The sequence below is a fragment of the Semicossyphus pulcher genome, unplaced genomic scaffold, assembly GCF_022749685.1.
Source record: "Semicossyphus pulcher isolate SPU_LCO1_2020_fin unplaced genomic scaffold, fSemPul1.0.p SCAF_12, whole genome shotgun sequence".
Lineage (NCBI taxonomy): Eukaryota > Metazoa > Chordata > Actinopteri > Labriformes > Labridae > Semicossyphus > Semicossyphus pulcher.
In genome coordinates, this window is record NW_027211626.1 from 7,754,085 (window position 1) to 7,860,542 (window position 106,458).

Here is a 106,458-nt window from a genome sequence, read left to right on the forward strand (position 1 = left end):
CAGTTACAGTCAGTGTGAGTTTTAAATTTCAGTTCTTCAGGCTGATTTTTACTCCGCAGGTCAGGACATGCACATTTACAATCTTGTCTCTTCAACTACAGTAACACACTTACTAACAACGTTTTTGTAAGAGATCTGATTGGACATCACATTTAGGGTATTTAGTGAGCATTTCAGACGAGCAGATTTCTCATTTGTGGTGAATGTGTCTTCTTCTTCATACCCGACTCTTATACTGGAGGAGGTTTACTTTAGTCTTCAATCCCACAATAACCAACATTTGAGTGTTTCCCTCACATCTGACCGTATTTGGTTCAAATAGGACAGTTTGTTTCAGCACTTTAAACCTCACAGCACAGCTAAATTATCATTTTATCATCTTTACATTCTTTAACAAACAGATCTTTGTCTTGCAATAAAAGTACAGCAGTACATGCATATATGTGCTGCCTGTGACAGACACACAGCATGCATGATCAGTGATGAGCTGACTGCAGCGCCATCTGCTGGTGTGGAGCAGGACGTGCAGTCTGATGACGGCAGCAGTGGATTTCTCAGGGCGATAATGTGTTTCGTGCTTACAGTCATTGTAAGTGCTTTTGTGTATGTGGGAGCACAGCGATGCCGGGTTCAGTAAATTCATTAAATTAAGTTACATTTAATACTAGAGTTAATATTTATCAGTAAATTAGTTTCATGTTGCATGAGTATCAAATGTAAGGCAGTGGAACTTCTGGGTTGTAACTTGGGGGAGATAAAATTGACACACAGCAGCTATAAGTGAAAACATTTTAATTGGAAATTTCATGCAAAAAGCAACATAAGGTTTGCAAATTTTTCTTTCTTTCTTTCTTTTCTTTTTTTTTTTTAGCACATATGCATTCAATTATATAGATGCATGGGGTGACAAGGAGTTTTCTACCAGCATATTTGAACAGCTCAGTAATATCAGCAGAATTTTACAAAACATTGAGTAGACACCTGACAATCCTTTCCACCAAAGAAGTGTTTTTATACCTCACACTGCGACACTGTTTGGGATCTTGTCGGGGGACATGTTGTAGTACGGCAGCTTCTTCCCCTCGTTCCTCCTCTTGATCGAGCTGCTTATCTCTGACAGCTGCTTCCTGAACTTCACCATGGCAGCTTTCACCGGCTTCTCTATGAAGTGCTCGTCAGGATACATGCCCAGGTACAGCTGTCGGGGGAGAGAGGGGACAGGTCATTAAAACAAGAGGCACGAGTCAAAGTGGAGGGAAGCTTCTCCGGGAATAACAAATGTTTAGTTTGTACTCGGTCCTTTAAACACACAAGTCTGTGCTGAGCCGGAGCGGCCCATCCGTACCTCGTTCTCCTGGTACTGGCTGAGGGCCCAGACGGCCCCCAGGTGCCAGCTGGAGCGTCCGCGATCAGGAAGGCTCTCAATGATCAGGTTCACATCTGCCAAGCCCTTCTGGTTGGGTGGGGGCCTTCGCATCGTGGACGGAGCATTGGGGATCCAGGAACACCAGTCATACTACACAATGTACACAAAGAGGCAGAATGAAGAACATTTACTTAAATCCTTTGAAAAACATGAACATGATCCACTGGAGGGGCATGGAACTTAAAACACTTTAAACAGACTACAACATTAAATGGCTTCTCACACACTGATGGATCCATATTTATAATCTAATATTGACATCAATAATGTTTAATCAGTCACTGGGGCCAATTTCTGCCCAACCAGATTTAGATTTGTTATTTTTAATATTTTAGTACATTTTGGGTCAGTGGTTAGTGCTGTTTCCTCACAGCTAGAAGGTTCCTAGTTTGAGTCCCAGTTCAGGCTTAGGAGGCCTTTCTGTGTGGAGTGTGTGTGTTCTCCCCGTGCATGCGTGGGTTCTCTCCGGGTACTCCGGCTTCAGTCCAAGGACATGCTTGCTGAGCTAATTGGTGGCTCTTAATTGCCCTTAGGTGTGAATGTGAGCATGTACGGTTGTCTGTCTGTGTGTGTCAGCTCTGTGATTGACTGACGATCAGTCCAGGGTGTACCCCGCCTCTGGTGACAGGTGGTGAATTGGTGACAGTGTTTACAATGCATCTGCATAATGCAAGTCAACAAATCTAAAGGAATCATCCAACTGTGGCACGCATAACATTTTTATAAAATTTTCTTCTCTATAATATAAGATTATTCTTCTTTAAAAATTACATTCAACTTTAAAGGTTCCTGATTATGCTCACTCACCTGTCCGAAGTTGACAGCTGCATGCTGGGCTGAAGCGGTGAACACAGCGACTGTCAGGTACTCCGTCAGCTCCTCGCGTGACTTCACAGACTTGGGGAAGCCTGCGTGCAGATTGTGAGCAGATGGCATTAAGCAAATGTAGCTCAAATCTTTTTTTCTTCTTTTGAAAGGCTTTCTGTTTAAAAGATCCTTGCACAAGAACCAGAATAGGTAATGGAGAAATGCAGGAAAGGGATTACAACACTAGTGACACCATCTCTGTGACTCCTGTGGCTTCCCGTCTTTCGCCCTCAAAACATTCGTCTCTGACAGAACAGATATGAATTTGAAGTGCTGTCCGTTTACTGTCATATCTGTCAAGGAAATAAAAAAATCTAGACATCAATACTTCTCTGAAATTATTACTGAAATCTGAATCTGTTTAGAACGATTGACAAACTGGTTCATCCTCTTAGAACAATTCCCTCAGAACATCACTCCTGTGAGAAATGTAAAGAATTTGCCTCATTCTTTACACAAAAAAATCTTGACTTGCTTTAGTGCCAACACTCTGCATCATGTTATCTTGACCCATCGCCTACTAAACTGTTCAAAGATGTCTTCAGCTGTTTGGCAGGTGATGTCCTTGAGATTGTGAATGCCTCCCTACTCTCTGGAATCTTCCCCATAGGTCACAAGCATGCTATTATAACACCACTGCTGAAAAAGGAACAGTCTTGATCCATTTGTTTTTAACAATTACAGACCAATCTCAAACCTTCAGTCCTGGGAAAGATTCTTGAAAAGGTAGTATACCAGCAAATTCATACATATATGATTTGATACCTGTCTCCTTCAGGAGTGAAATATTGAAGAAGAGTAAGCTACTTCCCTCCTTTGAAAGAGCAACTACGTACTGGTTATGTGTTGCATTATTGTGCCATGCTAAAGGATGAATTATAAAATCGGATGTCTGTAATGTGTACCCACCACAGTGGTCGAAGTCCTGCATACCGAAGCTGCACACATCTTTAATGAAGGCCTGGATTTCTTCGTCTTCCTGCACCGTCTCATCGCTGGCGTAGTAGATGTGCACCACATCAGACACAAAGCTGCCAGAAAGAAAACAGGACGTCTCGTACAGCGGAAATAATAAAAAATGCTGTAACTTCTATCCCCACACCTCTCTCACTGCTCATCCTTTGTATGACTGTTTTTCTCTCCATCACACACTAAAAAATTTAATTATCAGTGCTGTTTATAAAACGTACTTCTTTGTGGCTTCCCACACCCTGTAGCCGTCGTCTCGGTAGAAGTAGGTGGGCAGCTCGTCCTTCTTGTCCACACCGCGAGACTTAATCATATCCGGGAAGCACAAAGATCTGAAGGTCAGAGACTTCATGGCCTTCTGAACCAGCTGGACGTGACCACCGCCGCCTGTTGCGTTCGCCTTGATAAGCATGGAAGAGATGCAAGCATCAACACACGTCAGCTATTATTGCTGCAGCTGATTCTGTTACTTTTTTCTCTCATTAATATTTTAGTTCATTAGATTTTTTGTCTTCACCGAACTCACCTTGTCAAAGATGCCACACTCACAGATGAGCTGCTCTCTGGCCTTGGTGTTGATAGCGATGGTAAAACGAACATGTGGGATCAGCAGCTGGAAGAAGGAACATCAGTGAACTGTATTTATCAATCATTCAATTCAACAATCTATCAATTGACGAGTCAAAGGTTTACCTTATACGCAGGGTGAACAGCAGGGAGCTGCCTGAACATGGCGATAGCAAACACCTCCGTCATCAGATGAGTCCTGAGCAGGTGTGTGATGGTCTGGTGGTGCTGGAAGTCAGCAGAGCGGACCCAGATCTTAGCCAGCAGCCAGTCGTACTCACTGTCACTGGGCAGGAAGATCGGAGTGTCTTCACCTGGAGTTTGACCCAGCTGGGCAGAACAGAAAAAAGAATAGAAACGGCTTAAACAGCTGAAAAAAGGAAATCTTTCCCTCATAATTTAATACACACGTCACTGTACCTGTATGGCTATGGGCAGGATCTTGTTGTGAGTGTTCTTGTAGAGCAGACAGATGGGAGCTGCCAGGTACTGCAGGGTGCACGGGTCTGTGCAGTTAGCCTTGATGCCGTCTATCACCTCGTAATCAACTATGTAGATGTTACCTGCCTGGGGCCAGAACAAGGATTAACATTTAACACCAGTGGGAGAATCAAAGACATATGCACGTTAACAGGCGCTACATGAAGTGATACGGCTATTCATCCTTAAGGCAAAATAAGGCTAACTGCAAACTTTTTAAACTGAAATCAAATAGATTCACAGAAACATATTTACCTCTATTTCCTCCTCCAGAGTGAGCTCTCTCTCCAGACTGACAGAAACCATCTCATCAGTGACGGGAAACTTGTCGGGAAGTTTTGTGCACTTTCGGATCACTACAGGGTTGCATCCATTCAGGAACTGGTACCCAAACATGAAGTCCTCCTTCCAGTGTTGCATCACATACTCTGGATAGTATAACATTTACAAATACATTCTCCTGCATGCATATATTTTCTTATATATTTACACACACATGTATTTGCACTTTGACTTTTCACTTCCACACTTATATTTTGTTTTACTTTATATGAATAAATTATAACTGCATCTATTTTTCTTCCGCTTATTCAGGGCGGAATCATAGTGGCAGCAGGATAAGCAAGGTGACCCAGACATTCCTCTCCCCAGCAACGTTTTCCAGCTCCTCCTGGGGGATCCTGAGGTGTTTCCGGGCCAGACGGGATATATAACTCTTCCAGTGAGCTCTGGGTCTGCCCCAGGGTCTCGTCCCAGTTGGACACAACCTCCAAAGGGAGGCGCCCGGGAGGCATCCTAATCAGATGCCCACATGAACCACATCAACTGGCTAATTTCAGTGGGATGGAGTACGGGCTCTACTCCAAGTTCCCTCCAGATGTCTGAGCTCCTTACCGTATCTCTAAGGCTGAGTCCAGCCAGCTTTCAGATGAAACTCATTTCGGCCGCTTGTATCCGCAACCTCATTCATTCGGTCACTACCCAAAGCTCATGACCATAGGTGAGGGTTGGAGGGTTATGTTATTTTTTCAAGCTGAGCCCGGCCCCATGAGCCACCAGATAATCGCCTTAGAGCACCCCCCCACCACCACCACCACCATCACCATATTCTCTCATACATATCTACATAGCAACTGACCTGAAATTGTGTTTTTGATTCTCACAAAGATCCTCTCAAAGTCCCCGAGGTCGCTCCAGGAGGACTGGAACATGTGCATGAACTGGTTCACAAACAGGTTCTCTATTCTGGAAATTCACATTTATCATCGTTTTAATCATCTTTTTCATTCTTATACTCTATATACACTATATACATTGTAATTTTATCACTCTTTTCCCATTGCAAAAATTAAATCGGATGCAGTTTTCTTCAATGTAGAATTTAAACACCGCACAAGAAAAAAATATTGTGTTAAACTGAAAATGTGTTTGCAGCCACAAACAGCTTTAGAGGCAGATATACTTCAATTTCTGTCAAGAAAGACGCAGCATTTGTGTCAACATCCTTAAAGACCACTCCGGCAAATTACCCGACTCATCTTCAACCTCAACAACTCAGACATCATCGCACATGGTTTTTAAAAGGTGCATCATTTTTGCAGGTTTTAGCTTTTTTCTGACCTACTGTTTGATGCAAACACTTTTGTTTCGATCTGTTTTGGGTTGTTGTTTCTATTTGCAACCTCACACTCCTACGTAAAAGCTTAATGCAAATTATCTCTGGCAATAAACACACAATGAGGCCTTTCTTTTTCCAGGTAATCCTGAGTGCAGAAAATAGAGGCATGTTATCCGGCTGCAGCTCGACATCTGATCATGGCATCGAAAAAGTTTTGCATTGAAAAGCACCTCTTGAAAAAGCTCCACTGACTCACAACTAATGTAAATGTGTCTGCTGTTAGAGGGAGCACGTACGCCTTACTGTAGTTCAGAACAAAGTCCACTCCCTTCTCACTGTCAAACTGGATGTCTCGGGGCAAATCCTTGTGCCTGTTCGCATCTATGCTCATTGGAAAGCCTGGCTGCCACTCCTTCCATCTGTGAAGGACAGCAGGATTGTAAGTGAGCAGCTTCAGTCTCTTCATACATCTTGCAATATCACATGTGAAGTGTGAACTTGCCTGTAAGTTTTCCTCCTCATATCCAGCTCTTTCTGTCTGTGCTGCTTCACCAGGCTGATCTTATCATTCTGAGGCAGGTGTGCTGCAACAGACACAAGACAGAGCTGCTGCCGACTCTGCCAACTTAAAAAACACAAAGACTAGGCGACTGATTCTTACCTCTTCCATCCCGCAGCACCACCTCCTTGTCGTCCACCAGCCAGCAGAAGCAGGGGAACTCCACGTAGTCTCCAGACGGGGTCTTGACTGTGATGTACTTGCAGTACCAGTCATCATGCACCCAGTACTTCTTCTTCTCTATCTTCACCAACACGATCTCACCCAGGTCCTCCCCGACCCTCACGTCATACGAGTCCACCTGAAAATGGGGCCAAATAAACAGCTGTGCTCAAAAAGTTCTTGTCACTGACAGCATCAGGTGTGTAATATGAGTTTTGTCTCAACATTAATGTCAAATATTTTATTTTACTTGTGAAAATGTCATAATCAAACAATTAATTATGACATTTTTAAATGTATATATTGAAATATTCTTCATGTTTACAGCTTCAAACATTTTATAGTTGGAGCAGAAGTCAAAAAGGGAACAGGTTTGCCCTTACATCTTTGAAGTTAAAACTGTTGTAACAGCTTCCTCTTTTATGTAGACATGCAAACAATCTGGACTCAATCAGCGTCACTGTGCAGTCGTTCATGCTTGTCATAACTCAGCGTCTAAATATTTATATCATATTTATCTTTAGCTCTACAGCAGTGAACCATCACTTACCGCCCCCCTCTCAAAGTCGTTGTACAGAGGTTTGTCCAGCAGTGTCTTCTCGCTGCATCGCTCCGTGCCCACCAGCGTGATGTAGATGTAGTCATCCGTCCCCGCAAACCACTGGCTCCCTGTTGAAACAGTCACCGTGTAATTCGGCATGGTGGTCACGCAGGACGAGGAGGACTCTAGAGATCCCCAGAAATCTGCAAAAAGAAAATCCAAAATCTGCAGAAAAACAGTTGTACTTTCCTCGTGAAATGTTTGCCTCAAGATTCTAGTAAAGACAAATTTCCCCTTCCTGCTTAAAACAGTTTTTTTTATCTCTCCATTTCTCTTGCACAAACACCAGTATGTGAAATCAGGTAAAAGAGGGAGATTGCAACACGGCATACAAGCCTCTCTGTGATGTGAGAGATCTCCTCCCTTATGCTGTAAATGAGGTCAGAACACAATACGACTGTCCTTCCTAGATGTGTTATCAGATGTGTTTTCCGCTGTTCAGGCTTCAATGCGAGCACAGGTAGAAGGTGTCTCTTCATATCAAATGAATTCTCTTTGTCGGCAAACAACAGGAGAGTCTTAAAGAAAAGTAAAATAGAGAGAAATCAGATTAAAACATATAATAATAGGTTTTAATTTGGGCAGGCTAACTGTATTTTACTGATGACATTAAACACAGCACGGAGCATATGAGTGTACACATCTTTAACACATCACATTTACCAGTCAAATCAGCGTGTGACATCGGACAACAACTCCAGTATTCCAGTCTTAGTTAGTGATAAAATGCAAATGCATCATATACTCCCGCTGTGGTTTTCCAGATGGAACTGTAACATCAATACAAACAAGGGGACGGTACGTGTGAAAGTCACGGTGGGAAATTAGATGTACAAACACACCTTAGTAGTCTGCTTTCCCTTTCTCACTCAGTTTACAAGGATGGTGTTACAGTCTGAATTTAAATGAGGGAAAGTGAGTTCACAATCAAAGACAAAAAAAGACGCAAAGGTTGGTAAGTAGATGATGTGTAATGTAATTCAGACACGGCTTATAAAAAGCAAGGCAGGCAAACTCAATATTTAGAAAGCGAGAAAATAAAACTTAAAAAAAAAAAAAAAAGCATTTTCATTGTTCAGTCATTCTCAAAACGTCCACTCACATTTAACAACACTTGATACAGTCGCGCATTATATTATTACACACATATCCTTGTATAAATCTGAATATTTCTCATGTTACATCATTTTCTGTTGCAGAGAGGAGCAGGAGCAGAGCCGCTGTGTGTTTTTGGAGGATTGAAAAACAACAGCAACAAACAGGGAAAGATTATGTGCTTTAAAGCAAACACAGAAATCTAAAGAGCACCGACTAAAAGCTCTTGTAGGCAGCAGTAATGTAGATGAATGAGCAGAAACATAAAAAAAGCTTAACTGCTGATGAAAACTGTATTTTGTTTCCCACCTGGCGGCTGCCACTTATCACCAGTGAAAGCGTGTGATTACACCCTTAAGCCCCGGCAGGTAGGCACAGCTGGATACGGCAGTTAATTTACCGTTACATACACTTGTCAAATCCTCTTATTTGCCTGCACTTTGGAGAATTATATGTTTATGGATTTTTAGTCTTTTTGTTCAACAACATCTTCACACACAGGACACGGAGCTGTTTGAAGCAGCCGTTTCAAATTATTGGAAGAAAACAAGTAAAAGTTGAGCGAACAGACTGAAATGAACATCGAGATCCGAAGTTTGTGTTGTAAAGATCCTTGTACCGTTTAATGGATGGTAACAATCCAAATTATAAGCAGCTGTTCTGCAGCTTCTACAGTAAAAAGGTTTTAATGTGTTCAGTAGTCTCTGATTTCTGCAAATTTTTGCCTCAAAATGAAGACAATCGATTATCAAAAATGTTCTTTGATCAGCTAATCAATTTACTAATTAATACTTGCAACTCTAGTTTTAATGTTACGATATATAACATCTGGCAATCATCTTAACTCTTAGAAAGCAGCGACAGCGACTTCAGTCTCTCCCGAATATTCCACCTTAACTGACAGACACCTCAGAGCCGTTTGAACTGCTAGCTTAGCCAATAGCGAGGAAGCGCCACGAAGAGGAACAGATTAAAGTACTGGAAGTCATTAACAGACAGTGAAGTAAAAGCCGAGGCATCAACTGAAACACGCAGACAATCTCCAATAACAACATCCATCGCTCTGGTGAAGTAAGCCCTCGAACGCAGAGGAAGGCAAGAGGCTGAGTAAATGACAAACTGATGTAGCAGTCACTTGAAGGCCATTTAGTAATAATTGTTCAGACTTCCTTACACCTACAGCAGCTCCAGTAGGTATTGAACATTTTGGCTGAACTTAAAACACTGCATGCAGTCTGCCTGCTTTGGTAAAGCAAAATGAAACAAATCATAAAGATCATAATCCGACGTGTGAGATTCTTACATTAGTATGAATGTTGTGTACAGCTCTGATGGTAAACAATACAATGTATAATCAATGCTGCCACCCAGTGGCAACAGGTCGTTAAATCAATAAATACAGAAGAAAAAGCTACAGTGATGAAGTGCAAATTTCTCCCTCCCTCTGTCCATCCTTATTATCTTATATGCTGTCATCTTAAACATCTAATTACCTGATCACAGCTGAGCATAACTCCATATCATCATAGCAACAGACGAAACATCTGAGTGCACATTAACCATTGTGGAAAAAACAAAAATACATTTCAGCAGTTGAAACAGTAACTGCTCTAATTGTGGTTTGGCAATAAAATCTAACGTCGTTTTAAACGAACATCCTGTGCCGCCCCCCCCCCCCCCCCGCTTTCATTCACTGCATCTATGTGCAGGATGTTACTGCATCTCAAACCTGCACTGCACATTTACAGACACACCGAGTGCTGAATAAACAAAACATTACAAATCATGAGCTTGTTTGCAAATTAAAGCCACCTTTCAAAAAACCTCTCATCCCCAAATCAGTAAGAAGAAGAAGAAGATATGCTAAACAGTAAACAAAAAAAAGGACAGCTGTAAATTAAGAGTCTTTCGGGGTGATGCACGTCACTGAGTTTCCTTCTTTGTTAAAAAAAAAAACATGATTAGAGAGAAACTGGTTATTTGATTGTTTAAGCCGGCGTCCATCTTGAAATCAGAACAAGAAAAAGACAGCAGAGTGTGTTAGGACATCTGTGTTTGACGTGTGAATGAGGCCTCCACACAATCAGGAAGTTGCTGTGATGTTGCCAACAACATTGCTAAAGAGCATATCACTGCCCCAAGCCAACCGACCAACCGACCCAAACCGAAGGTACTGCAGCCCGCGGTATCCATGGAGACATTGATGTGGGAGTTGCTCAAATGTAAGCCACATGTCTTGAGTTAATCCTCTGTTAAGAGGTGGCGAGTCACAAAAGCAGGAAGTAAGCATGGAACTCTTCACTGTCTGATATCGTTTCATCTCCAGCACCATTTCACTTCTGTGGTGCCTTCAGTGAACTCAAGGAAAAAGCAGTTCCCACATCGAAGAGTTTAAGACAGAGTGAGCGAGCCTCAGATCACTCTTTGAAGGAGGTCGATCTGCTGAATGACTCAGAGCGTACAAAGGCCCAGAAGAAACTTTGCAGGTAGAAACACAGCGTCTAGTTCAGGTGGAGGAACTGCTTCATGAACTCGTAGGTGGTGAAGGCGATGGCCTGGGAGGGGACACAGCGGATGTAGTTGAGAGAAAGGCCTCGGTACAATCCCTTTTTGATCCCGTACGTGTTATACACGTATGACAGGGTCTTCCTCATTGTTCTGTTTGGGTAAAAGACCAGAAATGATACACATTAGAATGATACAAAAACAAAGATAACCACTGATTATGTTTTTCCAGCTGTTTTTAAGCTCTGTTAACTCTGTTCTCGGATAAGAGACAAAGGACTCTCTTCTACAATTAAAAGTAATCACAATGTCCTGATTATAGTGGCAGCGATCTATTTCACTGGGAAATACCAGAGCCAGACCTCAGCTTCCACTTAGCTAGCTACAGACATTGTAACTACACAGAAAAAGTGTCAGGGGCAACCTGCTCATACTTTACCCTACAACACAACTGTTGTATGCTCTTGTTCTTGGCTGCTTTTATTGTGGATTAACAGAGATGCAGAGTAAATAAACACACAGTGTTTCTTTTAAATACTGCAGGTTCAGCACGTGTTGAACACAAACAAAAATCTCAACAAATTCTCTCCTTTCCTAACAGCTAATTACGCCCCTCCTCTCTTTATGTGTTTTATGGATTTGCATGACTCACACGGGTCACATTTTCAGGGTGGGATATTCAGAATTACAGATTAATCTGGAAAAATCACTAAGAACTACATGTGAGTGCCAATTCAATTTCTGGGTAGAACAGAACATAACCTGTTAGCTATAAAACATCTAAGTTCAGCAGCACTGTGTTCTGTGAGCTTTTTTCAGGTCTATTATAACCCCCCAGCTTTACAGTACACCCTTTAAACTACTTGTCCTTCTTTTAAAAGGGTCACCAGTAAGAGAAAAATGTCACAGCAAAACTCTGCCATCAAATCATATCACTTAAAAGCAACTTAAAGGAGCAATTCACCCCTGGAAAAAAGCCGCTGTCAGTCAAAGCTGGTGTTCTCTGTAATCGATAGAAGCAATAATATTTGAAATTGGCGCCATAGCTGTGGAGAAAGTTGTACAAACAGATCGCAGTTTCGCCCATTCCTACAACACCCAGCATGCATTGCGCCGCTCCCTCTGAGAGATAACGGCCCAGCGAGAGACGCTGGAGTGAAATACTACCGTTTCGCTGCAGGCAATGACTCAGAGCGATACGGAATCTGAAATACGACAAGAATGTACCAGTGGATCGTCTAAAAAACCTTCAGGTTTGCAGTCTACATTTCAAACCTGACGATATTTAACGAGACATGACATCGGAGGCGGAAGTTTTCCACGGCCCATTGGAGAAGCGGATAGCGTCCTCCAAAGGCGCAGAGCCAAATTGCATTTTTTTCCTACCATAATGGCATTAGCTCCCCATGATAGCATGACAGGATTGAGGTTGAAAATCCGCATACTGGCAAAATCTAATCGTAAAACATTAGTCTACGCTGACAGCAGTACATCATGGTGTAACAGTAGAGAGCTGGACCATTGGTGTTACTTACGAGCATTTGTCAGAGTCAGGAAGAACCGTTCCTAACTGCATTCTTCTTCTCGCCACATCCAAGGGGTAACTAGAAAGAAGAAACACAATGTGGCAAATCAGCCATCCATAAATCAGCAGAATCAATACAAACTACATCTACATTTGTTAGCTCATTATTCATGTGAGCTGTGAGCTTGAAGTTTGTTGGACGCCTGCAAAAGCACTTACGATATCGTCTGAGCGATGGCACCGGCTACTCCTCCACAGAGCAGGTTCACTTTTGTTTTCAGAACGAGGACATCAGGGTTGTCCGAGGAGGGATGTCCCAGGAGATCTGGGAAATGTTTCAAGCCGAGGCTCTTCAGGGTACCGAAGGTGAAGAATGAGAAACCTTGAGGATAAAGAAATGGGTGGGAGACAAAGGAGTCAAACTAATGCGACAGCACGGTCTGTATGTGAAGCACAAAATCTTATGTTGTTCTAGGAAATATTTACAATAGCATAATCAAAGACTGGAATCATCCTAACAATCACCTGCATAAGGAGCCATTCCAATAAGTGTCGGAGTAAGTCCCCTATAGAAGCCCAAGACGCCCCCCTCCTTTACAAAAACAAACAAAAGAACAGGTTATTGCATGAGGCAGATTACTAATTACTTATGATAAAAGTTGGACCATTAGGAAGCTACCTTAAGGTAGATGGTGTGGAAGGCATTGGCAATTCCAGTGTAGCGATGATACCCAGTCACCTGAAAGGCCAGTCTGGATCGGATCATATCCAGAGGGTAGGTGCATATCACTGCAGTCATCCCTGAAAGACACACAACAGGAGAACAAAGGTTGTAAAAATTGACAGTTTATGTCTGTAGTTAAAACATTTGTACATTGTGTCTTCTCAGTCTACAGTGGCTGTTATATTTCATTGATGTGGCCATTGTCAACACAGATATCAAAGGTGTAAAGGCAAGAGAGGTTGGTCAATCCGTATATTAGGAAATGGCTTGGGGTTCCCCGATGTCTTAGTAGTGTGGGGTTGTATGGGAAAGGCATCCTCCAGCTACCAATAAGTAGCTTAACAGAGGAGTTTAAGTGTGCTAAGGTCAGGTCAGAGTTGTTGCTATCAGGGAACAAAGACACAGTAGTCAGTCATTTGGTCCCAAAGGGAGAGAGGGAGGAAATGGAACCCAAGACAAGCAGTACAGGAAGCAAAGGCAGCTCTTAGGCATACAGAGGTTGTAGTAGGCAACTTGCAGCAAGGCCAGGGGGGCTTGGGGCTTAGCTCGGGAAAACCAATGTGGAACAAAGCAAGTCTCACAGAAAGAAGGGAGCTGGTAGTGGAGCAGGTACATCGACAAGAGGAAGTAGTAAGGCTGTGACTCAGCTCTAAATCAGTACATTTATATGAAAAGAAGAGCACAATGTCTGTGCCAGCTCAGTTAATGACATCAAACTGGCACTGACTAAAATAAAGACATAAGAAAGATAACTTACCGGCCATAGATCCTGCCACAAGGCGGTGGATGTGTCCTGAGATCCCAATCTGTTTACTTAGCAGCTGTAAAGGGAATATTATTAGCTTCTTCAGGGTCAAAGGTCAGTAGTGTAACTAATAAAACACATGCGCAGGTTAAGGTTGTAGTAAAATGTAATTATAAAACACAGTTACATCATAAAAGTCAAACACGTGTCCCTACATAACCTCTATCGTCAGTACTAACACGTTTTTAAAACAATTGCCCTTTATTTTTTGTTCTACAATAAAGTTTGTAGCGTACCTTTTTATAACTGTCAAAGGCCATAAACTGGATGGCTCCGTAAGGAAAGATCCTGACCATCATCGCCCCATTGCCTTTGTACAAGCCAAGGAAGCCTTCTTTCTGCGGCACAGCTCTGAGAATGGACAACACTCCTGCAAAGAACAATCAGAAGTTTCACTCGTGTGGCACAGACGTGTGAAAAACAAACACTTGGCTTTCAGTGTTTGTCTGCTGATATTTTACCTAAATGTTTGTAATGGGGGCTCTGGGCTTGAAGAAGAATCTTGACTCTGTCCAGAGGAGCGATGGTGGTCTTGGCACAGCATGCTGCTACACCTAAAGATCAACACATTTATCATTAATTATACGATTAAATATAAACAAAGCTGAATGACTGATAAAGATTTTTTAATCATTCTTAAGTGAAGCATGTATTTCCAAATTAAAAAAAAGAGGAAAAAACACATTAAAAGGCAAAGACGTTTAATTAACTTTTTCTGTAATCACAGAACGATGTTGGAAAAAAAAAAAATTCAAATCAATATTATGTTCAAATCCAGCTTGTGTCTGTTTGTGAAAACAAATTTGTTTCAGGCTTTGCTTTTGTATTTAAGTAAAAAGAGAAGAGTTGATTCAAAGAAGGACAAGAATAGAATCAGAACAGCTGCTCAATCACAGGGCCACATAACGGCTAACCTACTTACAGTTTAATAGCGGTCTACCTAGTAAACAGGTGCATTGTTCTTTGGATTTGTGCTTAGAAAAAAAAAAAAAGAAGTTGTGGCCAAAAGTGTATGCTGGGCTTTTATTTTGAAGAACATGGGTATCCTATGACATGTGTGAAGTAGTAGTGTGGTTTATTCACACTCCATGTATCCACTGATTGGGTAAGCCAAACTACAGTTACATTTACATTCCTGCAACTTGATGAGCCCTAAAGGAGTTGCATTTATGTTGCACTTTTTCAGTTTATTTCTGTTGAAAAGGGCTGTTAACTGAATGAATTGTAGAGGTAATATGTTCTTCTTATGCAAACTGCACAATTAAATACATTTGAATGGTTAAAGAATATGGGTCATGACTCGTCAGTAAGGAGATGTTGGGTTGTGAGGCTAGACCAGTTGAGAACCACTCTTGTAGTGTCAAACTCTACCTTCATCACATCATCACAGACCTGAAACTGATGGTAAACAAATGTTTCAGAACCTACCTCCAGCTAAAACTGAGCGAAGCCAGTAGTAGTCCCTCTTGGCCTGGGTCCTGCTGATAGCAGCGACCGCAGCCTCTGATGTCATCCTTCCTGCTCAGGAATCTGCCACATCCATGGCTGTAACATATAGGAAAATACAATGTAAATATAACCCTGTTTTAATTTATTAATTAGAGTCATGATTTGCAATGGGACACAGTAGTTAGTAAGTTAGTAGACACAACCAGCAGGTAGATTAAGCTAGCAGACAACAGAACCCTTGACTGTCAATCAAAAAGAGATACTCTCAAGATACTGCACCTAGCAAAGTGAAAGGTCGGTTGGCTGATAAGTGTTCAACAAATCTGTTCTCCCTCGCTGAGTTGCAAGCTTCCTTCGTTGCCTTACTTCCTGTGGACAGACCTTTTAAAAGGAGGCTTTACCATCTACGCCAAGTTGCATCGACTTGAGGAGCTTGTCGTTCATCGTTTCAGTTGAAAACCTGAAAAAAGGTTATCAATGAATCCGAGGCATTTTCGAGCTACATGTAACAACATCCGTGTCCTTCGACCGTAGACGTCTGACGGTCTGGCAGAAAACGGTCGCATGTTTATGACGTAAAATGACGTTTAAAAAAACAGGGGCGGGAGGGGCGACTTACTAGCGTCAGTAAATAGTTATTGAAATAGAGTTATTATCCTCAATTATTTTATATACAAATGTTTCTCCCACAAATATTTAATTAAGAATAATCGAGATAATGGAATTAAATATTAAAACAAAATGACATACTATTGGCGATTGGTAAAACTTTATTTCATTTAGAAAATACTACATTCACAACTGAAAATGGACTAAAAATGGACACCACACATGCATAAATTCAAAATATTTATTAGACACTATATAAAAACAATAAATTGACTGAAAATTCTATCTATTCTTTTTTTAGCCCTACATAATACCTTAATATATAGTTTTTGTCTCATCCTGGTCTTTGTAAGCATGCATTTAAATGCATAATAAAAAGAAAGAAAGAAAGAAAATGAGTTAATAAAGGTTTTTTTTTCCTAATTAATGAGTCAAATAATATTATTGAAAAAAATCACCATTCACACTAAGGCCAACTTCCACTGATGTCACACTCAGGCCAACTGTGTTAAATGTTTGAAAATTGTATAAATGTAGGGCATCTAAAAAATGTCAATTTACTATCAACTCATTATCACTTTAGCGCACTCCAGCGTCCACTTAATGTAACACACCGTGCTGCTGGAAGTCCTGGGACAAACTGATAGCTCATACTCCAGTCCAGGTTTTGTCGTCCACTCCTCCCTCCAGTGCCGACGACGAGTTTTTGGCCAGCGGAGACCGTAGGTTGCGTCTGGTGGAGGGAGAGTGAGCGGGGCTGCCCTGAATGGATTGACATTAGAGGGATTTACATTTTAACGGGTGTCGTGCTCCGCAAAGACGACACGGTGCACGTCGAAAACCAACTATTCTGCTCGATGTTTGTTCACGTCGGTGCTTGTATCATGTCCATGTGTCATCGACGTGAGAGGATTGAACTTGCCAGCAGTCTATATTTGCCGAGGAGGGAAACCAATACAAGGTCTCGCTGTCTTTCTGGAGCGGAGTATTATTAGCAGTTCAGACAGTGCAACTGTCTCTCTCTGGTATGTAAAGCATTTCTGCCGTAAACGTGTTAATAAAACCTCACGAGCAACAAAACAACATATATCTGCACAGCGCTTTAAATGACAGCGGTCAAGTGCAAAAATAATAATAAACAGCGACGTTAAAGGCGTTTTTTACACGGTAATAACCCCTCTTCCGCCAGTCAGAGAAACGAAAACAGGATCCGACCTCCGGCCAGAGCCCACTCCTCAACGTGCCTGCCCTTTAAACTGTTAAAGCCGCGTGAGCCACGCAGGAAGCTATAATGCTTGTTTTTGCATAGTTCTACTGATATTTTTAGTCAAAGTATTATTATGTAAATGTGCACTGAATTATCTTTATTATCTCTATTGTCGTCAACCTTAGAACACTTGCTCGTCCGAGTAGATATTTCGGGCGGGACAAAAGTGTAATTTCCAGCAGAGAAAGTAAAAAATTGTATCGATTCACTTTAGTAGCTTGTGTACTATCAAGTAGGATGTGAGTTATAAGTTTAAGTATGTTAGTTGTAAATGTACCAGATGTTTTTGAGTGTGTTTCATGTGTCACTATTACACTGAAAATACATTTAAAGGTGCTGAGACTATTTGTATTTTCATTTTTTCCCACTCTACTTTGTTTTTATAGGTCATGCACTCGATTGACACGATAATGACAGCATCATAATTTACCATTCAAGTATAAAACACAAAAGAGGAAGATTTTGAAAAGAAAAAAAGTTGTGTGCAGCTGGGAAAGTAAAACTTCACCTGGCTCCCATGCCGGCTGTCAGAAACCCTCCCCTCCACACCCTCAGCCATGCCTGCTTCTACCAAACCCTCCAGGAGACAGACACCTGCTCAGAGAAAAAATGTCCAGAAAGTGATCAGCACCAAGAGGCAAACCTGTAACTCAAATAAACCCAGAGGAAGAGCCACAGAGCAGCCCCGGAAAACACCTGCAGAACCCAAAAGGTCGACAGGCAGGACCCAGGCGCAGTCAGGCCGAAGCCCCCGTGGAAGAGGGGTAAGCGGGCCTGCGAGTCACGGCCCTGAGAGGTCGCCTGGCAGAGTTAACCATGCCTTAAGTGTAACAGGATCTGCTAGGCTTAGACGGCTGAGCAATCTGCCTGAACCCACTGGTGAGTTACAAGACCCCCTAGGGCGAAGGAAGTCCCTGCGTGGCACAGGAGTGTCTGTTACTCCCTGCCAGCCTCCTAAACCTTGCAGAGGAGGCAGAAACAGGAGAGGGGGTGCAGGGAAAGGAGCAGCATCACAGCAAGGAAACACAAGAAACCAGCCTTCAAGCACCAGCATCAATGATTCAAGACCTGAGGAGGATAAGGAGAAATTTGACATCTGTGATGCAGGAGAAATAGTTCCAGTTGCTCTGAAAACTGATTTTGAAGTTCCTGCAAGTACCAGAGATAAGAGTCTAGGAGTTAGCAATGCTAAAGAGGGCAGCCCTCTTAAAGCAGACTCACCACCGCGTGATGACACACTGGAAGACTGTGTTCAGGGCAGCTGTGATGGCACTATAACCCAACAAGAGACAAAGATAATCAGCCAGAACAGTGAAGATGACCTGGGGTGTTTGACTGAGACCCCTGTGCGTGATGGTGTTGATGGACACCTAAAACTCTGCATCGACAGAGGGAAAGATGAGCCCTACTTGCTAACGAGTGTTAGCTCAGCAGGGGTGCAGGGCGGCAGCGAGGGAAATGACAGTTCATCTATTCTTGGAAATAAGCTTGATCATCACGCGAGTGATGAGCAACCTTATTGTCAAGATGATGTGTGTAGTGTCCAACCAGAGGAAGCTAACGTGATGGACTTGAAAGAGAAAAGTAAAGATGAAAGAATGATAGTTGTCACCGAAGGAACAGAGGAGATAAATCATGAGACGAGAGAGAGTTTGGAGGCTGAGAGACAAAATGAGACCGTGGAGGAGATGCACGAGATAGTTGAGAGGCTGGGTAATTGTGAGGAAGAAGAGGGAGGAAAAAATGAAGAGGAGATAGATGTTTCCATCAATCCTTCCTTCTCCCACCCCGGCACTCAAGCCCCCCAACCTCTGGATCCACCCCATCCTAACAACGACCTGACAGCACAGTCAGAATCAACTGTAAGTGTGCTACCGGACTTAAAAGCTACCTCAAATCCAACCAAAGCTGCCACCACCTCAGAGTCGATCGAGCAAGAGGTTCTGAGTCAGGGTAAGACAGACATGCAACCTACCTTTCATGGTGCTAAACCTTTACTCCCAGGGTGCTCTGCTGTCCCTGAAACTGCCCTGAAGTTGCAGACTGTACTCGTGAAAAGAAATACGCCTGTTATTGTCTGTTCTGACTCCCTTAAAACTAGGAGCTTGAGGGATTCAAGCCAAGGGGAACCAGACGATCTGAGAAGTCTGGAGATCCCTTCTCCACAGGGGGGAAGACACGCTTGCACACCAGCAGAGACGCACACCAAAGATAGTGAATCTAATCGAGAGAGATATAAATCTTCGCTCTTAATGTCGCTCGTTCCTCGGCTGAACACGGATGCTCAAGCAGCTGAAAGCGAGCCAAACGTCAGCGAGGAAAGTGTTGCCTCAGTGCCAAAGATCTCAACTCCCTCACTGGACAGTAGCTCCACCTTCTCCTTCAGCTCCGAAAGCACTCGCTCCTCTTTTTCTTTTGACACTGAATCAGAGGCAGGGTACGGAGAGCCAGTCCCCTCTGTTCTGCCTGGATCCTGGGGGGCAGAGGGAACCTATTTGCCCTCTTGGGAGGCTCGGAAACCACATAAGAAGGAGAGGAAGAAGAGGAGCAGGTGTGGGGCGTGCGAGCCGTGCCTGAGGAAGATCAGCTGTGGCCAGTGCAGTTGCTGTATGAACCGCAGGACCGGACACCAGATCTGTAAGCTGAGGAAGTGTGTGGAGCTGAGGAGGAGGAGACCTTCCTCTCCGGTCATCCTCTCCGCTGCTCAGGTGAGGATTAAACTACACAGCATGCATTTTAATTACTTTTAATAACAACACATTACAGGGGAATTTATTGCAGTTAAGTCTTCAGGTCCTTCCCACAAGGAAGTTAATAGATAATGATTTAAGTGGGAATATTCTGAAGCTCTATTTGCATCTTAAACAGCTGATCAGAAGCAACTTAAAAGAGAGCGTTTGCTACTGTCTGACGGCGCTGCCTTTGATCTCCGAGGTTTCCCAGCCGCCCACTTGTAGCGGCAATGCCTGAAAGTAGCGTGAGCCGGGCACTTAAAACAGAATGATTCACTTTCACATTGTGATTGTCATTTCTCCCGTTGTTACAGCAGATACTGCAGGCTTAACTTCATACTGTTATATGACGGGGAACAGGTTGAGTAGAGGAAGGGGAAGTGCTTGTGTGTGTGTGTGTGTGTCCGGAGAATAGAGATCAGGTGTGACCGTATGAGCAAGTGCTGCTAGCGCTGTCACATGACCTGCAGCAGCACGTGGTTGGTCTGTTTGTGTGTGAGTGTCTGTTTGTGTGTGTGTGCCATCCAGGAGAATAAGCTCATTTTATGAGCTGCACATGGTGACTGTGTATGTGCGAGCTTGTGTGGATAGGTATGTAATTAAAGCCAATTTGAGCCGGATGTTTTTGCAAAGTGGCACTGGATGCATTGTGAATGAGAGAGAAGCCAGTTGGACAATGAACACCCAGGACACAGTGGATTTTGAAGCAGCTACTATCAGCTAGTCGGACGTGCAACTTTTCTGTTTTTGACTCGCTCTCGCAGCTCACATGGCGTCAATTTTGGTTGCATCAGGCTGCTTTTTTTACACAACTGTATACGACCTGCACGACCCCAAACAGCAGTCACACACAGTTATCGACTTGCGTGCTTATCACAGGGGATCATTGAGCATCTAAAGAGCCAAATATTTCAGGAGTTGTTGGACACCAAAAGGCTTGTGAATCTTGGATTTGACTCAAATGAGTTGTGTTCTGTTAACGCTGCATGTGAACGAATGCAACTGTTTGCCAATTCTTTAGCGGTAACAAAAACTTGTTACGGTAATATTGTGCCTCGTGCTTTTCAGCTTGTTTTGGAGTGATGGCTGATTAATGTAGGTATAAATTGTTAGTAATATTAACAGTATGCAGACATGCTGTTAGCTAAATTGTGTTATCTATAACATACTCATGTACGGACAGAAGGCTAACAGATATATCATTCTGCTAGGTGGGAATAGAGTTCATCACAGCAGCTGGCAGCATGAGCTACATAAGCGTGTGCATAGTTCAGTGGTGTCCATGTGGCTGGGGGAGGGCTCTGTGTGAACAACTGTGAGCGAGGGTCCATGTGGCTGTATAGTGGAGTGTTATAAGCGTGCATACGCACTGGCAGATGAGCCCTCGGTGTCGTAGCAGCGGCATGAGCAGATTAGGGCTGATTATATAACACCTGCAGTATTAGTATTGGCGACCTTTGAGCGCTATTTCTGCGTGTGAGAGGGAGCAAGGAGGAAAGATCAGGCCAGGCAGAGATTTACACTCATATAATTTTGAATACCCTGAAATGTAGGTCAATGTGTGTGTGTGTGTGTGTGTGTGTGCGTGTGCTCAGAGTCAAAAACACATTATTGTTTGTGTGGCTGTGACAGAACTGCAGATTCACTCTCATTCAAGCACCAGAGCCAGTTGTGTTTTCCCGTTTATCTTCACTGACATCACACAGCCTGGCGTCCCGTGTGTATATAGCAGTGCGTGCGTTTGTTGTGTGGGAACAGGTTTTGTTTGATTCTTTGCGACTGCAGGGCGGAGCCTGTTCCAGGTGCTGTAAGGTAGCGCCGTCGGGACAGCTGCCATCACGATGAGGTGTAGGTGAAACCCCCAAATCAATCCTCAACTTGATTCTTGATGCAGAACAGGTGGAGCATTCTTCCCTCTTGTCTTACGTTTAAATTTACAACTCAAGAAACCACACTGAGAGTGTAAACATGTGTACTGTATGAGTAATAGTTTGACATACCGGCTGGCCTGTCTTGCTAATCAAGCTCACACGCCCTTCCAACTGATGTTTCTAACCCTACAAGATAGTGCAAAAAAGGGGCAGAGGCCAAAGAGGAGCTCATGTAGTGGCATGTGGATCCTGTTCCTGGTTGTGCCATAGTGAGCCTTTATGGCTGGTTTGGCTGTGGCTTTAAAATACAGACAAAACACAACACAGAGCACAGATTACAATGTGTAAGTGTGATCTATATTAGAACAAAACACACTAAAACTGAGTGAAGAGAACCTTTAAACTTCCGTGTTTTGTGTGTGAGCATGTTGTGAGATTCAAGCTTTCCTTTTAAAAATGTCTGGTTTCACTCAGGCTTGATGGCCCCCTCGTGGCCTCGCCTTGCATTGGGCAGTGAGGACAAGGCCTGAGAGACGCACATTCAGTCACACACACACACACCATCACGTACACACCAGAAACAAAATCGTACGGTTCACAGAGTGCAGAAGCTCCTGTATTTGCTGAGTGAATTTGACTGAAACAGTCCTGACATGTTTAGAGCTGTAGGCTGCATAACTGACTTTTTTATGGACTGACAATGGAGATGTCTGCGCTCATAGATAATGGCTTAATTCACAACTCAGCAAAATAGTCAAAATAACATTACATTATAAACGCCAGCATTTGCACAAAGAGTAAGTGACTTATTCTGTTTACAGTCAGTCAGTGCTGGAAGTTCATTTGACTTAAACAAGCTCTTAAATATGTAATGAAACATAAATAAAGGAAGCAAGCTAGGTTTTTTGCAGGTCTGGTGATTTTCTTTCTAATCAGCTGCTTCAGCATTTAACAGTTTGTGATGCCACCATGCACTACTTTGTTTCAACTAGGCCATTTTCCCAGCTATGATAGCATTGTTCAGATACCTATAACAGTATCTGAAATGCCTACAATACTGCCTAAAGAGGCGGAATTTGGTATCAAAGCACCAATCCGATACCAAAATTTACTACCCCTGGGCGCTCAAATAAATCAGTAAACTATATGCCATCTGTACATTTTAGCCCCTTTCCCTCTGATCAAAAACCCATTAACACCCGACTTTTTTGCAAAAGGTTGCAATCGTCATTCAGACCCGGGTCAAATGACTCTGCAGTAGACCCGGGTAATTATTGGCAATGATGGGAACACAAAACCCGGGGCGATACCCTGATCTCCGCCCCCTTTCTGGCGCAATGCTATAATGACTCCTTGTCATCTCAGCTACGTCGCCGTCCAAGCAGCACTTGAACATCATTCCAAATTTGTCGCTGCCGAGTTTGATAAACAGACTGAAAGAGTTAACCACCGTAACATCTTCACTGACCCCCATGCTGCTTACCAAAGAGTATAACGTGTTCTTTCCGCATACCATTGTTTACTAACCCTGTTTCCAGCACGTTTGTGACGTCGGACAGTGACGCAACAGAAAAGAGACCGAAAGGAGTATACTTCACTGGCAATGGGGAAAGAGACATTTATTAGCCGGTCTTCCCAGGTCTGAAAATCCTGCATCAATGCACTCATTTTGCTGGGAAAGGCGGATATGTCTGCTACGTGCAAATACTGATTTAGGGCAGCAAAAACTGATTTCAGGTAAATTATCATGTGACAATAACAAAACACCACAGTGCAGTGCTAGTAGAAGAGTTTAACTTAAATCAAACTTAGCAATTAGGGTAATCGTACGGGTATCAAAGGGGCACTTGGTTTCGGCCAATTCTCAAGTCTAGGTATGTGATACTGTATCAAGAGGGAAAAACATTCGGAATATCTTTGTATAAAACTACAATCACATATAGCATACAGTACTCGTGTCTCCCTCTGTCACTGTATTTATCAAGCCCATGCACCTGGTGAGGTATGCTGCAGGCATGAGCTGCTCAATAATTACATAGCAAAGGAGGCATTCAGTTGTGCACAATACAGCTGCAGGTGGACTCTATACTTTTTACAAATAGTTGCCTGCATGCTTCCACTCAGCTTGCCAGCTCTCCCCAGCTCCTCCTGCAGACTAATTTATCTCCTGCACTTCTCCCACTGCTCCTTTTTTTTTTGTCTGCTGCAATGCATTTGCAGAGGAGTCACCGAGCTGAGATAACACGTGTATCAGGAAAACACTTGCAGATCCCTCAAATAGCTCTCGGGTGGGGAGGACAGGCAGCCTGCAGCACCCAGCACTGACTGCTTGCTTTTTAACTGATACTCAAACCTGTGAGTGTCTGAGCGCATTGGGAGTTATTCTTATATGTATGTTTGGGTTAAAAGGGAGGGATGTTTAATGCATGAGTGTTCAGTCCATCATGCAGGAAAAGACACCCCCATTGTTCTCTAATGGAGCCTTCTTAATGTAAAAGGAGAGTGATTTGTCCCAGCAGACGCTTCTGTCGGGTCGTCTCCCTCTCTTTTCACACACACACACACACGCAGCACTGGAGGTCTTCGGCGCTGATGGTTGCCATGGCGATCTCATTGTCTGGTGTCGACCTTTGACCTGCCACGGTTGTCTGCTGGAGTACTCTCCGGGTCAAAATGAGGATTAGCGGAGATAACCAGTAGACACTCACTATTATTGGTTTAAGGTTTTGAACTCGCTAACCTACATCCAGGTAATTGGGTTAAACTACGCAGCCTGTCCTGCTCGTAGCGCGTCAGAAGCAAGCTACCACCTTAAACATAGCACATTTATCTGCATTAGCTGTGCTAATCAGGCAGTTAGGTAATTGCATGTTTTTGTCGCTAAATGCACTTTTTTCCAAAGCAAGCTTCTTTTTATCATCGGGACAGAAATGAAATGAGCCATGTTCTTTTCAAGGTTTCAATGTTCAGCATGTTCAATTTCTTTATATGGCTCTGTGTTAAAACAACACTACCCAATAAAACTTACTGTATACAAAGGCATTTTGTTTTGGACATTCTCAAACTGTATTGGAGCAAAGATTTGAGCTCTTCTTAAAGATTTCACATCTTTAACTTTCTGTCGTATACATCCATCTTCTATACCGCTTATCCTGTTCAGGGTTGTGGGGGAGGGCTGGAGACAATTCTAGCTGTCACTGGGCGAGAGGCGTGGTAGACCCCGGACTGATCGCCGGTCATTCATCGAGCTGACACATAGAGACAGACACCCTTTCACACTCACACCTACGGGCAGTTTTAGAGTCACCAGTGAACCTAACGAGCATGTGTTTGGACTGTGGGAGGAAGCCGGAGTATCTGGAGGGAACCCATGCATGCACATCTCATGCAACATGCAAACTCCACAGATAAAGGCCCTCTACGTCCGAACCGGGGTTTGAGCTAGGAACCTTTTAGCTGTGAGGCACTAGCCATTGCACCACAGGGAAGCCCTGCAGTCATTCACATGGTGCAGTGCATTTGTATATCACATTGAACCAAAGACATTTGAAAAGCATGAGAACAAAACCTACAAGATGCTGACAACAAGTCGTGATAGCCTAGGGCTGGGCGACATGGCCAAAATCCTACATCACGATACAGGATTTTTCATAACTCGATAACGATATATATCACGATATGTCATGTTTTCTGGTAATTTAACAAATAATAAGTCTAAATGAAATAACCACATTGAGTCCTTTTCTGCACGTTAATGTCCATGTCAATAAACAGCGCCTCCCTCTATACTTCACTCCCACGTGCAAGGATTAAAACATAAAGCGTTGTCAAAATGACATAAAAACTGCCGTAAAGCAATTCAGCCGCTGGTTTTATGACATCACGATAGAGACAATATAGAAAAACGCATACGACCGACATTTTTATATCGTTATATTGCCCAGCCCTATTATAGCCCATTTATTTGATTTAAGGTAAAACGATAATAACGCTTTAAGTCAATATTACTACTCATAAGAATTATTACGCTTGGTTAACCAACACTATTGGGAGTTTTTTTCCCCCATTAATGTTATGATTCAAACATTTCATATATAAAGAGATGAAGATATCTTTCAACCATCCATCCATCCATTTTCTATACCGCTTGAGAATCCTGTTTATCCAGTCAATCACAGGGCTGACACGTAGAGACAGACAACCTTTCACGCTCGCATTCACACCTACGGCAATTTAGAGTCACCAGTGAACCTAACGAGCATGTCTTTGGACCGTGGGAGGAAGCCGGAGTACCCGGAAGGAGACCCACGCATGTACGGGGAGAACATGCAGACTCCACACAGAAAGGCCCACTACATCTGAACCGGGGTTAAGAGCAACAGCGCTAACCTCTGCGTCACTGTGCAGCCTCACTAAAAGCCTCTGAAATTACAAGTTCATATTAATTTGAGTTTGCATCTTTGATTATTAGAGTAGAAATGAAGTCCATATGATGCAAATTTGATCTTAAACATGTTTCACTTCTCTGGAAGAACAGGCGACCTGGGCGGTAAAGAACAATAGATATTTGTCAGCGGGGTTTTGTAGTGAAAAACTCTTTTCCTTAGCCATGATAGAGTTTGCTGCGTCACTCTGTCTTTACCATTGAAAAATAAATCATCTTCTTTCATAAAAACGAGCACAGGTTCCCCCACACGAGCACGTGGGCACTCTGGCAGTGAGCTGAAGGACAGGCGCACATCCACACTCTGTTTTTTTTTTTTCTACTTCATTACGTCAATGTGTGGGACAGAAGGGGGCCGAGGTAGCGAGGAAGGTTCGTGAAATGTCAGAGACACTGCCAACACTTTAACAGAGCCAACTCATAATGACCAAGCAGAGTGCGTTGTATGTTAGCCTACTCCCTCTACTCCAACTTCTGTTTTTTCTCAGCACACACACACACGTTTCATTACTCGAGCTTTCCTCTGATTAGAGCTGATTTGTATTTTTCTGTCAGCCTGGGCCAAGCCAGTTAAATTTAAACAACCCTGTGAGGCAGTTGTCTGTAATAGCTGCAGGGCTTGGGAAGTGGCCCAGAAAGAAATGCTCTGTGGATGAGGGGAAATGTTTTTTTAAATTTGATTTCAGGCTCGTTTTTCTGGCACTAACCTGCCATACATCAGAGCAGATGTAAGGCTCATTCTGTGCCAGGTTTAAAGCTTCTCCAACCAGAGACAGGGAGGTGACGACAGACTCCAGCCAGTCTGTTTACTTTAATACACGAAGAGTTGTATAATCACGTGGCTAATAGTTAGAATTCATCAGCAAGTTATCTGAAGAGTTCAACTTTTATAACACTGATTCTGCACCCCTGAGCCCTCTTAGGTTCTTTGCATCTGTGAGTTTGTGCCGTGTCCTGGCTGTTGTAAGGCTCTAAGTCCCTGGATAAGCTTTGAAGTCGTGCCACTTGGTTTCTCTGGGTGAAAAGAAATCCCGACTTTGCCCCCCAAAAGAAATGCCACTCAAATCCTACCAAGGGCACACAATGGCCTCCTTCTGGAGGAGTTTACTCATGCATCAACCTGGCCCGCCTGATTTAGAATATAGCTTGAGCAGCTGAGGAGGAAAAGAACTCATCCTCTCGCTCGGTTGTGTCATTATTTCTTAAGAACATGGATCCTAAAACATACCAGGTGCTCAGTTGTAATGAATGCAATGAATTAATGTGATTTTTTTATTGTTTTGCCTTGTCTATTTTCTCCCTTTGTTCATCATTCATAATCAGGGGTGTCATGATTTTGTTTTTAAAGTGGTAATATCTTTGGCGATAAACGTTAATTGCGGGAGCACACTTCCCAGATATCCAGACAGTGTTGCATGTGCTACGTCCACGGTTGGCTCCAGTTGTAACTCTTGATTTTCCTCGCTGACGGTCGCTTTCCTTTTCAGACTGTTTGCTTCATCTGAGCGTCGAGTTTGTTTATTTTTCTTTGGATTTTCACTTATTTTTGAGGTTGTATCTGTAGTCATCCATCTTTTCTTTGTTTGTTCAGCCATAGTAGATTACTGTTTACTCACAACACTCGCAGAGAGCGGAAAAGCAGCCGCTTAGCTCCGCCTACCCTCTCTGGCAGACCAACCACTGCTGGGTGATGGAAAACGCGTCACTAACTGGGCGCCGCTTGTGATTTTTTCCACAATTGTCGCCACAGACACCCAGTCTGTAATACTGCAAATGCAAAGGCTTTCATCAGTGGGCCATAGGCTCAATCACCACTGTGTTACCTCATTCAGCGATAGATAGAGACTTAACAGACATTTATTTTAATGAAAATCTTCAGGATTATTACTTTAATTAAAACTGACTCCTGTTCCCTGAAGTCCCTCATGTAACAGCCTTGCACACTGTTGGTGAGTTTGTTTGTTTGCAGCACACAAAGCCGCCTTTAAACAGACAGGAGCGTTTGTGTCACAAACTCAAGAGTGAGACACATATTCAGGATGTGCTGTACACGTCCAAAACATGCACCTACAACCTGAATGATATCGGCATATGTTACATGTCTTGTTCAGAAAACACTATGCACTTAAACAGCCTGATTCAGGCTATCCAAACAGCTGTTTCATAGTGTATTTTGTGGCTTTCCATGTTTGAGTTCTGCTTAATGTAATTGGCATGTTATAACTCGTGGTTATTGTTTAACATTTGTTCTCAAGTGCACTGTAAACTAGCTTTGTGGCTAGTTTTAGCATATTTACAATCACGTTTATGCACAGTACATGAGCTGAGTACAGTCGATTTTTGGTGCACCACTGGAGTTGTCATGCATCTGTCTGTGTATGTGCATGTGTGTGAGTGAGTGCATTGCACACGTGCAGTCATATCGCTAACAAGCCAACTCAGCATGTTTTACTAGCACAAACTTAAGTGAGCCTTTTCCTGTCCCTGTGTGAAAGGATCTGGAGCCCTGCGCTCTCTCTGCCTGCATAGTGCTTGTGTGTGTGTGTGTGCATGTGTGTGTGTTTACATAAACTAATGGACCCGCTGACCCTTGTCTTCCACCGTTCAAGGTGAAACACTCACTTCTAACGATAGGAGTTAAGACTTTATTGTGTGCAGATGTTAGTCTTACATGAAAAGACAAAGCAGGCACTAGATTAAAGAGGATATTTTGTCGATGTAAGAAGTGCATCACAGCTTTCCTGGACAGACTGAAGGTGACTGCTGTCCTTCATACAGACCGATCAGTGTCAGCCTTTAAACTGAGTCCGTGTGGGTTCAGGGTGTGGAGTTAAATCTAAGAGTTGGATTGTAGCTTGTTACATAACGCTCTGTTTATGTGTGGAATTTGAATGTGAACCCATTGTGTCCTTAAAATAGCCTCACTCATGGGTTACAAACCGTCCATACAGGAAGTGTGAAAGCTACAAAAAATGCATTTGTAGTCGTCTGTGTGTGTGTGTGTGTGTGTGTGTGTGTGTTGCTGCGTGTTTGTTGAGGAAGCAGAGAGCATGTAGAAGAGAGCCATTGTGTAGACATGAAGTCAAAGCTTCCAGTCCACAGATGTTCTTTTGGAAAAGTAGCCAAAGTAGTGTTATAGTGAGCAGCCTCTGGGGTCCACAGCGCTGCCTTCTCTGAGGTAACACACACTTTATAGTTTCAAGGTTCTCCGCAAGGAAAACCTGCATCCCTTATGCCTCGGTTTGGATACACAGGATCGAATTGCTAATGCGGGTGTTTGCATACGCTTATTCTTAGTCTCTAAACCTACGTGTGTGTGTGTGTTGATGTTTTTGGCTTTGACCTGTGCAAAGAGGTGTTCGAATACATGTGATTATGTGAGAGGTTGTGCATGAGTGGACTAGATGTGCAGCATAGGGACATAAAGTTATCATTTTTATACTTTCACGTATTAGTTTCCACTGACTTTAGCACCCCTACCACCAAACACACACACATATGTCTCTGCTCAGTATATAAGAGCCTAACCAGGATATCTGTCAGGTGATTTAATTGCTTTTTGACTGCAGGAACGTTCCCCAGGAACTAGGAACCTTTTGAGGAACTGTGCATTTCGATAGCAGGAACCAGGGTCTAAATTTAGCTCCGGAATAATTGATTTCCCCTCTGAAAAGTCCCGTCCAGGAAGTTTCAGGGCGGGGCCTGCAGTGCTGATCGTTTCTGATTGGTCGAGTACTCGCAGCATTTTATTTCACCTGTCATGTTTAAAAGACTGCAGCTGCACGATCACTGTCATCATCGTGCATCGAGAGTGTTGTTTCTATGACGTCATCTTTGTTGGCTCTGTTAAAGTGTTGGCGGTGTAGTGCAGTTACTTTTATTGCTTCTTCATAAGTGATAAGCCTGATTTGCATAATCTTCCTTGGACCGCTGTGGAAACGCAGACAACAATGGGCCACAGGAACCATTTAGTTCCTTGAAGAGAAGTTCCTGGAACTAAAGGTTCCTGGTACTTTTGGTCGAAAAGCACCTATTTGCAATATGCACACATGTGGAAACGTTTGTTACCGAACAAATCATGCCTACAAACAAATATTTCATAATTTTGTACTTTGATGTTTAGCAAAATTGTTGCAAAAAAACCTTTGGATTGAATTGATGCAGAAACAAAGCTTGGTGTGATTTAGAAATGGTGTCATGATGTAGGGCCGTATTGGGGCGGCTTTGGCTCAGCGGTAGCATCTGTCGTCTTTCAATCGGAAGGTTGGTGGTTTGATTCCCAGCTCCCTCCTACAGCTCTACATGTCTAAGTCTCCTTGGGCATGACACTGAACCCCAAATTGTGAGTGAATGTGATGACTGATTGACAAATGGGCACTTTACATAGCTGCCTCTGCCATCAGTGTATCAATGTGTGTGTGAATGGGTGAATGTGACATGTAGTGTAAAAGCACTTGTGATCGCCAGACTACAAAAACGATATGCAAGTCCATTTATCATATAGTTTTTCCAATAAACAGAGCTCCAAATACACATTTTAAAAAACTCCTAGCACTGTCTGTAGTCACATGCAGCAGGGCATAACAATGTTACATATTATTTATTAAAGAAAGCAGCCTTTGAAATACCTTTGCATGGTTGTATTGGTGCAAAATCGTTGCACATTCCAGGTAGGCAAAATAAAGTCTCATTCCAGCTGAAAAACGTATTATATTTGGCACCATATTGGTAAATGGTGAATTATTTTCCTCCAAAAACTGACTATCGGTATCAGTCTCAAAAATTCCATATCAGTCAGGCTCTACTGGATAGTACAACCTGCTTTCCTACCCTTCCCTGAGCATGGTGGGTAAAAGTCGCACCTTTAATAAAGACGAAGAAGCAGAGAAACTCCCTCAACAAACCGAGTGTGTCAAAGATCTGCAGCTTTCCCATGCAAATGAGAGACAAGTTTACATTAGCGTCAGCAGTAATGGCTGTAATGACAACTTTTGGCAACAGCCGCAGTTGGCACGGCTCCATCACCGGGCTGATCTCCAGTGGGTCAGCCTCCAGATGTGTCAGAGACAGTTTACGACTGCGGCGCAGAACAGCTTTCTTTACCTCACTCGCAAGCTCATGTAGTGCAGCTTAGGGTGATTAATGTCCGGGCTACTTGTTCCTAACGAGAGCAGGGCCGCTCGTTAAAAGGAAAAAAACATATGGGACACTTAAAGAGCTGAAAATTAAGGGTGTGGTGGAATATTGTTAGTAGTTGTGGAGTATTTAAAGACTAAAGGAATGGAGTGGCTGCAGGAGGAGGACTGGTTTAAACTCTATATTCTTTAGAGATACTTCAGAGTTTCAACACTTGACTTGTTAACAGAGAGTTAAAGGTTATGAGCACACAAGAGTTGAGCTGTTTGTTTAAACTAATGTTACAACCAGAGGGGAAATTAAGGTGTGTCATTTCATTTCATCTAGCAGTTGATACATACACTTTAAAATCGAATGCAAAGTCTATTTACTGTTCTCGGTGTATAAGGCGCTGACCGCATGAGAGCACATGGCAGTTTAAAGTTAAATGACAGCAGTTTGTAGGTGCCTTTTATTGTGCAGGTTGGTGTAACCTGTTTAACTGACTAGTTTGTAGACTTTTCTATAAATGTCAAACCTGTCAGACTACCTGTGACATTCCCAGTGCTGTTCAAAGGAGAGCGCAGCCATAACTGCCACTATGAATCTAAAAATATCTCATTTATTACAACACAGATAATTTGGTTCCCGTGAGAAACACGTCCAGATCCAACAGGACATGACATTATAACAGATCATGTTTGCTTTAGAGGTGAAATAATGAATGATGCGTATTTTGTCAGGTGTAAGCAGCAGTGAAATGCTTTTATGTGCTTAAACTTTTACTTTTGCAGGTGTCCATTTTAGCTATGTGGGTAAAAGCTTGTACACATGGGTAGGCTAAATGAATTCTAAAGCTATGTCCCAATCCAGGGGCCGCATCCTTTGAAGGCCAATTGCGTCACAGCGGCGAGTCGGAGGCTGTTCCATTCGGAAGGCTCCTTCAGATGCGTACGATAAATGCGTCCTCCTTTTCCCGGGCCGCGAAGGATCCATCGGGTGCATCGTTTGTGGCCCAACGTATCCCGAGATTCATTTCGTGCAAATTCAAACGAGATGGCGGACGAGGAATACTCTTTCAAATGTAAAGGTTTTGGGTTTCAACTCAATCGATTAGCTAGCGATACAAATGTTAAAAAAAGGGGGGCCTTGAAGCGAATTATCTTTAAATAACAGGTTAATTTACGTGACATTATGCTAGCGTTATGCTAGCTAGTTAGCCAGCTAGCTTCTTGTTGCTAAGCGACAGGAGCAATGTTTGGTGACGCAAGGGTATGGTTAGGAACAGCTGGTGACACAAACAGGAAATCGTTCATAGACCGGACCGTCTTGTTTCATCTCGGCTTTAACGGTCTACGCAGGCTATGAATGGCGCATCCTCCGTAGACCGCCTCCATCGAAGGCTGCGGCCCCTGGATTGAGACACAGCTTAAACCTGCAGGCACTATTCCACATTATGATGAGAAGATGTTGTTGTAATGTGGACTGAGGTTTTCTGTTACCGACAGTGCTGGAGAAATATTATTGGTGTGGCTGAAGTTTGTTTCCTCTTTTCTTGTGTGTATTACCAGGGTTTAGTCAGCATCTGTGTTTGTTTTACAGCGTCGGGAAACGTGTGATTATTAACGTTAGGGGGAAACGACTGATGTTGAATTGTACTTTATGCAAATTGTGTTTTCATAGATGTTCCAGCTAACGGTTTAAATGATATCCGTACAGGATATTCCACCAAATAATGACAGAATCACACTCAGCAGCCACCACGAGTGCTTAAAGACTGTCACAGTCTGCCGTTATTCAAGGGCACTGTTTTTCTAATGTTTGCCTTGAGACTACACATGCAGCCGCACCATGCAGGAGTTTGACTGTGATAAGTTATAAGCATCTAACTGACTAACTGCCTGACTGCCTGTTGAACTGTGGAGTGATAAAACAGCCTGTCAACAATGGTAGTAAGAATTTCAACCTTAAGTATGCTTAAAAACAGTGTAGATAAATGTTATTATTGTGTTAAAATATATCTCACAGAACCGATGAAGACTCAGCCTGTCCCTCTTATAAACCACATTTAATCATGTGTTGTATTTACTATAATTTAGTGCCTTTGGGTGAATGAACACCTTTGCATGTTTATTGCACGCTTGACACAACACTGATATAGTTTTCATTGTTGTGTGTGGATTAAGCTGCACGCTCCCTGCTTTCACAATCAAACACACTGTTGCGTACGAGAGTGTTACCGACAGGCACTGGCTCCGGCTGCCTTCATGTTTCCTTGTCCTCGCGTGACCTCGGCGTCTTGGCCACATGGTCGCCTTTAGAAAGGGGGGGTGTGTTACTCTCTCATAACATTCTTTTTCTCTGTCTTTTCTGTCCTCTTTTTTTAAATCTTACCACAGCTTTTCCTCTGGGAACTGCTTCGAGAGGGAAAAAGCTCCGGGAGTGGATGAGTGAGAATTAGGGGAAAGGGTTGCTGAAGAGCAGTATGGGTGCTCATCCTCCTCTCTGCTCCCACAATGATCTAATGTTTCTAAATCATGTGGGAATTAGGAAGAATCTGCCAAACAGATGCCAACGTTTGTAACTGTTTAAAAGGCATGGTATGCCAGTCTCAGACTATAACACTGATTATATATAATACAATAGATCACGTGCCTTAAAACTCTGGGGAAATAGTTAAAGAGGGAGGGAGACACGCACATTAACACATGCTGCTGTCTGCAAACTTGTCATGTGATGTTTGCGTCAGCTCAGAGAAGAAGTGTTTCACTCATAAATTAAACACTTGAGTCGATGATCCTTCATGAATAAGTGTCGGTTGATTCTCTTTGGCGGCACCTATGGTGATAAACGGTAATTGCGGGAGCACACTTCCCTGATATCCAGACAGTGCTGCATGTGTGACGTCCACGGTTGGCTCCGGTTGTAACTCTTGATTTTCCTTTTTAGACTGTTTGCTTCATCTGAGCGTCGAGTTTGTTTCTTTTTCTTTGGATTTTCACTTATTGTTGAAGTTGTATCTGTAGTCATCCATCTTTTCTTTGTTTGTTCAGCCATAGTAGATTACTGTTTACTCGCAACACTTGCAGAGACCGGAAAAGCAGCCGCTTAGCTCCGCCTACCCTCTCTGGCAGATGCGTCACTAACTGGGCGCCGCTTGTGATTTTCACCGTGAAAGTTGCCAGACAGCCAGTCCATAATACTGCAAATACAAAGGCTTTCATCAGCACCATTGTGTTACCTCATTTGGCGATAGATAGAGACTTAACAGACATTTAATTTAGATGAAAATCTCCGAGATTATCACTTTAACAATTACTAGAGGGACTTTTCAGATTTGTATTTATTAGCAATCTTCTGTTTTTTGATTTGTATTAGCTAAAAAAAATGTTTATGAGGATATAAAGAAGCATTTGGCTTATTTTTGCCTTTTAAAAAAAAAAAAAAAAGGTAATGTTTAGAGTTATGGTTTAGGTTATTCTCAAATTACTAATTAAATCTGTTCGATTTAATTGTTTCATCATTTTGTCAAAGTAATCCTGTGGAAATCACCCGGAGCCCAAAGGGGAGTGTTGGTGAGCAGCTTCAGGGGTTAACACCTCCGTGCTGATGGAGTTGTTTTTCTCTGATCCAGATCCAGCATGTGTGCAGTATCCGTTCCACAGCTTGCCTCCAGTCCATGTGTGTAGGGCTGGAGTAAAGAGCCCACATAGGGGATCCTTTGTTTAGGAGAGTCTAGGCATGGAAGATAATTTACAAGCCGCTAAGGTCCTCACGCCATTGGCTGATGAGTCTCTGTCTGCGTCTGCGAAAGGCATCCCTTACGTGTGTGTGTCTATATGTCTGTGTGTGTGTGCAGCGAGTGTGTGTGCGTCTGCTGTAGCTGCACTTTGCTACAGCGGCTCACAGTCGCCCTAGTCATGACACCCAGGAGCTTTGCCCTGCGCACGGCTACTGTAGCCAGCGTTTTCTTTTGAGGCTGAAGGAAGGCGAAGCAAGATGGCCACCAATACCTTTTAGGGATATGCTGCCTAAACCGGAGGGGCTTCTCCCGAGGACGGACAAGGTAAACCCTGGGGTCTATTGTCTCGCTGCAGATGGGGGCAGCTACAGTGGAGCTCATCTAGAGGTTATCCTCTGTTGTCTCTCTCATTATGCCACTCTGGATTTAGCTGATTGGAGAGCTTTACTTGGACGCTGCTGTTGTTATTGTTCCCACTGAGGCACCGAGGACTTCTGTGCGTGAGTGTTTGGCTTGTCTTTTCCAGGTGGGTTTAAAGGATGTGACAACAAAGTCAGCAATAAAGAGGTCAGTTTCCACAGTAACAGACATCCCCTCTCCTCTTTCCCCCAGTTGCATGTATGTTCTGTGCTGTATGAGGAGTCTCTTTGCTTCCTCTTTTCTTTCTTGCAGTGGTTTTGGACAGCCATATTTCTGCACCTGCTGTTTTCTGACTCTTTCGTGGAGAAGTGGCGCGCCTGCAAGCTTTTGGTCGTAACTAATTTGGCAGGCTTACTTGTTTGGCTGTCGTAGTAATGGTGTTGTAATTGTGCGGTTTGTGGAGGAGCTCTTATAATTTAATGGTTAATTAAGCTCTGATTCATGTCTGTAGTTCTCTAGGTGTATTTCCCACCTTTAAGGCCTTTTTGATTTCCTTTTATTCTGTAGCGTGTTTCGCGTGTTGCCTACGTGACATTGAGCTCAGCGCCGACAGGAAGCCCTCTCTCTCAATGAATGAAGGAAATTCTCACGTGTTCGCAGAGTACGCACACAAACCACTACTCACACTCTTGGCCAGGAAGGAAGTGAGCTTTTTCAGAGTTGTGAAATTGTTTTGCGAGGTGGAGATCCTACCCTATCCGCTCTTTTCTGTCAGAGTGGTTCATCTGAGGTGTTTGTATTCAGGTGTGTGTGTTGTTAAGATAATAATAGATGCACACTTCTTCTAACTTCCTTGGAGACCTATTACAGAGTGTGTGTGTGGGGGGGGGGTTGTTAGGATTCATGTGGCGCTGGCGGTCACACTTCTGTTGCTTAGCGTTGGTCTCTGAGCGTGTGTTTGTGTAACGCACTCTCCCTTAGCTACTCCAGCATGTGTTTTGTTGATTTTGTAAGCAGTGACAGGCGCAGCAGTTTGGTTACGTATTTGTCTAAGATAAAAGAAGGCGACAGTGTTTGCATTCAAACCAATACCACAGTGCAGTGTGAGTGACTTCAGACACCCTGAGGCAGACAGAACAAGCACAACACAAAGACGCAGCCCTAACACATCACAGACCCAGCGCTCCCCAGAGTCTAACTGAGAGCACATGCCTCTTTGCATCCTGCAGCAGGCTTTTCTGCTATCACAAGCCTAAAATGTGACATAATTAAAAACAGGGGGGTGTACTTTGATGTCACTTGGACGCACACACATACACATGCATGGAGACACGCGTGAGTCTGGTGCAGTGCTGGAAGCCGGCCAGTGCTGCTTTGTTATTGAAAGCAGTTTATTGTGGCAGACACGCTGCCTTCTCCCTCTCCGTCTCTCTCCCCGTCTTTTTCGCCCGTTTTCTCGCGCTTCCATTTAAACGTCGTGGTGGGTCACTTCCACACGCTGTGCAGGAAGCGCGTATCTCGGGGCCCTGTTGCATTGGCAGGTTCGGGATTGCCTCAGCCTGAGCTCCAGCTATCTGTTGCATCAGCAGCGTGTTTTTGAGTTGTAGTAAGGCAACAGTCCTGACAGCCACGAGGAGTGCTGTGGACCGGGGGAGGAAAGCGAAATGGATCGGAGCGGGATCGGGAAAACCACATCAGTGGGAAGACTTAGTGATGATTTAGCTCACACAGTTTAATCATGTCTAATCTCCGGTTTTAATTCATCACGAACAGTTCTGTGGTCACTGTAAGTCCCGCTTTCATTGTCAAACAAGAGTTCAACCTCGACACAAAGGAAAAACACCTCTAGGAGATTGTTTTCTAGTGTATTTGCCTTGAATTCCTGTGTGGAGGTAAACCAGAACATACACAATGTGGTGAACTGTTGACATACTTAAAGCAACGCTGTCTGCGGTGATGTTTTTTACATGCACGCCTCCTCCCAAAGCTTGCATGCTCTGGACACCGTGTGTAAGGGAGCACTTAGGTTCAGCACTAACTTTAAAGCCCTCACTCATCACTGTTTGCACGTGTCGGATGGTCTGCTTTGTCCACACGTAGACTAAAACACTGCCGTATTCTTATTAAAAGTCGATCTTAGGTATGCTTCCCTCTTACCTTCTAAATATAGACTGTATAAAAAGATGGACAACATGACAGCTCCCTAAAAGTGAAGCCAAACCCTCTCTATCGCCCCCTGCTGACTGGCTGCAGTATAGGTCATAAAGCCCGCCTCCTCCATGTTAACAGGTGGGACATGGCTCAAACTATCAAATCAAAATACAATACATTTTTCTCAAACATAGTTTCTGTCATTATAGTTAGTTATTATCATGCTGATTTACGTCCAAGTGCATTTTTCTGACAAGTTTATTTTTGATTAGTTAATTGATGCTGTCAAAATGATGATTGACAGCTCTGTTGACAAATTAGGCTCCTGCAGCCGATCAGTTCAGGGTGAGCAGAGCCGAGGACGATCCGCGAGTAGAAACGTAACTAAAACAATCACTACAGTCATCGAGGTTTCCATACCTGTGAACGTTAACCTCAGACCAACACTGATGTTAAACACGCCGGCGTGCGGGATCCTTGCTGTTTTAGTTAAGTTAAGTGTGTGTTTGGGTTAGCGGAAGTGGCTACAGCCGCTTCACTTGCCGATCTCTACTGCGCAGTCTCTGGCTCCATATGACGTCACCATCGCAAGATGGCAGCGCCTATCACAGGGGCTATTTTGGCATCAATTTCGTACAATGGGAGCAGATGGAGACGCGTTGTCCATCTATATATACATGTCATAGCTTCTAAAATGCATCAGTCAGAAGAGTGCAGGAGCTTACAGTCTTCGGCCCCAGGACCTGCTCTCGCTGTCTGTCCCAAAGGTCAGAACTGAACCGGGGAAAAGGGCGTTTGAGTTTGCCGCTCCCTTTACTTGGAGTGAAATACAAAACGACCTGGGACTAAACTTTGGAACTGGATGCTTTTAAGGTGCTCTTGAGTAACTTGGAGGCTGACACATCTGACTGTAGATGTTCTGCTTGACAAAGTTTGACTGGTTTCACTTGTCATGTCTTTAATTGTATTATGGTCATGTATTCTGTGTTATGTTTGTATGTGTGGCTGCTCAGTGTTTGAAAGGTTCTGCTGCTGCCAGGACACTGTTGAAAAAGAGATTTTTAGGCTTTTCCTGGTTAAATAAAAGAGAAATAAGAATATAACAGTGGTACAGTCAAGATTCCCCATTGCCCTCTCCCAAGTAAAAAAAACAAGGGCTTCTAGCTAGATCAGCATGTTTTATGGATTTCACACAAAAGACTGGAAATACTTATTGCAAAAGAGGTAGAACTTGTTCCAGGGACATTGGCTTCAATTGTCTTAACAGCCTGAACAAATATTGCTGTTTTTCTCTCTTTCCGCGACAACAATATCTTGCTTGTCATCACGTTCTCCATTGAATCCAACGCAGGACATTTTCCACAGAAGCTTCTTGGGTGTCAGATCCACCAATCCAAACACAGGCTCAGTTTAGAGTCAGTTAGCATACCAAAGAAACAGCCCAGTAACAGATCTCCTTGTGTTCACTAACAACCCTCTTTAAACTTAGCAGCAGATTGCTCAGTATTAATCCTCTTAGACCCCAGCGCTGACTCCAACACCTTTTTGTTTTCCATCTTAGACTGAGTGCTCTCAGCTCTGGAGGTCTCCTCGATCTATAATAACCAGTGCCTTCTTCCTCATAAATGAAAGATCATGACTTTGCTCAACGGCCATCACATGTGGCAAGTCACAAGGCTCAATTCTTCTTTCACTCTACATGCCTGCAAGTCACACACACTGTTTCCATTCTTATGGTGGATGACTCTGAACATTTTGAGCAGACGAACCCCAGCTCCACCTTTGGGTAGATTTTAAGCAGGAGTAAAGAAGCAGTATAATTTAGTACTTTATAGTACAGTATTACATTAAGCTCAATAGGTGGGGCAAGTCTTAGATAAATGCAGGGTTACTGGTTCGATTCCCCACAGGTGTCCTTGTGCAACAGCTCTCATTAGTAAGATCACTGTCTTGCCTCGGTAGAAGGATGGAAGATGCTTTAGATAAAATGATTTATAAGTGCCTTATGTTTCTATATAGGTTACCCAGCTAGCAGGGAACGTTCCCATAACACTGGCTTACATAACTACAAGCTCTAATTACGTTTGAAAGAAAACGTTTTAATCTAATGTTCAAAGAACGTTTTAAGGATGTTCAAATGAAGTTCTTGTAACGTTAAAACTTAAACAGAGACAAAACGTTTTAACTGCAACATTCTGAAGAAGTGTTCAGGATGTTATCGAGGCCTGGGACGTCAGAACGCCTTTTATAAAACATTTGCTCGACGTTACATAAAAACAAAGGTAGAACATGCTCACTGCAACATTCTGAGGATCTTTTCAGGATGTTAGTACGGCCCAAACTATCAGAACGTGATTTATAAAACGGTTCTTAAATGTGATTTTGCAAATGCAACTTTCTGAAGATGTTTTCAGAGAACGTTCTCCTGCTATTAAAAGGAACATTCACAAATAACCATTACCAGAACATCGCACGCGACACCTCTGGCGATAAACGGTAATTGCGGGAGCACACTTCCCAGATATCCAGACAGTGTCCCGTTGTAACGGTTGTAACTCTTGATTTTCCTCGCTGACGGTCACTTTCCTTTTTAGACTGTTTGCTTCATCTGAGCGTCCAATTTGTTTCTTTTTCTTTGGATTTTCACTTATTTTTGAAGTTGTATCTGTAGTCATCCATCTTTTCTTTGTTTGTTCAGCCATAGTAGATTACTTATTTAGTTTATGCAACACTTGCAGAGACCGGAAAAGCAGCCGCTTAGCTCCGCCTACCCTCTCTGGCAGACCAACCACTGCTGGGTGATGGAAAACGTGTCACTAACTGGGCGCTGCTTGTGATTTTTTCTGCGAATGTCGCACCAGACACCCAGTCCACAATACTGCAAATGCAAAGGCTTTCATCAGTGGGCCATAGGCTCAATCACCATTGTGTTACCTCATTCGGCGATACATGGAGACTTAACAGACATTTATTTACATGAAAATCTTCCAGATTATCACCTTAAGTCTGCTGATAGAAGAAAAGAGCTGAACAGAGCACATGTAGCTGATAAACTCGAGCGTTTTCCGTTTGGTCTGTGGGTTCATAGGAGTCTGGTTTATATTGAAGTGCTGCCGCTGCTTGCTCTTGATCTGTCAGCTTTGAGCGCACGTCTCCTGCTGTAAACTGCATTAAACAGTGGCAGTGAAGGAGTTTAATGGGTGTTTATGCCAGGTAAACAGTGATAAAGAACAGATCTAAAGCTTCCCTGCAGTCGTGTTAGTTCATTAGAGGGAAAATCGGATGCTTCACACACGCATAAATACACAGCGCACACACGGCTCTCAGTAATGCACACATATCCTCCAGCTCTTTAACGGAGTTTAAGATCCTTTTGTCAGCTGAGTCTTGGCACATGAGGCAGTGTGTTTTTTTTTATCTTTGTCACGCTGCAACGTTTCTAATCATTCTTTCACTGCTGAAGGCTTTAATTTGTGCAAATGATGCTGCTTAAATCCAAAATAAGAAGCGGCTCGACTCGCGTAAGATAATGAAAAGGGGCTTTTACATATCACGTTGCAGAAACGCTGCAAATGCTTGATTTAATGCCCTTTTGTTTTCTTGAACAACATATAAACTGCAATATTCAGGCACATTTCAGTAGCAATGAGATGTCCTTATATGCTTGAAAAGGTGCTATAACTTGTATTTCCACCCTTCCTGCTGATGGGGGTTGTGGCTATTAATGTGCACTTAAGACAGTCTGTGGTATTTTGTATGGAACGCGGCTCTTCGGGGTGATCAATATGTCAATACTGTGGACCTTTGGATGGTCATCGCTCTGCTGGCAGAGCGGATCCCCCTCAGCTGAAGGGTCAAGCAGTGCTGTAGCTGCACTGTGTCTGGACAAGATGCAAAATGGGTTAATCACTTACTTTGCAATGCAGAGGGGTTAGCATGGCAGGCCTGCAGTGTTAATAATCACATGTGCTTTCGCTCACCGGAACACACCTACAAAGCCAGCACAAACACAACATGTATATGCACATTGGTCCCATGCCCTCAGTAACCCCCGAGTAGTGACGCAATCCTGAACTGTGCGTGACTCCTGGTGTTTACCCGTTGGCTCTGAGCTACCTGTGAGTCTGCAGCGCTCAACACTCCGCAGCTCAGGCAGGAATGTAGTCGTGATTGAAGGCTCGACTGTGAACGCAGTTTAACTTCTGATTAGCTCCACTTCGAGATTGTTTGGTCAAGATCTAAAGAAAGCAGATTCTTTGTTTTCGCATGCCGTAATATTTTCCACAGTCTTGATAGTGGCTGCAGCAGATGCCCATGCCATGTTGAGAGGCAATCTGTTGTGCTGTGTGTACCGTGACTGTTTAGAACAAGCTGAGTAACCGTGTACTGCCAAAGCGCGTTGAGTCACATCTCTCTTCTTGTTTCTCTCTCTCTATGTCTCTCTGTCTCAGGTGGTTCCAGAAACTGGGTCGGTCAATGGCAAAGGCAAGGCACAGATGGATGAAACCCACACGGCAGCAGCAGAGGAGGATGAGGGGGAGGAAGGCCACATACCTCATAAACAATCTCCCCACATCACCCACTCGCTCACCCACAACCTGGCCTCGGACGAAGGCGGACGGCCAGCACTTGTTAAAAGAGAACCCGGACTCGAGCTGACCGGCGTTGCACGTCACCAACATGTATGCTCTTCTGTGACTATTCAGAATGGTTCTGCTGAGACGAAAGCTAACGGTGCTAATATGACCACTGGGTCACTATCTCATCCGAAATCTACGTTTAAAAGGACTATGATTGCATCGGAGCCTCAAAGGACTATAATAGCTGCAATCCCGAAAGACTGCTCTGAGAGTGGACCCACGTCTCCTCCAGGTGACGCGTCAGTTCCTCTGAAGAAGATCAAACTGGAGGAGCCGTGGACGTGGATCGCAGAGCAGGCCACCTCTAAGCTGAGTGATGACAATGAGGTCTACGAAGACCCGCTGTCCACGCTGGCGGCTGTGGTGTGTCTGTCCGTCACGGAGAGGAAGGGACTGGAAGAAAAGCTTTTCAGCTCCCGTTCTTCCATCCTTTGCTCCATCAAAAAAGAGCCGCCAGATTTGCACTTCATCAAAAAAGAGCCCGAGGACTTAAAGAATGACTTGTGTCAGAAAAGCACTCCTGTTACCCTGCAAAGGACTCCCCAGCCTATCAAAAGTGAGCCTCCTCCAAGTGTCTTGCTGCCAAGCGTGCAGTCTTTGGCAGAAAGGAGAAATCTTAGTTTTGAACAAGCTATTGCTATTGAGGCCTTGACTCAACTGGCAGCTATACCTCAAAGCACCCCAGGGTCCATTAAAGCTGAAAATAAGTGTGAACATCCCGTTTCTACTCCTACTGCCTCATTTTCAACCTCCAATACAAATACAACCCTGTCAGAAGCCAAACCCACAGCAGCTATCCGCTACAACAAAGTCTCCGTCATCAGCTCACCACTACACCAGACGTCAGTCATACGCCCTCCTGTGGCCAGACAAGGGAATGTCATCCAGAGCTCCCAGGGGCCCAGCTCCAACACAAAGCTGTCCCTGCAGGATCTCTTAGACGCCAGCTCAGGCGGTGATAAAATGACCTTGGGTATTAAAGAGAATGGCTTTGGTTCTCGTGTCATCAAGACTGAATGCTGCTACAAAGATCCAAGTGACATGAAGTTCAGAAAAGATCATGAGCGGGTGTATCAGGAGGACAGGGTTGTTGGTAAAGCAGGGAGAAACAGAGATGAGGAGGAGGTGGCAGCTCAGCTGGCAGACCTTGCCTTCATCATCCAGTCCCGACACCACCAGCTGTCGGAGAACAACCCTCCAAAAGGAACACCTGTGTCGGCCATTAAATACAACTACAACTCCCAGCAATCCCCCAATCAGAAAAAGCCTCTTGTGAAGAAAACAAAAACTACCCCTTCCAAACCCAGGAAGAAGAAAAGTGATGAGGGAAACAACTGCAGGACCCCGCTATCGAAACGCATCCCGAATGGAGGGACGCCACACAGGGGCAGAGGCCAGAAGGTCCTCCCACAGGGGAAATCAGGCCTTCACCACAAGAGGAACCTGTTTCTGCCTCAGACTCAAATTGACCTGAAGAGATACTTGGCCGAGGCTCAGGAGGAGAGGAGGCAACTCATCTATCACAGCAACGCACACAATGCAGCCCTCGCCGGGCAGCAGACTCATAACTACAGGATCCACCACACTCCTGGTCTAGACAACCAGCCATGGACCTTTTCAAATGGTCCACTCCATCAACACAGTCCATGCAATGGTCACGCTGCAGGACCAGGGCCGGAGTGTGAAAGGAATTTGTTATCTCAGGTAGCTCAGGCCAACGGTGCTGATCCCAACGCCAGCCCAGCTAATACCACTTTCCTCAGCCACACCACTGGGCACCACGGCCTGGCTAACGGCTTCTCAGGAGCTCCGCGGTCCCCTCCTCCGAGCCAGCAGGGCTACTACAAGCTGGAGAGGTCAGGACCGGTCACTGTCCTGTCCACGGCTACTGACGGAGACTCTGCGGAGTCGACTCCTATCAAGAACAACGTCAACAGTTTTCTGGAGTCTCCTATGAGTTTTCTGGATACACCTACCAAGAACTTGCTCAATACACCTTCCAAAAAACTGTCTGATCTTCCATCCTGTCAATGCGTGGGTGAGTTGGTGCTACCTTAGACTCTCTAGAAGTCTGTGGCTTGTGCCCGTGTGATACTTTGTGACTATTTCCCACTGCAGTTCTTTGACCTCAAACTAACACATTTTCCCGTTTCCCTTCTGATTCAAATACACACAAACACCCACAAGCTGTGTCCTAATTCAGGGGCCAATTCAAGCAAAAGGAGGCCACATATCTCTGCCATATTTGGAGGAGGCTTTCGGATACTTTGATAAGCCTTGTTGGCCTGTTTTGATGTATTTGGTCTTCAAATGTGGACTTCCAAGACGGTGGCCCCTGATGTTAGATCCAGCTACACGTACTTTGTCCACCACTCCAAACTTTAAAATAGTGGAATCGCACCCGTCTCTCTCTGGTCATGAAAGTTCTGTCTGAATCTACTTCCTTTATTCTGCTATTTCAAGGACACTTCTACGTGATATCTAACAGATTGTGTCGTCTTTTCTCACAGACCAAATCATTGAAAAGGAGGAAGGCCCTTACTACACACATCTTGGGGCAGGACCGAATGTTGCTGCAGTGAGAGAGTTGATGGAGAACAGGTAGGGTGACTCCTACCACTGTATTTATACTCTGCACATGTGGGTGTCTTCCAACCAACCGGCCTACTAGTCGACCACAGGCTTGGTGGACTCACAGCCAAAGAGTCTGTCATTAAAAGGGAAGCATTGCTGAGTTAGCTCGACACGTTCACCTCCTGTCGGAGCTACACACATGCACACACAACAAAACACACACAGCGTGTTGAAACAGGAAACCCCTCGAGCTGAGGCGAGGGGCCCGTAAACCAAGAGAACAGGCTGTTTAAAACAAGCTGAGGTCCATCATAGTCCATCTGACGAGCACGCATAACTGAAAAAATGTCAAATGTTTTGATATATATAAATTTACTTTTTATGGGCTGAACAATGTGGACTACTCTGCTGTGCATTTTTTCCAGAAATATCTTTTAATGACCCTCAGTTATGGTATGTGCTCTCAGGCCTAAAGCACACATTTGTGGTGTCTTCTCTGTCTCAGGTATGGTACCAAAGGGAATGCAGTAAGAGTTGAAGTCGTTGTTTACACTGGGAAAGAAGGAAAGAGCTCCCAGGGCTGTCCAATAGCTAAATGGGTATGTGGCTCGTGTTTGTGTTTATGTTCTGAATGTGTCTCCTGTATGTTGGATCCCACCATAGTTTATTTAGGTGCAGAGAAGGAAGTCACTCCCAGATTCTTACCCTCACCACAACCACAGAAAAACCTGTAGCTGCCCTGAACCCTGTCACCATAACCTAAAGAGAACCATTTCCAACCTCTGTAAACACAGACTTGTCAAAGCTTACGGCTAAACATTAAGCTTCTTAAAAACTGTCTTTAAACTCTTTAAAAAAAGCTTGTTTTGGGGCGCTGGTGTAGCTCAGTTGGTAGAACAGGCGCCCCATGTAGAGGCTACAGTCCTAGACGCACTGATCGCCTGGCTCCTGGTCTGCCCATCATTTGCTGCTTGTCATCCCCTACTATCTACCCCCCACATTTCCAGTCTCGCTTAAGCTGTCCTATAAATAAAAAAAGCCAAAAATAATCTTTTTTTTGTTTTTCTGTATATGTCTGTTACAGTGTGTTCTAACATGCTTGTTTGCACAATCATCTGACAGGTGATCCGGCGTGGCAGTGAAGAGGAGAAGCTGCTGTGTTTGGTCCGCCGGAGGCCGGGGCACTACTGTGACACGGCTGTGTTGGTGATCCTCATCCTGGCGTGGGAGGGAATCCCTCGGCCGGTGGCGGACAACCTCTACCAGGAGCTCACAGAGACCCTCTTTAAATACGGCTCCCCCACCAGCCGTCGATGTGCCCTCAATGAAGAGTGAGTACCTCTTTCATTGCTTTTACAATGACATCGCTCCGTCCCAGCTTGGTTTGTCTCTTTATCTTCCACCTGCATCTCCACAGTCGGACGTGTGCGTGCCAGGGTTTGGACCCGGACACCTGCGGAGCTTCGTTTTCCTTCGGCTGCTCCTGGAGTATGTACTTCAATGGCTGTAAGTTTGCCCGCAGCAAAGTGCCACGCAAGTTCCGCCTGCTTGGAGACTACCCGCAGGAGGTGAGGAAGCTGTTCGCTTGCAGGAAATGATCCATTACAATATTTTCCATTTGTTTCTCCTGGTGTTTAAAGTAATCTGACCTGATCTGTTCTGTTGCTTCTCTGCATTTCATCTGCATTAAAGGCAGACCAAGTTGATTAAATCTTTGCCAACCTTTTGCCTCCTAGTGGCGCATGTTGAGTATGACAATCACATCTGTATGGAGAACAGTCTAAACAATGAAAATCTGTCTGTTACTTTTAGGAGGAGAAGTTGGAGAGCAACCTTCAGAATCTTGCCACTGACCTCGCACCACTATACAAAAGACTGGCTCCAGAAGCCTTCCAAAACCAGGTATGAAACAGCTCACACTCGGCCATTATAACCATCAAACTCCCTCTCAGGCCTCCTCACATTTTATGTTGTGATGTTAAATTTAGTTTGAACAGCCCACAAGCTCTAGAACAGCCTCCGTGTAGATTTGAGAACTCCTCTTAGAATATTTAAAAGCAAAACTTGCAACAAATGTTTTACCATCGTGAGCACAAACCAAACTCTTCCCATGTCTAACCATTCACAGGTGGAGAATGAGAGTGCAGGGAGCGACTGCCGGCTGGGCAGGAGGGAGGGACGTCCTTTTTCTGGGGTCACAGCCTGTGTGGATTTCTGTGCTCACGCTCACAAGGACACTCAGAACATGAATAACGGCAGCACTGTGGTAAGTGAGCTACGAGTTAGTCACCACTTATTCTCTCTCAGGGGTCTCCAACAGGTAGCTCACGACCTGGATTTCAGTAGCTCGCCAAGAGGTTCACAGACTCCGACTAAAATCCGACGACAATAAATGCACCTTGAAAGCCTCTTCCCACTTCAATTAAATTAAATACACAGATGTCCCACCCCCTCTGATACAAAACAACAGGATAGGCCGATCAGCTGTCAATAAAAAACAATGATGCTGGCAAGTTTGTCAACGTCTAAATCTAAGCAATCACAGCAATGTTAGAGCAACCTCCATCGACAGGTCGGGTCAGTTATGCTGTACGCTAGTTGAGCTAAAGTGAGGAGCATTAGCAATTCCAGGGGGAGTGGGAAAGCAAGTTTTCAAGTGTGTGTGCCTCATTTGTGGTAAGAACGTTTCAGTCGACAGAAGAATGAGGCGCCACCAGCAATTACAGCGATGTAAAGCAAGTAGCTCTTGGCCACTTTCATTTTTCCAAAGTAGCTCTCAGGTGAAAAAAGGTTGGAGACCCTTGTTCCATCTACTCCTGTATCATGTATTTAATCGCCCCTCCAACTTATCACAAAGGTCACTGGTACTAATGTTGCTTCAATCTCCTTAATGATTGATTGGATATGGCCCATTGTGTGATTGAATCACTTTCCTTTTGTCTACATCCCTTTTTTTTTCAGGTTTGCACTTTAACCAAGGAAGATAACCGTGCAGTGCGAAACATACCAGAAGATGAGCAGCTCCACGTTCTGCCACTCTACAGGATCTCCGACAGGGACGAGTTCGGTCAGTTCGAGGGCCAGTTGGCGAAGATGCGAAGCGGTGCTCTGCAAGTTCTGTCTTCTTTTCCTCGGGAGGTGAGTGAACAGGAAAACAGCGTCTGATATTTATTAACATTTTGTTTGTCTTTTCTTCTAACTGCAACTGAAGAGCACGGGGTTACTGATATAAAAGTTACCGTATATAGAGGTCTGAGACTCTTCAAAAATATGAACACTTTAAATGCGTTATGTTTCGTTTTGGTACTACATCAATGAAAGATAAGTCTAGATTGATACCAAAAAGATGTGTGCACCATCTTCCAAGCCTTTCAAAACCAATTAAAGATTAAATTACAATGGAAAGCATGCATCATATTTGAAATAATATGTTTTTTTCAGGTGCGTCTACTAGCTGAGCCGGTGAAATCAGCCCGTAAGATAAGACAAGAAGCTCGTCAGAAGGCTCAGGCAGAGAGACTGGAGAAGAAGCTCGGCCTGACTCCTCTCACTCCTGGGAAGGTGAAAAGTGAACCCCCCAACAAAGGTAGCTAATCCAAGTCTCTGGTCATGTTATTAATGTTTGTTAATAAGTAATAGTACTATCGGTTATTACATCACACGTATTTTCTCCATCCAAAGCAGAGCCACAGGGCTTCTACAGCTCTTACAGAGTACCACCCAGACCTGCCAGCGTTGGACGGTACCTACCGGACAGGAACCAACCAGGCACTTACAACCAGAGCACCAGCAGCTACTCCACTCTGGACGCAGGGGTCAGCCCACAGAAGGAGGTCATCTCCTCCAACCACCATGGACTGCCGGGCCTCCAGTTTGGACAGAATGGTGCAGCTTTTTATTATAAGACAGTGAGTGACGCCGTGAATGGATATTCTCCATCATCCGGCGCTCTGTCAGAACGTATACCTCTACATAACGCCCTCAGTGACTACCCCTGTACTTTTAAAACTGAGCCCAACGAGGTGCACTGCTCTCCTCTGCGCAGACCCTCCCCCAGTGGGAGTGCGCCTCCTCCCTCCTCCTTCTCCCCCAGACCTACCTCTGAGGGCCTCTTCAGCAGGCTCAATGGACTCCACAGGGCTGACGGAGATGTCGGGGCGGAGGTCAGGGGTCATGGCCTCCCTCTACTCTCCTCTCTCCCCCCTCCCCAGCAAGCTCCCCCTCATGAACCGGAGGAAGTGAAGCAGGAAGAGGTGTGGTCAGACAGCGAGCACAACTTCCTGGACCACAACATAGGCGGAGTCGCAGTGGCACCCTCACACGGCTCCATCCTGATAGAGTGTGCGAGGCGGGAGCTCCACGCCACCACCCCTATCCTCCGCCCAAACCGCAGCCACCCCACCCGCATCTCCCTCGTCTTCTACCAGCACAAGTCCTTAAATGAACCAGGACACGGCATGGCCATGTGGGACGCCAAGATGGCCAAGCGGGAACGAGAACGGGAGGAGGAGGCAGAGAGGTTAAGGATGGAGGACTGCCCGACGAACGGCAAAGGAGGAGGAGGTGTGGAGGCGGAGGAGGAGGCAGGGGAGGAGGCAGAGGAGGCGAGGAGGATGATGAATGTCCCCACACGTCATGCATGGACTCTACCGAGGGACGGCGTCATCACCGTGTCCCCTTATGCTCTTACCCAAGTGACCGGCCCCTACAACCGCTGGACTTAGTCGACATGTTTTACACACACACACACGTACACACACAGAAAACTCCTACACCCTGTGCTTCTGCCTTACCTCAATCAACTTCAAACTGCTACTCTCATTTTTACGTCGTTTTCATTGTGCTTTTCTAATATCCGTTTCACTTTGTCCTTCTTCGTCTCTGCCTTGGAAGCGATGAGGAAGACCAAAGTTTGTTGGCTTTTTAACTGTGAGTTTTCGGTGTTGTTTTTATTGTAAAGAGATGGTGCTTTGAAGCATTTTAAAGACGTTTTTAAACTGGTTTTATATACATGATTAAGAACAAAAAAGATGTGATTATTTATTCTGATCAGAACGATTTCTATTTAATTCCTGGTGTAAGCCTGTTTACTGCAAGATTTTCTATGATAACCTGCATTATGTGTTGACGCTCAGATTTTATGTTGTACAGTAGGATTACGCTCTTTATTTTCAGCCAATGGTTCTTCTTTTGGCTTTTTACATTGGTGCCATTCTCACTGTAACCTCTATTCAGCAAACACATCACATAATGTAGAAAACGAGACTAATATTGTCGTATATTTACTACAGATTGTCACATGTAGCATCGTGCTTTTCCTTCTGCTGCCTCCGACTTCTGTCGGCAGGCGATGAAAGAAACGTACTTTTATTTTGGTTTGTTGTTGTTTGTTTGTTTTCTCTACATCTGGATGGTTTGTCTTTTATTCACAGCTATGTTTGGCATATTAAGAAGCACTTTTTTGTTTTCCTTAACTTGAAAAAGGTCCCAATCCATAGGCCTGATTATGTATGTACAGATAGAGATATATATGACAGCTAAGCATGACGAACCCGGTTTTATATTTACAGTATTTCCGCATTCATTGGATTGAAAATGTCATACATATCTGGTGAAATCAAGCATAATAGGAATCGTGAAATGCTGCAACAATGAAGTGCTTTTCATATAATTGGCACTTATGTTCACCTCTTGGAAAAGAAATTCAAAAGTGGGGCACAATGTGATTGTAGGATTTCACAAACTTACTGTACATTTTGATGGTGCTAATAAGACCTCTGTTTAATTACAGAAATCACAAAGTGTCTGAAATGTCAACTGAATATTACAGTTTTTTTTACGGATTTGAGTACAAAACTGTGTCAGCTAATCAAACTGTTTCTTATTTCTGCTTTAATTGTAAAACCACTCAAACATCAGATCATGTTCAGACAATTTGCCTAAGACGATTCGGGTGCTCGATCCTTGTGAAGACATTGTTTACAGATCACTTTTTTACAGGGTCTGATACAGGAGGCGACGTCGACTCCTGGTGAATCAGGATTTTTTTTATGTTTCAGTACCCATGAAAGAAAAAGCTCTTCATTTAAAGTCATCAATTACATTTCATCACAACCTTTCACATTAACACTGGTGGTGGAGAAGCATGTTGACCTTCCTTTGGTGCTAAAAGGACAAGATGTCAGGGTTATACAGTTCATTGACCGAACATTATAAACCGAACGGTGCTCGCATGGTGCTTATTTGAAACTCAGCACACACTGATCTGATGTATGACTCAATACAGAGGTGGTGTTATCATTTCTCTGCATGATTACTGGCTGACAACACACTGAGATGCATTTATATCCCACCATTCACATTATTAACGTTAAGCAACATATTGTGCAGATGTCCGTCTATAATACAAATGTCTTCCACGGTTTAGTCAATTCTGAAACATACACACAAAATAAAATGAATGTAAACCGTTTTTTAAATAAACCGATTTAGAAAGAACATTTTTTTCAACACGACAAATTTAAAGTTGTAACATTTTTCTATTGATTTAACGTGGGCGACACTCTCAGTCCACACTGAAAGTCTTTGTATCAACGAGGAACTAACGACTAGCACCAGCATTAAAAACCTGAAAAAAAAAACTTTTATTAGTAGAGAAGTTGTAAATATGTATGTGAACCATATTGTTTTTACTGTACTGTTTATGGTGTTTAGACAATGGATGATCTTGCTTATTTTGAAACTGAATTACTGTATGTTGCTGAAAGTATATCCAGTTTAGACTTGAGATGAGGCTAAATTTAGCATTCCTTTTATGGATGGCTGATCTCTTTCGGGATTGTGAAATAAAGTCATATTTATATTTTGGACCTGATCACGATTTCCTCTGTCCTCATTTGTTGTGTGGGTGTTTGAACACATGTACCAGGAAGAGTGTTTGTGTTATTAAGTTAGGTTTGATGATAAAGTTTTTAACATTTGGCTGATCCTTTTTTAACAGGATAAAACCAAAACATATTTTATGGGTTATTCCTTCAAAAAGCCAAAAAGCCTTTTACTTTTTCTCTCTCTCTGAGTTTCTCACACTAACGCACTGCGTGACTCACTGCTGAGGAATTTCAGTTGAGTCATTTAGACTTTGTCCTCTTACTGTCTGAGCATGAATCATTTCTTGTTTTGAGCAATTTTTGTACAGAAATTATGTTTTTTTTTACTAAAATAACTGTTGAGGTTGAGGAGGAGATCATTTGCTACTTACTCTGTGAGATGAGTAATGGACTGTATTTATGTAGCGCTTTGCTAGTCTTTGCGACCAGTCACAGCTGCTTTTAAACTACATGTCACATTCACCCATTCATACACACATTCATACACTGATAGCAGAGGCTGATATGTAAAGTGCCCAACTGTCAACCAGTTATCACATAGCCACCAGGAGCTATTTGGGGTTCACTGTCTTGCCCAAGGACACTTCGACATGTAGCCTGAGGGAGGTGGGGATCGAACGTCCGACCTTCCGATTGAGAGATGACCGACTCAGAGTACCGTAACAACTTCAGCAAACAAGAGCTTTACAGGAATTCATTCAAATTCAAAAGAACATTTGCAACACATAATTATTACAATTACTGTGCAACCAAAACACAAATCGAGGAAGAAGTACTGAGATAATGAAGCAACATGCTGAGCGCCACTGTGTGCTGCATGCAGAATCTGAATCAGAGACATTGCACAAGCCTTTTTGAAAAAAAAAGATAACTAAAGAAAAATGTTTTATCCATATTTTTACATTGATTATTTCAAGACTGCTTTCAGTGTGTCGTACTGACTGCACTGAACTCATTGGGATCATTTTTATGTTAGATGACATGGCCAAACAGCCTGCCGCACCCGAGTGATAACAGTAATGCCAGAAGTCTTCAAATCTTGTATGTAAAAAGTAAAGTACAAGATCAAAAGTAAAAATAGCAAGACTAAAGTGCAAAACTACTTGTTACGAGTAAAAAACATGTATTCAAATCTTTAATTACATACATATGTAATGTCATCAGTATACACAGAAAGTACCAAATGCACTCATTATGCTGAACGAAGTAGCAGAAAATGGAAATACTGAAGTCCAACTGTTTGACTATTATAATAAAGCACTTGTGCAAAACTAGGCCTCTTTGTGACTTTCCGTCTCTGAATAAATCTAAATGACATTACTTGAAAGGCTGTTAAATTATGGAAATTAAAGAAACATAATAAGTGATAGGTACTGTAGGGGTCTCTTTAATCCAAGATAATACAGTTCAAATTAGAGTGGGGGAATATTGAACTTTAGGGATTTGGCCATACTGTTTATACTCTTTATAATGTGTGTGGTTGTATGAGCTCATATGGTTAGTGTGTATCACTGTGTGTAAGGACAGTAATGTGGGCTTTTCATGTGTAGAATTTTGAGCTCTCATAATCCTTTGTATGTTTGTTTTTTTTGTCCTAATTTTAAGGTAAAGTAGATGTGGTAGCATTGGATTTGATAGGACCAAACAATATCATCAGACATGGAAAATGATTCCTTTGTTTTGTCGGGCCATTTTAGTTAAAAGAAAATGCCACAAGTTACAATTAGAAACCCTACATACTTATATTATGTAAATGTATTAGTAAAACAAAGGGAGTAAGAAATAAGGGATAGTAAATAAGGGGATAAGGGATGTCACATAGTATATCACCATAGATAACACTGTGTGTGCAACGGAAGGTCACCTGGTCCAACATCTGGAAAGCAGACTTCCATCGCATCAAGTTTTTAGTCCAGGCGGTGTACGACGTCCTACCAAGTCCAGCCAACCTCCACGTCTGGGGCAAAACAGAAACACCATCCTGTCCCCAGTGTCCAGGACGGGGATCCCTGGAACACCTCCTCAGCAGCTGCCCAAAAGCCCTTGGAGACGGGCGCTATCGCTGGCGCCACGACCAGGTGCTTAGGGCAGTTGCTGACAGCACAGCCACGGCCATCAACACCATCAAGGGCCACCACAAGCCAAAGACCATCAGGTTCCACAGAGCCGGAGAGAAGCCCAACACGCAAACACAGGCGAAGTCTGGCCTCCTCACCTCCGCCACTGACTGGCAACTGGAAGTAGATCTTGGCAAACAGTTGAAGTTCCCAACCAGGATAACATCTACACGGCTCCGACCAGACATGATCGTCGTGTCAGAGTCCACCAAGCAGTTGATCATTCTGGAGCTCACAGTGCCCTGGGAAGAGCATATGGATGAGGCCAATGAGAGGAAGCGTGCCAAGTACCAGGAGCTGGTGGACGAGAGCAGGAGGCAAGGCTGGAAAACTCTCTGTGAACCTCTGGAAGTGGGCTGCCGAGGATTTGCAGGGCGGTCCCTCTGCAAAGTATTCACGGTGCTGGGCCTCAACGGGGAGGCAAAGAGGAAGGCCATCAGGTCTGCAACTGAAGCCGCAGAGAAAGCCACAAGGTGGCTATGGATCAAGAGGCCAGATCCGTGATCAAACGCTGCTGGGACACAGGCCGGGGTCTGATCAACCCCGGTCGGGTCGCCTGGGCGAGGGTGTCTGATGTTGAAAGACCCGAAACACCCAGTGACCCCAGGTCACATCACTGAGGATGTGTCCCAGCGCATCCGCAAGATGTATCTTTCACCAGAAACCCTACATACTTATATTATGTAAACGTATTAGTAAAACAAAAGGAGTAAGAAATAAGGGATAGTAAATAAGGGGATAAGGGATGTCACATAGTATATCACCATAGATAACACTGTGTTTTCAACTATCAGTCATGGGTTTATTTAAAGCTCCAATGAAGAACTTTTGGTTTGTGTCAAATTTGGCACCCCCCTGTGGACAAAGCCATACCTCTTATCTCTTTCCTGATTTTGTCCTGTATGTGCTTAAGTGCTGGTTTTAAACAAAAAATCCTGCTTTCTTTTACAGTAATATGTATCACTCACTTTAAATCTCTGCCCAGGAAACTTTAATCAAAGGCATCGTGCAGATAATCGCTTCGTCTGACACCTACCCCCCGCCAGCAGTTTCAGGAATTAAAAATAACTATATAGAAATAATTAATCTTGTGGCTGATGGTCTGGTTTGCTTTTGTACTTCATACAGAGTCATCAGAATTCATTTCTGTCTGTTTCATAACTAGTGAAAAACTCCTCACAGGAGCTTTAATGAAAATCCTGGTTTTTTTTGTTCTACATACAATTACTAATCCTCAGTACTTAATCACACTGTGATTTCGGCAATCAGACACGGGTTTATTTAATTGACAGAGTGTATAAAACCTTTTCAAACAGAACATATCAACATTTCCCCTCGCTAAAATGTACATTTCTAACTGTAGGCCCATGTGCTTCATCCCGTCTTTCAGCAAAGTTAATGAGTCTGGTGAGTCCAATTCAACAAACTCAGTCTGTACATACCTGCTTCAACTCCAAACACTGCCACACCTGGATTAGTCACGAGGAGGATGTGCTGTTGGAACATTTTGGAGTTTGTCAGTTTTGAAGGTTTGAGATACTAGGCTTAAAGTGTGTTATTTCTATTAGGAGCACTACCTGCTTTGATGTCGCCCACCTTGAACTGGACTGAGGCGGCTTCCGTAGGAGTGTGAGTGGTTGGAGTGTGACGCAGAAGCGCTGAACGGGCAGAACATTTCTAGTGTCAAGATGGCGACATCGGAGCCGGTAAGAGAGACAAGAGATTGCTAAAAAATTCGACCAATTTTCTTTGGAAAACTCGCTACATTTTTACTATATCTTGTGACTTTAATGTGTAATCTTTATTCCTTGAAGCGGCACCTCCTGTTTTTAAGAAATTACTATATTTCCGTTAACAGATGTGTCAGTTCGCGTGGATCCCAGTTAGCGTTAGCATGCACAGCAATGTGATGGATGAGGCTGAGCCTGACTTTGTTGGCAGGGAGGGACTCACTGACTGGACGTCGTTCATTCAAACTCCAACCAATGATTTGTTTTAATCGACTTTGATATGAGGCACAAAATCATAAGCTGATCAACTACCAATACCCTAAAATCTTTATACTATGATTATATTTATTACATTTCTGATTATCTGGACACGTGTGGGTCTAGCTTGTAGCTAGCTTAGCATGTCTGCTAAAAGTAATGCTAGCGATGTTAACCTCAATCAAACGACAGCTTATTTGTAAATTATTTATTTATATTCGTTCCCAACCTTACCCCAATTTTTCTTTGTGAGTTGTTACGTATAATGATCAGAAATATTGACGCAATAGAGCTTGAAAAGACAAATATCTGAGTTAACAGCCTGCTTTTAAAAATATTCTTTAGTTTCATTTGCATCTGAATGTGTATGAATGAACATTTGGGCTTTCAGACTGTATTAGCATGTATTAGTCTATGATAGCAAATTGTCCCTTAGGAAAAACCCCTAACTGTAATGTGGAAATGATGCCCATCAGGGAGATACTTTTGATAAATGTTTATTTCATTAATCTGGACAAGTTATAAGAAAAGAGTCACTAACTTGTAATAATGACTATAAGACCAGGGGAAGGCCTAATTAAAGTAACAATATCGAAGATTTTCATTTAAATAAATGTCTGATAAGTCACTATCCATCACCACAATGGTGATTGAGCCTTTGCCCCACCAATGAAAGCCTTTGCATTTGCAGTATTACAGACTGGGTGTCTGGTGCGACTTTCACAAAAAAAATCACAAGCGGCGCCCAGTTAGGGACGCGTTTTCCGTCAGCCAGCAGTGGTTGGTCTGCTACCCCAGAGAGGGTAGGCAGAGCTAAGCGGCTGCTTTTCCAGTCTCTTAAAGTGTTGTGAGTAAACTGTAATCTACTATGGCTGAACAATCGAAAATTCAACGCTCAGATGTAGGCAAACAGTCTAAAAAGGAAAGCGACCGTCATCGAGTAAAATCAGGAGTTACAACTGGAGCCAACCGTGGACGACACACATGTGACACTGTCTGGATATCTGAATCCAATTTATCAACAAAGGTGCCGCCAAGATTATAAGTTTCAGCTTAATTTGACATTTAACCACAGTGCAAAATCTAGCCTCATTTCAAAAGGTTGATAAAATATAAATGCATCTCCCACCTCATAGCTTTGAATAAAATCGTAACTGTCTTTTTATGATGCCCTTTAATGGACATACAGGGTTTAGACTGATGTTGATATATTGAGTCAATGTACCTTGTATTTAAAGAAGGTTTCTGATGTGGTTGTGTGTTTGTCTCTCCCCAGAAAGCACCTGAAACTGAAGATCAACCGACTGAGAGCCCAGTGGTTGCGAATCCTGAGCAGTATATCAAGCACCCCTTGCAAAATAGGTGAGAGTTAAACAGCTGCTGTGTTTAAATAAAACAGCTGCTGTATTTGACAGGAAATCTCAACCAAAGGGCGCCTGTGTTCACAGAGACTGCAGGCTTCTGATACAAGATACAAAAATTGCAGCATTCAATTTTCCACGTAAACAGCAATTTGTGACCTTTCTAAACTTTCACGGTTGGTGGAGATTATCTGGAATTTTGCAACAAATACTGTAATCCTTCTATACCCTTTTTGCATGCTCCACTGCTGTACTTTTTTGCAATAGTTCACATAAGATAAACAGTAAAATATATATTAGTCGCAGCATGACAGAAATTTGGGACTGAGGCCAATTTCTATACAAACAAATGATGTAACATAACATGGAGGACTTTTTAGGCTCATCAGGTTACACTTTGTAGCAAGTCAAAGGTAATTAAACTCAATAGGTGTGTGTGTACATTCTCCTGAATTTAGATATCTTAATTTTATAAGACCAGTACAAGTCTAAACTAGAAAGAATTGCATAAAAATGCAGATTAATTTTAGTCCAATGTTGCATTAAAAAACACGAGAGAAGAGTACATTGCAGTCCATGTCAACATATTTATTTCGCATTATCCCTATTTTGCATTGTAGGACTTTTCTTAGTGAGGAAGGGTCCTCATCTTAGCTCTTGCTCTTTGCCTCACACCAAAAGGCCATTTTGATATTCTTAAATGTTAGACAGTGACATGGGATTTTAACGTGAGTGCTTCGACCTTCTCCTCACAGAGTTTAGGTAAGGGCACTCCTTGTTTTTATACTCCCTGAGTAGAGCACATGGTTAAATAGCTTCCCCATAGTGATTCTGGGGATGTGTGTTGGGTGGAAAATGCCCCCTGAACCCGGGTTGTGTATTAATGGTAGGGATGCACCGATACCACTTTTTCAGACCAAGTACGAGTACTTACATTTGGGTACTTGCCAATACAGAGTACCGATATGAGTACTTAATAATACCAATACAGTTCTCATAATGACTTTAAAAGCATGTTTAATTTTCATCAAATGTTCCTCACTTTCTGACTGTAACAGAGTAAATAGACATAATGATGAAACTGCAACTGTTGCTGACATTTTAACTCTCTACTTTACTTCTCCGCCGACCTGCTTAACTACGCCAAGCCGTAAAGTGGTATTCGGGTGCAGTACTCGTCGTAGTTTTACTCTCTCTAATACCACCCAATACTGGTCTCGGTGCATACCTAATTAACAGGTTTTAAAACAATTACTTTTTGTAAAAGAGTTTTTTAATATCTGGTGGATATGCGCAGATGTTTTATATGTGCCATAGTAAACTAAAGAATCACAAAAACCCTCATCATGAGTGATTAACCGGTCTCAGTTTAAACCAGAAGCCCAGTATGAAAGATTCTGCTTCCTGCTCTGCATGTTGGTGTTGCAATTGTTGTGCACTATTGTTCTTTTGGAAATGTTATCACATTTGTGTGCTGGTGAGGACCTATTCAGGAGCATTGTACAGTTGGTTTAGTAAATGCTGAGTAGTTCACTTGGTAAGTCACTTCTAGACCATTCTGCTTGTTCAGCCCAGCCTCAGAGATCAAGGTTGTCCGTGTCTGCTGCTCTATACGCGCCAATGTTGTGCTGTCATTCTGGTATAAGGTATCTGATATTATAACATACTGCGGCTTGGGTGTTGCATTGCAATGCTTCCACTGTAACACCTAATGAAGGATGTCTACATAAGAGAGCCATCGTTGTCGCCTCTGTCTTGCCTCATAACAGTTTTCTCTGTAAGGAAGTCTGTATGTTGTGAAGTATTTACAAATATATACTTAATAACCAGTTTATTAAATACACCTAGCTAAAGCTATTAGCTTCTACCTGTTTCTCCCTGCGTGTAGTCATAACACTTCTCTGGGTAATGCATTACAATTAATTGTATTAAATAAAAATATAGGGTTAAATCAGAAGTCTGAACAAAAGGAGTGACATGTCACTTTGTTAATATGTGATAACTTGCAGAGACCTGTCTGCTTAAATTAAGGTCAGGAGTTTGGCTATTATCCCTCTGTGTTCTGTGAAGGTGGATTTGAACAGTACAGCCTGCACATCTCTATTACCAGGCTGTAACATAAGTAGCCGTGATGATGAGTTTCAAGTCATGTAAAGTCATGTAACATGATTTTCATGTGGTTTTGAAATTAAGAGAAACCAACAGCTGCAGGAAGTTAAAAGAAACGCGTTCAGTTTCTTTAAACCTGAAGTATGCTGCAGAAAATGCTCAGTCGGGTACATGGTTGAAAATGATGAACGCCATTTTTCTATATAGTGCTGTGTTCCTGAGATTTAATTTTCAGACATGGTTGTTCATTTGTTAAGAGACACAAATGGAGGAAAAATACTGTAAATTAAATATCAAATGAAAATGCCAAGATCCCCTGGTGTTTGACAGAATGATCTACAGTTGGCCAAATTGCTATAGCCTGGCTGATACTGAATTTTAAGGCCAATACTTATGTTACTTATTTTGGGACATTCAAAAATCTAATAATTTTCTAAATTCCTACGGTTTTGTTTTTTTTGTATAACTGATTATTATTTTTATTATCAGTTAATCTAGCAATTATATTCACCATAAATCGACCAATTCCACAGTTGATGAGATGTCAAGTGTCATAAATGCTCATTTAAATTTCACTCAGCACAGGGGTACTACTTCAAATTTATTCTTTTGTCCAACCAACAGTCTAAAACATAAAGAGTCTTTAATTACTGTAATTAATGACCAAAAAAGCAGAAAATCCTCACATTTAAGAAGCCGAACCTGCATCCGTCTGACATTTTTACTTAGTTGGCAATTCATTTTCTTTCAATTCACTATTCAATTAATCTTCTAACTCTTGCTGCTCTATAGAAGAGACGATGTGACACTGTCTCTTAATTAGCTATATTTTCTGTCTGCCACCGCTGTCTTATAAAAGTGAGAAAAAAAAGAATCTTTAAAATCAAACTTAGCCTCATTTATTTTTTAGATAAGACACTTGGGCTGGGCAATATGACAATATACACTCGCCGGCCGCTTCATTAGGTACACCTGCAGTTCAATACAACAGCACTGCCAGGGATTCTGCTTTTATGAAGTTTAGTTTTTGTTGTGTGTAAATTCAATGATGTTTATTACTGAGGTCATAGTTAAAGGTGGTGTTGTACTGAACTCAATTATACTGAGACGTGTCTCTAAGTCTTTGTCCTCCCTGTTTACAAACATGAGGGGGCCAGAGTATTAGGAACACCTCTGAATATAATTCAGCTCAGTACAGCCCCTCCACCAAATAGGACCGTGACACTGAAATATCATTGAATAAACACCTCTGTGACAGCTTAGAAAAGTCTGTACATTACTGGCAGCATAAAAGCAAACCTCATGGCTGAGCTGGTGTATTGGATTACATTAGATTTTTCAGGTGTACCTAATTAAGTGGCCGATTAATGTATATCGTTAAAACAATATGAAAATGTCTATCGTACGTGTCTCTATCGTGATGTCACAAAACCAGCAGCTGAAGTGCTTTACGACAGCATTTACGTCATTTTGAGATGCTTTACGTTCTAATCCTTGCACGTGGGAGTGAACCAGGAGCATACTATAGAGGGAGGCGCTGTTTATTAACATGGACATTAATGTGCAGAAAAGGACTCAGGCTCAGCACAAGTGGAAACGGAAACTCAGTACTTTTTATTTGTCTAGTATTTAATTCACACGGGAGTATCAAAAAATAAGTGTTACCATGTGGTTATTTTATATAGAATAATTATTTGTTAAATCACCTGAAAACTTGCTATATCGTGATGTATATCGTTATCGAGATATGAAATATCCTATATTGTGATAAAGGATTTTGGCCATATGGCCCAGCCCTATAAGACACAGACTTAAAGCATTCCTCATTCACTGTTCCGCCTTTGTTTTCAGGCAGACAGAGGCTGCTTTGAGCGTCTCTGTTGATCCTTGTTTAGTCTCCCCATTTGGCCTTTATTTCGAAACAGGAGCCCACAATCAGCCAAAATAGCTACACCTATGTTTTGCAATGCAATCCACCACCCACGCCTGAGGAAACGGGATAACTGGATTAGGACATAAAGACTTCTTGAAGAGTTGCAAATTCAATTAGACCGACAGAATTCATGGCCTATGAGGATCAGGGCCTTCGATAAAGCCAACACTTTACTTGACCAACTGTCTGCTACATTTGTTTACATGCCACCATAATGCATGTAAACAAGCTGTGTCCTCAGCTGGGTTCAACACCAAAGGAGTCACGCCTGTCTCGCCTCTGCGACGCTGTTGTGTAATAATGTGCGTCTGTGGACTTGCTACACGGCTCTACTACAGCTTCACCCTCTGGTTCTGCTTTGTTCAGTTTAGTAACGTGTGTTTATGGCTCATGGGTGGGGTTGATCGTTACTGTTGTGTTAGTGAAGGGGGGCACAGGGTTCAGCTGGTGTCCTCTCACTGCACCCTGCTGGCCCCTCCCCTCCTGGGAGTAGATGAAAGAATCACAGCAGCCGTCATAAACAAAGGCTGCGTTTGTGGTGCTCATGATGGCCGGCTTGCTCTGTTCTTTTGCATTGATATGCATGCTTTTGTAGCTAGCTGTTGTGAAATAGGGTGTATATCTGTGTTATTAGGACTCTGGCTTAGGGTTGGGGGAGACTGGCTTAAAATAAGATCTCCATTTAGAATTTAAAAGTGTTTTTCCTCAAGCCATAGGAAGACAAAAGAAATATTATGCTCGTATCAGCTTTCATTGCGTTTGTGAGTGGTAAAAACAGAATCTCTCTTCATGTAGACTGCGTATGTTCAAGTGAGAAACCTAGACCATTAAGGTAACATACTAGCAAGCAGGTGCTTCCTGTGTGTACTATGAAATACTACCACTGCTAGCACCACTGGCTTCTAGCACAAGATCTCAGGTGACGTGAAACGCCGCCGCATCTGTATGTCTTCTTAAATGGGATACACTGTGAAGCTAATGCTGCTTCTGTTGCCTGCTTTGTAGGAGGTGCTTCAGAGCTGCTGCTGTCCTGTGCAACTGGCAGTGCCACACAATTCTCCGCTCTCCTGCTTTGCTTCTGTTTGAGATGCTGTAAATAATTAGTCCTGCTGCTTATAGTTGCTGTCGCCACAGACTTAGGACAGACCATACAGCAGACAGTGCTTCGCTCAAAGTCGGATGCTGTAAATGCAAACCGTTTCATACAGCTCAAGACAATAGGGCAATATAGTAGCCATGTGAAGCGGTGGAGAGACTGTGCTGATACCCAAATAAAAGTCTCTAAGCCATAAATTCCAATTAATGGATCAAACCAATGTATTGCTTACAGCTCTATCGTGGCTTAAGTTATGATGGTTTGGGGTGCTGGTTTAGCTCAGTGGGTAGAGCAGGCGCCCAGTATACAGAGGCTACAGTGCTCAAGGCAAGTTCATTTATTGAGCACCATTCATACATAAAGCAAGTCAAGGTGCTTTACACAGTTAGAAACAGAGCATTAAGAACATTAAAAGAAAAGTGACACAAAGCCAAAAAAACAAACCAAAAAAAAAAGATATAAAAAACAAAATATATTAAGCTATGTTCAGGTCCTGTCAGAACACTACAACAGTATATGCTTAGTTCCCTAAGGACGCCTTTTTAAGTTTTAACTCGTCAGTTAATCTTATTAGTTTCTCCTGTGAGGTGTTGTTACTATCAGACAATTTTCAAAAGCAAAAAATAGTTATAAAATAGCAGCGGCTGCAGGTTCGACCTCAGCCCTTTGCTGCGTGTCATCCCCCTCTCACTTCTCCCAATATTTCCTGCCTATCCTCAGCCGTCAGGTCAATCACAATTATGATTATTATGTTTTCATAATAATGCCTTCTTGCTACTTGTCTATGTGCTGTTGCAACAACCAAATGTCCCCTCTGGGGATCAATAAAGCATCATCCATCCACTCACTCATTCTGCTGAGACTTATCGGAAATATTCCTGTGTGGTTGAAAAGAACGACAGCTTCTGTGAAATGATGAAATGTTTGTGATGTCCCCGCTTCATTCTCCACGGTCTCATGAGTACTCAGAGTGTTTTATTCCTGTCTCCTTCTCTCTCAGATGGGCCCTGTGGTATTTCAAAAACGACAAGAGCAAAAGCTGGACAGAGAACCTGCGTCTCATTTCCAAGTTTGACACAGTGGAAGACTTTTGGGCGTAAGTTTCCTCCACTTCCTCCTGTATTATCATCATGATTTTGTCTCTATAGTTTTACAAACTGAATGTTTTAGTAGAATGTAATTTTCAGAAATAGTTTTGTCTTTCACTTAGCGATGCATTTAGAGGAGAGAATAGATTACCTGAACACAGCTCTATTGCAGATTTAGATAAACACCATCACTATTATTGAACAGAATTTCTAACACTGCAGGAGAGGGACAGACAGAGAAATCGTGGTGTAAAGCTACATTAAAGTAACATGATTGTAGCTTTTAGGGATAAACATTTCAAGCAAAAGTACTATTCGTTATTGACTATCAAACTATTCGACTATTACTCACCCCGTTTTTAAAGCTGCCGTATACGGATGCACAGTGACATATGAGGTCCGGGGATATAATAAAGTGCATCCATTTTTTTGACGCCTTAAAATGAACGTGTTATTTTGACAGCCCTAGTTATAATAAACTGTGCATTTTTGCACATGTCCTCATTGTTTTCGAAAGAGTTTCTCACATGGCTCTCTGGCAGCTGCTGAAGCCTCTGCATTTTTCTCAGGTTCCGCAGCACTCAGGCTTTCTTCTTCTCGTGTTTTTTAATGGCGGTTAGCAAACAGCTTTCAGATGCGCTATAGCTACCGTCTGGTGGGAGTATGGCATTACAACCAGGCGCTGGTAAAAACAATGGAAAACGTGTTTATAAAGAGATAATATTCGCATGAACTCTTCTAGTTTTTATAAATTACTGACTATTCGAATATTCGAAATTCATGACCCATCACTAGTAGCTTTAGCTTGCAATAACGTTGTTTATACTTCTGATGTCTTTAGCTCACTCACTGAATGTGCATCTGTACTGAAAGAGTCATCTTCTATATATGAAAAAGAATTGTTGAAGTCTAAAAGCTTTGAAGAAGAAAATGTTCTGCTTATAACGAAGAAAAGTCCCCCCTTTTTACATGTGACATTTAACGCCACACAGCAGCACTTAGAGTTATTTGCTTGTGTTAAAGAGGTTTGATATGTAGCACTTAATCAGCGTCAAAGTAATGTTGAATTGTTTGATGGTAAATGAAGCTGGTATTGTCTTTGTCAACACTATTCTGTGTTTGTTACAGATTATACAACCACATACAGCAACCTAGCAAACTTGGCTTTGGCTGCGATTATTGTTTATTTAAGGTAAGGTTTTAAGAGTTTGTTGCACGTAAAAATCGACTCATTTTAGCAGCAAAGTTAAAATTTGTTGAACATCTTTTTCTCTGTGTGTATTTAAGGATGGGATCAAGCCGATGTGGGAGGACGACAGGAACAAGCTGGGGGGTCGATGGCTGATGACTCTCAATAAACAACAGAGACATAATGACCTTGACCGCTACTGGATGGAGACGGTACGACGACTGTTTTTCATGGAGCAGCTGGGCAAAGCAGAGATAAACAATAATATCGAGTTTGGGATGCATGATAAAAAGGGAACACTATGATTCATGTAATGTGACGTTTTGTGTGTTTTGCAGCTCTTGTGTTTAGTCGGTGAGTCGTTTGACGAGGCGAGTGAAGATGTGTGTGGAGCCGTGGTCAACGTCAGACCTAAAGGTGACAAAATATCCATCTGGACGAGCAACTGCCAAAACAGGGACGCCATCATGACGATAGGGTGAGCTGTCAATAAGAACAGACGCACGTGATGAAAAGATCACATGGTTTGCTTACTGTGACCGACCACTAGATGGCGACGCTAAGTTATCATTATTCTCTTTCCACAGTCAACTTTATAAAGAGCGTCTGAGCATCCCCACCAAAGCCATTATCGGCTACCAGTCACATGACGACACATCCAGCAAGAGCGGATCCACCACCAAGAACATGTACTCAGTTTGAACCCACCACCACCACCACCACTCCCCATTTCAACTTGCTGTAGATTTAAACAATTACCAAACTGCATCATCACAATAATAATTTCAGAGTTGTCGACTACTATAGAGTCTTTTCCTTTTATTAAAGAGAGAATTGTTCATAGTGTGTACAGTCAGAGCTTCCCCCGACAGGAGAAATTAGCGGGGTGATAGTCAAAAATAAGGTTGTCTTACAGAAGAGTTTGAGAACACAAATGATTTGCTTTTAGAGTTGAAGAGTTCTGTGATTAATGCCGGAGACCTCCCTTAACTTAGCTAAGAACAAGCTTTTTTTCACTACTTAATGGCTTGGAGTTACAAAAACACACGTTTCTTAACTTGACCGCTTTGTGTTTTTCTCATGTTGAGTTCTCACTCCTTACAAACAGTGTTCTCACCTCACAGGAAAAGACGGTACGCAACTTGATCCTCTCACTGAACAAATTTTAAGGGCAATTTTAACTTGGTTTTTCCCGGAAGTGTTACGCATGATGCATACAGTATCTTAAAGGTGTGTAAAAGCCGCGGTCACACTCCAACGTGTAGATTTAAGGCCACTTGTTGTTTCAGCCACGCTGGAATTGTGGAATATTGCTTGTAGTACTTTTTGAACTTTTTTTCTTCCCCTTACATTTATTTATAATGTATGCATTGCAGTTACTTAGTTGAAAGAAAACCATGACACTTGTGTTTTTTCAATTTGATTTTTTTTCTTATTTTGTTTAAGGTTAAAAATGTGGACTACTGCATATAGGTTACATTTTTTACAGTGTACTATACAGTAAAGATTCTGACAGAATTAGGTGTGCTTTTCACTGTTTTCTTCCTAACAAAAACTGTAGATAATGTCACACTCCTCTCTTGGTTGATGCAAAGGAAAGATGATATTCATTGTGAAATGAGTTTGCTCATAATGTATCTTTATTATCTGTAATTCCAGGATGTATATTACCTTCTTTCGAGTAAAGGTTAAGTGCTTTGCATTAAAACCAGAGCAATGATGTCTCGTTTTGTGAAGATGTTCGGTTTCACGGTAGGAAAGTGTAGCAATGAATCATGGAAAACTGAGGGGCAACAGAAACAAGTTGCAAACACTATTGGAATATACTACGAAAGCCCTAAGCGGACATGCATCCATTCATTTTATGTACTCCGTTATAATGAGTAATTACCGCTTGGTTTCTCGTGATCTCGACTTATTTATCTCATTATTAGAACAAAGCTGCACCACGTCAACATCAGGTGATCATAACTCGTATCTTCAGAGTTGCAAAAGCACAAAACAAACATAGAAACAGGCTTAACTTACCTCATTAGTGTGGGCAATGGCAGCATTGCATGTCGTGGTCTGTGCAGCCTGAAAACAACCTGAAATTCACTTGTTAGAGCAGGAAAACAGAGTTAATACATTTGGATTCATGTCGGCTAAGGGTTTCCATAATATACCAAATGCTTATTTAGCTGAAAGCTCAGGTGGTATTTCTCTGTAGGATCATCACTCCAAAAAAACAAAAAACTTTCACATTATGTGGTACACTCATAATCTAATGACTGCGTTAATAACAGCTGTTTTAAAGCCCCTGAAAACATAAAGATAGTATACATGCTCTATATGTTTCTCCATGACATTAAATATTTATAACCTAATAAGAAATAGCAACAGTTTGGAACAAGCACCTCCTAAGAGATAAACACTCTCAAAATGAGCTGGTCTAATAGAGAGCCCAAGTCTTTGCATCATGTAGCTAACCTCAGTTGTTGCGCTAACTTTTGTAACTCCTCTTTCATCACTGTTCAGAAGAGTTTCAGTTATATATTAGAAGAGAAATCTGATTTTACCACTTCAATTGGTAGAAAAAAATGATTTCATTTTAACAAGGTAAACAATTACTTTGTGAGCAGTTAAAAAACTACAACTCCCATTTAGAAACTACAACAGTGGGGACACTTCCATAAACACGACTTGGTTTTGTCCATATCCATAAACCTCATGCCTGACATTATTTAAACCTTATAAAAGTATCCTCTGCTGTATAACAACGCTTAAAACATTCAGTGCTCTCTCATGCTGTTAACTGAAGGTAGAGGTATGTGGCATCACCTCTTTTCCAGTAAGCCACGCCCCCTTCAAACCACAAAAATCTGCTACTTGAAATATCTAAGGTTGTTCTCCCTTTGGCCCAAAGAACTGTATTAATGTAGTGACATAAAATGATTTCGTTGGGACAATACACTACAAAATCATCACTCCAGTTTGTCTTACACACGTAAATACCTGTAAACAGTCCACACCTCAAAACGCTTTATTGGAAAGAAACCGACAACACCCTCTCTTCTCTGCCTGACTGAGCTAACTCTTCTGGATCTGTCACTTTTTTTTTTTTTCAGGCATCTACGTCCTTGTACTCAGTACATACTGTGAAAGTCAAAACTGTCTGAATGTCACTCACTATGAGTCATCCAGTCTAACAGGATCTGCTTACGTCACAGGGGCTTAAAATGTCTCAATGGGTGTATTGCAACATCCTCCACCCTGCTGCTGGAGCCTCAAACTCAAATATGTCTATCAGCAGAACAACCAGACTTTTAAGGGTGACTTTATTAAAGTTAAGTTATTTACAAGTGCTGGATCCGTTAAAGAACCTCATCGATACGCTTACACGTGACATTTACATCATTTGTGCTCCTTATTAGCTTCCATAATGACAAATTTGATTATGTTAATATGTCATAACCATCAATCATTGCACAAAAAAACAAATAAGGACTATAAGACACCTCAGGTTCATTGTTCTGTTGGCAGAGCAGCAATGTGCCTTCAGCAAAAAAAATACAAATTCTGTGTTTTGTTCATTTGCTGTACAAGTTACTTTGTTGAAATAAATATTTTTAATAACAGAAATTCACTGTGAAGAAAACCTACAATTTTAAACATCAGTAGAGGGTGGGATTTAAGGTGTCAAAATCCATAAACAGCTATAAATCCATCCATGTAGAGTATAGAAAACAATATTAGTCCTCCAGCCAGGGTCCAGCCACTGTCCCCACAGATGTCCTATTCAGTCCATCCTCTCCGCCCACATGCTGGACCCTGGCGGCCTGATATCACGACAAGGTCAGCATCAAAGGCTTTTCTTCCTCCCGTTTGGTCAGCAGGTTTGAAATCATGTAGGACGAGAAGAAGCAGAACTCCACGGCGTAGCTGAGCTCAAACAGCTCCAGGTTGAGGCTGAGCATCCACTCGAATAAAGCGGACAAGTGGATGTAGAAGTACTCGTCCTGGGTAAACAAGATGATATCTGGAGGGTTTTGAGTTAAGGATGTATGGAGAGATAGTGGCAGCATTTTTTATGTGCTACAGGTTTACACAGCACACAACCTTCTTGCTTATGTAGACTGCAAAACGGATCCTTAATAACCTTTTGACTTCTGCGACTTCAGAGTCGGGGACCTTGACCCTAAACTGCTCCACTACATGACTCCAGTTTTATCCCTGTGTAGCACCAGGAAGTAAGATTGTTAAATGACAGGAAATAACTGGTTAAAGATTGATGTAGTTAAATATGCCAATCATTTGTCTTACGTCTGAAATGTGGCCTGTCCCACTTTGTAAACAAAGCAGCAGACTGGATCCATACGGCACAAAGGGCCTGTAGTGCTTAAGAGCAGCTGGAGAGGGAAACTTAAGCGACACTGCTGACTGTCCTGTTTCCAGTCAAACCAGACAAATGTTCCATCCACCATCCAGCGACAACAACCGCATAATTGGTCATAACTTATGCACAAAATGTTGAGTTTTGAATACTTAAGCACCCAAATAGACCGAAAATTCAGCTTTAAGAAAACAAAAGGATACGGCACATTGTTACGATGGCTTGAACCACAGTAGAGATGATGCGTAACGGTTGAAGAACCTTCTCATAACCCGAAAGCGAACATTTCCCCGTCAGCCAGGTGAGCAGGACAGAGTAGAAGCAGATGCACGTGAAGCTGATGGCAGCTCCAAAGTAGTGCAGGATGGCCAGGTAACTGGGCTGTGGAGGACAGATGAATAGATGGTTGAAATCAAGGCTGAGTTTTTTAAACATTTATGGATGTTTGGATGCGAAAACTGAACATCTGAACCTCCTGTTGCTGGAATGACACCAGATAATTAGAAGGTAACAAATTGCAGTTTTAATTGGGGAGACTTTAATAAAGATTTTGATGAGGAATGTCCTCACGTACATTGTTGTCAGATAAAAATCAACAGTAACTTGTTCTCTTTTACTCCTGTCAACTGGTTTTATGGTCTGGTGACGTCTGTACATGGTAACAAAATATTGACATTTGGTTTATGATGCCGGAAACAGCTGCTTGACTGGTATGTACGTAAAAAGGGGGATATACTGCCGTGCTGATGTTGATATTGGTCCTTACACTTAATATCGGTCGAATAAAAACTAACTAAACTAACCCTTCATATGTAAAAATCAGTGAAAGAGTTGTACAAACTTTGGCAAGTACATGTGTGCTTAATAATTACAGGCGACATAAAACAAATAGTTACCTTACCTTTGTTTGCTGTTTCCGCACAGGTGCAAATCAAGGCAGTTTTATTGTTACACTATGAAGACGTTCATGGTTTAAATATAAGAGCTCCTTGACATTTTAGGTCAAATGCAGCAATCTAAAGCTACACATTTAACTTATTTGAACACATTCAGTGAGACTTATTGTACTTACATTGCAGTTTCCGGCTACAAATGCCCCCATGGATGCCACTACACCGAAGACCAGTGCAATCTTGCTCACCATGATATGACATGAATGTTTCTCCATAATGTGTGCGTGGTGGAGTATACAGAACAGCAGGACTGAAGAGAAGATCACAGTTGGTATTAAACATATCACTCTTGGGTGAATAATGTGTTCGGCCTTTAGCAGGTTAACTCACACATAAAGGCTCCAGCGTTGATTGTGGCTGTAAAAAGTGAATTTTCTGGTGCATGTGTTCCACTTGAGCTGCAATCAAATCCCACATTAAATCAATTGTTTTCAACAGTTTGATTATCATTAATCAAAAGGTAACTGAGCTGCATTCTCACCTTATAGTAGGGGCAAGACAACATTCAGTCTCATTCCCCTTACAGTAGTTATCGCCGCCCCTGAAAACAAATGAATGAGGTTGTGGATAATCTGCCAGATTCAAAAGCTGATGGTCAACTATAAACTATCCATGAGACACAACTCACCAGTCACTGAGAGAGCACACGTGATTGTTGGAGAGAGCGATGCCATATCTGGAAATATAAAACGAAAGACAAACTAAAGCAACACTATTTAATACTTAATATTAACGTTTTGGTTTGATATGAATTAATGTTGCTTTATAGTTTTGTATTACTGATGGTCGTAATACAGAATCTAAAACGCATTATCTTCCACCTTTTCAGAATAAAAGCGTTTTTTTAACGTCACATTCTTGTTCAGTCTCAGATGATTTGCTAGAGCATTAATATATATACCAATGCTGCTAACCGTTTTTTTCTAACATGGTTATTGTTAAATCTATTGTATGCTGCTACCTGTATTCTGGTAATGTTAACCGGAATGTGCAATTGAGGTCACTTGGCCAAGTGTTCTCCCCTTACTCATATCCTTACTCCGTATTTCTACATATTTAAAGTAAAGTTTTATTTAATGTTAAGTCTCTCTTTTTACACAGTGTTTATAGTTTTTCTAATCAAATGTAAAGTTTTTATATTATAATATTGTTGTATTCTATTTTTATTGTGTTATTTTAAACCTGACTACCTATTTTTTCCTTTTTCATGCACTAACATTCTCAGAAATGATAAGAAAAAAAAGCTAATTGAATCCTTAAATATATTTTTATCTCCATGAAGTCTATAGCAGTAATAAAATAACCATGTGTAGAAGAAAAGTGATTCCCTGCTAAGCTTAAATCATTTGATTATCATGTCTATTGATCAATAAACAAGCCCACATAGTATATTTCACATTGAAAAGACAGAATAAAAAAGTTATTATCAGCACTTTAATGTTTACTATAGCAATAGTTCGTTTTATAGGATGGTAAATATATCTTTTTTTTTTACTTTATAAAGTCCATAACAGCAGCAAAACAACCATAATAACAATGAGAATAATACTGTAATGGTGATTAATCAATAAACCAGCACACATTTATCTTACACTGAAAAGACAAAAGAAAAGAACACCTGACTGAATGACAGACAGACTAAGGAATGAGCTCCTCCAATTAGCCAAAAACCACAATGGATTACTAAATTGTCAACCTATTTACATCATGAAACATATGTGTCACTATAACATACTCATTTAAACACTCAAAGAAGAATGGAGAAACATGGGAAACTACTAATGACTAACAGAGCTGAATAATCAACAATGAATAGTAACTAGATTTACAGGTATGCATATTTCAGTTGATGGAGCAGGTTTTTGAACAATATATTCCCCTGACACACGCCTCGCCTCAGACAAAACTAGCCAGATCACATAGTTCAAGGCATTCTGTTGCATTTGCATAATATGTAAGTGAAGGTAACAGCTAAGTTTGCCTTGTGCTTTGAAATTCAAATGCTGCTCTGATATGACACTTTTACTCAGATTACATAGAGCTTAATATTAGAATTAAATACAGGTGAAAAGGACATCTGCCAGTGTATAAGGTATAATGTGATCTCATCACTTCCTGTTCAAGGCTGAGTGTTATCAGTAATACTACAGGAATCTCAATGTTCTGAGCAAAACCAATACATATTAACAGATCTTGATAATCATAAACTTGTTCTGCTGTGTTGTTGCTATCCTGTGTATCAAAAGTGGCATCTTCAAGAAACAAAATAAGCACTTCATGATCATGTCTAAATCTTTCAGACGTACATAACACCGATGGAAAGATGTCTTTATAAACTATTTAAGAATTTTAACCTGGTAAAACTGATGTACACTCTGTATTTGCATGGCAGCACACAGACAGAGGCAGAGTAAAGGTTGTAAAAACAAATGCTCTGATAGTTTCACCAGAGTGTACAAAGAGTGAATTTGTAGTAAACTTACACGCTCCATGTTCCGATGAAAGACACCAGGGAGAGGGTGATGGGGAAGATAATCCAGAGCACCATGTCTTGGCGGTTAGGAAAACAAGAAATTAAAACAGACTCCTTAAGTCCAGGTGTCTTCAAAACACTCTTCTTCACGGGTTCAGAGACTCCTTATAAAGTCAGCATCATGCCTACAATGCAAAGCAAATACTCCAACAGGAAATAAAGTTCTAACCCTGTGTGATAAAAGTGTATTTCAGGTTCTTCAAGCAGACAGCAGCGCTGTTGAAGTGAGTTATAGTCCTCAACCATCCAGAGAACAGCCCTGCTTTTATGCAAGAGTCGCTCTTCCTCGGCCACTCCTTCAAAGCACCACCTTGCCCTGTCAGAACAACTGTTGGGAAACATAGGGTTGGCCTTCTTGAAGCTGTAACATTGTTTGTTTTATACCAAACAGACCTCACCTTTATGTTCCAACTTAAACAACTGCACAGTTTGGTTAGACCATGGACTTGAAACATACAGTCTTAAAACATGTGTGTTTTTATGTCTGACTGAATTCAAGGCTCCTACTGATAAATATCAGGCTGGACAACAAAATAGTTTTGTATTACTGTAATGTAAGGAATGCTTTAAAAATGTCTGTCATCCACTTGGGGGTTGGTACCTTTATACCAATAAGTACAGTTTTGAGGTACTTGAATTTCTATTTTACACTTCTTTATATTTATACTACCATATTTATACCACATTTTTGCTGGAAATATTTTATTGTCTAGGCTATTCCACTACATTTTTAAACTATATTCAGTAGTCAAGTCAAAGCATTTATTGTCATATGCACAGTTAAAAACACACTCCCCTGTAAAGTAAAATTATTTATTTCTTTATGCCTTTTGTGACGAACCCGCTCAAAGTCAGTTAAAAGGAAAACACAAGGTATGACATACAAAATACAATAATATAAATAGGCTAGATAAATTATCAAGTAAAATAAAGACACGGAAATAGTTACGTTGCAGTTCAAGATTATATAAAATGTAATAAAATGTATTGTCTTGCAATAAAATATTAAACTACTGAACTTCTAATGAAGTGGTCTACCTGTAATAATAAAGCAAATGATCACTCACTACATCTTCCACCACTGCATTGTGTGTCTCTAGAGATTTTATTAGAGAAAAAAAACCTAGATAACCTACATATTTGTAAGGAGAATACAATAAAAATAGCTATTGGCTAGTAGGTAGGCTATCATTAAAGCTCCTGTGGGGAACTTTCAGTTTGTGTTGATTTTGGCACCCCCTTTGGACAAAGCATACCCCTTATCTCTTTGCTGATTTTGTCCTGTACATGCTTAATTGGTGAATTTTTTACAAATATGTATCACTCACTTAAAATCTTTGCCCTGGGAAATGTAAGGCAGCAAAGGCAGCCTGCAGTTAATCACTTCATCTGGCGCCTACCCCCCCACCAGTATTTCAGGAATAAAACTAACTATATAGAAATAATCAATCTTGTCGCTGATGGTGTGGTTTGCTTTTGTAGGTCATGTAGAGTGATCAGAATTAACTTCAGTCCTATTCATAACCAGCTTTAACTAAACATCCACACAATGATCAGTGAGTTCAGTGTTATTACTGAACAATTAGCGTATTAACATTTAACTTCATTTGTCTCTTACAACCATCACATTAGATCAGTTGTTTAGAGCAGGAAATTGACTAAAAAAGATCAGTCTCAGACTCAGACCATGACACACCAGCTCAGGATTAGGCGCTGTCTACCACATGAGGTCCTCATTTCCAAAACAAACAAAATGGCGGCGCACATGAGATGGGGACTTCGCCAGTTGCTGCGGACCAGAAACACGGCTAGTTTTAGGTTTGAACCTTTCCGGTTTTGACACAGAGTTTTGTACACATTTCGTACCGCTAATGTTAGAAGTTGTTATTCTTTCGTGAAGCATTAAATTGATTTTCAGACGTGTGATTAAGTTATACTATGTGAGCTAGCTAACAGCTCAGTAGCTTCCGGTTAACTGCGACACAAACGTTAGATAACGGTTTGTCATTCTAATGCCAACATTCTGTAAGTCGAACATTCGAAACAGTTGGGTCGGATATTTTCCATTTTTATCGTCATTTAATACTCCTGATGGCATTACCCGGTCCTAAGCATGTAACTGTAGCAGCTAACATTAGCTAGCTTGGAGTGTGAAGTTTATTGTCATTAAAATAATAAAGCCTTTTTGATTCTGTATCCAGATTATCCCTTTGTCTCAAAGCTACTGTAAAGATTTGCTGGCGTTAGTTTCAGTCACAAATCCACTTTACTTTCATCCTGCCTTAAGATATGAATGAAAGTCCAGTGTTGATTCACACATTGTCTAATATTCTTTACGTTTGAAGGTTTCAAGACAAGACCAGAAGCTCGTACCACTCACAGTACACGACCCAGAGCTTCAGGAAAGTTCAGCCTCGGCCAGGGACAGGAACCACACACTTCTCAAGTGAGAAACCTTTATTTTGACATCCTTATAGATGTAATCTTGTTCTTATAATGCTTAGTGAAAAAATGACCCATAAAACTTTGATCAAAATAGTTGTTTGCATTCTCTTTTAGTAAGACACCTGGCAATCCAGACTCAAGACACTCCAAACCCCAGAAGCTTGAAGTTTCTCCCTGGTAAATCTGTCCTAGGAAGTGGGACGCTTGACTTTCCCTCACCGAGCTCTGCTGAGTGTTCATCTTTAGCCAGGTTGTGTCAAATTTTGATTTGTGTTTTTTCTACTCTTTCTAATTTTATGAAACAGATTTTTTAAAGGCACTCTGCCACGGGGCTTCCCCATTTGGGAGGCAGACATCTTAATCACAGTTTTAGACTCAGGAAAAGAAATGGTTGTTCAAAGATGTGTGTATGTCATGGGTAGAAATCATAACACGAGAAACTGAGGGAAGCACAATTCATTTTCATATGGAGCTTAATTGAAATCAGAAAAAGAGATTGTGAATTGCAAACAGCTTTCTTCTGTTTCTGACAGTACAGGGAATTCTTGAAAGTAGAGTTCATGCAGCGCAAGTGACAGATTTGCAAATGACACTCAGTGAATGACTTTCTGAATGAATGCATTGTGTAGACATCATGTTTTATTTGCTAATACTTTTTGTCTCTTCCTAACAGAAACGAATGCATCATTTAGAAAAGTACAGTCATTTGTAACTCACTTGATAAAAGCTGTCACAAGTGGATGTTCTTATCACTAAAAGATAGATGAACACAGACTGAATGCTGCCAATTTTATCTTGTACATGTTTTTTGACAAGAAACATGATAACATGTTTCTTTCAGGGATCTGTTTGAAATTGAAGGAGTAAAAAGTGTGTTCTTTGGCCCTGACTTCATCACAGTCACTAAAGTAAGTGATAAACGTACTCCTACAAATTGTCTCTGTGATTCCACTCGTATGAAGTCTGTTTTTTTTGTGAGACAGCACATGAGATCTTTGTTTTCCTATCAGACAGATGAGGATGTGGAATGGACGGACATTAAGCGTCATGCTTTGGAGGCCATTGATAAGTTCTTTGAGAGTGGTGATCCGATAACAGTAGGGGCAGTGCACCACGAGAGCAGTAAGTTTGCAGCCTGCTCATATAAATCATCTTGGAGTTATGCTACTTCCACATGGATTCAGGCAGATGGCAAACCAGATGTCATTTTAGTGCACAAGAGCAGGAATATTTAACGTTTTATAGCTTTAAAAATAAATAATTTTACTGAATATATTTTATCACAATATTTGTAGACAACAAAATAGACAACATTCCTCAATTAATATATAATGCATGTTTTGTTATGCTGTTTTGCCTCTGTCGGACTGTGTTGTCCGTCTGCTGTTCACCGTATCCCTGAATCCATGTGAATGCCGTATAATGCAGCTGATTTAATGCACATTGTGTAAATATACGCACGCTGAAATGTTTCTTCATTGTAGGTCATTCTGAAGATGATGATGATATTGTGTCTATGATTAAGGAGCTTCTGGACACCAGAATCAGGTACAAAGCTGGTAACCTCAAGAGACATTTGGAAATAATTTCTTTGTCTGTTTCAGTTAGCATATCTCACTACTGGATAGTTTATGGCTTTCAATCCTGATTAAATATTTCCTTTGATACTGCTCTACGCATCGCTCATACCAAAGATGCTCACCGTGTAGTAAGAGAGCACTGTACTGAGATAATAGGTTTAATCAGTGTCTTTTGTGCTGCTTTGTTCTGTCCTAACTGATATGTTCCTGTTCACTCACAAGACCCACAGTGCAGGAGGATGGAGGTGATGTCATCTTTAAGGGATTTGAGGATGGTACGGTCAAGCTGAAGCTGGTTGGTTCCTGCACAGGTTGTCCCAGCTCTACAGTCACCCTGAGGAACGGCATTCAGAACATGATGCAGTTTTATATCCCAGAAGTGGACAATGTCGAGCAGGTGATTATCAAGATACATTTTTATGTAAGATAGATAAATTAGCAGATTTGTGCCAGCTTTTTTTAGAGAACACGCTTTACTGTTGTTTATATTGTTGAATATCTATTTTAATCCTCATAAACAGAAAATTGTGGTGCGACCCCATCATGTTTTTTTTATCGATGGGTGCTGAGAATGAAGGAATGAAAGTACTATTTGAATATCCATTTAATACTAAACTGTGTCCGATATTTTCCAGGATAGATAGGATGGTGAAATGTCTTCACAGAATGTTATCTCACATTTAACATTTTGTCAATTCTTGTATTACCCAGGTGGAAGATGAAGTGGATGAAATCAACGCAAAGGTTTTCTCAGAGCTGGAACGCAAATTACAGGACTAAAAACTTCCTCGACCAACACACTTAGGGATTGTACTAGAAGAGAATTATGTTCCACTGTGTAAAAACACAGCCATATGTTATTTCCACTAGTAACCTCTCAGCAATTATAAGAATGAAGTGAGAAAATAACACCTGCTATTTGTTTGCACTCAATCTACTGTTTAAAGTTCAAGCTGTAATTTGTATGTACATACTGTATTCCCCTGTTACAAAAAAAGGAGATGCAGGAAATTCCTGTATCCAAAAATTAGTGTCATTCTTCTAACCCCTCTAAATGCTCTGCTCTGATGGTTGTAAATGTTTTGATGTATTTATTTCGTATAAATATTGTATATTTTGGAAGAATATTTTCATAGAATGAGGTTATTATGAAAGTTTTTGACAATGCCCATGGTCATGCAGAATGATGATTTGATCAAGTATTCCAGTTGTTGATGCCACTTACCAACTGAAACAAAAGAAAATCTTTTTTTTTTCTTGTTAATGCATCATCTGCAATATATTAAAAATATTGTTTAGGCTACCATTATTCATTACGCGGAAGTAGATTGACTGTCTCAAGTTCTATAATATCTGTATGCTATATCTATCTGCTTTGTGCTCCACCTAAGATATACTGTATCAAATCAATCAAAGTTTGAAAGCAATTCTTTGTTGTTGACTCTGCTTTTTAATCTCAAAAAAAGAGTGAATGACTACTCACATGGGCATACACTTGCAACAGGAACATAAGCAAATGATAGATGATAAATAGAATAGAACTTTATTAATCCCGAAGGAAATGCATGTGACAAGTTGCTCCAAAGTTACAGTACTAAAACGAGAAATACAAGACAAATTATTTAAGTGAAATATACAATAAAAAAGTGTGTAGTAAAATGTCAAGGGACAGTGCCTAATAAAATAACAATAGTAGGCTACAATAAGATATTTACAAAATAAAGCTTAATTTGAACAAAATAATGATTTTAATCTTTCCTATATTTTTTGTTACAAGTGACAAGTTGCTCCAAAGTTACAGTACTAAAACGAGAAATACAAGACAAATTATTTAAGTGAAATATACAATAAAAAAGTGTAGTAAAATGTCAAGGGACAGTGCCTAATAAAATAACAATTGTAGGCTACAATAAGATATTTACAAAATAAAGCTTAATTTGAACAAAATAATGATTTTAATCTTTCCTATATTTTTTGTTTATGCTCTGGGGTATATAAATTTCACTTGACAAGAACATACACACAACAATAAAATCCAGGGCGACTGCTGCGGAGATCGTGTTCTCGCGCATGCGCAGTTTACGTGTACAACGGCCGGCGCAAGGGACAGCGGTAAGCAGTGCTGACAATGTTTTATTAAAAGACGTTCTACTGTAGTTATCGTGACCTTTTAATACAAACCTGAAGTACGTTTTGAATTGCATGCAGGAGAGTTGCTGCCATTAGTCAATATGTGTTTTTTTGCATTAAAAACAATGGCATTTCAGTGCCATCTGTTAATGCCAGCCAACGGTTTTTCGGGCCTCGTTTTCGATAACAAATCCTGCACGAGGCTAATGTGGCAACAAAGCTAACGATGTGCGAATGCTAAGTGTTAGCCTGCTACTATATCTTTCTTAAACTAACGTTCGCCATGGCGAGTTTTCATATGGTAATAGATAAACGCGGCACGTTTTAATAATGTTGACGAACCCGTTATAACTGAAAGCTTTCGTGAGCTGCTGTTAACTATAACAGTGCCGCAATTAGCTTGCTAACACAGTCACAGACCGTAAATGTTAGCTAATTTAGCAGACTGCGCTAGCCTCTGTCAGTTAAAGTGGCTAACGCTAGCAAGCCTGTCAGCCGTTGAAAGTGTGCTGTGTCAGCAGTTCCTTATCTACAGAGCAAGCCAGGGGATTGTGTTAATATATAGCTAGCTCTGATTTGCAGTAATAACTTACATCGTTCCATCCTCTTTTTAGCCCTTCATGTTAGGCTAATGGCGTTAAACCACTGACAGAAAACCATACGAACAATGCAGGCTCAGGTGTGGGTTTATTTATTTTGCCCGATGTAAAAAAACATGCTAGCCGCTTCAAGGTGCCTTCAAACAAGTGAATGTATTCTCTCAGAAGGGAGAAAATATCACACATTGAACAACGTTGCATGTGATTCCTTGCTTGGTGCTGCTTTTCGAGCAGTTTTAGCGCTACATTGGACGTGGTATAAGTCAACATTGTTAACGCTCTGCTTGCTATCTTTGACTGGAAATGCACACGCAACACACTGTCTAACCCTGCTACTGTGTAGCCGACCTCATTGTGAGGTAAACAGTGACAATAAATTGGCGATGCAATTTATTCTCTTTCAAATTCAAAAGTTTTTATTCTGTTTTTTATTCGAGAACATTAGTTTGTCAGTTAATCACAACGTTGTGTTACTTCTCATAGTGTAAGGATATTATGTTGTTTAATCATTATGTTTCTCTGGGAATACAAATGATCAAGATTTCTATATTCCTGGTATCCACAGGATTTTCCACAAAGATACCTATTCTGTGTGTCATGTTTTGTGCTATTTATATTTTTTGTTTGTTTTCAGTGCCAAGCATTGGCCAAGTGAGCAGAGACTGCCCTTTACCTGAGTAAGTCATGGCCCAATTTGGGGGACAAAAGAATCCACCGTGGGCAACTCAATTTGCTACCACGGCGGTGTCCCAGCCAGGCCACTCGGGACAGTCTCTTGACCTCAACAGTCTGCACTGTGAGTATAACAAACCAGAGGTTCTGGACTGTTTTATTCCTATCTTTTTGGGTACTCCATTTCTCAAATATTTAATGGCTTAGTCTTTTAGTAATACAGTCTTTTACGTACCCCTGCCATTACATTATCGCCCCATCCTTTTTTTTCACCAAGGTTTGCCACTCATGGTATTTTTCTAACAACTCTTTCATGTTGCCATATTTTTCCCCTCCGCAGCTCTTGGTGTACAGCAGCCATCACTTCTGGGAGCATCTCCTTCAGTTTACTCTCAGCAGTCAGCCTTGGCTGCAGTCTCTCTCAGCAACCAGTCTGCTGCAAACTATCAGCTGTCTCAGCAAACTGCTGCCTTGCAGCAGCAGGCTGCAGCAGCTGCCGCTGCAGCGTTACAGCAGGTCGGTCACGTCAGCGTGGGAGTCCTTAGAACAGTTGAAAGATCAATGCGTCAATGCCGTGGTCACATTAATCAATGTTTGATTAAAGACTATCTCTCCCATCTTTTTGTCTTGTTGTAGTCTCAGATTAATACAGCCCTCCAGCAGTATCAGCAGCAGCAGCAGCAGCAGCAGCAACAACAACAACAACAACAGCAGCAGCAGCAGCAGCAACAACAACAACAGCAACAGCAGCAACCTCCCCAGCAACCCCCTCAACAGCAGCTGTACAGTGTACCTCATCAGGTGAAACATTGACTCATCTTGCTTTGTGTCACTTTTATTTTGGATAGTCCTCTGGTTTTAATTCTGGAGAATGTCCTGGTTAGTCCCGACTCTCTAAAATTATAATTTACATTTTGCATTGTATTTAGATTTCTGTCATTTCTTCTTGTTATGTGTGGAAAAAAAAGAAAACTGCCATGTTATGCCATGCCACAGCAGTAAATTTTAAATGCTCTCTAACCTTTGTTTTGTTAGGTGGTAATTTCACTCACTTCATATTAAACCTACCGTACTTTGGAAATCTTCATCTATTTTTTCCTCATGCTACAGTGCCACAAATTTCTCATTATTTTTCTCTTAAGGTAGATCATGTGAATGTGCTTTAAGGGTAATTTAATTTCGGTACTTGAGTAACAGACAGCCGAAAACATTACTGAACACATATATTGGGCCTGAAGGGAATTTTTAATGTTAACAAGTCAATGAAAATGTTCACTCTTTTTCTGTTTCCTTGTTTCTTTATAGCTTCCACAGCCTCAACAGGCACTGCTCTCCCAGGTAATGTGCAATTACACACATATCTTTCATGTATTGGTTTTCTGTGGTTTCTGAATCAGAATCAGATTTATTTGTAGATTATTTTTACTTATTAAGTATGTGTACACTTGACTCAGTTTTTAATGTACTTTCACAGCAATACACACAAAAAACAAGATGTGATTTGCTGTCAGAATATGTTTCACTTTGAATTCTTGACAAAGTTGAGTAGTAATGGTATTAACTCAATAGATTTAGACATGTGTTCTCATAGTCACAGATATTTTATGCTTTTTTTCCCTGACCCTCAGCCCCCCGTTGCCTTGCCCACAAGCCTAAGCCTGTCCAACCCCCAGCAGACAGCGCAGATTACTGTATCCTACCCGACACCACGTTCAAGCCACCAACAGCAGACGCAGCCACAGAAGCAGCGAGTCTTCACCGGTGTCGTCAACAAGCTACATGACACATTTGGCTTTGTAGATGAAGATGTCTTCTTTCAGCTGAGGTAAAAGAGAGTTTGGTCCTTGGCAGCTCTCAGAGTGTTGGTAGTGGAAATTAGTGTGTGTAGGTGGAATGATATATTAAATGCTCTTTCTGTTACCAGCTACAGTTTCTGTACTTTATGCATTACTTTGACACTGCCATACTCTTACGCTAGTGTAACCGGTTCTTGTCATTCCTCTGGCTATCTTTTGCCACCCATAACAGACAGGTTCAAAAGATGTATTTCCTATTTTCAACTTGACACTGACCTGACCTGACATAAAGAGATGTTTGAGATGTCTGAATGCTGTCTTGTATCCATGTAGTGCTGTGAAGGGGAAGACTCCTCAGGTTGGTGACAGGGTCCTAGTGGAAGCTGTGTACAACCCTAACATGCCCTTCAAGTGGAACGCCCAGCGCATCCAGACCTTACCTCAGCTAGCAAACCAGTCGGTAAGAACAAGAAGGGGATTTTTGGGCATTCTGCTAGCTTTCTGCTAATAATAGATTTCTTTATTTGTTCTATATAAAAATGATTACATGATAGCTTTTTTCTCCTTTAATTCGAGTCCCACTGATACTGCAAGTTTCTGAACTCACTAACTTCCAAAGCTAGGACATTTTTTCTGAGCTCAACTGATTTCTCTATGGTTTGTATTTTTCTGTATGCTTCAGTTAATTTCATCCATTTGATCTGGCACAGGAACACTTGCTGCTTTTTCCTCTGTTACTGAAGCTATACAGTGATAATGACAACCTATCTGTTTGACATCCACAAGTTAATTTTAAGCCTGGAAAATTCATTTGGCTTAGTCTGAGAAGAAGCATAATCGTATTATTCTTGTTTTCAGATTAGATTTTATTTTCCTGTACCTGTCTGTCTTTTATTGACTGTTTTGTTCTCAATCCCCCCTAGCATCAGCAGCAGCCTCAGCCTTTACCTCAAGCTTCCCCACAGCTCGGCAACCTTTACAATGACCAAGGGATGCAGCTGCGCTACTCTGACATGCACTCCGCTCCGGACAACAGACAAAATGTAACCCCCTTATCCTGATCATCTTTTCTTAACCACAACTGTATTTTGTTCTTATAGTTTGCTGTTGTTGCCAGATGGATATAACCACTTTTTTTTTGCAGTGGTTTAACACTACTTTTCTTTCTTTGTAAGGAACATTGATTGGTCTTCCAGAGAGACTTTTTTTTTTAACTTTTGCATAATTTTACACTTTTGAATGTGCCTTTTTTGTAGATTACACCCACTTACCCATAATTTGTTTGGAAAATCATATGAATGCTACTTGAGCTGTTAATAATAGCCCCTTTTACACTGCCGGTTCAAGGTGGGATTATTACGCCTCTGTTACATTTCATCTTCTACGTAAAACGCACAGAGGCGGAATGGTCGGGCAAAGTTGTTCCGCCTCTGAGCCGGCATCAGAGGTAGTAACAGAGGCATAACGGGGGGGAAACGGCATTTGTGTAAACAGCGGAGCCGGGAGGGCAAAACAGTGTCACGTATGTGAAGCACACGCTGTTTGTTTACACCTTGCACATGTTTTGCTTCCGCAATGCCGGAACGCTGTGTAAAAACACACACTGGGGCGGCTTTACGCCGGCGTGGCTTGCCCTAATGTAAAATGATAAAGGCCGTATGACGGTGGAGCTTAGTTACGGCGCTGGGGCAGAACCACAGTGTAAAAAGGGCTTTTGTTTCAGAGGTGTTTTTGCACTTTGTGCTTCTTAATATTTAATACAGTAAATCTCTCTACAGGGGACATTGCAGGTGGCAGGGACAAATGTTTTATCGAGCATATAGAATTGCTTAATGATACACTGTTACTTCAGCACAATTTGGATTTCCCAAAATATATTATTAAGAGGACGTGTTGGAGTTGGAGTTGCAGTAATCTTTGATACAAGTACCTCACCAATTAAATCAATGCCTTACCAAGCAGTGAGGCATTTGCAGTTTCATGTTGGTATTTATACTTAAGTAGTTAATATTAAGAATTTACCCTTTTCACCATCTTTTCTCCATCTAACCAACACAGCCTCTTATTTCCTCTACCCAAAAGGTTTATTAAGTACATGTAAATATTTTTTGTGCTTCAAACAGATCAAAACCTGGATTATTACTTTAATCAGATTTAAACGAAGACGAGAGATAAATTAATCTGAACCAGACCAGCCGTCTGGGTTAAGAGTTTGTTTCACACCTGGTTTCTTTTCTGAAAATCGGCTAACTTCTGATAAAATGTGTACATTCCTTCTTTCAGGCCGCCTCTGACCAAGCTTTTGATCAGTTTATCTTATTGGTCGCACGATAACTAAAGATTCTCTCAGGTCTGCCTTTTAAATAAAAACTCACTTCCTTTGTTTTGTTTCTCCCCTCTTCTTTAGAGCCAACCACAACCTCCTAATATGATGAAGACAGCCCCCACCATGTTGCAGTCACTACCACCCCCAAACACATTCAGTGTCCCTACCCAGGCTCCACCGCCATCCCTCCTGCAGGCCCAGCTTTCTGCTGCCTCTCTGGCCCCTCTCCTGCAAAACCCTCCTCAGCCTCTGTTGCCACAGCCTCCACCCAAAGGTAAATGGCTTGTCAGTGTATTTGCATTTATATACTATTGGATAAAAAGCTGTCTGTCAAATGGTTAAACAAGAAGTTGCTTTGCATTATTTCCCTTGTCTCTAGATGTCTTTCCTGGGGGTCTGCTTCAGCCCCCAGTAAGAATGATGCCTCAACCGCAGCCGGTCCGACGAATTGAGCCTCCACCACGTTTCCCCAATCGCAATGATCGAGGCCCTGAGCTCATCCTCAGGACTAAAGAGGAACGCAGGTGAGATGGCGATAGGTATCACCCGAGAAAGTCTGATATATCCCCCTAAAATATGCAATATGCATTTGTTGTTCATCTTAGTGTTTTTACTCATAATTTCAGTAGAGACAGAGACCGTGAGCGCAGACGGTCACGTGAACGCTCGCCAACACGCAAACGTTCCAGAGAGCGTTCTCCCAGACGGGAACGCTCACCTCGACGGCCTCGCAGGGTGGTTCCTCGCTACACCGTCCAGTTTTCCAAGTTCAGCCTCGATGGGTAAGTACAAACAAACAGATCACTGCAGTGTTGTACAGTAAGTAAACTCTTCAGTAGTGACAGCTTGTGTTGTTGATGTATTAACTGTCATCTGTGGGTTCTCCAGCTCCAGCTGTGATATGATGGAGCTGAGAAGGCGCTATCAGAGCCTCTACATTCCCAGCGACTTCTTTGATGCCGTCTTCACATGGGTGGATGCCTTCCCTATGACAAGACCCTTCCAGTTTAGTAACGCCTGCAACTTCCACATTTTGCACAAAGAGGTGGATCCTCTAGTCAAAAATACAGCAGTGCTGGACCCTCCTGATGCCAACCACACCTACAGTGCTAAGGTATGACCAGCGCTCATAAATACATTGTACCAGTATGGCTTCAGTAACATGCAGTGGATAAGTTAGATCTGTATGAAACTGTTAGTGCAGAAATTTCTAACAGCGCCAGCTTTTACCTTGCTGGCCAGACACTAAATCTTTTCCAGCCCACTACTTTCTTACTGCTTTAATTTATGTCAGTGTCACTATTTACATCTTGGTTGTTTATATTTACTTTATCTTTTAAGGAACTGAAGGATTTAAGTTTTACTTAATTTTATAAAAGCAAGCTGAGTTTATCTCATCCTGAGCTCTGCCTGCACATGGTGCTGTGTAAGCTGATGTAGTGTCGGAGTTCTTCAATAGGGATTTTAACTGGTTCTGATGATCTTCATTTAAGCCCCTTATACACTTCCAGTTCAAGGCAGTAGTATTACGCCTCTGTTACGTTCCGTCTTCTATGTAAAATGCATGGAGGAGGAATAATGGGGCGAAGTCCTTCCACCTCTGAGCCGGCATCAGAGGTAGTAACAGGCGAAGTGGAGTCTGTGTAAACCACCGTGTGTGTATTTGAAGCATGCACTGTTTGTTTACACTTACACACTGTTTGTCACACTTTGCGCACGTTTTGCTTCCGCGACGCCTGAAAGATGTGTAAAAACACACACTGGGGTGGCTGTACGGCGGCGTTGCTTGGTCCAATGTAAAATGACGAAGGGTGCATGACGGCGAGCTTCATTACAGCGCTGAGGCGGAACCGCAGTGTAAAAAGGGCTTTAAATGTCTTTTCTTTTTTTTTTAACAGCATTACAACATTAGAACTTAGATTTTGTCTCCTTATGTTTCAGGTGATGCTGCTGGCTAACCCCAGTATAGAGGAGCTCTATCACAAGTCCTGTGCTTTGGCAGAGGACCCCCAGGAAGTCAAAGACTCCTTCCAACATCCTGCTAGACTCATTAAGGTACCACACACAACTTTCTGTGCTGTGCTTGTTTCATGCATGTGAGCTGACAATGATGTAATGATCCTATTCCATTGCTGAGTACTCACAATGTGGAAATGTCCTAACTGAGGTTGGCTATCCTAAATAACCCTGTGGATCCTCGTGGTTATTTGGATGTGCTGCTGACCTTTTTCTTTTTGTCTCTACCCCCTTTTTTTGCTCTCTCCACACTCCTCATTCCTTATCCATGTTTCTATATCGTCATTCCCCATTCCATCTAACCTGTTCTACCCTGTGCCTCTCCTTTGTGCCCGTCTGTCTTTCTCCTTTAGTTTTTGGTGGGAATGAGAGGTAAAGATGAGGCCATGGCCATTGGTGGTCACTGGTCTCCCTCTCTGGACGGAGCTGACCCAGAGAAGGATCCCTCAGTCCTTATAAAGACAGCCATACGCTGTTGCAAGGCACTCACAGGCATAGACCTTAGTCTGTGCACTCAGTGGTAAGAGCTGTTACACTCATCAATTATAATTTTTCTCATTGATTGTGTCTCTGTGGAAAACTTTTAACTTTGCTGGTACTAAAATCCCAGATTGAGCAACTATAATATGCTGAATACTATTAATACTTCTATACTAAACCCCATCTTGGATATGTTGAGTGACATTTTTGGTTTCTTTTTTCATTAATGGTAATTGTGTTGTTAATTTGCTACCTATCATTTATTTTGTTGTGCAACAGACCTTTTGGCCTTTCGTGTGTTGTCGTCTTGGCTCTCTCTTTCTGTCATACTCTCTCTACATAAATATGCATATGTCATTGTGATAAAAAAACAAACGCATGGACTGGCTGGAAGCAGAAGCCTGGACCAGAAGACACTACCAATACTTTGTTTTTATATTTTTTTCTATTCTCCCTGTTAAATATCTTACATATTTAACTGGCTTTCACTGTCCTGTTGATTCCGTCTCTCTTGGCGCAACACTAATGTAGTGCATTAAGTGTATCCTAGGTTAAGTGCAGAACACTCATCTATAATTGGCTGAAGCTCTAATGGGAAAGAATTTGGGGGTTGTGATTTATTTTATGTGATTGTCTGTCAACTTTCTCAAAATGGCTGCCGTAACCTGTGACAACAGTTGGAGAGCTGCAGACTGGGTCCATTTGTCTTTGCTGTGTGTTTTGTGGGAGTAGGGTCACTGCAATGATGCTTACAATCATTCAGTGACCTTTTTGGGAGGGAGTAGCTGTAGAAGGCTCGCTCTAGCAAGGCTTGCCTTTTATACTGTGCCCTGACCAGAATGTTTCTTTCCAATGCACCTTCTTCCTTTGCGACAGGTATCGTTTTGCAGAGATTCGCTATCATCGGCCGGAGGAGACACACAAGGGGCGGACAGTCCCTGCTCATGTGGAGACAGTGGTTTTGTTTCTTCCGGATGTTTGGCATTGTCTTCCTACCCGCTCAGAGTGGGAGGTGCTGTCACGGCGACTCCGGGAGCAGCTGGCTGAGAAGCTGTCGGCCGAGCGAAAGGAGGCGGATGGAGAACAGGCACTGAACCGCTAATCCCTCTCTTCTCATTTCCGCTTCTCACAGGAAGGCACAGGAATTACAAAAAAACAAAGCCCAGATACACATCAGACACAAAGCACACCTCACCATTCACGCAGACAGACGCCAACACAGGCAGATTATTTTCCCACCAAACCTCACCTAGGCTTCTTCTATTTACTCCTCCACCTGTCCCTTTTCCTCTGCTCCAACTCCTCCATTCCTCCATCAGCACATCCACCTTCCCTCACACCCAGCAGACACATACAGTGGAAGCAGTGAGTCTAGGTTGTGTTGTGTAGGCCCTGATCGCATCTGATAAAACAGCTTCCAGCTCCTCAAACACCTCATAATTGGGTGCTTATGTGGGTTTAATGATTCATGTTAATCCTGGCATTTTGCTGCTTTAATAATTGCTTTTCCTGCTTCAAATTTGGGTGCTTGCAGATTGGTTTGGCACTGGTCTCAAATTGAAGTGTGAGGTGATTATTTCTGTACGCTGGAATCTGTGGAGTCAGTTGCGTGTAAATACTGTGTGTGTTGTAGAAATGTGTGTGTTTATTCTATAATTCTCAAATCAATTTGATACCGTCTGCCATTGAAAAGAGAACCTCCCCCAACTCCTGTTTCTTGTCTGTTCTTGTTGTTGGATTCTTCATTCTCATTTGGACTTTATGTAGAACTTGGTTTTTCCAGGGCAGTTGGTTGGACAGATGGCTCCTATTTGACGTAGGTGTATAAAATCCATAAAGGGCAATACCTAATACCCCAGTCATAGACCATGGTAGGGCCACCCTTTCCTCACTCCGTTTGGAGGCCAGCTTCAGTTCACCTGATGTACCTCAACACCTTTTTGACACACCTCTCATTGATTTTTACCTTTTTTTTGTGTTCCACAGATTGATTGATTGGCAGCTGGGGGGCATTTCTGTTGGTTTTTATAAGAGCTAGAGAGCTTCCCTGTGTATGCTTCAGTAGCAGTGGACTTAAGCACAGTCGAGAGCTCACTAGGACGAGACAATGAAATACAGATGTGACCTTGCTTCTTGCACGGATCAACTTTGAAACTCAGTTTGTCCCAGAGAGTTGTACTGACTGCTTTTTTTATCCCACCTCTTCTCTCTCTCTGCCTGTCCCTATCGTAATGATTTCCTGTAAAGGAGGAAGAGGAGAAGGATGATGATGAATCAAAGGATGTTAGCATTCCCACTCACTGGGCTAAACTTGACCCGAAATCAATGAAGGTAAGATTCAAGAATGCCTCAGCACTGGTCGATGGATTTATTAGAAATATCTTCTGACGTGTTTAGTGTTGATAAATGTTCAGATCAGTTGAAGCAAACACATAAGTTTAGGTCTGACTACATTTGTATTTTCCTCATCCCTTTTTTCCCCCGTCTTCGTAGGTAAATGACCTCCGCAAAGAGCTTGACTGTCGCTCTCTAAGCTCTAAGGGGTTAAAGTCGCAGCTGATCGCTCGCCTTACGAAGCAGCTAAAGGTGGAAGAGCAGGTAGAGGAGTCCAAGGAACCCGAGAAGCCAGAGACCAAAGTTGCTGAGGAAGAGGAACCAGCTCGTGCCGAGGAAGACAGAGAGGTAAGGAGAATTTTTTTAAGTACCGTAAAATCCGGAAGTCGCACTGGAATATAAGATGCAGTCTGTTTTTGAGGGTATCCTCAAAACAAGTTTTCTATAGCTATTTATTATTATTTTTCAATTGATTTTATAAAACAAACACAAATTATAAACTACCATAAGTTTTCGCCATGTCTAGTTTTGTTGTTGTGAGGGGGGCAGCTGCACTGGTGACCATGACGCCGCATGTCTGTGACAAAGCTTTAGCTAGATTATAGTGCCATCCTCTGGGCAAATAACAGTAACACAATGAAATACCTCTCTCTGCATTTTATACTGGTATATTGGTCGCACCGGTATACAAGACGCAGTTAGTTTGTTAGTGTGATACTAATGTCTAACAATGTCTCCTTTATATTAAACAAAAAGCAAACAAGAGTTTCTTAATAATATAGAACTTTTTCAGAAACAAGATTGACCTTAAATGTTTATCTGACATGGCTCATTAACTGAAGTGTTGTCTTTCAGGAGGAGGAAAAGAAGAGGCAGGAGGAACTTGAGCGCCAGCGGAGAGAAAGGCGCTACATCCTCCCTGATGAGCCTACAATCCTTGTACATCCCAACTGGGCAGCCAAGAATGGCAAATTCGACTGCAGTGTCATGTCCCTGAGTGTGCTGCTGGACTACAGACTGGAGGACAACAAGGAGCACTCGTTTGAGGTGAGAATTAACTGGTCTCAGCATTTATTTTGTGTGGTATTACACAGAAGATGAAAGACCATGCACATGTGCTATGGTAATGCATGAATACCAACAGAATCTGAGTATACGCTGTTTTCTTTCCATGTCCAGGTTTCTCTATTTGCAGAGCTGTTTAACGAGATGCTACAGAGAGACTTTGGCTACCGCATATATAAAGCCCTCGCAGCTTTCCCCTCCAAAGATGAGAAGAAGGAAAAGGAGAAAAAAGCCAAAAAGGAAGCAGAAAAGAAGGAGGCGGAAAAGCGTGAAATAAAGAAGGAAAAAGAAGAGGAGAATGAAGAACCAGCTGTGAAGAAGACCAAAGACGATGAGGAGGAGAAAAGAAAGGTAAGCCTCTCAAACCTACCTGGAGTCTGTTATTTACTGAGAAAGTGGTGTTTTGTTAAATGCAGTTTTGACACTTGTTTTTAACCAGAGCGACGACAAGACTGTGAAAAAAGAATCGTCTCGAGATGACGACGAAAACGAAGATGAGGGCAGCACAGCCAATGCTGAAGAATATGACCCCATGGAGGCCGAAGATGCAGAGGATGACGAGGATGATGGTATGAAGCTTTTTTTCTTTTTCTTTAAATGATAATTAAAAAAAAATATTAGGTCAAGGATGAGAAATCATGCACCACGCTGAGTCTGTGATGGATAACATTACCACAGTTTCTGAGGCCTTTCTTATTTAGGAATACATTTTTTTTCTTGTACTCAAAGTGATCAAATGCACAAACTATATTAATAAAAGATGTAATGACCCTTTCTCTACTTTCCAACCTGTATTTCTTAGACAAAGATGATGACGACTCCAATGACAGGGACCGAAAAGACCGCAAGGATGACCGCAAGTCATCGAAAGAGAGGTCCTCAAAAGACAAGGTTAGTTTGTTATTGTTGGAGCGTATTATTAAATCATTGATGTAGTGTAAACATGGTGTTGGTATTAATCTAGCTGTTGTTATAACACCAGGAGAAGAAGCAGATGGTCACACACAACAAGGAGCTGCTGATGGCATTTGTCTACTTTGACCAGAGCCACTGTGGCTATTTACTGGAAAGAGACCTGGAGGAGATTTTGTACACACTGGGACTCCACCTCTCTCGGGCTCAGGTAAACAAACACACGTCTGTCACATCATGTCTTTAATAAGTATCTGGAGCTGGGCATCCCTGAGTCTTAGTCTCTTTTTGTTTTTTTGCCTTTTATGCCTTTATTGAAAGATACAGGACAGTGGATAGTGTCTGAAACAGGGGATAAGAGAGTGGGGATGATGTGTGGCAAAGGGCAGAGGGTGGGAGAGGAAACCAGGGCCGCCTCATTGAAGACTATAGCCTCTGTACATGGGTCACCAATTTGGCCGCTGGCACAAATCAGCGTCCTTCTTAGTCTCTTTTAAAGTTCGCTTAGTTTTTCAGTGTCTGCCCACTAATGAGTTGACAAATGGATGAAATGTCATGCTGATTATTGTGTCTGTTTCCAGATAAAGAAGCTGTTGAACAAACCGGTGATCAGAGAGTCTTGTTACTACCGTAAACTGACAGACCGCGGGAAGGATGAACCTATTCCTTCCTTTAATGAATCCCAGATAGAAAACCTCACAGGTAAGCAAACTTTGACGTGTTATAGTTTTGGTCAGTGTTTTTTAATACATTCGTTTAAAGGGGGGGTATTTTGCTAATTTTGAGCTTCATATTTCACTCTGTGATACCTGTTGAGTAGCTTAGCATAATTTACAGTTTAAAAAACTCTGTCCCACACTGGTGCTTTGTGCAGGCCCTCATACAGCCTCTGCCTGAAAGGACTCAGTCAGCTCTGTACCTTTAAGAAACCCCGCCCCCTACAAGCCCTCTTAATTCTGATTGGCCAGCTCTCCGAAGCCTGTTGAGGCTGCACTGTGTGACGTCACAAAGTGCAGCGCGTAGAAAAAACTGTGTCAAACCTGGCGTTCACAGCAGCCTGCAGACTGAGCTGAGAAGCCTGGGGATTACTCCAACATACTTTTACCTACAGATTTGAAACTTCACCCACGTTTAGCCTGGACATTCAACAATGTAACATTATATATATATATGCCTTAAAATGTGAAACAGCATAATACCCCCTCTTTAAGCTTAGTTTTGAGATCAATGATGCTATAGGATGTAGCCACATAGTTTACAGCTGCTGTATCAAACCTCTGTTTAAAATGGATCTCTCTATTTCTGTCAGGAAACCGAGGACTTCTTTCTGTTTCAAAAGCTCGTGCTCAGTCAGAGACCAATGAGTCGAGTAATCTGATCGTGTATAATGGAGCCTTGGTTGACGTCGGCAGCATGATGCAGAAACTGGAGAAGAGTGAAAAAGCAAGAGAGGAGATAGAACAGAAGCTCATGGTGCAGGATGCCAAAATGGGTATGATTTCTATTTGGATTTTATGGTATCATGGTTGCAGGCTACACTCTGTGTCAGTAGTCCATCTGGACAATGATCTGGCTCAATTTGAGCTTTGCTACAAAAGATTTCAGTCTCACTTCATTCAGAATTCTTCCTTCTGTGATTTCTGTTGAAATGTGGACTGGCACATTGCTACAACCTCCCACATATAATGTATGAAATTAATGACTTAAAGAAGAGACTTTTAACTTAATATCAAATGCTTTGTGAACCAATGTTTTCTTCTTTTCTCTGCTGCTATAAATGGCTTAGTTTTAGTAGCCAAAAAAGTGTAATTTGACCTGAATATTGCATCTAGGCGCTCACTGTTCATGACGTCCCTAAACTGTAATCCTCAATCCATCTTGGTTGTGTTTAATTCCAGAGGAAGATTCGAAGGCTAAAGCTCAGTTGGAGCAAGCTAACAAAGTGCTCTCCAGGGAGCTGGAGGATGTGAAAAGCAGTCTGAGCCAAACTGAGGACACCCTGAAGGCTGTGGAGGACCAGAAAACGACCTACCACGACCACCTTAGCAGGACATCCAACACATTGATGTCCACCGTCAAAGGGCTGATGGCATTGCTGAAAAAGGTGCATTTCTTTTTACCTCATGGCAATAAATAAGCCTATAGGCCCTTTTCAGACTTACCATTGCTCGCTTAATTTACCTGTTAATGTGGTGGTAATGTGTAGGTAAGATAGAGGTGACTGCTGCGATAATATATTTAACTTACAGCATTCATTCAAAGAAGAAAAGCTGCATGCTCACATAGTTTTTGGTGCCTGGTTTGAGAAAGTTGTTACTGAGGAAAAAGAGTGCTTTGGCTCTCTAATGCTGCATCCCTGTTAGATTGTTAAACCTTTTTTGATTAACCCCTCTATGTGCATCGTGACCCCGAGGGTCGATTGCTGCTGCTTCCAACAGTGAAACTTCTGATACATAATTCACTATTAAATCAGTTTAATGCCACTAGAGAGTTTATTCTGCTGCCTGTTTATAAAATATTAATATGCGAATGAGAGGACCTTTAGTTTCAGAAGCTCCTCTTCGTTCACATGCTGAGTGTATGTAAACCTTTGAGCTGGATTTTAATTTATTCATCTGTGCAGCCTGCATGAATGAACACTGGAATATTTGAAGACACTGAGTTTTTTTTGTTTTGTTTTTTTACATCTTTGCTGCCGCACCATGAGTGAAACATTTCTCTGTGTTTCCTCATTTACTAGAATATTTTTGTTTACAGGGGAGATTATTGCGATTTACACTTTTGCACTGATCCTGAAAGACGCTGCAAGATTTGCGTTTTATCTCTGTCTTTTCATGCATGTTTCACTCTGTCCTGCTGCAGTCTTTATTTTAATTTAACAACTCAGATTTGTACACTGTTAACTGGTATTCAAAAATGTTACAAGCTCACATCAAGATAAATTGCTGTGATGACTTTTATGTGACAGTATTGATGGATGGATGAGACCTTGGGGCTCAAAAATCAGAGGCACACTGACATCTGGTGACTTATAAAACTCATAGCGGCCTTTCAAAAGGGAGCCGAAGCACCACAACACTCTGCAAGAATCAGGAACAGACTAAACAAACGCAATGATATAAACACGAACACTGAACTTAACGATAATACAGACAGAACAATGCAAGATGAAAGACAGGTTGCAGGCTACACTCTGTGTCAGTAGTCCATCTGGACGATGATCTGGCTCAATTTGAGCTTTGCTACAAAAGATTTCAGTCTCACTTCGTTCAGAATTCTTCCTTCTGTGATTTCTGTTGAAATGTGGACTGGCACATTGCTACAACCTCCCTAATACAGTCTATGAAATGAATGGCTTTCATATGTTATTTATTTAACTAGCTTTAATTATATGATTACTTGATATCAGTTGGATGATCGTGTGTTTCTTGTTTCTTTCAGGATCAGGAAGGAGATGATTCGGGTGAAGAAGTCTGTGGCGATCACATTCAGACGTCTCAAACAAACGGTGCTGATGAATGAGTGACACATTTTGAATGAAGCTAATCTGTAACACTGATTATCTTAAACTGTAAATATTCACTTAACGAGCATAATTTGGGGTGTTTATTTGGACCTACTGTCTCCCAGGTACATGTATAAATTAAAAAAGAATTAGTTCCCTTGTGCTAATTTGACTTCAGTCTCTGTGTACAATAGTGTTTTTTTTTGTCTGAGGAATTACATTTCTAACATAGAAGGAGTTAAACTACGACAAAGCTTTGAAACGCTTATTTTCATAGTTTTGAATGACTTAAGTTCAGTCGCTAACAAGTTTATTTTGCCGTCGTTTAAGCTCTGTTTTGGCCAATAAATGCCTCGATGTAGATTTAAATGCCAGTAAGTTTGAGTTGAACTTTTTGTTTGAGATTTTAGTTTTTCTAATGAGCAATAATGATGCTATTTATGTGCAAGAGAATGCATTAAAATCTATATTTAAAAGAAACTAATTTTGGATTGAAAAGGGTGGGAGGGGGCTCCGTGCCGTTCAGAGAAACTGTCATTGTAACTTTTCCTAATCTGCTGTTTTACTGCAGCTGTGTTCAATAAACACGTTCAGTTTGTAGTTCTTCTTTTCGGCTGATTTAACTGGTTTCCGCTATTTTATCAAACACGTGGCTATGCATGGATGCTGCCTCTTGGACCTTTTCGCTGTCTGCACCTCCTGACTGTATCCACCGACCGCTGCACCGCTATTTACGGTTTATGTTTACTGTGAGGAGCAGCCGTCTCGTTTTCTGACAAAGGAAACCACACATGAACCAAAAGATAAGCTCAATGAATGTGTGTTCTGCTGAAGGAGTCTTTGCTGCAAGATATGAACATTTAAAATCCATCTCTGAACTGTGTGCGTTGGTTCGGGTTGTTCTAGAAAAGAGGCACGGATACATTCAAATGTGCTCCAAAGCAGGCGGTTTTATTTTTCTATCGGAAATGTACTCTATGGATGTCTTGTGCAAGAGTAAAGTGGTCAGTTTTAACACTACAGTGTGTCTGCTTTTTTTTCGCACCTGCTTTTAACAAATGTCTACAATGAACGTACGTCAGAAAGGAAAGAATGGAATGGAAATTGAAAGAATGACAATGCTGGAGTCTACAGAAGCCCTTAGCGGACATGTGTCAATATATTTTGCTTACTCAGTTTTCCCGTGATAACGAGTTCTTTCTGGTGGTTTTCTCGAGATCATCACATATTTATCACGAGATATTGCTTCTTCGCGCTAACGTTAGATGATCAAAGTTGTAAAGGGACAAAACAAACGAAGAAATAGGCTAAACATACCTCATTAGTCTGGGCCTAATAATCTGTTATAATAAAAAAACCAGCTTCGTTTTCCCGAGATAACGAGAAATAAGTCGAGATCTCGAGAAAACAACCAGAAATAATTATCACAATAAAATGTATGGATGCATGTCCGCTAAGGGCTTCCGTAGTCTGTAGCACCATGAAAATTAGCAGATAAAATTGATTTTAAGAAACAACAATTGTAAAATACTGTAGGTGACTGGACAACCGTCACCACACGCACAACTATTTAAATCTTATCACTGTTGGCATCAGTGATGTCGTGTCCTATACAGTTCTTCTGTTTCCGGATATTTTCTAGTATTTACTCTGCCACCAAGTGTCGAGGGTTCTGTTGCTATGACAACCGTAGCAGCTTTAGTGACATGGTTACAACTTTTTTGTCAAATTTGTCTTAAATTCTGACAGATATATTTTGCCTCTCATCTGTTGGTACTCTTTCTTTATTTTATTTTTATTAAATTTAAGTTGTTATTGCGATTTAGAAGAATTAGGTTTGTCTGCGCTCAGGTTACTGCTAATCACGCGTTCCACTGCAATAATCTGAATCTAATGGTAATGCTTTTTTATTCTAAATAACTGTTGGACATTTTCTTTTTCAATTATGCAATATATTAGAATGAGCGCGGTTATACTGAATATCAGCACGGCTTAGATTCTGCTGTAAGCATGAGGCTTCAAGCCTACATTTTTTAGCTTACATTAGGTATCTATGCTGGAGAGGAACCTTTGATCTCTGATAAACAATATCAGATATCAAGAGACTGGCCCTTCCTGGCTTCCGTAATGCACTGTTGGCAGAACTTGTTTCCTGTTTTTGTTTCCTGTGTAGCTCTTCCTATAAGATTTTTCACTGGTAATTCTTCTTCCTTTCTGTAGGTGAGCAGAAATTTTCAAACAACTTCCTGCTATTCATCTGGAATATAACCCCTGTGGTTGGAGGAAGAGATCATTGGGTGTGACCTGTTGGGATGAGGAATATAATTAATGCAGCATATTGTCGTTGAGTTTGTCTGAGGGGCAGGGAGGTTTCTGCTTCACAGCCTCTTGCAGATCTCTTACCTTTGAAGCTCCAGTATCCGGAGGGGTCTCTTTTATGTCTGTGAGCCGCTGGACTTCTTTGACCTCCTGTCGATGTAATTCTAGGTTTGTTTCCTCTCCCGCCACTCCCTGCAGCAAACACACTTTCTTTTACGTTTCCTCCTTTCACACTTTCTGACTTCATTATGAGACTGAGTTTTATTAATAGGTCGTTTAAGAGTTACTTAGTAACAAAGTACAAATACTTTATATAGCACTTAAGTGGAGTTTTCTTGTATCTGTATTTAAGTATATATTTTTCTTTTAAGTTTTTACTTTTACACCTTGATTTAACAGAAATATCTGTACTTTATACTCCTGTAAAGCCTCTTTAATTTGAATGCATTTGAGGGAAATCATTGGATGTTGGCTGGGTTGCACATGGTGCAGAGGTGAGTGCTGTCGCCTCAAAGCTGGAAAGTTACCTATTACTAGTTCGAATCCCGGTTTGGACAAAGTGGGTCTTTCTGTGTGGAGTTTGCATGTTCTCCCCGTGCATGCGTGGGTTCCCTCCGGGTACTCTGGCTTCCTCCCACAGTCCAAAGACATGACCATATGTGTGTGAGTATGAAAGGTTGTCTGTCTCTATGTGTCAGCCCTGTAATTGACTGGCATTTAGTCCAGGGTGTACCCCACCGCTTGCCCATTGGCAGCCGGGATAGGCTCCAGCCCCCCCGTGACCCTGAACAGGATAAGCGGTGTAGATCAAGACAGAATTCAACCTCAGTGCATGGGACAATAACACATAGAAAAGACAGTCAGCCTATCCATCAGAGCATATCACATATAACATGACAAAAATGACAGTACGGTACATTTGAAACAAAGAAGAGGTGTGAGCGGGGTGTCCATGACAGACAGGAGGAAAGTGAACCAAACAACATCCAGCTTGGAAATTTAGAGCAGCAAGACAGTCCCCCTCCAATACTCCTTTCCTACCGAAATTAGTGTGTTGACGCAGGTTTTTCAGACCCGTGAAGACCCGCTTATAGATGCCAGTTGTCTCTTCTCCCATTGCCAGTGGAGTAATACAGTGTATTTATCAAACTCAAATGTGGAACGATGTTCGAGCACTGCTCGTACGGAGACGGGCGGAATTTGTAGCTGAGATGACAGGGAGTCGCAGAAGTTCCCGAAGAAGCATAGCATCACGCCGGAGAGGGGGCGGAGATTAGCGTGTCGACACGGGTTTTGTGTTCCCATCAATGCCGATCGGAGCTGAGGCGATAATTACCCGGGTCTACTGCAGAGTCATTTGACCCGGGTCTGAATGCTGATTGTAACCTTTCCCGTTAAGCAAAAAACCCGGATGTTAGCGGGTGTTTGCGGGTTTTTTGACCAGTGGGAAAGAGGCTCAACTGTTTTGACCAATGGAACAAAGTAAATGTTCATTATTTTCAGTTTATATATATATATATTTATTTATTTTATTTAAAGTAAGGATTATTCAGATTCAATAGTCAGAGAATGCACTATTTTACTTTAACTTCAGTAAAGAAGTAAACTCATGTAGGATTAGTTATAACTCACTACTCACTTGTGAAACACTTTTATGTCATGATTTAATTCATTTATATTTTAATTTTAGTTAAAGATTAGTTAGAGTTTAGCTGCCGCTTAATCAACTTTCTCCCAACATTAAGAACATGCAGCAGCAGCTCTGAAACTTGCTGATAAACTTGTGTCTCCAAAGAAAGGGACCTACTTCACATGAAAACAAACTTCACTTTGCAGGAAACCTCCCTGTCTGTTTCCAGCAGCTCGTCTATGTCACTTCCTTGAGAACAATGACTACGTGTCACCCAGTACTTTGGTTATGTGGCTGCTTTTGTCCCGGTGTCGAGCTGTGAATGCTTGACAAACAAACCTCATTTGTCCCCCGAGGAACCACACGCACAATCCTCCACCCTCAACCTCCTGCTGCAGCTGCGTGTGTGGAGTTTTGGAGGTGCATGCATATGCGTTTGCATGCACATGCGACGGCTGAAATTAGACCCCACCGCAGAGAGCTGGGCAGGTAACCCCACTCCCAGACTGCAACAGAAGGCTTTTGTGGCCACTTCCCCGCCCCTCCTCTTTAACCCCCCCCTCCTCATTCCTTGTATCAAAGAGCGGCTGCACTCACAGGCCGCTCTGCTGACAATCAGGCCGTTTCAATGCAGGGTCGCACTTTCCAGGGGAGGGGGCAGACAGGGTCAGAAAAAAGGGAGTTTGGCTTAGCTGATCACGTTTCCATTTTCACTCCCTCCGCTGGTCCTCGCTTTTCATGTAAATCAGACCTCAGGAGTCTTTGGGTGCGGTTATGGAGCATGTGCAGATGTAGCATGACGTTAAACAGCTCTCATTGTTAGTTTAACTTTTATCTTACTTTTCCTTCACACTTGTAGATGTGTTTAATCCCCCCTTCTCTCATCTACACTTTTTTTTTGCAAATCCCTCTTTTCCATTAACACCCTCCGTCCTATGTGCATGTCAAAAGTTCACAGTCGTAGTTATCATGACAAAAGCAGCTCCGCCCGCTCACACACAGACTATAGAGTCCCAGCAGGTCGGCTTTTCAACTCCTGTCAGGAGTCGGTGTTTGTTAGCGCTCTGCTTTGTTTCTGCACAATTCAGCCTGTGATGGTGACATGATAAGACACAAATGCAGCCAAAGAAAATTGTGTATTATAATCTTATGTTGGTTTTTCTGCTCCATAACGACACTTTTTAACCTCAGGAAACCAATTAATTTTAAGTAGCTTAGCCCAGACTGTGTCCTTTATCTTCACAGCAGCACCGAAACTGTCTTAAGTTGCTGAACTTTCTTTCACCTCAAAAACTGTACAAGATTTATTCCTTCCTCGTTATCCTCTGGCTGTATTGTGCAGCACAGAATTGAATTTCCCAAGCGATGAACTGTGATAGAGATAAGTCATGCAGACGACAAATGACCCAACTTCCCTCACATGTCCGCCTGAAATTTGCCAGAAATCTTTCTGACCACCGAAGTCAAACAAACAAGTCGACCACCCTCTTACGTGCTGTTTGATATTTCAGGTAATTGATACATGAGAGGATGCATTGAGCAGTTCTGCAGCTTGCATGGGCCCCTGCTGGATAAAGAGAGAGAGAGAGGGGCCCCTGTTCAGCCAGAGCTGCAGGAACCAGCTTCCTCAGGAGCGGCGCAGCAAAGTGGTGTAGTTGTTGAGGAAACGATCCCCCTCTAAAAGGCCTTTCCCTGGGAATACTGGGTTACAGTGTGAGAAAGTTCCACGGTTGTTTTTGACAGCGAGTCTCTGGGGCGTCTCAATGGGAACGCCTCACCTGTGTGCAGTGTGGACCCCTCTCCTAAAACCTCATGGACCAACAGAGACCCCCCCCTACACTACAGTATCGTCCTCAAGTAAGTATAGGTATTAAACACATACAGTTATGCAAAATCAGATAGCCCTTAAATGCAACTGTACACCGAGAAAGTTTCACGTTTCTCATTTAACAATAGTTACACAAAGCGCAGCATTCATCAGAGCTTAACATCTACACTTTGGGGGAAAAGAAGATAGACTCTAATTGCCCCTGCATGCTGCCCTGAAGGAAACTCTGTCACCCAGTAAGATAATCACACAGTGGGAACCCAAGATTGCCAGTACCAGCTTGCTGTTTGAAAAAAACAAACATTTCCTTTGTAAAATTGCAGAGATGGCTTCGACACATGTTTAAAACATGGGTCAAAAGAGGAACAACGCGTGTGTGTGGTAAACAGAGGAAACGTTTCCATTCAGGCCAGCTGGTACAATAACTACCAGTCAGACGAAAAGGCTGCAGGTGTGCGGGTCAGCAGGCCAAGAACCCAAACATATTTAAACCTAAGTAACATCTGTGTAACACATGAATATGCGCCTGATTGGTACTTCAGTGTCACTTCCTCTGTCTGAGATTAATGTAAATTGATCACATTATTTATTCTGATCTGATCAAAAGGAGTCCATGCACTTAATCATCCTTATAAGAGAGGACTCTGGTGAGCGTGCTCAGAGGAAAGGAGATCTTTTAGAATATTTTGCAACTTTTCAAACAGTCTAATCAAAAGTCTTTTGATATTAAGTACAAAAAGAAATGACTCACAATGAACTGTTCCCACTTAGCACTGCCTGTGTAGCCTAAATATCGTATTCCTCTGTGTCAAAGACCTCATGAATGCCCCATAAAGTCACATCTGTCAGCCGCAAGGTTGCATGACATGTCCCCTATGATGAACACTACACAGTCATAAGACATACACCGCCCGTCTGTAAATACTTTGCCATATTTCAAGTTAAAACAACACATTTGAAAGCCCCTTAGCTAACATTAGACAACAGCTAACATTAGCATTCTACCATCTCCAAGATAATATCAGCGCTAGCAAGGAAGGCTGAAAGCTAATATTAACAATTTATAATGTCTCAGGATACAATAAGAATGGTATAAAATCCTAGCTAACTTAATGTGTTCTAAGATTTAACTTAGAAGCTAATATTATGTTAGCTAGGAAGAGGTTGAATGCTAACGTTAGCTGTTGTCTCACAGAAGCTAATCGGTCATCGAATATGTTGACTTATAACGTTTTATTGTCATTATAGTTGCTTATTAACTGAGTAGCAGTGAAAAGATGATTTGTCATATATTTCCTACATTTATATGACTTACATCCTAGAACACAGCAGTATAACATTATTAAAGCATTCTTCCAACCCTGAGCATGATATTGGAGGTTAATAGGTTTTATCATGGTAAAATGGTAAAGACAAAGTGGCTGTTTCTGACTTCCACAACCCTCCTCTCTGCCTCCTACATCCTCCAACGCTCTTTCCTGAACGTCTTCCTCTCTCAAAGCTCTAAAACAGGCCAGGAAGTCCCAGTGAGGCGTTTCCTGCATGCTTTACATCACCTTAAAGCAGGACTGGCTGGGAACAGTGGAAGCGTGCCCTTCCTAACAACAGCATCCTCTGTGTGTTCCTGCATGTATATCTTTAAGTTATGTTCCATATGTTTCATAATGTATCTTTCTTTAACTCGATGACAGAGGGTATTTTTCTCCTCAGCTTCACTAATGAAGTTCATGTGCCGCACATGTCTTTGATGTCACTAACCATGGAGGCGTCACACTCGGCTTCTTCAGTTCAAAGCTCCAGTCATTTAGATCCCAGTGTAATATAGTTACTGGCTGCCTGCATGTTAGTTGTGACAGGTGACACGACACAGAGTGGAATAAGGCTTGATGTTGGAGAAGTCTGCCAATCGCTTTATGGCGTCTGATTTAAACTGCATTTACAGGAAAGGCCCAGGCCAAGAACAGGAAGCAGAAAATCTGACTATAGTAAATGCAGGAGACACATTTTGATGTTTTACTAGGTGCAAAAATACAAGCGATGTTTTTAATCATATCTGCACAACTTAGAGAATACACTGAGTAATGTGATGACTTGGATAGTAGTTAGAAAAATAAGTCAAACCTTTCTCAACAGAAGCTTTAAGATGTTTTAGACTATAAAGATGGGGCTCCAACAAAATATTTGGCAGTTTGTAGGTTTGTGGTATGTTTATTCTTCTCAGCCTTGACACTTTGAAACTATGACTAAATACATAACTGAATCGGCAAAGAGTAAAGTTGTGTGTTACTTTTAAAATAAATCAACCAATCATTTAGTCTCAAACGTCTGCTTGTTGTGTCTGACCAGGCGAAATTAAATTTACAATATAAAAGAATTAAAAGCTGCATAATCAAAACATTTGAGCGGCTAAAACCAGTAAATATTTCAGGATATAATCTCTGTTAGGCTGGCATTGTTGGTTGTTATTCCACAATATTGGTTTTGAGACAGATTAAAATACACTTACTTAACCATGTGATGGATCGCTGTACAATCTGTGTGCTCCTCAAACAGTGAATTATTCTTTGATGATCCCTTAACTTTTCATACAGTAACATTTGGTCATAGTTGTAATAAGTAGATTACTTTGATGACCAAATACCTGACCTAAAACAAATCACATTCCCATCACACAAAGCTGTACTTCATATGTAGCAGGAACTGTTAGCAAGCTAGCCCGCTAAACTAAGGTATTAAGCTAACATTTGGCTATTTGCTGAAGCATATTTCCTAAATTTGAGTGATTAAAACATTTTGTTTTAGCACTTTTTATAAACATTAAACCTGTTAAATCAGCAGTTCAATACCTGTAAGGAGTTGGTGTTTGTTAGCTCTGCATTATTTTCCGCCTATCATGGTTAGCATTGTCGTTATGAGCTTGTTTGCATTTAGCTTCAGTCTCTAGCCTTACAGAGCTACTAGCATGCCTGTAGACTCTTAGTCTTGTTGCTAGAAAAATTAATTAATCAGTTTTCAGATTTACCTGCATTTTTTTTACTGTCACTCAAATAATAGATAAAGTAACTACTTGTTTTAGCGCTTTTTTAAACTTAAAAATCAAATCAACAATTGTGTCTTCAGGAAGAATAAACCAACTCTTTAACTCTGTACTCTTTTGTCTTTTCACCCACTACTTAACGCAGAAATGCTGTTTCCAGACAATTCCTCCTACGATGGTTAGCATTGTTGTTGTGCGAATGTTAGCATGTTGAAGTTAGCTTTAGCTTAAATCCCCTCTGTGCCCAAGTACTGCCTCACAGAGCCAAAAGCATGACTGTACACTCTTAGCCTTGTTTGAAAATTTCCTTCACTCAAATAGTAAATGAAGTAACTAATTGTTTTAGCGCTTCTTTTCACATGATAATCAAGCAACAATTGTGTCTACAGGAATAATAAACCAACTCTTTATCTGTGTACTATTTTGTCTTGTCACCCACCACTTAAAGATGTGGGAAACATATCACACAGGAACACAGAGAGCTGCCTTGCTACAAAAACAGATTGTTATGGCTTTACGGAGGTCAATGTTTGAAGAGAGTCGTTGCACCTGTGAACTCCTCAGTGTGTACGTGGATGGTGCACAAACACTGCTCAAAGTTTTAAAGAAAGAGGGGACTAAACCAGCCGACCCTCCCGCAGTCTCACACGAGCTCAAAGTGCAGCTGTAGACATCTCTCACATGGCTGTGATCTCCAGCATGTCCACGGGGTCTTTTCAGTGTGTGTGTGTGTGTGTGGTTCATAATGATGTGGGTGTAAACCATCACTCACCACCTTAACACACCACACAGTAACTCTAAATCTTTCTCTTTCCTCTTGGTTAAAATGTCTTCTAAAAAGCTGGGAGTATAAAGAAACCCTCCCCCTTCGAGAACTAAGTGCTCTGCTGGATTCCCTCTCCCTCCCAGACTTATTAAACCAACATGACTCAATTATAATCCAGACTTAAGTAATCATGTTTTATGGCAAAACCACTATCATTATTTTTGTCTGGCTGCTGACTGACTCTGTAAAATGGTACGCTCCTGCAGGTTTCACTTAAGATGTGCATTGATTTGTGCTCCGGAGCACTCGAGTGTGCATACATTACTGTCTTAAATGTCAGTAAACACAGCCGAGACCGAACACAAACCAGCCAGGTCGTCCTTTGATCTCGGCTGTGATGGCAGAGTGCTGAAATAATGAAATTGTAATAACAGAGTACCAGGGCTGATGCCGGGGCATGTTCACTCAGGCTTAAAGATTAAAAAAAGTCAGACATGGAGAGAGAAAAAAAGTTGTTAACAAGCAGGACTGTTGAAGGATTTACTTTTTTGATCCAAGAAAATACACTTACGCTAACTTCATTGGCTGAGTTTCACTTTTATGTTTATAGGTCTGTCCTCTGCTCTTTAAAGTTATAGCACCACTTTGGAAACACCTTCTTTCAGAGAGTTGAGGAAGACCCCTCTCTTTCCCCGATCTAGAGATGGGAGCTATTAGCTTAGCTTAGCATAAAGACTCAAGGAAGCCAAACCCACCACAAAATCCACCTACCAGCACCTTTAAATTCTAACATATTGTTTTGTTTGTTAAAACCGAAAGAGCATTGTTTTCTGTTTCCCCCTCCCTCCAATGTTTATGCTAAGCTAAGCTAACTGCATCCCAGCTTAAGTTCCATAGTTAGCATACAGGTGAGGTGGATTATTTCATCTAACGCTCAACAACAAAAAAATGTATTTCCTAAATATTTTTAAGCTTTGCTTTGCTATTCCTTTGAGTAAAAATGACCTCATATGTCCAGTAAATATAAGGCTACAGCAAGCCAATGCTTAGCTCAGCTTAGCTTAGCTTAGCATAAAATACTTACAGCTGATCTGCCTGGTGCATAACTCTCCGTAAAATCATAACCTGTTGCTTCTTCTCTTTAATTGTTAAACCAATTAAACAAGTTATGTTGTGTAACTGAGCGATTAGGTTATAAAAAATGTTATGCCAGTTTGTCCCAGTGGCCAATCAGAGTACTGCAACGATGATTCCCCTGTTCCTCAAAAAGTTAATTTTCCATCAACCACCATTATCAAGGCAACGTTTGTCAAACTTTTGACAAAAAACTGAACTCAAAGAAGGTTAAGTATTGTTCTTTGAATTATGAAATTATAAACTATGAAGTTTTTGTGCATTGAGGGCTAACGTGAGAAACATTGAAGTAACTCCAGAAGCAATGGAACTTGTTTGGCTTATGTGCTCAGCAAGAAATTGTTATCCAAGTGAATGGGCTTCATGGGGTCAAGTATCTGGTGCTAGTAGGCAGCTTTTACCTCTTGTTTCTTTGCGCTAAGCTAACTATCTGCTGGCTGTATATTTACAAGACATATGAGGGTATACAGGGTCATCTTATCTTCTCTAACTAACTCTAGGCAAGACAACAAACAAGCAATTTTCCTTAAATGTCAATCCAGCCTTTAACACATGGAGGGTTTAAGCAAGCAAATTTGTGTGTTGGTGACAAATAGCACGTCGAGCTAAATACGCAACAGCAATCAATCATAGCTGTTTGGCCTCATTCTCCTACATGCCCAAATCCTAATATCCTTTCTGGAAAACCATTTTGACAGGTTACTGAACAAACAGCCTCCACCTGACCCTCTAATGACCTCTGACCTCCACCATATGAGGCAGCGCTGACCCTTTCTGTTTCCTCTATGTTACGACTCAGATTTAAATTCCTCACAGCAGCACTAACAAAGAGGAGAGGCACAAGTTAGACCTAAACAGTTGAAGGTTTTATTGATGCAGAACGTTTTACCGGACCCTTGTTGGCTCATGTGCAGGAGTTCTGCTGAAGCTTGGGGACCACTTGGGTCAAATTTATTCTTGGCTAGGAGGTAAAGGGGAAACCCTCTGGGGCTGCTTTAGTCACAAAATTTCCCAAGAGCCGAGATCTTATAGCGGGACCAGATGTTTCAGTTTGCAGAGACTCAACTTTAGATTCAGGATTGTGGTTCGCTGAAATTATCATATTCAAAATATACACTGTGATCACGTCAAGGTCGCTGGCCCTTCAAAGAAACCTGATACAACTTTAAAATTGCTTTGTGCACAGAAAGAGGGAGGGATGTGTATGCTAATTGAAAATCAAGGAGCCTGTGTGCAGGAATTCACGTAATTATGGTAACTTGGTGAACTTTGCTGCTTGATAATCAGTCCCACCGGCAGACTAAACATGTGGAAGAAAGGGCCCTCAGATTGTGAGTGCGGTTCAGGCTGGTGGGTCGAGTTCCATTGTCCATGCTCCGATAAAACAAACTGTGTGCCAAT

At 41.9% G+C, this 106,458-nt stretch overlaps 7 protein-coding genes across 10 annotated transcripts; 4 read left to right on the forward strand and 3 right to left on the reverse strand.

The window, feature by feature from the left end:
* Positions 1–551: 551 nt before the first annotated feature.
* Positions 552–7,578, reverse strand: LOC138588571 (polyunsaturated fatty acid 5-lipoxygenase-like). 2 transcript variants are annotated; one of them, XM_069658772.1, is made up of 14 exons: positions 7,199–7,578; positions 6,589–6,787; positions 6,430–6,511; positions 6,224–6,346; positions 5,448–5,554; positions 4,565–4,737; positions 4,250–4,396; positions 3,956–4,159; positions 3,789–3,830; positions 3,484–3,662; positions 3,203–3,324; positions 2,234–2,334; positions 1,346–1,516; positions 552–1,198 (listed from the first exon to the last, which is right to left on the reverse strand). In XM_069658772.1, the coding sequence occupies exons 1-14, from the start codon at positions 7,346–7,348 to the stop codon at positions 1,019–1,021; spliced, it is 1,980 nt and encodes a 659-aa protein (XP_069514873.1). In that variant the 5' UTR covers positions 7,349–7,578; the 3' UTR covers positions 552–1,018. The 2 variants fall into 2 exon arrangements, with proteins under 2 accessions (XP_069514873.1, XP_069514872.1); XM_069658771.1 differs by having other exon boundaries at positions 3,789–3,875.
* Positions 7,579–10,033: 2,455 nt separating this feature from the next.
* slc25a16 (solute carrier family 25 member 16) lies at positions 10,034–15,872 on the reverse strand. Of its 2 annotated transcripts, none has more exons than XM_069658366.1 (10): positions 15,754–15,872; positions 15,332–15,448; positions 14,365–14,457; positions 14,140–14,273; positions 13,856–13,919; positions 13,054–13,175; positions 12,900–12,966; positions 12,594–12,756; positions 12,385–12,453; positions 10,034–11,002 (listed from the first exon to the last, which is right to left on the reverse strand). In XM_069658366.1, the coding sequence occupies exons 2-10, from the start codon at positions 15,414–15,416 to the stop codon at positions 10,846–10,848; spliced, it is 954 nt and encodes a 317-aa protein (XP_069514467.1). In that variant the 5' UTR covers positions 15,417–15,448; positions 15,754–15,872; the 3' UTR covers positions 10,034–10,845. The 2 variants fall into 2 exon arrangements, with proteins under 2 accessions (XP_069514467.1, XP_069514466.1); XM_069658365.1 differs by having other exon boundaries at positions 15,632–15,872.
* An 811-nt stretch (positions 15,873–16,683) lies between these two features.
* On the forward strand, positions 16,684–51,724 carry tet1 (tet methylcytosine dioxygenase 1). The gene is made up of 12 exons (XM_069658364.1): positions 16,684–16,986; positions 17,615–19,936; positions 42,095–44,321; positions 44,794–44,884; positions 45,363–45,456; positions 45,980–46,188; positions 46,275–46,425; positions 46,670–46,759; positions 46,986–47,123; positions 47,819–47,995; positions 48,299–48,443; positions 48,542–51,724. Exons 2-12 carry the CDS (start codon positions 17,786–17,788, stop codon positions 49,579–49,581), a joined length of 6,513 nt encoding a protein of 2,170 aa, XP_069514465.1. The 5' UTR covers positions 16,684–16,986; positions 17,615–17,785; the 3' UTR covers positions 49,582–51,724.
* Positions 51,725–55,506: 3,782 nt separating this feature from the next.
* Positions 55,507–66,338, forward strand: eif4e1c (eukaryotic translation initiation factor 4E family member 1c). Its single transcript, XM_069658437.1, has 7 exons — positions 55,507–55,567; positions 57,126–57,211; positions 63,349–63,444; positions 64,565–64,628; positions 64,724–64,837; positions 64,964–65,103; positions 65,213–66,338. Exons 1-7 carry the CDS (start codon positions 55,550–55,552, stop codon positions 65,325–65,327), a joined length of 633 nt encoding a protein of 210 aa, XP_069514538.1. The 5' UTR covers positions 55,507–55,549; the 3' UTR covers positions 65,328–66,338.
* Positions 66,339–67,941: 1,603 nt separating this feature from the next.
* On the reverse strand, positions 67,942–72,704 carry LOC138588668 (transmembrane protein 150A). Its single transcript, XM_069658902.1, has 7 exons — positions 72,434–72,704; positions 70,579–70,626; positions 70,432–70,491; positions 70,281–70,348; positions 70,070–70,200; positions 69,201–69,378; positions 67,942–68,643 (listed from the first exon to the last, which is right to left on the reverse strand). Exons 1-7 carry the CDS (start codon positions 72,496–72,498, stop codon positions 68,450–68,452), a joined length of 744 nt encoding a protein of 247 aa, XP_069515003.1. The 5' UTR covers positions 72,499–72,704; the 3' UTR covers positions 67,942–68,449.
* Positions 72,705–74,230: 1,526 nt separating this feature from the next.
* LOC138588483 (NFU1 iron-sulfur cluster scaffold homolog, mitochondrial) lies at positions 74,231–77,935 on the forward strand. Its single transcript, XM_069658629.1, has 8 exons — positions 74,231–74,301; positions 74,829–74,929; positions 75,043–75,178; positions 75,770–75,836; positions 75,939–76,050; positions 76,413–76,476; positions 76,731–76,905; positions 77,220–77,935. Exons 1-8 carry the CDS (start codon positions 74,237–74,239, stop codon positions 77,286–77,288), a joined length of 789 nt encoding a protein of 262 aa, XP_069514730.1. The 5' UTR covers positions 74,231–74,236; the 3' UTR covers positions 77,289–77,935.
* Positions 77,936–78,590: 655 nt separating this feature from the next.
* On the forward strand, positions 78,591–95,358 carry ccar1 (cell division cycle and apoptosis regulator 1). Of its 2 annotated transcripts, none has more exons than XM_069658426.1 (26): positions 78,591–78,620; positions 79,872–80,033; positions 80,250–80,425; positions 80,546–80,710; positions 81,215–81,247; positions 81,538–81,734; positions 82,039–82,165; positions 82,629–82,748; positions 84,113–84,305; positions 84,411–84,555; positions 84,637–84,813; positions 84,920–85,145; positions 85,973–86,086; positions 86,401–86,567; positions 87,404–87,614; positions 88,775–88,858; positions 89,021–89,209; positions 89,717–89,908; positions 90,041–90,277; positions 90,366–90,495; positions 90,729–90,817; positions 90,909–91,049; positions 91,420–91,540; positions 92,148–92,330; positions 92,737–92,942; positions 94,280–95,358. In XM_069658426.1, exons 2-26 carry the CDS (start codon positions 79,922–79,924, stop codon positions 94,358–94,360), a joined length of 3,816 nt encoding a protein of 1,271 aa, XP_069514527.1. In that variant the 5' UTR covers positions 78,591–78,620; positions 79,872–79,921; the 3' UTR covers positions 94,361–95,358. The 2 variants fall into 2 exon arrangements, with proteins under 2 accessions (XP_069514527.1, XP_069514528.1); XM_069658427.1 differs by having other exon boundaries at positions 84,658–84,813.
* The last annotated feature ends 11,100 nt before the right edge of the window (positions 95,359–106,458 follow it).

Excerpts from the sequence above, each read along its gene's own strand:
- LOC138588571 (XM_069658771.1), bottom strand. The coding sequence starts at position 7,348 with ATGCCGAATTACACGGTGACTGTTTCAACAGGGAGCCAGTGGTTTGCG. Across the intron at positions 3,325-3,483 it reads GTGTGGGAAGCCACAAAGAA|CTTTGTGTCTGATGTGGTGC; the intron begins GTACGTTTTATA and ends TCTTTCTGGCAG. Across the intron at positions 1,199-1,345 it reads GCCAGTACCAGGAGAACGAG|CTGTACCTGGGCATGTATCC; the intron begins GTACGGATGGGC and ends CTCCCCCGACAG.
- slc25a16 (XM_069658366.1), bottom strand. The coding sequence starts at position 15,416 with ATGACATCAGAGGCTGCGGTCGCTGCTATCAGCAGGACCCAGGCCAAG. Across the intron at positions 12,967-13,053 it reads TCCACACCATCTACCTTAAG|GAGGGGGGCGTCTTGGGCTT; the intron begins GTAGCTTCCTAA and ends GTTTTTGTAAAG. Across the intron at positions 11,003-12,384 it reads CCTGACTCTGACAAATGCTC|AACAATGAGGAAGACCCTGT; the intron begins GTAAGTAACACC and ends TTACCCAAACAG.
- tet1 (XM_069658364.1), top strand. The coding sequence starts at position 17,786 with ATGCCTGCTTCTACCAAACCCTCCAGGAGACAGACACCTGCTCAGAGA. Across the intron at positions 45,457-45,979 it reads GCTGTCCAATAGCTAAATGG|GTGATCCGGCGTGGCAGTGA; the intron begins GTATGTGGCTCG and ends ATCATCTGACAG. Across the intron at positions 46,426-46,669 it reads TTGGAGACTACCCGCAGGAG|GAGGAGAAGTTGGAGAGCAA; the intron begins GTGAGGAAGCTG and ends TGTTACTTTTAG.
- eif4e1c (XM_069658437.1), top strand. Across the intron at positions 64,629-64,723 it reads GCGATTATTGTTTATTTAAG|GATGGGATCAAGCCGATGTG; the intron begins GTAAGGTTTTAA and ends TGTGTATTTAAG. Across the intron at positions 64,838-64,963 it reads ACCGCTACTGGATGGAGACG|CTCTTGTGTTTAGTCGGTGA; the intron begins GTACGACGACTG and ends TGTGTTTTGCAG.
- LOC138588668 (XM_069658902.1), bottom strand. The coding sequence starts at position 72,498 with ATGGTGCTCTGGATTATCTTCCCCATCACCCTCTCCCTGGTGTCTTTC. Across the intron at positions 70,349-70,431 it reads TGTCTTGCCCCTACTATAAG|CTCAAGTGGAACACATGCAC; the intron begins GTGAGAATGCAG and ends ATTTGATTGCAG. Across the intron at positions 70,201-70,280 it reads CAACGCTGGAGCCTTTATGT|TCCTGCTGTTCTGTATACTC; the intron begins GTGAGTTAACCT and ends TCTTCTCTTCAG.
- LOC138588483 (XM_069658629.1), top strand. The coding sequence starts at position 74,237 with ATGGCGGCGCACATGAGATGGGGACTTCGCCAGTTGCTGCGGACCAGA. Across the intron at positions 74,302-74,828 it reads AGAAACACGGCTAGTTTTAG|GTTTCAAGACAAGACCAGAA; the intron begins GTTTGAACCTTT and ends TTACGTTTGAAG. Across the intron at positions 76,906-77,219 it reads AAGTGGACAATGTCGAGCAG|GTGGAAGATGAAGTGGATGA; the intron begins GTGATTATCAAG and ends TGTATTACCCAG.
- ccar1 (XM_069658426.1), top strand. The coding sequence starts at position 79,922 with ATGGCCCAATTTGGGGGACAAAAGAATCCACCGTGGGCAACTCAATTT. Across the intron at positions 80,426-80,545 it reads CCGCTGCAGCGTTACAGCAG|TCTCAGATTAATACAGCCCT; the intron begins GTCGGTCACGTC and ends GTCTTGTTGTAG. Across the intron at positions 82,166-82,628 it reads CTCAGCTAGCAAACCAGTCG|CATCAGCAGCAGCCTCAGCC; the intron begins GTAAGAACAAGA and ends AATCCCCCCTAG.